A 144,179-nucleotide genomic window follows, 5' to 3' on the forward strand; every position below is an offset into this window, starting at 1 on the left:
TTGGCCATTGTTGACTTAGCCGCCAAACACTCCCCCCATTCGATTTCAATGCACGTCCTCGTGCGTTGCTTGGTTGGCTGGCATTGGAGAGATTTGAAGTTGGTGGTGAATGTTGTTTTGAAGAGCTGTAAGCTGTTGGGTTGACTTGTTGGTGTAATATGAGATTAGGCATTTGGGTTCAAGTAAAAGCAATTGGCTTGAGTTATTATGGGAATAAAGCAAATAAAAGCTAGGTATATTACGTTAGAGTCTGGAAACCCTGGATTACCAATGGGGAAAAATCTCATGGGAAAAAGTGCCCAAAGGTATGTGATCTTATTATGGGAATATACAATGATGGTTGTTTAGGGATTGAATTGAGTTGGCTTATATAAATAACGCGAAAGTGAATTGTTTAAGCCTTCTATCCCTTGAAAAGGGTCGATGATCTGCCTTGAGTCTGGAGTTGCTTTGTTGCTGCATGTACCTTCAAGGTGAGTGCATGGGTGGAACAATAAAGAGTGCGTAATGCAAATGTCCAATTATGGGACATTCGATATGCTTGCACAGATTTATGCATGGGTAAGATTATGTTGTGCGAGAGAAGAGTATTGATGGGTGCTCCTCAGAGTTAATGGAGCTAAAAAAGTAAATTAAATTCACTTTACTAGCTTTCACTACTCTTGAGAAGGGTGTTTGATGCAATGGTTTCCACTCTCCTAATGTGCACAAGTGCGTGTGTGTTTTGTTTTGAACACTTCGCCTCTCCACCATGATTAAAATAATACATTGACTATGCTCTCCTATCCAGAATGAGCGACTTGATATAATTACTCTCAACTCTTTCAGCTTGAGCTGTAGCCTAATTAGCTAGACTCATAGACCACAGAAAAATATTAGGACTTGAAGCTTTGGTCTAACACTTTGCTCATTTATCGGCTCAGCTGCCCGACTCTTGACTCTTTTTTTTTTGACTTGACTTGACTTGACTACTGTCTTGAGCTCTCAACAAAGTATATATCTACACATTTAGAGCTCAGATCCTCAAAAAGAGGGTTATTAAAGGACCATATTGGCAAAGTAGGTTTTTTTTGCCATACCTGGGTGACCTTGGTTGTCAAAATTGCTTATTTTAACTTTTAGTCCATTATCTGAGAAGATTGGCTAGTTTCATTTTGTTGGAAGTGGGAGATGACTTCAATCTTCTTCAGCTCGTTTGTCTGCTTTGGCACCCATATGTATCTGCTATTTGTTGTTGGCTTATTTTTACAGACGACATATTGACTTTTTGGACGTGTATCCTTGATCTGTCGGTGTTTGTAGCTGTAAGTATCTTCAAGTTGTGTAAAATCTGGTCTTGGTGCCTTGGGTAGCTAGATTTGTTTTTGTCCTTTGTAATATCCTTGCGCTTGAAGTATATTTGATGGCACAAATATTTTTGTCTGTACTTTTGAATTCGATTGTATCTGTTCCTTGCCATTTTTGGGAATCACGGTGTGTAAATTCCCTTGAAGATATGTAGGCCTTCTAGATTGTGAATCGTTTTTGAACTTGTTCCTAGCCCTGTTGTTCGATCTCCTATTTTGAGATGAATTGGATCTTGATTTACCTGCTTGTTGTTTTGGTTTGAAGCCACTTGCTACTATATAGCCTGATATCTTTGGTTTAGGTAACCAAACATTTGGTTGACCACTGTAGTAGCCTTGCTCTTCTAAGCTGTACTAGGAGGCAATCCATCCAATTTGTTTACCTGAATTGTTTGGACTAGGATCATTTACCCAAACTGGATCTTTGACATTGATGTCGTTGGCCGCAACATAGGTTTGGATGTGTTGCTTGTGTCTTTGTTTACTCCTGGTTGGGTATTTTGGCTGAAAGAACTTTTTATACTTTAGTCTAGATTGTTGGTCTATCTTTCCCTGGGGTGTTGAATCCACAGCAGTTCGCATTGATTGTTTAGCTGCATTTGTGACTTCCTTGTTGGACTTCTTTGCTTGTGGATGGCATGCTTTGGTGAGTTCTGCATCTAAACTGACTTGAACAGTCCTTTGTGCCTCTATTTTTGACAATCTGTTTGAGTCTTTAATTTCCTCTGCCAGCTAGACAGAAGTATGTTTGAGTCTTTAATTTCCTCTGCCAGTTAGACAGAAGTATGTTGACTCTTTTCTCCAGATGCAATGCTTACCGTGGCCTTTGGTTCACATTGCTCGTTATTGATCTATTTGTAGGTCTTTTGATAGGCTTCATGTGATTGATGCACCATTTGATTATGATTGTTCAATTTAATTGTGATTTGTGTCACCTTTGGTTTTGTGGCATCTTCCATTGGCGAGACAATATTAGGATCTGTCTTTATGACCGCCTCTGCCTTTTGATTCAAGTCTGCCTTTGAACATATTGAGACGTCTGTTTCGTGGCTTTGAGACTTGATCTCTGGCTTTGTTGAATTTTGAGGTACATTCATTAGCGTTGAACTATCTGTGCTATTAGCATTATTATGTAGAATCTTTAATTCCACATTTCTGCTTGTCGAAATCTTCAGTGGCAAGTCCTTGACTGCCCGTACCTGCTCTGGTTCTGGGTCAGATAATTTCTTCATCCACTTCCTCTGACATTGGATCGTCCGCTGCATCTTTGTTGGATCTTTCGACTTCAGGCCTGAAAAATTCCCAGCTATTTGAGACCATCTTTTGTAGCTGATCTTTTTTGGCAGCTTGATTTTCAATCGAAATATCATTGACGCCTTTGACCTCCAATATTTTAGTCATCAGTTTGTCTCTGGTATCCTTTGACAAGACATGCTTTCTTTCTTGCGACTTTCTATTTGGAGACATCTGCTTTAATGATTATGCTGCTTGCAGTTCGATACTGTCTTGGTTTTTCTGCTTCATCATATCTAAGTGCATCTTTACTGGGCAATTGGGTATTAGATGATTAATGCCACACTCGTAGCAATGCACATCTATTCCTATTTGTTATGTATCTGGTCGAGGTATCTGTCCATAATATTGTTGGTATTCGTTGCCCATAGTATCTTGGATTAAATATGTCATCAGCATGACATGTAGATACTTGAAAACCAACACTGACGCTGGCTTTGACTTATTGCCCTTATCTTTTTCAAATGTGGCATTCTCAAGAAGCTTGTAATAGCTTCCATTATAACCCTGGTAGATGGTCGTTTCAGTCCCTTCTTCAATGACCAACTTTAATTCTATGTCTGTTATGAACATGTGATCCTCTATCTGTGGCTTTTGTATAGCCTTAGGACTATGTTGTTGGTTCGATCCTGTATTTGGCTTCTGTTGTCTACTGAATTGTAATTGTGACTCTCTTTTGTTGTTTGCAGTTGATAGGGTTGTCCTCATTGCAGTAAGTGAGGTGGAGATTGGACTCCCCCCATCCGAGAGTGTTCCCTATCTGTAAGAGGCATCTTTCTTATGCCATATGTGGATATTCTAGCTTTGTCATCTAGCTCAGCTGATTGAGCTAGGTCTTTGTGAAGTCGTGCTAACTCAATAGCTGATTCTTCCATTGATTGTACGTGTGTTTGTGTTGGTACATTTTGTGGTGCATGTGTAGTGTTATGTACCTGTGACTGTTGTGTTGTGGCACTCATCTGTATAATGAAAGGAGTTGAATTGTGCTCATACAAATTCAAAGTCTGATCATGTGTCAGTGGAAGCCTAGAGCTTTTAAAGTGCACTTCCCTATTTTCTAGTGATTGACTTTGTGCAATAGTGGCAGTGTGACCAATATTTACCTGGTTAGATATCATTTCGTCATGTGTCCGTTGCTCAATTTGGTCTTGTGGAGTTGAAGGTGACAAGATGAAAGTTGCAGCTCTTTCCGAGAATTTATCTACAATAAGATCTAATTCATAGCATCTTCCATCTATATCATAGCTCATGTCCCCAATGCGCGTTGCCCATAGTGTCCTAGGAACTGACTCGCTAAATGTCCTTTCCCACGTGACTTGAACCCATCTTTATCCATCAGAATCTTCATAAATTGGATCTTTCCATCTCGTTTCGTGGATCCAATGAAGGGCTATTGGTTCAGGTTGCTTGTTGACTTCTGAAGTGGTTAAAGGCAACTGTCGTTTACACATGGCTTCAAGGAATTCCTTCCTACTCACTGTGTCTTCATTTTTTGGCAGATTGATTATAGTAGGCCCCGTCTCTTGAGTTATTTCTCTGTTCTGAGCTACCACTGTATCTGCATTAGAAGCTAAAGGTAAGATGATTATCAAGCAGTAAATATTACCACTTGTCGACACGTATTTGTAACCCAACTTTGAACCATCTTCATGAGCTACGAAGCATTGATCTGGCTCTTCCATCGCTTGTTGAGGTGTTTCTGCTTTGTACCATCTACCTTCCATATCTCTATAGAGACTGCTACAGTTTTTGTCCTTGTAATTTGACTTTATCAAGTGCACAGTGACTCGACAAGTGCTAACCTCTGGAAGATCTTGCCTGTGCAATTTTATTATGTCCAACTCACTACCTGGTTTGAGCTTCATGTACACGGATCCTAAACAATCTTCCATTAGGTTCTTTTGTGAATTAGCAATGTTGGTAGCTTCGTCTACTTCCACAACTTGTATTGTCGGGATTTTCAGAGCATTTTGCTTGGACTTTAGATAGCAATTGTCTGCATCATCCATGTAGCATGGAAAGTCTTTGAAATGACCTATTAACTCCAACCTGACGCCAACTGATTTGACTGTTATTAATGAGCTTGAAGTTGCATCATAATTGCTTTGATTTGCCGATGTTGCCATTGACTGTGGCTGTTGCATCTGCTGCTCCATTTTTCTTTCAACCCTCTTATTGACCTGTTGAGCACTTGTATTCCCTTTTTCTAGCCTCTCCCACGGGTGACCAGTGGTTTTCCTTATTCAAAGCTCTTTGCTAGGCTTAGCTGTGATCTCGACGATCTGATTTACCTGTATAGCTGTAGCACTAGTTGGCAAGATACTTACCACTGTACTGCAACGACTACTCGCCTTTGTGATGCCTCGATTCCAGTTGATTGAGCTATGAAATTTTCTCTTAATCTGCAAAATTGTAGATTACGAACGCACTTTTGACGTGAACTAAAACGACCTCAATTTGCCTGTTGACAGCACACTTTATATGGCGTGTAATTAAATCAAACCACCACGCAGGTGACCATAGGTCATCCGACTTCTGCAGTGTATTTGTCCGCAACTTTTGCTTTTCCGGCCTCACTGTCACTCTTATCCCTGGGACACTCAATTTTTCCTCTTCAATTTGCTCTTTTGATTACTTGCACGGAAAATTCTGCCTGGCAATGCTCAATTTACAGCCTCCTTAAGGTCACTACCATTCACTGCAGCTGCTTTTGCCCATATGTATTACCACGTCATCATTAGGTGTAGGTCTAGTTGTTGTATGTAGCACTAAAATGTATCAAGCAATGCCAAATCCAAATTTTGACACATAAGTTTCACCAATCATCCTTTCAATGTCTATTGTAGCTCTCTATAATGAAGACATATGCATGCCCAAAAGATTTATCCATTTTGTGCAATGAAAATCGTGAAAAATCGAGCACTTAACCCTGCACAAGCCAAATAGATATGTCCAATGAAGTTTGTCGATGCATGGAAATGATCACACCATCCTCGTACATACTCAATGCCCGCATTCTAGCTCTTAACCTAGCAAATTTTTTCATACAAATCATAAAAAGAAGAACATGTGATTGTCCAATGAATGTATACAAGATGCATCTAAATGAAGCACCATAGCTATAAGGCTAAGACACTATGAGAGTTTGAATCACCATAAGTCAAAGATACAATTTCCGATAGAAGAAAGTATCTATCGTAACACAATATCAAGTGTTCTCATTTTGTAGCATTCCCAAAAAAATTGAATCCATCCAAGAGGCGAGCTGAGTTTCGTATTTGAATCCTCCCTTTCAAGTCAAGCCATAGGGCGAGAACCCAATCTTAAGAAGATTTTGGGCTTTTTGTATTAAAAGGTTGGTCGTCTTTTTTTTTTTATATATAAAAGAAAACTTCCCTGCTTCTGTAGTGTGGTGTGCAGGGCCATGGAGTGGAGACAATCAATGGGTGCGCGTAGGTAATGGCTGGGCGTGAGCAATCTGAGGAAACGGCAGCATGGCAGGTCCGATTGAGAGTGTCAGAGCGAGTGTATATGCTGGCGATTTGGTGTGGGGCCAAGCGAGCACTAATCCGGCAAGTGTGTGTGTGTGTGTGTGGTGCCCACAGGTCCGCAGCAAAGCGGCAGCTCACAGCATGCTCAAGGGTTGTGTGTGTGTGTGTGTGTGTGTGTGTGTGTGTGATGCAGTGTGCGTGTGGGGTCGGCGTTGGCAGCCAAGGCGGGAACAGGGCAGGTGGGGTCACGAGCGCCGAGCCGCAGGGATTGCTTGCTTGCACAATTAAACCCAGGCAGGTCGGGTGGGGTCGCCAGCTGTGGGGCCGACTTGGGCAGCTAGCGCGTAGCGTAGCTCAAGCCGGGAGCGAGCGCGGTAGAAGATCTAGGCGGACAGCAAGTGCGTAGGATGACTAGGCGGGCGTAGCATGCGTAGGAGGTCAATGCAGGCAGCGAATGCGTAGGATGTCCGGCAGCAGTGAATGCGTAGGACGTCAATGCGGGCGCAAAAGCGGGCGACACAGCACGCGGTTCAGCGTTAATAGCGATGAAATAGCAGGCGGCGGGCCAACCTTGGTCAATGCGTAGCGGGAGACAAATGAGTTTTAAATTAAAAAAAACCAAAAATAATAAACAACACACAAGTAAATTAAAAAAACACACATAAATCTAAAAATAAATACAAAAAATACAAAAAACACATTAAAATTTTCAAAATTCATACTATAATTCAAAAAATCACACCAAAAATTTTAAAAAAACTCATAAAATAAATAATAAAATACACAAAAAAATCAAAAAACACTTACAAAAATACAAAAATGAACACAAATAATAAAATAAAAAACACAAATAACTCTAAAAACACACAAAAAAATCAAAACATGCACAAAATTACTAAAAATCACAATTAAAATATAATAAATAAAGAAAATACCAAAATAATTTTTAAAAAAAACACAAAAATATAAAAAACACACAAAAATAATTCTTTAAAAAACACAAAACAATCACCAAACACAAACAAAAATAGAAAAAAACACAAAAAAATAATAAAATACACAAATATAAATAAAAAATCAAATCTTATCAACAAAAATCTAAAATGTAAAAAAATTTAAACTATCACGCAAAAACACTCAAAAAACAAAAAAAAATTGCCTCGGCATTCCACAATTCACCCGAATTATGCGATTTATCAATTTTTTGAGTATAATTAGCACATTTGAGTAAAAATTAGCAAAATATTTACCAAAAATTACCAGAAAAATCTCAAAAATTCTAGATCAGTCCACCGACCTAAACGTTCACAATCAAGCAATCAAAACACCGAAATTGATCACTTACTTAATCAAAATTGCACAAAACATCATTCTTTAAGTACACAAATCGTCTCGAAACTACGCTTAAATGAACACAAAAATCACCCTTTTTTGCACGATGACTAATCGTACTCAAAATAGAATTTTGCATCAATTAAACATCAATTTGAGCATCCAAATCTCAAATTTAATCAATCATTAACACGCTTTTTGCATCAAATCATGCACATAAGCATACATAACCCAATTTGACCGAATTTCGACAGCATTTCGGCATCACAACGGAATTAGAAAAACATAACCATAATTCATTGACGACCATAAGCAATCAAATGCTTCTCATAAGCAAATTGGACTCCAAAACAGCCCCAAATTGCCCCAGATTAGGCACTTCCACCTACACACTAGCAGGCATAAACCACACCTAGTTTTGCATTTTACGAATGCACTTGGTTCATGAACCAAACCTGCACATAAAATCAAAAAATTAGCATTAATTTCAACACCTAAATTAGCCACAAACTCAGTGATTAAGTACTTGATTAGTGCCCAACACACTAGTGTGTGTGTGTGTGTGTGTGTGTGTGTGTGTGTGTGTGTGTGTGTGTGTGTGTGTGTCGATCCCGTAAAATCACCTACACACAACCAACACAAAAATCAATGTGTAGCATCGTTTAGCATGAATGTAAACACATAATCATCATGGACATGCATCAAATAATCAATACAAATCAGCACTTTTCAAAATGCCCAAATAATTAGTGAATGAAATTAGTGAAAATTAGTGATTAATAGGTGATTTTGGCTACGATTTGCGCACAAATAGAGTAGGATATGAGTGTGTGGATCACATAGGCATGTTGTCCATACACCCAACTCACTTTCTACTTGTGTGTAGCACAAAAAACACTTATCAATCAACGGGAAATTAGCATCAAAGTTAGGGAGAATTAGTGAAAATTAGTGAATTTGATGGTCAAAATTAGTGATCAAATTCAAGAACTAATGATGTGTGTGGGTTGTTTTGTGGTGTTCTAAGCATAATCAATGCTAACCCAAGCACTAATCACACTAAAAACCACTCAATTAACCAACACACCTAATCTAAAAACTAACAAAATTAACAAAAAATTAGGGAAATTAGTATCTCCTAATCACACCAATGGCACCTCTAGCTTAGTCAATCGCTCCTCGGTAGCGGCACCTATGTTGGGACGTCATCCTAGCATAGGGAGGACATCAACATAATGTCGATCCGAGGAGTAGGATCCGGCTAGGACATAGAAACACACAAGTGGCTTGTGCGTGCCAAATGGAGGATTAGAAGGTGAAACCTACACATAAAGAAAGCTACATAGCGGGTATGATGTTGATACGAGGAGTGAGCACACTACTTACTCTACCATCACGCACTAATCTCTCACACACAAGCTCAATCATGCACTACTCTCTAATCAATCACTAATCCACCTCTAATCAAACACACAATGAGCATATAATAGCATAGAATGACCACACCGGGCACCAACACTCTACACAAGCCTACACACACTTAGTAGCATGCTTAAACAAGAAGGAAATATAAAAAAAGAGAGAGATTAATCAACAAATCAGCCACTAATCTTTGATTAATCAAGAATTGATTACACCATGAGCAAATGAGAGAGAAGAGGTTAGAGTTTAGCTATTGGCATGAGGGTGAATCGTCCATGCACGCGCGTAGAAAGCTCAAGAACTCCATAGCCATCTCCTTCTTCACAAAGCTTATCTCAAGTGAGTAAGAATCCCCTTTCACATTGTGTGTTTTGAGTTATATACTCTCTAGGCTTTTTAGAAGTGGTCGGGCATCCAAATGGCCAAACTCACTTAATCTCTTATCTGCACTGCCTAGGATCTAAATATAGCTCAATGTTTACAACTTGGAACTCTTGATGAGCCCAAAACATAATTACAACCCGTATTTGTGGTCATTTGACGGAAAATCCTAAAACTTAAGTGACCGTCAATGGTGACCGTAACTTCATAGATAGTCATCAATTCCAACTCTTCTCTGCATCTATTGCTTGTATTTGCTTCATATTCATCTTTACTTTGTATCCGCATCATCTGGCCTTGTTAGCATTTACTAAAAATAGTAAATAGCATCTTTGACTGGTCTACTTGGCCATTGTTGACTTAGCCGCCAAACAACCTTGAAAACATTACCCTCTTACTTGGGAGATAATGAAGATGAATCCATAGTGTGTAAAACCACTCAAGTAAAAAGAGCGGAACAGACCCTAGAAGTAGAAAACATTCATTCAATCATGTCTACACCCATCCAATGCACTCTTACTTTAGGAGAACTATTGAAAATCAAGGCATATCTATGGAATGATCTACAGAAAACCCTAGAGAAGGTGGGAATAACAGGACTAATCGCAAAAAATTTGGGAAAATTGAAACACGAAATGGACAACAAAGAGATTCGATCTGTTCCAGTAAACAAAGTCAGAGAATACTATGAAGGGGAAGAAGGAAACACAACCCTTCCAGTGAAATATAATGACATAGAAACCATGGCAATACTGGATAGTGGGGCAGGCATAGTCATAGCCACAAAAGCAGTATCGAAAACCTAGGGATAGCCAGCCATTAGACAAACTCGAGCGAAATTGCAGTTGGCTGATGGACACATTGAAAGACCATTAGGACTACTTGAGAAAGTGATAGTTAATTAATGTGGATTGAATTTCAACAAACTTTTGCCATAGTAGACTTTGAGAAAAAACTCAACTCATTCAAGATTGGGGAAACAATTATCTGTACTTGAAGCAAGTGGGATCAATAACCAGGGTTAATCTAAAAGATCACACTTATAGAGATGTAATGAAAACGCCCATACAAGAATTCGATTTAGTTTCTTCATCCAAAACTAAGCTTCCATCTTGGTTGAACAAAGACACTCTTGTTTGGATGTTTGGAGCTTCAAAAAACGAGAGCTTAAAAAGAGAAGAATGTATCTTAGAAAGGATTGCACAGACGAAGCCTATGTACCTGAACCCTTTCCAGAGCATTTGTTTGAGCCATCTGAGTGGACTCAAATTTTAGCAACAATGGATATATGTGTAAATACGTCCATGCCCACTCAATTTTGTAATGAGGACGGCTATGACATAATTCCCATACAAATGATCTCAACCCTCCACATTGAAGACAAAATTCACGAATCCAAGGACTTGATGAAAGCTCAACAAGTCTTTTTAGACCTCTACTATGACGCAACAGATGAGTTCGAAGAACATTCAGCTACCTCAAATGATTCGGGGTTGGAAAAAGAACATGTGAGAGCGAAACTACTCATGAAAGGAGGGAAGGAAAAGTTTTTTGACTTTCCTAACCAGAAACCAAGAAGACAAAAATTGTATAGACAAAAAAGAGATACTAGAAAATACAAAGCTAGACCTATGCCATCAGTCTCCAGTAGAACACAGTTCCTGATGCAGATAGATGCACATGATTGTGTCAAGGAAAAAATCACTGGTAGATATCCTTCAAAGGAAAATCCAAAAATTTCAAAAACGTTGAGAAAAATGAGAAAGAAAACTCAAGAAAAAAACTAAAAACTAGGACAAGGATTCAACCTGACAAGAGTCGAACAAAGAAAGAAATATCAAGAGCTGAAAAAAGCTCTAAAGGAGATATATACAATTGAAATGGAAACCATTGAATAAGAGGGTAAAGATGTAATGAGTATTCCATCCCATTACAAGAAATATACTCTTTAAGATCGGAAAATCATAGTTGAACAGCTTGTCAAAGAACTACGAAAAGAGGGCGAGTCCTACGAAGGGCCTGAAAACGCAAAAAACATAGATCTAGTCGAACCAGGAGAAGAGCCTAGACCAACTTACATTGCAAATGACCTTACAAAAGAAGAAGAAGGGCTTTTGTGAAGCTTGTTGAAAGAATATCGAGATATCTTTGCTTCGTCTTACAAGGATCTCAAGGGTGTTGATCAAGAAATCTATCAACATACCATACCCATGAGAGATGATGTGAAACCAAGTAGACAAAGGCCATACACATACAATGAAACATTTGCTAAGAAGATCCAAGAAGAGATTGAAAAGCTAAGGGAGGTTGAATTCATTTATGAAATTGAACACACAAATTGGGTATCTCCAATTGTGGTAGTACCCAAGAAAAATGGAAAATTACAAGTGTGTGTCAACCTCAAGAAAGTGAATGCAACTACCATTAGAGACAACTTTCCTCTTCCAATCACTAAGCATGTTTTAGAACGAGTTGCAAGTAAAGAAGCTTACAGCTTTTTAGATGGCTTTTTGGGATACAATCAACTTTTGGTTGACCCAAAAGATCAGCATAAAACTGCCTTTGCAACGGAATGGGATATTTTTGCCTATCAGGTTATGCTTTTTGGGTTAACTAATGCTCCTACCACCTTTCAAAGATTGATGACCCATGCTTTTAAAGAATACCTTAGGAAATTCTTGGAAGTATATATGGATGATCTATGCTACATTCATCAATACGAGCTGATCATTTTGAACACCTCAAAAAGGTATTTGAAAAATGTAGAGTTTATAGGATTTTCTTAAATCTTGAGAAGTGCACATTCATGGCTAGACAAGGAAAAATTTTTGAACATATAGTGTCTAAAAATGGCATAGCTACTGATATGGACAAAATTCATGTTATTGTTGATTTGCATAGACCGACAACAGTCAAGGGAGTTCAAACCTTCATGGGACATTGTGGATATTACAAACAATTTATTTATATATGTACGCTATAATTGCAAAACCCATGTATAGCTCGATTACACACTTTGAGTGGATTGATGAGTGTGAAGAATCCTTCATGAAGCTTAAGCAAGCTCTCACTTCAACTCCAATATTGAAAGCACCAGATTGGAATAAGATATTCCACATACATGTGGATGCTTCCAATTTTGACATCGGGTGTATACTAGCCGACATGTTAACATGGCAGAAAATAATTATACCACCACAGAAAGGGAGGGATTAGGAATGATCTATGCCGTAAAAAATTATAGACATTACCTATTAGCAAACAAATTTGTGCTCTTTGTGGACCACCAAGCCTTATTGTACTTGGTCAACAAGCCATGCAACACAGAAAGAATAGTGAGATGGTTCATCATTCTTCTAGAATTTGATTTCACTGTAATTGTGAAAAAGGGCACTACTCACCAAAGAGTAGATCATTTATCTAGGATTGTTTCAGGGGAACCAATGTTTCTTTCGCAACCTTCACGGGTAAGGTGGGGGAAGATGCTTCGAATTTTCTAGATAATCTTGAAATAGCATGGGTCATCTCTGGAAGGGATGAAGATGCTTTGCATCTGCGTATTTTTTTGTTGTTAATGAAAGTGGAAGCAAGATCATGGTACAATGCCTTGGTACCAGCCACCAAGGAGAGGTGGGACCTGCTAAGAGCAGCATTTCTAAGGCTCTTTGGAAAAGGCACGACATCAGAGAAATTGTGGCAGTTGTTGATGGAGTTGAAGCAAGGAAGCATGGTTGAATATGCCGCATACAAATCAAAGTTTGTGGATCTATGGGGACGATGGGTTGCATCATTGAGGGAGGGTAAAGGGGAACCCAATTTCCTAAAGAAAAACCGGTTTGTGGCTGGTTTATGGCCAATTCTTAAAGAGAAGGTGAAGGGAAGGTTTCCTGTTATATATGAGGTAGCAGTTGAAGTAGCCCGTCTTAAAGATAAGAAGTTGCGTCTATAAGCCAGGACTACCAAGGAAGAGGAATCGAGAAGGGCTCGACCACACCTAGCCGCATCTGCAACAACCATCCAGAGGAATCAGGCATAAGAGCCGGCTGAAGATCAACAAGACCTGCTCAACCGAATCACCAACCATCTAGAGAATCTTTCAGTACACCTGGTGCAGCAAGTGCATGCGCCTGCCAGAAATCCAGAGCAAGGAAGAGGGCAATGAAGACAGATCAAGACTACCATTGTTACAACTGTGGAGAGGACAACCATGGCATGTAGTATTGTCCTCCTCGAAGAAGACAATACTTCAATTGGGGAGTAAGGCAAAATCAGATCTCTCCACCAAGGTAGAGACCACCACCACCACCCAGGAAACTAGAGCAGATTCCATCGATCCAAATCCTTAGACTGCCCGTACAACCACCACCGCAACCTCTCATTCCACTACTACCTCCACCACCTACTGGAAACCAAGCAATAAGTGTCATCGATCTTGAAGCTAAGGGAAAAGCGAAGGTAGAAGAACATGTCAAAGAGAAGGACAAAGGAAAAGGAAAAGTAGAAGAAGTAGATGCCATGGGAGTAAAGCGTGATAGGCATGAAGAGGCCTCTCAAAGGGAGGAAAAGATGAGAGGAAAAGGAGAGTCTAGCAAGCATGCGTCTAAGCCTCGGCAAAAGATTGACATCGTGGATTTTTTGCTGGGTGAGTATACTAAACCATTTGACCTAGTTCAAGATGTTTTGATGCAGGGTCCGAAAATAACCTAGGCCCTGGCACCAATTACTCCATCTTGCACCAAGGATGAGGAGACAATGGACAAATATGGTAAGTACTAGAAAGTCAAGGCCAAGGATAGTTGGGGCTATCTCTAGGAGGAATCTTGATAACATCCTACCTATCATGGATGCCCACATGAAGGGGCAATGTATCTCAAACATCTACATAGATGGTGGCGCACAGATATGCGTCATGAGCGAGAAAAAGATGCACCATCTAGGTCTAGAGATGAGTAGGCCGGCACCCTGTCGAGCTAAAATGGCAAATAATGTCAAAGTGAAATGTGTAGGCATTGTGAATGCAGTCAAGGTGAAGGCATTCAAGACAGAAGTGGAGGTAGACATTTTTGTCATGCCACACAAAGGGGAGGGCTACCCTATCATTCTTGGAAGACCATGGCTCATGGCTATGGAGGCTAAGCAGGATTGGAGTACCAAAATGATCCAGACAAAGGATGCTAAAGGAAAGCCCATATTCTACAACATGAAGACTAGGAAGCAACAGAACATGATCTTGGAGGCATCGGAAGATGAATTCACCAGTGACTCTTTGACCACCTCAAGAGAAGAGAAAACAACAACTAAGGAGAGTGACAATAGCATCGAAGTGATGGAAGTCATCCTCAAATATCTAAAGAGATTGACACAATCTGAAGCACCACCTGAGAACCAAGAGGGACCATCAGGTACGCAACCCTTGGTGGATACAAGTAAGTTACATCGGATGCTCTCTAGTGAGTTAGCTAGTGAAGAGAGAGAAGAATACATATATATGCTGGGTAACTTCACCACACTTTTCATTGATGGCTATGAAAATATCACAGGCATCACAGTGGTGCAGCACCGCATAAGACTCAAGGAAGGAAGTAAGCATGTGGTGCAAAAACTCAGAAGCCTTGGAGTAGTTCAACAAGAGTCATTGCTCAAAGTGGTAAAGAATTTGCTACAGGCATGTCTCATTTACCCCTTTGAAGACTCAGAGTGGGTCTCTCTAGTGATGGTCACGCTGTCATGCATTTTTTGGATGAAGATAAAGTCACTGATCCATGCTAAAAAGCTTGCTCACTAGCCTCGACTACATAGGTGTACATAATGCTTGGTCCTGTTAAGTTATTTTCTAGATTTTTGGGGTGGTTGAACTTTCAAAAGATGGTTTTCAATGAGCATTTTCAGTCATGCTTGATAGCCTGTGCATCAGACTCACACATCATGAGTTACATGCATTTGAAGTGGGTGGTCCCTTACTTAGAAAGTGGTTGCGGATGCATGAGAGGAAAGGCAAGTGGACCAATTTGATAGATTTAATTAGAAATGATGTGGTCGAGGATTTATGGAGATAGCCAAAGTGATAAGCTTCGAGCCGTGCTTTACAGCGTCGCATTTGGTGCTCGGAGTCATCCGCCCCACGCTTCCGCCAAGATTGCTCGGTGTGGGGAGCAAAACAGAAAATTTGTATGCTTAGGTGGGGAGGTGGGAGGATGGTTCCAAGTGGCAATGAAGTAGTCCCACATGGGGGAGCAAGTGGAAAATGGGGGGTATAAAGGGGGGAGTGCGTACCCCCTAAGGTTGAATCAAAGGGGCAAATGGAGCTCTCACTCCTTGGCTATGGGGGCTCGTGGGTGTTGGGGGAGAGAGGGGGCGCCCATTTTGGGTTCCCACCAGTTGGATAGGTGCCAGGAATTTTTTTTTGGCCTTTGGACACGGCCTTTGGACACTCCACATTGCCCACTCCCCAAGTCAAGGTGACCGACATAGAGCCCCCCTTTCCCAAAAAATGGTCAAAATGAGCCAATAAAAAGGGGAGATGAGAGAGAAAGATGTCGGCTAAGATAAGCAAGAGAAATCCACTCCAATAAATTAGAAAATTCCCCCATTATTTTAGCTACAATTCTCTACACACCCCTTTTGCTTACAGAGACTTGTTGTTTTGAAGCTTTTTGAGAGACTCCCATCTTCGGAAGCTTGTAACTCTCTCATTTGTTATCGGAATCAAGCATATGGATACTCTACGGAGGTCTACACAAGACAAGATTTGTCTTTATGGTCTTAGTTTTCAACAATTTTAATCATGGTTTGGGTTAGAGATGTTTCCCGCTCAACTTTACAGGTGTTCGGCATAGATGTTTTTTGTAGTTTAACAGTTTTTCTTTCCAACGGTGTGGTGTGTGCAAGGCTATAGAGGTTCTCATTTTCCATCTTGTTTGCATGCTATCATCGTTTTGGTGCCCTTGTGGAGGAGCAAGCGCTCTTATGCTCCCATTTCTATAAAATATGTTTATTCTGCGGGCAGTGAATGTAAAAGGGATGTGGGTCCTTATGGACAACCGCCTATGTATGTGCAAATTGTAGACATCACTTGAGGCGGTCATATAATTGGATTGTAGCCTATGGAGGGTCGTGAGGTTTTGTGAAGCCAAGCTGGGGGCCAGGTTACCCAGTGTGAGGTGGATTAGGTACTGGAGCAATCCATCGACATCCCTTGAGTTTTCTACGTCACATGTAAATGTTTTTGTGGCAATCAAACATGGCAGATGAATCCCCACAGTTTCATGGATTGCCTAATGAGAATGCATAGACTTTTATTGAAAAGTTGGAAGTCAATTGCTTATTACAAAATATACTAAACCAAGCTATATTGTTGCAGCTGCTGCAATATAGTTTACAGTATAATGAGGCAAAAGTTTAGTTACACAATTATGAGGAGTTGATGCACGCACAAAATCCAAGGGTAGTTTTGGACTACGATTGTGTGAAGCAAGCTTTCCTACCACAATACAAATCCATCAAAGTACCTGATGAAGTTTGGCATGAAATTTTAGGGTACTCTCAGAGGGCGAATCAAAGTGTTGATGATTTTGTCTGCAGTTCACCCAATTATGGGATAAATGGGATCGGGCTTTGGGAAATGAGATCCCTCCATCCATGTTAAAGAAGGACCATTTTGTGGCAAACCTAAAAGAAAGCCTGAAGTTCAAAGTCGAGCAAAAAAGACCCATCACTTTTGAGGAGGCAGTCACTATTGCTAGAGAGAAAGAATGGAAGGCTCAAAGACTTAATGAATATGGAAAAGCGATCCCTGTGCAAAATAATGGTGGCCAAAAGGAGGAGAATCAGGCAAAGGCTAGAGGCCAACCTGTTCAAAGGGCTGCTAATACGAAACAGTTACAACAAAATATGCAAGATATGATGACTATGATGCAAGAATTACGACTTAGTGTTCTTGGAGGTGGAGGTTGTCATGGTCATGGACGTGGTAGAGGAATGGCTCAGGCATGTGAAGCCCAGCCTAATGTGAATGCTGATAGGCGGTTTTGAGCCGCAGAGGAGGTTCATCCCCACTTGTTATAATTGCGGTGAACTTGGTCATATTAGCACTTATTATTCAAAGCCACCAAGGATGGGAGGTGATATGTTTCCACTTCCTCAGCAGATTCCTAACAGGGCTAATGATTATGCATTGGATATACGGGGAGATCAAGGTACTGAACAGGAAAATCAAGACTCAACCTTTGGTGGTCATGTGGGTATTGTGTGGGTTGAAAAGAAAGAAGTAGATGTGTTGCCAGCAGGCAAAAGAGGAAGGGAAGGCTATGTCGTGCCAGGGCCTAGCAGAAAGAAAGGGAAGGAGAAAGAGGGTGAAGATGCGAAAGCCAAGAGGAAGAGAAAACCTCGTAGATGATTTGAAGTGGCAGATTTGCCTTTGGGAGAAGGCCAAACAGCTTACAGTTTAAAGGAAGACCTGATTGGGAGGAAAGTAGATTGTACTTTTGGAGAGTTGATGAATATGGTGCCCAAACTTAAAAGGCAATGGAATTCATTAGTGAATCCGTGAACGCTTGGCACAAAGGTGTGGGCATGGGAGAAGCCTACATTGATGGAGGTGCTCAAGTTTGTGTGATCACACAATCATGTGTAGAGAGACTAGGTCTCATTACATGCAAAAGCTCTGGGTTTTGGATTTGACTAGCAAATTATGCCAAAGTGAAATGTTTGGGAATGATCAAGAATTTGGAAGTCGAAGTCTTTAATGTGAAGGTTATGGTAAACTTTCATGTTATGCCAGCTGGCCTAGGAGCCTTTCCTCTCATTCTGGGACAACCTTGGTTGAGAGTTGTTGGTGCCGTGCAAGATTGGGGCAAGGGCACAATCGGTGTGCATGGCTGAGTACTGATTTGACACAAGGAGAAAGAAGGGAGTACTTAGCAATGTTGGACAGGTTTCCAAATCTTTTCATTACCTCATATTAGGAAATAAGGGGTTTTGTTGGGGATCATGTGAAGATCGAGTTGGTTGAAGGGGCAAAGCCAATATGGCAGAAATTAAGACGGATGTGTAAGGAGCAGATGAGTGCTTTAAAGGAAGAAGTGGATAAACTATTGGATGCAAGATTCATTGTGCCAGTTGATAATGTTGAATGGGTGAGCCCTGTGGTGTTCACTCCAAAGAAAGATGGGCATTGGAGAGTTTGTGTTGATTATAAGCCATTGAATGCAATGACCAAGAAAGATCCTTACCCTTTGCCTTTTATTGACCAACTGTTAGATGCAGTGGCTGGTTTTGAAAGATACAGTGTCTGTGATGGTTATTCATGATAATTTTTAGCTTATCCTTGCTCCTGAAGAGCGGAAAAAGACTACTTTTATCACGCCATGGGGTTGTTTCTGCTTTTGCTGCCTTCCCTTTGGATTGACAAATGGGCTTGGAGCTTTTGAAAGGAAAGTAGATTGGGTCCTTACCCCGTTCCTTGGGAAGTTTGTCAAAGGGTTCATAAATGATTTTTGTGTATACAGTTCAAGAAAAGAGCATGTTCAAAAGCTTGAAATGACTTTTGCAAGGTATGATGAATGCGGGAGTCAGCTCAATCCTAAGAAATGTCATTTGGCACAACCACGGGTGAAGCTTCTTGGGCATGTGATTTCAGAAAATGGAATTGAAGCAGATCCAGAGAAATTGGAGGCTTTATTGTTGTTACTGTCATCTCCAAAAGATACCAGACAGTTGGCCAGTTTCATACAGAAGGTTAAATATCTGTCTCGTTTCATACCTTTGGCATCACAGCTATTGTATCCATTGCAACAAACAGTCAAGAATGATCCCTTGGAATGATCTCGTGATTGTGATGATGATTTTGACAAAGTTAAAGAATTTTTGAGTACGCTACCCCCATTATGCAAGCTCCTGACTGGAGTTTTATGTTAACCCATCAGTGGGAGATGATGCTATTGGGGCTATGCTATTGCAAAGTGAGAAGGAATCTCAATATATGAAGCCTATTCATTATGCTAGCAGAGTGAAGACTCCTCATGAAAGAGATTTTTTTGAAATTGAATTAGTGATGACTTGCTACAGGACTGCTATCAAAATGAGCATAGGATTTTCTCCTTACCACTTGGTTTATGGCAACAAGGAAGCTTTATTGCCAATTGAAGTGGAAATTCCTGCACTCAAGTTGTTGACATTGGGAGATGAAGAGCAAGCAATTGCATGGCAGAAAAGATTGTTGGATTTACAATGTTTGCAATTGGACAGAGTTTTAGCTTTGAGCTACTATGAGGAAGTATCAAAAAAGGCTCAACTGAAAGCCAATGATGCGTGGAAGACAAGAAAATTGAAAAGGATGATTTGGTGTTGCGATACAATAGTAAGTTGGACAATAGCTTCCATAAGAAGTTTCAAATCAAATGGGAGGGTCCTTTCACTGTTGTGAATAAATTCAATAATGGCACATACCTTCCAGAAGAAGTTTCAAATCAAATGGGAGGGTCCTTTCACTATTGTGAATAAATTTGATAATGGCACATATTAGTTGGCAGATTTGGGTGGTGCATAGCATAAATATCGTGTTAATGGTTATAGATTAAAGAAGTATCTAGCGTGTTTGATGACTATTGTGACAGACGAGATGTTATCAATGGAGGGAGACAATGTGGAGACATCTGAGGATGTAGATGAGGTTTATGGGGATGAGATGCAGAAGTTGTTCACCCTAGGAACCTCTACTTGTCATGAATGATCAAGTGAAATACACAATGTGAGCTGATGGCACTCACTTCTCTCCTTCTTGTGCTTCCTACTCTCTCCCCGGTTGTCAGCTATTTGTTGCACTTTCGGGGTGGTTGAACTTTCAAAAGATGGATTTCAATGAGCATTTTCCTTCATGCTTGATAGCCTGTGGATCGGACTCATACATCATGAGTTACATGCATTTGAAGTGGGCGGTCCCTTACTTAGAAAATGGTTGCGGATGCATGCGAGGAAAGGCAAGTGGGCCGATTTGATAGATATTAGAAATGATGTGGTCGAGGATTTCTAGAGATAGCCGAAGTGATAAGCTCCGAGCCGTGCTTTACGGCGTCGCATTTGGTGCTCGGAGTCATTTGCCCCAAGCTTCCGCAAAGATTGCTCGGTGTGGGGAGCAAAACAAAAACTTTGTATGCTTAGGTGGGAGGTGGGAGGATGGTGCCAAGTGGCAATGAAGTAGTCCCACATGGGGGGGAGCAAGTGGAAAATGGGGGGTATAAAGGGGGGAGTGGGTACCCCCTAAGGTTCAATCAAAGGGGAAAATGGAGCTCTCACTCCTTGGCTATGGGGGCTCGTGGGTGTTGGGGGAGAGAGGGGGCGCCCTTTTTTTCTCCCACTAGCTGGACAAGCGCCTGGACTCTTTTTTTGTCCTTTTGACACTCCACATTGGCCACTCCCCAAGTCAAAGTGACCGACATAGAGCCCCCCTTTCCCAAAAAATGGTCAAAATGAGCCAAGAAAAAGGGGAGATGAGAGAAAAAGATGTTGGCTAAGATAAGGAAGAGACATCCACTCCAATAAAGTAGAAAATGCCCCCATTATCTTAGCTATAATTCTCTGCACACCCCTTTTGCTTACAGAGACTCGTTTTTTTGGAGCTTTTTGAGAGACTCCCATATTCGTAAGCTTGTAACTCTCTCATCTGTTATCGGAATCAAGCATATGGATACTCTACGAAGGTATACACAACACAAGATTTGTCTTTATGGTCTTGATTTTTAACAATTTTAATCATGGTTTGGGTTAGAGCTATTTCCCGCCCGACTTTACAGGTATTAGGCATAGGTGTTTTTTGCAACTTAGCAATGTTTCTTTCCAACGGTGTGGTGTGTGCAAGGCTATAGAGGTTTTCAGTTTCTATCTTGTTTGCATGCTATCAACACAAAAGAAAAACGGTAAGTGGAGAGTTTGTGTAGACTACAAACCTCTCAATGCAGCAACAAAGAGGGATCATTTTCCCCTCCCATTCCAAGACGAGATTCTCAACGAGGTAGAAGGTCATGAGTGCTACACAATATGTGATGGCTACTCAGGCTACTTCTAGATAAGCATTGTAGAAGAAGACCAAAAAAATACAAGCTTCATAACACCATGGGGATGTTTTACTTACAGAGTGATGCCTTTTGGCCTCACCAACGCTCCGGCCACATTCCAACGCTATGTAAATTTTGTCTTCCAGCCATACTTTGGTAAGTCAATACGGGTTTTCATAGATGATGTCTGCATCTACAGCTCTCGCTCCCTCTATTTGAGCAAAGTCTATGATGGCCTGGCTACATTGCAAACCTTGGGTGGCCAGCTTAACGTAGATAAGTGTCACATTGGTGAAAGCAAGGTCACTCTTCTCAGCCATGTAATTTCAACTAAAGGAATTGAGGCTAGCCCTAGCAAGGTTCAAGCTTTAGCATCTTTGTCATCACCCACAACAACTAAGCAATTGGTCTCTTTCCTTCAGAAGGTAAGGTATTTGAGCAGGTTCATTCACTTGTTCTCTCAAGTGGTTCTCCCTTTACAACAAGTCACCCATACAGATGTCTTCTTATGGAGTGAAGAAAATGAGCAACAATTCAACGAAGTGAAACAAATCCTGGATTTCACTTCCCACCATTGCACCCCCTAGATGGGACGAGCTATTTTATGTTAACCCCGGTGTAGTAATTGATACACTTGGAGCCGTACTAATTCAAAAGGACCCCCAAACCTCTTTCATGCGTCCTATCTACTTCTCTAGTCGCATCATGACCCCATCAAAAAAAGGATTCACCACGGTAGAGCACATGGTTCTTGCAATGATGTTTGCCACTACAAAGTTTTTCTCTTATCTATTGCCTAGACCCTTTGTAATTTTAACAATGGAAGAAGTCTTTCCGTATGTAATGCAACACATGGATGTCTCATCTAGAATCTCTAAGTGGCTCGTTAGGTTACAAGAGTTTGATTATACTATGCAAGTGGAGAACTCCACTAGAGCTAGTCTAACAGGTATCCTTACTCATTGTCACTATGAGAAGAAGCTAAAGGTCAACACAGAAGACAAAGGAGTGACACCAATGGTGGAAATTCCTAAGCTAGAAGGAGCTCGCTCTCTTTTCTCTGATGGAGCTTACAAAAGAACCGTGGACCAGGCTACAACTGGCATTATCATTTTTAATGAGAAAAAGGAGAAAGTATTCTCTATTGGGCAGCTGCTACACTCCCACTCCAACAACGAAGCAAAGTATGCAGCCCTAATTCTTGGATTAGAACAATGTGTTTTAAAAGGGGTTCAACGCCTAAATGTGTTTGGCGATGCCATTCTCTTAATTAAGCAAATAAATGGCACTTGGGTTTGTAAAAATCAGGTTTTGCTTGGCCAATTATGCCAAGTTAAGGATATTTTAAGAAAGTATGAAGCGGTGCAGTTTATTCATATCCCTAGGGCAGAAAATCAAGAAGCGGATGCTCTAACCAAGGAAAGAATACAAGACATTCCCATAGGATCAATCAAACTGAAGCTGCCCCTCTTTTAGGGTAGCGACGCTATGCCTGATATCATCAGCTTCTTAGATACAGGAGAATGTCATGAAGGGTATACCAAGGGCTAGAAACAATGGCTTATTCAAAAGGCAACAAGATACCGTCTTATAAACAGCACCTTGTACTGCAAGGGCAAAGACCAGATTCTCAGGCGAGTGCCAATCTCTAGTGAAATCACGGAGGTAATCTCAAGTTGCCATGATGGTGTTTGCGGTGGCCACTTTGCTCTAGATATGACTAGTAGGAAGATTCTACAGGAAGATTCTCTTGGCCTAGTCTGAACAGGGATGTGCATCATTGGTGTAAAACATGCAGAGCTTGTCAAGTATCCTGTGATCGAACACTAACCTATGAGCCACAGACTCCTATCATCTCATATGGCCCGTTTGAGAAGTGGAGAATAGATGCAATTGGTCCTTTACCAACGGCCCAATCAGGTAAACTGTACATTCTAGTTGGTGTACACTACATGACCCGATGGGCAGAAGCAGTAGCCACCACACGCATTACAGCCCAAGAAGTGGCAAAGTTCATATTTGAGCACATTTGTTGCTGCTTTGGCACACCTCTAACAGGACCCAGTTTTGACAACTGTAATACACACAAGTATAGCCAGTTCTAAGTGAATACTTTTGTATGGATGCAGGTAACAGTTGGATCCTTCTCCTCATAGGATTAGTGGAGGTTTGTCTCTAGGGACTAGATATCTTCAAAATGGATCACAACAATAGCAATACTTGGATACTGCAAGATCTACATCAAACATTTCTTCAGTCAATAGAATTTTAGGCTAATGTAAACTATTAAAGTAAACAAAGAGTCATACTACCCATGTTCATTTTTTGTTTTCTTTTTTTGCAATGCACTTAAAGCATAACATTTACTTTATCAATCACCATGAAGGAAAATAATATACTTAGCTCTTCATCTTTAGTTACCATTGTCAAATTAGTGCCTGTTGTTAGCAACAGCTAACACATGCGACATCAATTATGCACCAAGTTGGAGATTTGCTATGGATGTGCATAATATTTCCTATTCACATTGTATAAGGTTTTGGGCTCATTGGGGATTCCAAATTGTATATGCTAGCTAGAGGGCTCAACTTAATCCCATAGTAGAAAGGATTATGGTGCAAGCCTTTATCCAAAGAGGCTTCATTCTTGAGGATTCATTCTTGAGAGCTCTCTCTTGGGTGTTCAGTTTATGGATGGCCTAGTCTTGAGCTTAATGCCCATGCCTAGAAGTCTTGAGCTTAATGCCCATGCCCATGTCTAGTGTTAATTCATTGTAATTAAAGAAGTATTTCTTAATCTAATCTCTACTTTCTTCATTAGTCTTAATTCTTCTATATTCCATTATATCATGAAGTAGTTTAGCATTAACGGTACCTGTAAATGTTGCTGTCTACCTCTTGGAAAAGAGAGTTTTAGCATTGTATCTTCTTTTAGGCCCTGTGTTGGTCTAACCACTAATGTCCAAGGATGACATCTACAAGCATTTCCTTTGAAGGTTTCTCCTGAAATTTTATTTGCTCTTCATGTTGTTGGATGCTAAGAGTAGCAACCATTTTTTTAAAACTTGTAGCCTTACCCATAATTTCTTTGTTATCTATCTTGTCGTGAGTAATCTCTAGAATGATCTAGATGTTGTCTGCAACCATATTGCACTTTGCTTCTTTATCCAGTAGAGCATTGCATTTGACACTCATCTTGATTTAATCGTGTCTCTATGGAGGGTGGCTTGAGACTCTGTTTCCCAATCTGACTTACATTGGCTGATTCAGCTGACAATGAGTGATTGATCTTTGGAATTCCTATTGCTTCCTATTTTTTTTCAACCTCATTCTTCTTTACTTCTGGCTGTGGTGGCATTCTCTGCTCAATAGCTTTTGTGGTTGCTCTTTTCTCTGTTTGATTTGCACTTGCTATTGCCGGATTTGCTTTAAGCTTTTCTGAAGTTTTGTTCAATGGAGATGAATCATCTTCAATAAGATCTGCTTTGATATCAATCTCCATTTTAACTGTGTTTGAGAAATTTTTGCTATCGTCCGAGGGTGACCATTGTTGGTCTTTATTATTGGTTGTCTCTGAAGACTGCATCTTGTTTGCATTCTATATCTCTAAAACCTTCTGAGATAGTGGCTTTCCCAATATGAGGCCATTAGGTACATCTTTTACTACGATCACATGGAATCGGGCTTTAATGTTCTGTAAACTTACTCCAATGGTGGTGGAGATGATTCCCCATCATTCTGCTCGTTTGTTTCTTGATATGCTAGCAAATTCAAGAGCATCTTCCAACTGTGGTTGGCCACATTTTTTCCTGTCTGGCAGAATCCGTCTCTTTGAAGGAGATTTTGGTCGGTGACCTTTGTGTATCCTTCTCGACTTTAGCTTTCATTGATTTTGACTTTTTTGTCACCTGTTCTGGCAGCTTGAGGCTTTGCATCATCTTCAAATAGTCTTTGACTTCAGTCTTACCATCCATAGGGGTTTGTACAAGGTTGTATCTTGCTAATATTCGTTACCATGTACATCACGATATGCATATGTGAGCTTGGTCACATGTAACTATTTGAACACTATTGGATTTGTCGGCTTTTGACCCTGACTTGTGCAAATCACCTGAAACTTTTATCCCTGATGATCTTCATAGAGGCATTTATCTATAGACTCTGATGGAATCTGAGTCAATTGGAAACTTCCAACAACCATATGATCTTTCAATGGTTTCTGCTTAGAAGAGGGTTGTTGGCTAGAATCTTTAGGGCTTCTAACTGACATTGTGGTTCCTGGTACAAGAGCTGATTTTGATGGATTTGCAGCTTCCCCCTTCCTAGGGTGATCACTATAGCCTGCTCCATTATGAGAGCTCAAAACTATTTGGCTTTGGTTTAGTCTCACCTTTCGGGATTGTGAAGGCACACTTTGGGTAGCACTGTTGATGTTTGGCATCTGTAAACCTTGTACATGGTTTCCTACGTATCTCCGTGAAACATGACAAATTATTCCCCAAGTCAAGCTGTAGATAGCATTATCTTTGCCCTAATAATTTCTATCCCATGGGTCTCTTATGATATGAGCTTTTGTGGTTTCAAGACCCAAGGCATCATAGATTTTAGACTCTCGTCTATATCTACGTCTGTTTTTGGTCAAAGTATATGCTCGTTTGGTCACAATGTCGAAGCTTGATTTTTTATAGAAGAGAGTTTGGCTCTGAACAAATTTATGGGTTCACTAGGGTAATATATCCTTCAGCTCTAGAGAGGATGGGCTATAATAGTTTATATCCTCTGAAATGAACCATCCTTTCTGATCTATCACTAGACGCACTTCTATGAGTGGGGATGTCGGCCGTTCAACAGTGGTTGATCCTTTTTGTACAGTTGCCCTTTTTGGTCTACATGGTGTGCATATGAATTATGGGTGCCATACAATTCTAACAGCATTTTGTTTGATGTGTCCCTTAGACTCGTGAATGATTGCACACTTGTGACAGTGGATGCAGAATCATTTGTAAACCTAACAGTCTTTTCAACATTCGGTGATATCTGGACACTTTGACCAAATTCACGCAAGAGTTTGTTGTTCAAAAAATCAACTTTAAACTTTTCAGGTGCCTATGCATCTTCATGCAAATTTTGAACTTGCAGTGCTTTTACTGGTGCTTCTAACGATAATGCAAAATCATATGATTGCATTAAAAGTGACAAGTTAGATGCACTTACATTGAGATTTGCATTTCCAATTTGCTATGTACCCTGCTTGGTAGCTGATGTGACTCTATTGTCTAGATTTCTTAGACAATCTTCAGAAAAATATCCACCTTTTTGTCCACAATCTGAGCAATACACCATGATTGGTGTTATTTCAGTTGACTTTGTCATGTCAACTCTTGCAAAGGGGTTTCTACTTCTATGCTGGCCAATTTGTCAGCTTCTTCTTTTAGAACACTAAGCATCAGGCTATAGACTGCTCTGTCTTGACCTTTATACTATCTTTGACCTGGTTCTCCAATTAGACTGGCTTCTATTGGTTGATCTATTGAATCTTCTATTTTTGGTTCTCGACAATAGATCTGACCACTGTAATCCATGTACAAAGATCATCATTGCATATGCACTAAATAGATGCTTTGCTGGCTTGTGCAGGTTTCTAGATAACCACTTGGGTCAATCTTTTGCACTTCTATCTGCACTTCAATTTTGAGCTTGCAATACCTAGCTCCACTGAAGTCTGTGAACATCTGAGAGTTCTTTGAATCTTGCTTTACTCTTATCAATAGGATTTTGGCTCCTGTGTTGCTTTTGCTGCTCATCAAGTATCTATGGCCTTCTGAATCTGCATATAAAAATTTATCTCCATTGTATCCATATAGTTGTAGAAGATTCTCTTTTGCAAAGTGATTGAATTCCCATTAGGGATAGACGAGAGAGAGGTGAACAATTCACGATGTGAGGTAATGTGCTTTGTAGCACCACTATTGAAACACCACACATGTGAATCTGTAGCAAGCTGACATGCATGCATCATGGACAGCAGGATTGTAAGTGCACTCAGTACTAAAATCCCATTCTTCATCAACATCAGCATCACAATCTCCTTTCACAGAAAACTCAACAATGGTTGCATTTGTAATGGAACCAGCATTTGAAGTGGAACCACCCTCTTTCTTCTTAGCCTCTTTGGCCTTCAACGGATAGTGCTTGATCAAGTGATCATTAGCTTTACAATAATGGCAACGCATCTTCTTTTTGCCCTTATCACCAGAATTTCTAGACGAATTGCTGCCAGCAAAAGCATTAGGAACAAGTGATTTTCCACTCGTAGAAGAACCATAAGAAGTGGTTGCATTGCTGCTACCAACCTTTCTTTGAGCAACAATAAAAGCATGTTCAATTGCATGTTGTCTTTTTTCTGGAAAGTGACTCTTGCAACAGCAATGTTCACAATGCATCAAACTTGACAACTTCAAGATTTCCTTGGGTCATGAGTCTCCAAGTACTAAGAAAAGTCTGGTAAGAGTCTGGCAAGGCATCAAGAATAGTCTGCACAAGGGAACTGTCTGAAATGACTTCAACTGCAGAAATAAGTTGCTCATTGATATCCCCTACACCAATAAGGAAAGTGACCATATCATCTTCCTCATGCATAATCTTCAACTCCGGCTTTTTACGCAGCAATGCAATTTTTGCCTCATTATGGCTTGCATAAAGACCAGCCACAATATCCCAAGCCTGTTTTGTAGATTTTATTGAACGAATGTGAGGATAATGGTGTGCTTCATAGACAACACAATTAACACATGAGCCTGCGTATCCTTTACATCCCAATGAACTTGTTCTGTCATAGGCAAAACAACTATAATAACAACAGCAATCCTTGCAGCAAGACCTACAATATCCTCAACATCGCCTACATCCTCATTCAGAACCAGGACGTACATCAATGCCCTACACAATATTCAAGACGCCCTTTGACACAAGAACATGTTGCATCATGTAAGCCCACATAGGGTAATTGTCCCCATCCAATCTATCCTCAGCAGCAAACATCTTGAACACATCTGTGTTGTTGTCAGCCATGGTAAATGCTGCACATGTTATGAAAACTGCCCGAAAAGAGGAGAAACAAAGCGGGAACAACATGTACTATATAGCACAAACCATAGAAGACTGTAAGGGACCTGTCATGCAAAAAATGGCACTAACAAAAATTATTCACAAAATGAAAAAATAGCCTATGTAGTACTGTATGTAGTGGAAATGAAGGCCAAAATGAGCCCAAATCAGAAATCTAAGTAGACTAAGCTCTACGAGCCATCCCAAAAATTTTGTCCACCTACGCACGCTCGCCAAAGCTCACTGAAATCGGAGAAAGTGAGCAGGCATGTGCTGGAGTTGTTGGCGCCTAAGCCCGAGAGGATGCAACCTGCTCTAATACCAATTGTTGGAATTAGGGTTGCAGGAAAACACACACAACTTGGAGAAGATGAAGGAAACTCAAGGCACACAATAAAGAGTGTATTACTTAGTGTGCAATGGAAAAGATATATAACCCTAGAGTGATGGGCGTATATACAATGCACAGGGGAAAAAACCTCCTAAAGAAGGAAAAAATGCCCGGCGGTCCTAACTGTGTTCACACACATCACTAACACATGTATATGGTAACAGATCCCAACCATTCATTAGGATTTAACAACCAAGGTTCTCGATTAACTGCTTTGTGCATGCATCATAAATACATATCATGTGTAGCCAAGTAGGGATAAGCCGTAAGTGGAGCACCCAGAAGGAATATGTACTGAACATGAGAAGGGAGGAGTATCAAAAAAAAAATGGGTTTTGTGGTTTGAAAGGAGAATGTGATCGTGTTTTATCCAGTTGGAGATATATTAAAGGTATTAATAGACCAAGTCCTTGATAATAGGGTCATGTGATCATTTACATTCGGCTTATATGAACGATACTCATCTGGGAAGTAGGCTAGAAAGTGCATACCAGAGAGGGAAGAAGGCGGCCAAGGATTAGCCAAGGCATTGTCCTCTAGATAAGTGTGTGTGTGTGTGTGTGTGGGGCCCTCCCCCATCCCAGAGGAAAGATCCACTTGGTGGAGGATAGTCCACCAAGTGGAACTATCCCCTACATATTGCAAGAAATACTTCATAAAAAGCTCCATGTTTATAACTCAATCAATTGTAATGTGTTGAAAAAGGGTTTGATATGAGAATACCAAAATTTTGTACAATAAAGGGGTTCTCCAAGGAGGGGATATGGTATTATGAGAACTACATACCTAAAATCTCATGTTTTTGGTAGATTCATCACCCAAATTTGTGAGCTATGTCATTATGTTAGTCACTATAATATACTCCAATCCTGAAAAACAAAAACCACTTGAATTCCACCCCCAATCGTAGGTGGACATTGATTACAATACATGGGTTATATATAAACTTGTAGGTGCTTGCCCAATTCAGGAGCTAAAGAGCCCCAACCCATCCATTTGGATTGGGTGGGTCAAGTTAGTAATAATCTAACTTGTAGGTGCTTGCCCAATTCAGGAGCTAAAGAGCCCCAACCCATCCATTTGGATTGGGTGGGTCAAGTTAGTAATAATCTAACTTGTAGGTGCTTGCCCAATTCAGGAGCTAAAGAGCCCCAACCCATCCCTTTGGATTGGGTGGGTCAAGTTAGTAATAATCTAACTGATCTACTTCCATTGTATGGTGCTAGCCCGACCAAAGGCTAGCTAGGAAGAAGTGTGTGTGTGTTTGGACTAAAAAGCCTAACAGTAGTTGGATTATACAAACTATTGAACCATACAATGGAATAGATCAGATTTTACACAAGGATAAGGGTAATGATACATGGACAAGGACATTAACAATATATCCAAAAGATAAGTTACATGTATATAACATCATGTCAGTTGTTTACTTTAATAGTTTACATTAGCCTAAAATTCTATTGACTGAAAAAATGTTTGATGTAGATCTTTTATTATCCATGTATTTCTATTAATGTGATCCATTTTGAAGATATTCTGTCCCTAGAGACAAACCTCCACTAATCCTATGAGGAGAATGACCTAGATGTTACCTGCATCCATACAAAAGAGTTCAATTAGAACTGGTTACACTTGTGTGTATTGCAGGTGTCAAAACTGGGTCCAATTGTTATCCATGTCACACATGTAGAATTAGTTTACAGCTTTACCCTACAGACTATCATATGTCTAATGTATCAACAAGGCCAAAAACTAGGCTTCTTTACAAAAATTGGACAGCATCTTGTTTGTATTTCAAAAAATTTGTCAAAAATCCACCGTAATTGCCATCTCTTTGGAGACCCTCACAGGAGGATAACGGCTTTTAACCTAAATAATCATGTACTCGTCTGCATTATTCCTTAGTTATTCAATGCTCTTTTCCATGCCAAAAATTTGAACACATCGTCTAAATTTAAGTCAACCACCATGCAAGAATACTTAATACATTCTAAGTGTGTATCTTTTATTCCAAAAAACATTATTTTGTAAAACAAACAAAGCAATTCTAACAATTTTGGACAACATTTTGCCGCAGATTAGGATAGAGTTCAAAAGAGCTCTATGAACTCGATCTTCCTTGAGTTCATCTCTCAATAATTCCCTCCACGGGAGGTTTATGGTTTGCCAGAATACTCATGTATCTCATCATTTTCCCCTCTATGTTTATGCACTTGATCCCCGTATGAGACGATATATAAACTCAAATTTCCTTTCCACATTTGAAAGCAAGAGTCATACTACCCATGTTCATTTTTGTTTTCTTTTTTTGCAATGCAATTAAATCATAACATTTGGTTTATCAAAATCACCATGAAGGAGAACAATCTACTTAGATCTTCATCTTTAGCCACCATTGTCAAATTAGTGCCTGCATATGTCATTCGGAAAGGTATCTACCGAGTGAGGCAAGCTTTTTTCGTTCTTGATAGGAGTCACCATGTCATTCCAGCTTGAATCAAAGAGACTAAGATATCAGTAGGTAGAGTTAACATACAATGAGACCCTCCACAGGAGGTTTACGGCTCACCATTCATGGCTTAGACCCAAGTTCCTTCTTAATTTTTGAAAGCAAAAGTCATTAAACCATAGATTTTTCAATGCATTTAAGTTTATAAGTTTATGCATTTTATTTTGCAAAATGTACTATTGTACAAAAAGCCAAATTGCTATCTTTATAGAGACCCACTAAGATAGATTTTAGGGCTAGGTCAACACATGTTTTCTGTCCTGCAATTTAATATGTGAAACTTTTATAACTTCAACGTTTTCTCTCTTCATACAAAACCACCAGACAGTCCAGCATAATGATCTAAATAGTGTTTTAAAAAAATTTAAACAAGATACCATTATGGGGATGTCTACCAACAAATTCCAAAGCATGATTGTCTTGCAGAATTAAATATAACAAGATTCTAAGTAGGTGCATGAACACTTACTTGTGTAGTCAAATACCAGCTTGAGCCATGTGTTGAAAAGGATTACAAAAGCGAGAATGCATTCTGGTATCATTTGGGTGTCGCAAGCTTTTGTGCATACCATGTATGGTTACTATGTATGAGATGTGAGTGGTCGAAGGCGAGAATCTGGGGACTCCTTGCGAGTATAAAGGGGTTCCTTGAGTAGTCGTGGGCGAGCCAACCAGTTTTGAGTAACTAGGGTAAGCAAAGTGAGACACCTTGTGAGTAAACCAAGAATCCATCATGCTCAAGACCAAGCAGGTTGTGTGTGGCAGTAAGGGATCATAGGCAAGTGTGTGTGTGTGTGTAAGGTAACCATTTTTGTACAAGTAGAGAGAGAGAGAGAGAGAGAGTGTGTGTGTGTGTGTGTGTGTGTGTTTATGTGCGAGAAACAAGGTGTGTGTGTGTTTGTAGTCATCTAAGATTAGTGGACATACTTAGATCTGTTGCGAGATAGGAGAGACAAAAAGTGTGAGAGTAAATTAAAAATGTGAGTATGTTCACAATTGGATTGGAGACAAAGAGAGAGATAAAGAGAAAAAACCATTTTTGGTATGTATATGGTATCGATCACCTATGGGATATACTTACTACCACCTCAAGTAGGTGCACCTACATTGATCCCAACCATTCATTAGGCTTTAACAACCAAGGTTCTCAATTAACTGCTTTGTGCATGCATCATAAATAGATACCATGTGTAGCCAAGTAGGGATAAGCCGTAAGTGGAGCACCCAGAAGGAATATCCACTGAACATGAGAACGCAGGAGTATAAAAAAAAATTGGGTTTTGTGGTTCGAAAGGAGAATGCGACCGTGTTTAATCCGATTGGAGATATATTAAAGGTATTAATAGACTAAGTCCCTGATAATAGGGTCATGTGACCATTTAGATTCAGCATATATGAACGATACTCATCTGGAAAGTAGGCTAGAAAGTGTGTACCAGAGAGGGAAGAAGGCAGTGAAGGGTTAGCCAAGGCATTTTCCTCTAGATAAGTGTGTGTGTGTGTGTGTGTGTGTGCACTCACCATACTTGCAAGCTTTGCAATTTCTTTGTAGTGGTTGATTTGCAATTGAAATTCCCTACCTTGGCTCTCAATTTACCTGCAAAGCTTCACTCGTAGATCTCAATACTCTACAGAGCTTCCAATCTACCTTGATCGGGGTTGCTTCATGCGCTGGGTAGCCGAAGCAAGGACACGGATGCAAAGTGCAAGAGAGGGAAGGAGAGAAGGTGAAGGGGATGAAGAGCATACACAAGATGTGGTGGAGCTTGTGAGAAGACCCTTTTGTCATGCCAAGGGTAGGACTATAGGAGGGCACAGCCCTAGCCAAGGGCCTATAGATACAGATGCGGTACAGGGGCTATATATAGGAGGGCCAAGAGCCTATATATAGGTATGGTTGGGTGGTTATTGGCATGTCTATCTCCCTATGCCCTGTCATTGGTATCAGAGCTCAGGGGAGAGGGGAGTGATGGAGGAGAAGCAACGTAGATGGTTTTTGCATGGCGAGGGCATGGCTTTGCATGCCTTCACGGATTCTCTCCCTCTCTCTCTCTCTCTCTCTCTCTCTCTCTCTCTCTTTCTCTCTCTCTCTCTCTCTCTCTCTCTCTCTCTCTCTCTCTCTCTCTCTCTCTCTCTCTCTCTCTCTCTCTCTCTCTCTCTCTCTCATGATTATGGAGGGCGTGGTCCTCAAGGTTGGGGAGGGGTTTTGCATGTTGCATGGTGGAGAAGAAGAAGCCCAGGCTTGGTTGTGCGGGCATGTCCGCCTAGTAGAGGTGGAAGCACGAGCCGCTAAAGGGCCCCGGGCACAGTCCCTAACGAGGGGAGGAGAAACTGGCGCACCCACGTCAATTCGGCTGTTGAGGAGCTCGATGCGAGCGCGAGGCTGAGGGGCACATATGACATCACGTGCTCAAAGGCCATGGCGCAGAAGGGCTTTCGCCCTCTCTCATTCTCTCTCGGGCGGCATCACCTACACGCCATTGCTGTTGCAACAGGAGATATTTTCATATTGGGGCGACCAAACTTGCGAGAGGTGGCCACCATTAAAATTATCAAATTTATCAAGGGTGCATGCACACGCCTAAACCTTGGCTTGTGGCCTGTGCACGAGCATCTATACAAGCATCTCCAACACCGATTTGCATCAACGAACATGCCATCACAGATTCTGCAAAAATTCTTGGCATGGCCATGTTGATTTTGAAGATTGCTTTCGGCATACGTATTGACCTCAAAGCAATCTTCGCCATCTCTCTAACAATTTGGCGGTTTTTGATGAAGAGTAATCCTATCGACCAAGCTTGCATCAACGCAATACAGCAAATGAGATCTAATTCGCCAGGGCACTTGGGAAACAAGGTTTATAACTTCGACACGCATTGGAATTTACATGCAAGGCATCACTAGCGAACACCAATTGTTTGTGAAAGGCATCCGGCAGATTTCCAGATTCAAGCAGTACCAAGTCTGATACAGATTTGGTGATGCTCGACTTGAGAATTTACGGCTCTCATGAGAGGGATCAAGCACCATGCATGACAAGGGCGTAGGTGCATCCGCTAACGCTCCATGTACTTTTGGCATTACTTTTTGATTTTTTTATGCAATCATCTGCACTTTGTTTGGTTTTGTGAATTCCGACTTGTGCAATGGTTGTCACCCAAGAGATAGGTATAATTTATCAAGCAAGGCTTGAATGATTTTACGGCAACGCTCTTGTTCAAGTTAGTCACTTCCATTTCTTGACATAGTTTGGCGAGTGTGCTTGATCATTCATTTACAAAATTTGCATGATTTCTAAATCTGCAGCAACCTTATCATTTGCATCATTTATTTAATGCATGCCATGTTGCATTAAAATTTTGACGATTGCCGACAAGCAAGGCTTGTATTGCCTTTTCAAATGATAAGTATTTGTTGAATGTATGCATTTTGTATGATGCTACTGGCATACATTGTTGACATAGTGATTAGACTCACGCATGGCTTGAGTCTCTATCACCTTGACTTGAAGCACAACTCATCAGCAGTTCAATTTGATGCAACTGCATAGCCAATTTGCAGTGTTTTTGGACTTTCAAGGAGATTGCCACATCCTGCTACTCGACTTGCTGCAGGGGGCAAGTTGCTCGGCATGGTCGACTCCTTCTCACTATTTCTAGCAAATGCTTGCCACATAGTATTAGTTCATCCCAATTGCAATTGCTCGACAAGGTCAATTCTTTTTCTCATACTTTTGATGGCCCGTAGGATTTTTGCCCGTCGTTTGCCTTAATCGAGCCTTAGGAAACTTGAGTAAGACCCAATCATTTTCTTTGAACATTAAGGCTCTTCTGTGCTTATCAGCAACAGCTTTTTGCCTTTGTTGAGAGATGGCTATAGCCTCCCTAATCTTTTGAAAAGATTCTTGTAGGTCACGGCTATACTCATCGGCGGCGAAGATCTTCCCATGTACTTTCAGTAGCAAGGGACTTTTAGGTCTTCCTTCTATGATCTCGAAAGGTGCTTTGCCCGTAGAAGTATGTACAGTATTATTGTAGGCATACTCTACTAGCGGTAAATACTTTTCCCATTGTGAGCGTTGATCTACTTCGGTAACATAAGTCTTGAGTAGATCGAGTATCGTTATGAGCATACGAATTTGGGAGGGATTAGACAATGGGCTTGCAAGTTATTTAATTTCGTGCCCAACGGGCATATATGGCGCAAGAGGGCGAGTTGTGTATACGACAACTTCCACTCATTGTGTATACGACGACTCCCACTCACACAGCAAATGTGGCTATGAGCCATCTATGGGCCAGCAGATATGGCTATGAGACACCTATCCGACAGCCAAATATGGCTATGAGACATATGTGAGCAAGCAACGCCCAGTTTTACACGAAGCACGGCTTCTCCCTTGTGCCAAGGTACTGCCAAATGACTTGGAATCACGGGCAGTGGCACATAAGTTTGAAAAAACTAGCAAACTAGGGGATATCACCTCATAGAATCCCTACCAATTTAGACTGTGAAAGGCACTAATGGTTTTGGCTCTCACGTTTGAGGCCATCACTCTCGCCAAGGGCTTAAAATCTATATGCAAGGCATGCTAACCAGGTGGTAGGCATTCCACCACTTCAGAGATTACGCTTCCACTATCACACCAGACACTCTGTCACGGACAAACTAAGTTTTGGATTGTTGGTTGCTGTCAACTCACAATACCACTAAATGGAACCTAAATCTAGGACTTATTTCACATGCACAGTGCCATATCAAGTCATTTTTGTAAAGTCACGACCTCATACATGGTAAGTGGGTCAAAATGTGGCTTGTGTTTTCTGTTCCCTCTCTCGATGAAAGCATTATACAGGCAGATTGTTGCATGCTTATAGGATAAACTGCAAGTCACGCATAAGATGCGTCAGAGCACACAGATTGGGCAAAACATAGACAAACTTGTCACTTAAGGAAGTTCCTCAGCCCAACATTTTCTCTCTCTCTTTCTTATTTCTCTCCACGAATAATGAAAACTTTCTATGCAGTTTTTAATACATGTTTTGTCTGGGAGTCAGCATGAACCAAGGTGCTCTAACTCTCAGCTAGAAATTGAGCAAGACGCCCTCTACATTAGTCTTCATCGTTTTGTCGATTGAACACTAATTGCCATAAGGGCTATGAGCCACACACGTTGACTAAAAGTCATTGTCAGATGTCGGGTATGACCCAGCTGTTGGCATTCCTTGGGTGATTGTTCTTAAGATCGAACAGATCTACCCATTAAACTACACAACGACGTTAATGGACAAGCAAGAGTCCTATCATTATGGATGTTTATGGTGTCGTTTTTGCACAACATGGTTTCAGTGTGACACTCGAGTTGAGTTTTCGATAACCATAAACTCATCTTAGCTGATTTTTACCACGGATTTTAGATGCAACATACTGTTGCGATAGCATGGCTGTCCATAAGAGCTAGGCTTTCCACTGGTGTGGATCTCCTGCTCTCTCTATAACACTATGAGTGTCTATGGATGCCAATTGTTTTGGGGTAAGACCCTACGGGTGCGTACTAAATCACCCCATAGGCATTGAGGATCACAGTTTGATCTATTCCCGTTATACTTTCAAGGAAATAATTCTGCAATCTACCACGCAATAGCGGAAAAATTCAACTTTTCAAGATGATACTCATCATTCTGTACACGGTTAACTATGTTGGTTACCGTTACCTGCTAGAGTTGAGCAGTTTCTACAAAGGGTCTTACCAAGGGGTTGACTATGTAGATTCTACCCAACGGGTTTGGATTTCGAAGGTAACACCCAAGGTTTCTAGTGCAATGTTGCTTGGTTTTTTCATAGGTGGGAGACGTGCTCCTGTGCATTTGAATACGGGTAACTGAACTTTCAGTTCAATCCCCAGGGCCATGCCAAGGGCAGGTCGGAACAAGTATTTTGGGCCGTAGTGTCCAATGTACATTATGATGTTATGCACCCACTTGTCGGATTTGATTTGGCACATGTTGTCACATGGGATACAACATGGTCTAAGGACTCAAGAAGTTCGGTTTAGCCAGTGTGGAGCAAGGCTAATGAGGGTCCCTCTCACTCCCGTTGTAGAGTGTATGTAGTTACCTCCACACACAAGTACATCTTGTACTTGTAGGATGTTCTTTTTTCAGAAATCCTCAGTTGAGATATATTCCACATGTGGCGAATATGAGTCTCTGGGACTGACACTGGCGCCCACTATTTCAAGTATGTGTCACGGCAAGGTCCCTAGGTGCTGGTCAACTCTGTTTTCTAAACCATTTTCAGCACGACGTATCAGGAGCAATTTCAGTGGCCAAAAATTGTCAGATACTTAGAAAGACTTGTTAAGGTACAAGTGTTGTTAACCAACAATATAGATGGTTGTTTTACATATAGAAAGGCTATGAGTTGTTAATGAAAAAGTTTCATTGTTTGTACCTAGAAGTGATCACTGTTTCACCTTCTATTATGGTTCAAAAGTTTTAGCAAGGCTTGCTAATGATTGCAATTGAAAGTACTTAGTTTCTTTTCAAAACTATTTACATTCCTCTTTAATGTGTGCTAGGCACATCCCATTTGTCATAAGTATTGTGGATGATCATGGATATACATGTTCGGATCTGTTTTTTGCTAAATGCATGCACACTAGGTGTTATGGGCCCTAGTGTTTAGCAAAGGCTGATTTGGAACGGCATGCGAATTCATCAAGTTGTTGCTTATGAAGCATTTTGCACTCTATGTGCAGTATCTCTATGAGATTATTTTTGGGTCTACTAATCACCAATAGAGGTCATGGCTCGGTTTGGGTGTTTGTGGATTTTTTCCAGTTAACCACGATGCTTATTCCGGACATTGTTGATTCCTCAACAAGGTTATACGATATTGTGATTCCCATTTGCCAGTCATCTAGGAAGACTGTTTGTAAAGCATGGGGGAAACATACCTCAATACTGTTAGTTATCCAAGGGGATAGGCAGATTATAAAGTGTAATCTTGGACTAAAGGATATGAAAAGTGCGTACATTAGCACCTAGAACTCCAATTAATAAAGCATTTATGCTCTACTTGGAGTTTACTTACTATTAGATAAAGCATGTTTGCGATTAGGTTTAGTCTCTTCATGTTTAAATCAGGTTCTCAACTTTGAACACCAGTTATGGTGGGGTTGTTTACTGATGAAATTTGAGAACAAGTCAAGGACTTATACTTGGCTGATGAGTTATGTCAGCAAGTTACTTTCACGGAAAGTGAAAAGCGGTACTCTTTCAGGTACATCTTTGTTGTGATAACTCATTTAAGCAAGCTCATGTGCATTCTAAATGGAGTCTACAAACTAGATGGTTCTAAAAGGACAACAATGTGCAAAATCACGATGTTACTCTTGATTTCATTGAACCTCCTACTGTAGCGTGCTCTAATCAAACAAACAGTTGGATCCATGACGGATACCACTTTGGAAAACATTAGTGTTCTTATGAAGATCCTACCACTTTTGTTTTCGCGGACGAAAACGCTTCTCCAAGGGGGAAGTAATATCATGCCAAGGGTAGGACTATAGGAGGGCACAACCCTGGCCAAGGGCCTATAGATACACATGTGGTACAAGGGCTATATAAAGGAGGGCCAAGGGCCTATATATAGGTATGGTTGGTGGTTATTCGCATGTCTATCTCCCTATGCCTTTCACCTTTCTCACTCTCCTTATTTTCTATATAAGCAAAGAATACAAGAGGGTGGGCACTCGGCGATAACCGGCCTGTAACCCAACACCCTAATACCAAATATACCCTATGCCTTTCACCTTTCTCACTCTCCTTATTTTCTATATAAGCAAAGAATACAAGAGGGTGGGCACTCGGCGATAACCTGCCTGTAACCCAACACCCTAATACCAAATATACCTTTTTTTTGTGATTTGGACTGGTTTAGGACAGTTGCAAGTCAAACCCTAGGTCCAATTTTGTGGTTTCTCGATCACCGTTGAATTGCTTTTGGCTCTTTTGGTGTAGTTTTTAGATCTTTTTGCAACTTTTCTTTGGGAATTATGTTTTTATAAGTCTTTGCTATAGACTGCCTAGGTTTCTGCCAAAAATCTTAGATGAGAGACATTAATTGGGATCCATGTTCCAACACTTTTGTACATGAAATTTGGTCAGCTTGTAGATTCTGTTGTTTGGAGCCTATCCCCAAAATATTTTTTGATTTGGATCTTTACAAGTTTAAAAGCCCCAAAATTTGGTCATATATTGACTTTAAGTGATTTTCCAAAATTTTCTTCTTTTGAGTGTGTTTTTAATCTCAATTTGACCCCAAACTTTGGTTTTAAATGTTTGAAGTAAATATCTAGCAGTTGGTCCCAAAGCTGCTTCAGTATATCCCTAGAAGGCATGGATCACGATCCATGTTCCACCATTGAATCTGCTGATACTTTTTTTTTAGTTTTCTTATAATGAGTTTTCTATGGCCCTTGAATGCCCTCCTTTTGGTTTTAGATCAACTTTTAGGTCTCTATGATCAAATTTTCCAATTTTTAGAGTTATGGACTTTTAAGCCAAAATATGGATTTCATCCTCGTTTTGCCTTGATCCTTTTAGCCCAATTTGATGGAGATGGTTTCTACTTACCCTACTCTTATCTGCTTGAAAGAAACATAAAACGAAAATGAACAAAATAGTGGTCATAACAAAAAATGGAACAAGAGTCTCAAAGCATAGAGAAAATTTGAGAATGAAATGCTTTTGCTATCTTACTCACAACTCTCTTTACTCTTTAAGGATAGATCTAGCCAATCCCTTGACTCTAGACTCTATCAAGAAGTACCCTTGTCTAGTTGCTTTGTTGCTAATGTGTATGGAATGGATGATGATTCTTTGGATTAACAAAAACTGTAAATACGCACTAGGTCACTCACCACCGAAGGATCATTTCCTGGCAATGGCATCAATCTTAGTGGGTCGCCGTGATGAACATCCATAACATAGCTTTCTGGCACTAACATACTCATGTCAATACTCAAGGAAGTGACTCAGCCGATACACTTTGAGGGTGTCAATGTCAAGATGTGAACCTAACAAACAAATATATCAACCTCTATAAGCAAATCTACAACTATTCGATCGAAAAACCTACCTATATCCTTACCACTCTAGGTCATCACGCCATTTCAATGACTAAACGGACTTGGATAGCCATGAAACTTTGAGAAAAGCTTGACTAAATCTAAGAGGACAAGCGTACCAAATTTGACAACATTCTTACAAGGTACAAAAATCATGATCCATCATTGACTAGGTCATCAAAATTGCAACAAAACTGTTTAAATATGTCACATGAAGGTCTAATAACATTCTCCTGTAGTCCAACCATCATAAAACAAGGATTTGGGCACTCAAAATTGAAGATAAGGCTTAAAAATGCGATCACAAACCATAACAAAACTTGAAATGCTTACACTTGAAAGAAAGAGCAAGAGAAGAGGAACATAATGCAAGTTTTTGAATTTGAAACAAATTACCCATTCATGAGATATGTTGGTTACAAATTTGAGCTCAGAAGTCGCTCTCGGCAACATGTACAACAGAGCTCCAAAAGAATGTATAAAAGTCTCCCTTTTAAAATAGAGTTATTTATTCACTTTTTTACCTAGGGCTTTCAAAAATTGGCTATTGACCGACTACTCTTGGCCTTGAGTACATAATCAGACATTTACAACTCAAAAATCTATAGCTCTAGGATCAAATTACATAGGCTCATTTACATGGTTCTCGGAAAAACATGGTACAATATATCAAAATTTTGGCTTTATGTGTCTAAATAGGAGGGTGCCCTTAAACTGCATCGGCCAAACAATCCTCCTAGGTCAAATGGTAACATCAAGAATTCCGATATTCCTAGCATAGGTGAAAGCAAGGGTGAATTGAGTTCACCCCCTCTAGTCTCCGAACGCTAAGCACACATCTCTAGATCACTAGACGTAATATTTGTTACCACATTTGGCACCTCAAAGATTGCATGCATAAATCCTGTTAAGGGCACAAAATCTTGTAAAGCGTCATCTAAAAATTGCATCTTTTTGTTAGGCTCATCTCCTTCTATTTTTGGGTCGCATATGCATACCCAATTTATAAGGAGCTTCAAATCCCTCCAAGGCATCATCTAAAAGAGCCATCAACTCCACATCTTCCTCTGCATGCTCTGCCAGTGCATGTCTTGAGTGATGTTCTTGAGAACCCTTGTTTAGGTGGCATGGAAACTACATCAGATCCTCTTTAATGAGGCCCTCTATAGAACATATCCCATGTTGCAATGGATCCTTGTCACATGTTGGAGAGGGGGAATGGGGAACACACCGGAAACACAAACATATCACCTCGCTATAGCTCAGGGTATTCACAACACCCATATCCTCTCAGAAACACCTTCAAAAGATAGAATTCACGATCACTGGCTATCGCTTGCACACTCCTCAACACGCGCACGCTAGCAAGAATGCCATTTAACTCACACACACCACTAATGCTCGCTTCGACGCACCCAACACACAACATCGCTCAAAGTTTCTATCCCTTTGCACCACAAAACGAGTCGCGGGCACACACTTCCACTGGTACCGACGCATGCAAAGAGCATGTGAAAAGAGAGGGGAAGGGGGAAGCGACGCCAAAAATGGGTGGCAATGACCTTCAATTGCTTAGTCGGGGCGTTTACAACCACCCAAACACCACAAATGGCGAGCTCACACAAAAAAATGCTTTCAAAACTCACCCTTGGTTCTCTTGCACTTAGTTGTTCCCAAACAGGGAAAAAAGCCCTCCATAATTACAAAAAAGGGGTTTATAGGGGAGCCCCTCCCTTTGTAGTATTTTCCATTTGATTAAACCTCCTCAAGATTTAATTTGACCACCTTTTGTAATGCTTGAGAAGTCCCCATATCAACTTCCTTCACTCCCTCTCACATTCCACCCCTCAAGATGTCGAGGATGAGGGGCACTATTGCTAGTGCTAGTGCCTCGTCGAGTTTGCCTTCAAAAATTTTGTCTGGGGGCCAACTGACCATGTGAAGCTGCCCCTTGTGGGTGCTACTACCACATCATCACCCAGTACATTGCCACCATCCAACCACCGTCGTCAGCGGTCGCTGTTGTCGCCATCCACCTCCGGCCAAAAATTTCGAGGCCGCTAGCATAGCGCACGCAATGCCCAACCCACCACCGGTAGCCCACGCCATAGCCGAGGCACCTTGAGAGCTCCCTCTCTCAACTCGGATACCAATTGAGTGCACACACTTTTGCTCTTATACCCCACCCCTGGAGCCCTCATGAACGCATGTGGGTTTAAGCTCACGACCACGTGGCACCGCCAGGGACCTCAACCTCCTTAGGCCCCAAAACTATTCTCAAACTCCCCAAAAAACAACACTTTTCTGAGAACTTTTTTCCTTGTTTTTTAAGCCTTTTCACTTGGTGCCTATCGGCCCGATCGCCAAGCCGTGAAGCCCTGTTGAAAGCCCATGTTGTCAACTTCAAGCTTTTTGATCCTTGTTGTCTTCCCATATCCCCAGGGCCGCAATTCGAGACGGCCAAAATTTGGAAATAACATATGTCTGCTCTCCATCACTAGCTGCTTTCAACTTCCACTTGGTATATCTTGCTGCCTGGAACCCCGATTGGCAGACCGCGATTGCTTGCTTACTTCGCATGATGCATACTGCCCTTTAGATCTTGGTTGAACCCAAAACCGCCAAATGGACCAATTTCCAATGCAACCAAGTGGGCATAGACCCGGTTCCCAAAAAACCTTCAGTTGTCCATAACTCTCCCTGTAGAGCTATGATTGAGGATCTGGAAAGACCGGCATGCTCCACATATCAAGCTCTATAGCCCTATCCTCTTGTACCAGCTCTGACCACCTGCCCATACCTACCTTGTCCGTCAAGGATCTACAAGACCTTCCAAATTTGGAGATCTCTATCTTTCGCACCGTGCCTCTATTTGATGAGCCTTCTAGACGCGCTTCTAGAGAATCTCAATAACTACATTCTCAAGCATTATCCCTGCACTTCAAAAACTTTGACTGACCATCCCATTTGGCACTTCTGAGGCCTTCTTGGGCCTAAAAACCCACATTAGATGTACATTTCGTTGGCCTTGTCCAGCCCAGGTCCTTCATACCTGCTCTAGCCTCCAGCATTGCACTTACCTATAGCCATATCACTTCCTGGCATCACTCCTAGCTTCAACCTACTTTGCATGTACCATCATTGCCGAGCCCTCATCGAACATTATGTTCGACCAAAAGCATATTTACAAAACTTGAAAAACTGCCACACTAAACAAGTAACCAAAAGCACTCATATAACCATAACCATATGTACATGCTATGTACAAAGATTTTCTCCTCCACACATTGCATGTTTTTAGGTGGGTTCCCCGTCCCCCCTTGGTTACAATCTAATGCAAGTCAGGCACTACTCCTCTATCAAAGTACGATTTGAGCCGCACACCATTCACCTTGTGCCTGAGAAGCTTACCATTGGCTCTTACTAGTTGATATGTTACATTTGGAAAGGCCATCTGCACCTTGTACGGACCCATCCACTTCTTCTTGAACTTATTCTGAAAGGTCAAGTCCAAGTAGCTTTCGTACTTTATCACGAGGTCTCCTTTATCTGGAAGACTCTTGTTGACTTTGACCATTCTCTTCTCCCGTTGCTTCACATAGTAGTTCGTTGCTATTTCTCTATCCATTTGTAGTGCTTCAAGGTTGACAATCCTATCATGTAAGACCTCCTGTGGAGTGGCATTGATGTGCCACATACCCTTTGAAGCACCTAGGTGCACGTACATCGACAACACCGCCTTCTTACCATAAACCAACTTAAACGAAGTAAAGCTGCTTGCCACCTTGTAGGATGTCCTCTATGCCCACAAACACTTCTCTAGATTGATTTCCCACTCTGTCTCCTGCTTGTACATATACTTCATCAACATTTTGATGATATGCCCATTGGCACTCTTCACAAGACCATTGCATTGGGGATGGTAAGGAGAGGAAAATTGATGTTGAATCTTTAACTTCTCCACCAATGCCCGCATAAGCTTGCTCCTGAATCCTTGGCCTTTATAAAAAATGAGTACCCATGGCACTCCAAAACGACAACAGATGTTATACAAAACAAACTGAGCTACAACCTGTGCATTTACCTCCTTCACAACTTTAGTCTCGACCCACCTGGTGAGGTAGTGGATGGCTACCACAACATATTTCTTATTGTTTGTACACCTAAGGAGTGGACCAATGGCATCCAAACCCCACTTCTCAAAAGAATTTTGAGCTATAATGGCTCCCTGCAACTCTGCAACCAAACTCCTTTCTCCCATAATCTCACATTCGTGCGAGATTTTGCACCAATAGTGCACATCCTTCACTACTGAAGGCCACCAAAAACCTTCTCTCAATACTCAAAACAACACCTGATCTTTTCCCCGGTGTCTACTTTCCTCGTGACATTGCTCCAACACCAAGCTAATCTCTTCTTTATAGAGCACTCTCCTTAGCATTGTGTCTCGTCCATAGGTCATTCGGTCTTCACCTACCAGTGTAAACTTGAAATCTTTCTACACTAGCCTCCTCCTATGCATCTTGGAAAAACCTTTAGGACATTGCCCTGTACTAAAAAAATCTCTTACCTCCTTCAATGACTCCCTACCTGTGTAAGTGGTTGGGGCCACGTATATACCAGAAACATGCACCTGACCTTATTGCTCGCTAGTCGGTCCGCCTCTTGGTTCTGCTCTCCTTTCACATGCTTAAACTAGATTTGCTTAAAGAACTTCAACAACTTCTTTATAGCAAATAACCAATGCTTCAAGGAATCGCGTTTTACGTGCCATTGGCCCAACAATTTCTTGATGACCAATAACGCATCCCCTTTCACCTCCAACCTGGAAATGCCGTACTTGATGTATTGCTTCAAACCTAGATGGAGGGCGATATATTCCGCTTCATTGTTGGTATGGACATCCTCTGATCATAGGCCTTTGAGAAGATTACCTTGCCGTGTGGATCGTGTATCACCACACCTCCACCTGCTTTTTGCATCACCCTCCTGTACACACCATCAAACCACATGGTAAAAGCTCCCACCAAGTATGGCTCCTCCTTGGCTTCATCTCGTACCACCCTTGGGTAAATTGGCAAATCAACAACCTTACTGACCAAAATGTCTTCCAAATGAGATGGACTAGTGTGGTCGATCTTGAACTCGAACTCAAACTCATGCTGCTCTATTACCCACTTTATGACTGGCTTTAAGTGCAACACCACCTCAGGCAATAAACACATAAACCTCCACACAAGGAGGTGCACCTTGAACTTCCTACAAGCAAAAACCAAAGCCATGACCTACTGCTCTGCTTCAGTGTAGGCTGCCTCTTCAAGACTTATCACCCTGCTTTCAAAGTAGATAGGCTTTATAGCTCCTTCCTACTTTCTGCCACATTACCTACCATCATCGCCACATAGAAATTGTCTTCTTGATTGGGAGGACACACCATTGGAAATTGACACAAGATCTCTTTCACTCTGTCAAATGCTTCTTGAGTTTCTTCATCCCACTCAAACCCATGGACCTGCTAAGCCCTAGGAGCTACTGCGGACCCACCCCACCATCACCTTATAGTTGCTTCTTTATCCTACCTAGTTTGCCACATCCTTGCCTTTGTAGACTCCTATGTGTGCTCTCTCTAGTCTGCCCTCTGCTGCAAGCTGTTAGCGACCCTTGTCTGGGTGCCACCTGTGCATCTTGTCTGCCATAGTCCTTGGATGTGTTGCACACCCTAATCACAACTATTCCTCAGTCCACCTACTCCATCCTCCTCATTTTCTTGAGATACACCTACTATTATAGGCTCCATGGTTGCGCTCAACGTTCCTTTAGCCGTGCTACCTGTCGCATGTATGCCCTTGATTGCCACCACACGCAACCCACCACAACCTCGATGATGCCCACTCTAGCGCTCGCGGCAATGTTTCCTCCCACTTACGTAGCACCCAGACTCTGCTTGAGTTCCCACCTGCACCACACACCATGCCACACTTGAGCTCTCTTACACCTCCTCCTCAACCTTACACCCCATTATCTCATGAGGCTCAAGAGAATCAAAGTGAAACTCCACAACCTGTAAGGGTGACACCTTCAACTTTCTAGGCACATAAGGAAAAATGAAGTGATGCAAACCAATCAAACGACAATAATAAAACCAAGATACATCTTAAGAGACAAAATCACATCAAGCTAAAGATTCAACAACTACTAGCCAAAAGATATCAAAGACTCAAGAAGCGGTGCAAGCTACTCTAAAACCAATGAAGGAGTAAGGTAAAATCTTAACCCTACCAACAAGTCGACTAGTTGGTCTCAAAGACGCATATGGGCTTCAATGCCTATGCTCGCCATCATTGAATGGATGATATATTTATAATATGCTAGCTTATAAGATTTAGATCCTTCTAGGTGAGGCAAAACTCAAACCCTTTAAGTCCATCATTATCTGGAAAAATATTCCCACAAGTTTATAGGTAGGTTGGAGACAACATTTTTCATAGGGTCTCAAATTATAGGAGGAAGTCTCTATGCTATTAGATTGGGTAGCCCCAAGAAGAATTGATTCTAGGAAAGGACTACGTAAAATACCATAAACCCCTTGTTTCTAAATTCTCTAGTATCTCTTCAAGACCATCCCCAAGGACTCAGTGAAGCTAAAGCAACCAATGCCACTAGAATCTTCTAGTGCAAAGGACCAAAACAAACTTGACGATGTTAAAATGATCCTCGAGCAACTTAATCCTTTAGAGGTCCTCAACAATTGCAGAAACCAATCCCTATGATCTATATGGAGGATAAATGGGTGGATTCAAAGGTAACTACAATTGTGAAAGTGTTGGGGTAAAGGCGGTGTCCCTCTTACCCGATCGGACACTCCGGAGATGTCCGACTGCCCATCACTTGTACACACCTTATTCTTTAGATAGAAGAATAAGGGGATCTCTCTCTCACACACACATTGTATTGAGTTGCTCCACCCACATCTTGTGTTCTCTCTCTCTCTCTCTCTCTCTCTCTCTCTCTCTCTCTCTCTCTCTCTCTCTCTCCGTCCGCACACACACTACTTTGCACACTCAAAAGTGGTATCAGAGATTTGGTTTTGTGATAGTTGCAGTGCTAAGAGAAGTGAGCTTTGGCTATATTGAGCTTGCTTTCTGTGGGAGCTTGAGTTTGATGAGCAACCACAAGATCTATGCTCGTTGAAGCTTGAGGGACATTCCCAATCTTGAGAGGAGAGTGTATAGCATGTGTGCATGCCTTTTTTGCAGCCATACTTGTAGGAAAAATGTAGATTTGCATTTCCACAATTCATTTTTCGGGCTCCAAAACAATGTTTTAGCATAACTTGTGCATGCAGAATGTGATTTATGCAAGGTTAGAGTGTAACCTAGGGTTTTGGCACACTCCAATCGCAATGGTGATGTCCATTTGACTGATTTTGACCTCTAAAATTTTTACAATAGCAGCCCATGAATGTTTGTTATGCATCAAAGATTCCACGCATGGTTTGCTCTTGAGTGTGAGAGTGGTATTGGCGGCAAGCTTGCCCTCAAGTAGGAGGATATGATGTATGCCTTCAGTGAGGATTTTGCACATGATTTGCTCATGGTTTTGAGCATGCTTATAGCATGTATGGTTATTATGATCAGATTGTCAAAATACTATCGAAAATATTGCAGATTTTTCCCAATAGTTTTATGCATATGATTTCATGCAATCTAGGTTGTGATTGCAGGTTTCACTCAGGGCTTGTGTGGTATTCTCTACAGGTGGTAGATTAGTGCATGTATGCCTTGATACCACAATGGGCGAGCTTGGTGATTAGCTCACATGTTTGCAATGTCTTGTGTAGCAGGTATAAATCATGTATTGACATTGTGGGAGCTTTATGTCATTGATTCCGATCGAGGGATTTCCAGACCGGTTGCCATTGTGTTTGACATTGTGCCATAGTGTTTTGGAATAGTTTTTTTCCTCGTTTTTTGATGACATTTTGCTTTGATTACAGAGGAGACTCTGCAGTTTTTTGCCAGTTTTTATGCATTTTGAGATAGGTGCTAGAGAGCTATTTTAGGCAAGTTTTGGCTTGTACCTATGCAGATGGTCATTCACTTGTGCTCTCATTGCGTGTGGTCGTAATTTTTGCATGATTAGTTATTGATTTTTTGCAAAGTGTTATATGCTTTATGCGATATTTGCCATAGTTTTGATGACAGGTGTTTGATCAACTAGTTTTCTTTGCATTGTGTTGAGCGGTTATGCTCTTCTGAATAGTACATTTACACTTTGTGTGGTGATGATCTTGTTTTGTGCTCAGTTATGACATCTTGCAGTGATAGTTCGTCATTGAATACACAAGTTGGTGTATCGGGCAGATCTCAGAGGCGTAGACATGTGGTTTGTTCGCATTGTGACAAACTAGGGCACATGAGGAGATGTAGTTTGAGGCGTTGGAGACATCGGAGGTTTCCATTGGTTTTGCTGAGAGTACAAGTGTGGTAGAAACTCCTAGTTCCACAGGTTCACCTAGACATGCAGGGGCTTTATCTCACAATTGGCAGTTAGACAGCAGTGCTTTACGCCATGTCACTCCTTGCAGGGAGTGGTTTAGCACGTTTTCTACTCTAAGACTGAATAGTGTTCATGGTATGGGTGACATTAATTTGCACTTTGCCAGTGGGAGTATGCTTGTGCTCCATGATGTTCTGTTCATGCGTGATGCTTGTAGGAGTTTGTTCACCATCCCGCAACTCTAAGATCATGGGTGTCATGTTCATTGACTGACGAGTCTTACTTGATGAGGAAAGGTTTGCTTGTGATAGCACGAGGCCATTGTGGTGCTCGTTTGACTCTTCTCTACGTTCTTGTTGTCAGAGAAGCCATAGCCTCTGTAAGACATGCAGACATTCATCACAGTTTAGGTGATTATACTTCGCTGATGAGCAATGTGACACTTTGCTCGTGTGCATGCAGGGTGTAAGGATAGACCTGTCGATCACGATAGCTCTTTGAGTGCATGGCTAGAGCAATCACCGATGGCGGTGATAAATTTTGGGGTAAGTAGAGCAGTCAGTCAGATGTATGAGACAACGCAGTCTCAATGACTTTGCAGACATGTACTTTCGTGGATGAGCTCCAAAGTGCTGTGCACGACATGCCTGTAGATACAGAGTTAGAGCGGCCATGCTCTAGCAAGACACAACGAATTGATCCTCTTAGGACAGAGATGCCTCCTACCATGGAGATGAGCGATATGAAATTCGTTGACATGTCATGCTAGAGGTTAATATGGTGCTGCCAGGACATGTAGAGTATAGTATGTGGATACAAGGATGGTTGTAGTGTTGAGCACCCTTGATTTGTCGCATCCATTTGTTTCTAGTCCTGATGGTGCACGGCTTGCACATAGTGCAGAGGCGATTGATAGGGACATGTTAGCAGAGGTTGCACGAATTTCATCAGCCTTTGGGACTCTCATGTACGAACTCTTACTTTCGAGACCCGACATAACAATTGCAATGGGAGCGTTTACAGTTGGGGTTGCTAGTTGTGTGATGACTGACACTAGCATGATGCATCATGGAGCGGTGCAGATCATTACAAGATACCTGCAGGATATGCATCCTGATTCTAGCAAGGATATATGCTTTCGCACATCGCTAGAGCTTATACGACGCTATGCATCGACTTTGAGAGAGCTAATGGGCATCATTTGAGATAAGATTCCTCCCTATACCTCTTGTACATACTACTAGGTCCTATAGTAGTACCACTTATTGAAACATTTGCTTTTAAGTGGGAGATTGTTGGGGTAAAGGTGGTGTGCCTCTTACCCTGATTGAACACACGAGAGATGTCCGACCGTCCATTACTTAAGAAACTTGTGTCATACCCTCCTTTGTTGTTGTAGAGTTGTTGACTGACGCTAATCAACTCTACCGGTAATAAGGAGCTATTTTTTCATTGGGGTGTGCCTCAACCACCCCCCACAATGTAGAAGGAACTTTTCAATGGATTGAAGATGGTTCCAAAGCCTAACACTTGTTTGCAACCAGCAACCGGAGGGTGCTCTGTTCATGTGAGGTCAAGCCAGTAGCTCCCAGCATCGTGTGCGAATTGAAAAAGCTGATTTTTTTGGGCTTTTAGTGCTTTGTCTTTTTCTGTGGTTTTATGCTCGCTCCACCTCTTGAGCAGGACTAGGAATGGAAACTAATCACATGAACCTAAAATGATCGCAACTGGTTGGCACTGCAAACCAAGCGTCCATGTGAACTAGCTTTAAGTCTATGGGGTTTCGCGCTCTTCTTTATTTGACACTAGCCGACAGCGTCACAGTGCTAATACGATGGCGAGCATGATGTGCAGTCCGCGGTTCAGTGTGGGCCAACTTTGGGGAGCAAACATACCCCGAACGCAGGCATGTAGATTACCCGCACTCGCTCATTGCGTGCCTCTGAGGCACCATATCCGTGCGTTTGGCTTCTCGATTCGTGCGGGGAGCTCTGATTTGGCCGACCCCGAGAGGCTCACAGGAGAAGATTACTACTCAGAAACTAACTATGGCTACAGCGGTAGTGTCAGTGGGGGAAGTGATTCAGAGGGGGAGGCATTCTCACAGTCCCCGGGCTCTCTAAGCGTCCAACTGGATGCTGCAAGCCAGCTTAGTGAATCTGTGCCCTCAGCTTCTGTTGAGCAGCTGGAAGAGGATGGAGGGGACAATGGGAATGCGGGTGCTCGAGGTGGCGGTGGTAGAGGAGGCAATAATGATGGTGGTGATTCTGAGAATGATGGTCAAGAGGACAAGAACAAGAAGAAACTGTCTGCCTCTCAGAAACTCACCTTAGCATATGCTGTCCTTGTTGGAGGTATGTATCTCTCTAAGGATTGGCCCACTCTGAGTTTTCTATCTTTGAATTGTGGTATGAAGATAAGTAGTGTGGTAAATTTGTGGGACAAATAACAGATTCCGCTCCTATGAGGGGAACCATGGCTAGAATCAACACAAATTCTTTTGTTTAACTCAAGATGACAGCAGAATATAGAGCATTATTGGATGAACTCTGTGTCTGAACTCACGAAGGTATATATATTTTGCCTTACCTAGTATGTTTCTTAGAAGGGATGAAGCAAGGAAACTACATACTCTTGTTTAAAGAAACTACGCATGCTGTTAAGGCAATTGGAAAAGGAAAGGAAGAGGGATTGTTGCATGCAATACCCAGAATCCTTGAAGATAGGAGATGTTAGAGTTTTGAGGGTCATCTCCTTGGTTGTCCACCTAGATTTAGGGAGAGAGCTTCTTTGTGGCTATGCCGTCCTTGTGAGTCTATACTTTGTTTAAAGGTCTTGGGAAGTGCTGAGGCTGGCTCACTTTGAGAGGTTGCCCATTCTAAGGATGGTGACTTCACATGTACCATTTTTTTTGTGATGTGGGGGCATGTTTGGCTCTATGTGCAACGCGAACATGCTACTACTACATTTTTGGAGCCAAGTTGTTTGTTGACGCCAAGGGATTTAATATTGGCAATTTTGTGAGCATGTTCATAAGGGTCTGCAATTATGGACAAGTCCATTAGATACAGTTTTCCATTTCACAACCCTCGTGCATAGGTGGTTTGTACTCGTTGTTGATGTTGTAACACTCCAATGGGCATTTGACACACCAATGCCGCGTAGCTTAGGACAGTGCAACATGTCAGTGTCACGTGACACATCCAACCCTGTGTCTGTGGACAAGCTACAGCACACAGACACAAGCTACAGCACGACAAGGGTTCAGTTAGTCCAGTCAGTCTAGATTAGAAGTGATCTGGCACTTTTGTTAGTCTATTTGTAGACCATACATGCCCAATCACTTAGTGTAGATGCATATCCTGTGGTTGCACACAACATGATAATAAGCATTCCCATCAGAATCCATCAGAATTCTTCAGGGGAATTTTCCAATGCATTTAGCTATTTTACCTATTTTTGACATTTTTCACTTATTATTTTTAAGTGACTTTTGTCAGAAAGTAGGTAGGGCAAATTGAGTAAGTTTGTATATAAGCAAACTTAGACTAGCACTATTTGGCAGAAGAGGCAACATGAGCCAAACTCAGCAGGCAACTTCTCAAGCAAGAACTTGGTGGATCCCCTCCAAGCAAAGACATCAGCACCTAGCGTTTTGGAGCTTCAGCACCTAGCGCAGTTCAGAGCACTCGTCTTGAGCAAAGCGCAAACATTCATTCCGTTGCACCTTACATTGGTATCAGAGCTTTGGCAGTGTTCTATATCACTCAAGGAAAGAAACACAAGAACCACATAAATTTTTTTGCTTGTTGCGGTCGCACGAACCCAAGTTCACTTGGGCGTGTCGATTCCTAATCGTGTTTTTGAAGAGCGACAAGAATCCCAAGAAAGAAGGGCTTGTCCAGTCTCCCCTTGTGCCTCTTTTCACTCATTGAGAGCGGACCGTGCACTTAGCGGCCGACCAATCGACGTGAGGTGGGAAAAAGCAACCTTGGTGTGAGCGCAAGACCGCCAAGGGGTGCGCCCACGGAAAAGAGTAGAACTCGTGTCACGTGACACATCCCGTGACACATCCAACCCTATGTGTCCGCGGACAGCTACAGCATGATCAAGGTTCAGTCGGTCCAGTCAGTCTAGATTAGAAGTGATTTGGCACTTTTGTGAGTCTATTCGTAGACCGTGCATGCCCAGTCACTTAGTGTAGATGCATATCCTCTGGTTGCACACAACATGATCCTAAGCATTCTCATCAGAATCCATTAGAATCAGTTAGGGGAATTTTCCAGTGCATTTAGCCTATTTTACCTATTTTTGACATTTTTCACTTATTATTTTTTAATGACTTTTGTTGGAAAGTAGATGTCACGTGACACATCCCAACCCTATGTGTCCGTGGACAAGCTACACCACAGCAGGGTTCAGTCAGTTCAGTTAAGTCTAGATTAGCAGTGATCTGGCACTTTTGTGAGTCTATTCGTAGACCGTGCATGCCGAGTCCTCCGGTTGCACACAACATGATCATCTGAATTCCCATCAGAATCCATTAGCATCAGTTATGGGAATTTTCCAGTGCATTTAGCCTATTTTCCTATTTATTGGGGTTTTCACTTATTAATTTCAAGTGACTTTCCAACAAAAGTAGGTAGGGCAATTTTGCTAAGTTAATATATAAGCAAACCAAAGTTTACACTTTCTGGTAGAAGAGGCAGCAAGAGCTTCCTGCTCGATAGGCAACTTCTCAGCAGTACCCCCTCAAGCACCTTGGCGGTGTTGGAGATCCCATCCTCGCCGACCCGCAAGATCTGGCGTTTTCAGCCTAGCCTGGATAGTCAACACCACAAGAACCCTAGCGCTAGCAGATAACTGCCATCGCCAGCAGAATTCATCAGCATTGCTAGCGTTTTTCCCAAGCAGCCAAATCAGCGTTTTTGATTTGCAGATTCAGATCGGGCCAGCGTTTTGGCAAGGAGGCAGAACCAGCTAGCATTTTAGTTTTCAGCCCTAAACCGCCTCAGATCCACAGCGTTTTCAGCCTCATGCACAGTAGCAGAACCACCCCAAAGTTGGTTGCAGATGCTGCCCCATTTTCAGCCATAAAAACGCAGCCAAAACAGTCATTTTCAGCCACCGAAACAGTCCCTGAATTCAGCGATTAGAAGCCTACAGATTTCAGCCATCGAGTCGTCGTCGTCGTCATCGGCATAGTCCAACTTGCATCAGTCCATTGCATTCGCATTGTACACCTGTGTGCAATCAAAGTAGACCAGACGAGAGTGGGGCCTTCAAAAGAGGGTTTTACAACCTCTCGGTGTCGTATCTCTTCTCTCTCCTTCTCTCAGTCTCATTCATTTGCACGCACAATCCATTCACTTTGTTTGTGATCATAGCACTCGCCATAAGACAGAAAGCTCTCTCTTTCCCTAAGAACTAAAAGGAACCTTGAGCAATAAAGATCACTAATCTTGAGAAAATACAACATTCATTCCGTTGCACCTAACATTGGTATCAGAGCTTTGGAAGTGTTCTGCATTACTCAAGGAAAGAACCACAAGAACCACAAGAATTTTTTTTTGCTTGTTGCGATCGCACGAACCCAAGTTTACTTGGTCGTGGTGATTCCTAATCGTGTTTTGTTGAAGAGTGACAGGAATCCCAAGAAAGAAGGGCTTGTCTAGCCTCCCCTTGTGTCTCTTTTCACTCATTGAGAGCGGACCGTGCACTTAGCGGCCGGCCAATCGACGTGAGGTGGGAAAAAGAAACCTTGGTGTGAGCGCAAGGCCGCCAAGGGGTGCGCCCGCAGAAAAGGATAGAACTCGGGTGAAGAGAAGATCCTTCTCAAACGCGGTTTGCAAGCGAAAGAACACCTCAAGAACACCAAGAATCCAGGATTCTCACGAATCAAGGACCTCAAGAAACCAAGAGCCCCAAGAACCCAAGTTCCTCGTGAACTTCAGAACCCAAGACCCTCAAGAGCCCAAGTTCCTCGTGAACTTAAGAACCCAAGACCCGCAAGAACCCAAGTTCCTCGTGAACTTAAGAACCCACAAGAACCAACGACTTCAGAATGATCATCACTCGAAGCGTAATGGATACTTCGCTTGGAGGTGATGAGCATGAGAGAGGTGAAGAAGAATTTTCCCCACCAGTAGGTTTTTCCGATCCTCCCCCTTTTCCATCTACGACAAAGATTTCACTAACTCCTATGGAGGAGTTGGACAAAGAAAGAGAAGCAGAAAGAAAATTTCCTACGAAGAAGATATGGCAACCATCGAGCGTAAGTAGCAAGACAGAATGGCAGCCATAGCACGTGAGACCAACGCACTACAAGAACAGAGCGACTGACAAAACAAAGAGTTCTTGCGACTTTTTTCTCAAGTACAGGCGTACTTTGCACAGAATCACGGAAAGGAGACTGTCTCCGTCTCTTCTTCTCCAAAGCAGGATACACAGGATTTGTATGATTGTTTGAAGCATGATGATGATTTGAATGATATTGCTAAGCATGATGATTTGAAGCACAATGATAAGCATGATGATTTGGATGACAATGACAAGCATGATGATTTGCATGATCAAGATGTGATTTCTCACAAGCATGATGAGTTGCATGAAGATGATGTGATTGTTCACAAGGATGATGTGTTAGTGGATGCTTTTTCTAGCGAAGCTAACCTCGTTGTAGATTCGATCAATCACCAAGAATCGATCTTGGCTTTCGAGTCGAGGTCCACAGATCCTCCACAAGAAGATTCGATAGATCCCGAAGAAACGATCTTGGCCCTCGAGCCTTGGTCCAAAGAACCCTCACAGGAAGTATTATGTGTTCGCATGATTGATACGCACGCATTGTTCGAGTGTTTCATTCGTGAAGGTTTCCTGTATTTTAGTCAGCATCGTTATGTGATCCCTTTTCCTAGGCATGACATTGTATGTTGAGCACGTTTCTCTCATGGATGAGCACGAGTGTATGCGGATTGCTCATGAAAACTTGAAAAGTTTGTATGTCAGGAAGTCACATTCCATGTCTCTTCCTTGGCATGACACAGTTTTGGAACGAGCACATGATTGTATGAGTACCAAGCATGTGTATTTCCATTGTGATTTGCCATAGTTGATTGATTTTGATCAAACAGAAAAGATTCGATCGCATTGTTTGCATGTGTTTGATGAACGGGTTGTCACTCCGTCTCTATGTTCATCGACATTGCATACACAGTCTTTAGAGAAGACAAGATTGTTTTCCTTCACTTTAGATGGAATAGGTATGTTCATGGTTTTGTGTTGGAGATTGTTTTAGGAATTTTCAGCCATGGAGATTCTTGAAGACGAAAGAAGCAGGACTCTAGACGAAGTTTAAGCAAGAAAGGAGATTCAGAAGACTTTGTGTCGCTTTCTGCGCGGCCCAAAGAAGCAAGCATTGTAGACCTTTATGAAGCTCAAGTACCGCACGACCCACACATCATAGTGGACTGGCGAAGAGTCCCTTCCAGGATTCCGGATGCTGTTGGCGATCTCCCTCGACGCCATACAGTTCGGTACCAGTACCTCACTTTGAAAAGGAGGGGATGTCACGTGACACATCCCAACCCTATGTGTCCGTGGACAAGCTACACCACAGCAGGGTTCAGTCAGTTCAGTTAAGTCTAGATTAGCAGTGATCTGGCACTTTTGTGAGTATTCGTAGACCGTGCATGCCCAGTCACTTAGCATAGATGTATATCCTCCGGTTGCACACAGCATGATCATCGGACTTCCCATCACAATCCATTAGCATCAGTTAGGGGAATTTTCCAGTGCATTTAGCCTATTTTCCTATTTATTGGGATTTTCACTTATTAATTTTAAGTGACTTTCCAACAAAAGTAGGTAGGGCAATTTTGCTAAGTTAATATATAAGCAAACCAAAGTTCACACTCTCTGGCAGAAGAGGCAGCAGGAGCTTCCCGCTCGACAGGCAACTTCTCAGCAGTACCCCCTCAAGCACCTTAGCGTTTTTGGAGATCCCATCCTCGCCAACCCGCAAGATCTGGCGTTTTCAGCCTAGCCTGGATCGTCAACACCACAAGAACTCTAGCGCTAGCAGATAACTGCCATCGCCAGCAGAATTCATCAGCATTGCTAGCGTTTTTCCCAAGCAGCCAAATCAGCGTTTTTGATTTGCAGATTCAGATCAGGCCAGCGTTTTGGCAAGGAGGCAGAACCAGCCAGCGTTTTAGTTTTCAGCCCTAAACCGCCTCAGATCCACAGCGTTTTCAGCCTCATGCACAGTAGCAGAACCACCCCAAAGTTGGTTGCAGATGCTGCCTCATTTTCAGCCATAAAAACGCAGCCAAAACAGTCATTTTCAGCCACCGAAACAGTCCCCGAATTCAGCGATTAGAAGCCTACAGATTTCAGCCATCAAGTCGTTGTCGTCATCACCGTCGTCGTCATCGGCATAGTCCAACTTGCATCAGTCCATCGCATTCGCATTGTACACCTTTGTGCAATCAAAGTAGACCACTCTCGCCGACGAGAGTGGGGCCTTTAGAGGAGGGTTTTACAACCTCTCGGTGTTGTATCTCTTCTCTCTCCTTCTCTCAGTCTCATTCATTTGCACGCACAATCCATTCACTTTGTTCGTGATCATAGCACTCTCCATAAGACGGAAAGCTCTCTCTTTCCCTAAGAACTTAAAGGAACCTTGAGCAATAAAGATCACTAATCTTGAGAAAATACAATATTCAATCCGCTGCACCTAACAGTAGGTAGGGCAAATTGAGTAAGTTTGTATATAAGCAAACCTAGACTAGCACTAAATGGCAGAAGAGGCAACAGGAGCCCAGCTAAGCAGGCAACTTCTCAGCAAGACCCCTTAATGGACTTTCACTCCAAGCAGCAGATTCCCCCCATGCTAGCGTTTTCTTCATCAGACTCTTGCCCTAGCTGTCACCAGCGTGTGACTACTATCTATCCTTTTTGTTGATTTCTTTCTTATTATCTATTTACTTTCACTTTTTGGAAACACCCCTCGGGAAATCTAACTGCCCTGCATTGCATAGCTAGTGTGGAACTGTCCAGAGGGAGTCCAGGCCTGAGGGCAAGAGAGCACTAAGGTTGGACAAAGACTATGGTTAGCCAAAGTGGGGTCATTGACTAGCCAAAGTGGAATCCTTTGCTACAGAGGCTGCATTTCAATTCTGGGTGTGGCCACAGTGTACAAAGAGGGTCAGATGACCTAGAAAGATACAATGGCAGCATCTCCTAAAATTTAGGGAATTGCTATTTTGGGACCTGAAAATGTGTTGACATCATTACCTCCGGAATGACAAGGGGAACATTTTCTTACTCTGCCGTGAGGTCAACTGGGCAACCGGTTGGGATATTTTTAGACGGCAACCCCGAAACGGGAAAATGCTTATAAATGTGCCAAGTGGCACCTTCTGGTGCACTTGCCTCATGCAACAAGAGTTGGCGCTGAATTTAGGAGGGGGAGAGCCTCATTTTCAGTTTTGTCATAGGTTAAGAGCTATGGAGTGCTTGCTTTCCCTCTTATGCACAGTGCGGTGCCAGGAGTGATGCCCTGCACGCTACGCACTGCCCTCTCTCTCCCCTTTGGCAGTATGTTATGCCCCTCTAGTGGGCTCTTCATTTGACCAATGTACAGTTGTGTGGGTTCATGCGCGATTGCCGAGGCAAGAGCCTCTTGCATAGGTACTGGATTAGCTAGCGGCTAATCCCCCCGCAGGTACAGGTGAATTCGGAGAGGTTTCACGCCAGAAATCTCGTCCGATTCAAAGGGCAAGTAGCCCTACGGGTGCAGGAGCTCGAGGACTTGCTACGGATGCGACCGGCACGCGAAACGGAGCCCGAAACAGTGAATTACAGCCTGCTGTGTATTTTTGCAGGTTTAGGGTTTTGGCCCTAAACGGACCCTAATACCCCCAGGAGGTTCAGGGACGCAAGGGGACCGATGTACAGGTGATCTGGCGCATTTTCGGGGCTGAAAACAGAGAATTCAGCGTGCTGCAGATTCTCGCCAGGTTTTGCAAAGTGCCCGTATGCGTTGGGAAAGTCATTTAATGCGTGGGAATACCGACCGTGAAGGGTTCTAGTACAGTTATGTTGCCGAAATCAGGCCAGAACACTCAAAATTCAGCCAAGGTTGTGCGGGGCAGCTTGGAAAGAACCACAACGTTTATTCCCTCTTTTAAACAATAAAGAAATACCGAAAGGGGCGCCTAAGTTAGGGGCCAATCTGGTGTCGGTCTTCTCATACAGGTGCATTGTAGCATGTGTATCCCATCCCCCTCTCGTGTCACTATAGCGCAGGTGTAATAGACGACTAATAATGGGTGAAAGCTAAATCAAGGTTTGAAGTAAAGTCTACCGCCCTTTTTGGATTGAACAGGCCTGTTTCATGGTTCCATCGCCGGGATTAAATCACTTTTTCCCATAGAAGTGAGCCTTGGTCAGTTTTGGGCTTGAAGACACAGGGGATCATAGACCAGACACAAGGAATTGCAATTATGGCTGACAGACCAGATGATGTGACTGAAGAGGTTTCCTCTTCACAGGGTCAACAGACACATGAAGTGGGTGAGTCCTCAAGACCACCACAGACAGATGACGATATATTCAGGACCCAGTTGGCTACTGCTGTGGCTATGTTCACACAAGTAATGCAGAACCCGAGGTTTTTAGCCTTTCTGCAACCTCGTGTTCCGTCTCAGCAAGTTGAGTCACTGGATCATATTCAAAAGCCTGTTAAGGCTCGAGCACAGGTGATTCATACCGCACAGTCAATGGAAACACATGTACACTTGACGGAGAAGATAAAGTCTCCACAACCTATGCCTAAGGTGCAAGAACAGGTGGCTGAGATGCCAGTCTTTCAAGCTGTACCAGTTCAGCCCACCACCTTTTAGCAGCCTATAGCTGGTTCTAATGGGCAGGGAAGCAACCTACAGGCTATGCAACAGGTCTTCCCACCACCTTCAGTACACCCTGGCTATTTTGGAGGTGGATCCGTATTCCAGAGCATGGCTGGTCATGCACCTGGAAATCAGTTTTACACGCCAGGAACAGTGTTTGGGGGTGCTCAAACGATGATGCCTAACCCCATGTACAGTGTCATGGGTATGCAACCAGGGTATTCAGAGCACTCAGGGCCAATTTGGGATGCCACAGGCAAATTTTGGTATGGCTGGAATTACAAATCAACAGCCAAATATGGCATTTCCAGGTCAAGTTAATAGCGGCCAAGGAACACAGATGAACCCTAATAGTGTTCCCATGTTTCAGTCACTTCCATTTGACAATTTAACGCCGCTGGAGAGGCCAACTCCGTACAAAGAAGGTGGCAAAGGTGTGTCATTCACGACCTTTACAGGGTTTGATGACAGGAAGAAGGCTCTCTCATTCCTCCAGCAGTTTGACAAGGCCTATGCAGGGGGAAACTTTACAGAGGCTTCAAAGGTCCGCAAGGCAGCCACTTTCTTGACAGGGAATGCGGGACAATGGTGGACAACTTTATTGCTTCAAGGGCAAGCTCCGTCCACATGGATTTACTTCAAGCAGATTTTTGCAGTAGCATGGTTATCTGATGACTTTGAAGCAGATGTCATGACAGAATGGCACCAGCTAAATGCTGCCACTTGCAGAAATCTGGATGATTACAATCGGAAGTTTTGGAAAGCTCTACTTCCAGTAACTTCCTATAGGTTTGTGCCATTGACAGAACAAATTGAAAAATACTGTTGTGGCCTACCTAAAGGATTGAGAAAGTACTGTACGGAGACAAAAGTCACTACTTTGACGCAGCTCATCGAGGTAGCAAACACTGGCAATGGTTTGCTCAAGGGAGAAGATTGTGAATTTAACACTAGCGTCAAGGCAGGATCAGGCAAGAAAAATTCAGCCAAGAAGCACGTTCCCAATGAGGCTCCTAAAGGGACTCAGGAGTCGGCCAACGCAGGGAAAGATAAAGCTACGGCTGAATCAGAAAAGGGACCAGCAAAGAAATGGAAAAGACGTTTTCCTCGCAAGTCAGAAGAGCAAAAGAAGGTCCTGAGGACAGAGAACAAATGCTTCATATGTGAGCAGCCTGGCCACATTGCTTACAACTGTCCTACAAAGAAAAGGCCAGCTGATTCTGAAGACTAGGAGGACAGGAAAGGAAAGAAGCCCATGGCTGGTCTAGTGCCAGATATGGTGGGCGACAAGCCAAATTCAGATGCAAGTGAGCTTTGCAGAGCATGGGGAAAGGTCAGGGATCAAACAGTGCTTATCTTCTTTGATCCAGGTGCCAAAGCCAACTTCATTTCCCTAGAATTGGCTTCAAAGTTGGGAAACAGCAGAGGCAGGTTTGGCATGTCCTGGCCATTCAGAGGCTGTGACACCCATCATTGGAAAGTTGCGTCTACATATCCAGTCCTATGTAGATGCTGAAGAATTTTACATCATGCCACTGGACGGATGTGATGTGTTGTTAGGTATTCCTTGGTTATTTCGTGTACAGGGAATCATGGATGCCTACAACAAAAAGATCACTGTACAGAGCAGGGGAAAGACTCATATTCTGGATGTAAAGCTTAAAGGGGAGTCTATTTCTACTGTATCAGCTTCTGCTATTACTTCTGTAATGAAAAAGCATCTTTTTGCGTACTTGGTTTTTGCACGTGAAGTGTCAGATTGTGATGAATCAAATTTATCTGTGCTAGATAAAGAAAGGTCAATGTTTTTACAACAGTACAGTGACTGTTTTTCCGATTCATTACCGTCTCAATTACCGCCAGAGAGACCCGAGGACCATGCGATAGATTTGGTGCCAGGCAGTAGCCCACCAAATAAGCCTCCGTACAGGGTTAGTGCGGCTCAGCAGAAAGAGATTATGGGCCAAGTACAGGAGCTGTTAGAAAAGGGGCTGATTCAGCCCAGTTCATCTCCATTCTGTTCTCCAGTGTTGTTGGTGCAGAAAAAGGATGGCTCATGGCGTATGTGAATAGACTACCGTGCACTGAACAAGAATACCATCAAGAATAGGTTCCCTATACCTAGAATTGATGATATTATGGACAAATTAGGAGCAGCAGCTATGTTTAGCAGGATAGATCTAAAGAGTGGGTACCATCAGATCCGCATTAGATCAGAGGATGTGCACAAGACTGCTTTTAGAACAACGTTTGGCCTTTACGAATTTTTAGTGATGCCCTTTGGTCTTACAAATGCTCCTGCTACGTTCAATAGGATGATGGACAGAATTTTCCGTCCGCACCAACAGTTTGTTGGTACATTCTTTGATGACATGATAGTCTACTCAAAGAATGAAGAGGAGCATAGGCATCACTTGGCCATTGTGTTCAAAGAGTTACGCAGTCATAGGTTGCTCATCAATGCAAAGAAAAGTGAATTTTTTCTGGAAGAGATCCACTTTCTGGGACACATTGTCTCAAAGGATGGTGTCAGAATGGATCCTGCAAAAGTTGAAGCGATCAAGTCATGGCCAAATTTGAAGACGGTGCATGATGTCCGAAGCTTTTTGGGACTATGCTCCTATTACAGAAGGTTTATCCGAAATTTCGCTGAGATTGCTTCACCTTTACATGCTCTTCAAAAGAAGGCAATCACCTTTAGATGGACACAAAAAGAGATTTCAGCTTTTAATCTCTTAAAGGAAAAGATGACTTCAGATCCAGTCATTGTGTTGCCAGATCTTAGGAAGTCATTTGTGGTCCAGTGTGATGCCTGCGGTAGTAGCATTGGTGCAGTGCTAATGCAAGATGGCAGGGTAGTAGCCTATGAGAGCAGAATTTTGCAAGGGCCAGAGATGACCATGCAGGTCTATGAGAAAGAGTTACTGGCTGTGATTCATGCGCTCTTAAGTTGGAAACACTACCTGCTAGGTGCAGATTTCGTTGTCCAAACGGATCATCAGACCTTGCGATACTTCTTGACACAAACAAAGTTATCTGAGAAGCATATGCGATGGGCAAATATGTTGTCCATGTTCCATTTTCAGATTGTGCATGTGGATGTGCATCAGTATTGCTATGGATTTTATCTTTGATCTTCCGAGAACGCAGACAGGAAACGATGGTATTTGGACCATCATTTGCAGATTCAGCAAACAGGCTCATTTTATTCCTGTCAGGAAGAAGATAAAGCCAGATCAGATGGCACGCTTGTTTATGAGCAATATTTTCAAGTATCATGGCATGCCACAGTCGATTGTTAGCGACCGTGATCCACGTATGACAAGTTTGTTCTGGAGAGGCTTGTTTGAGAATATGGGCACAATGCTCAAATTCTCTTCGTCATTTCATCCTCAAACAGATGGGCAGTTAGAAGAGGCAAATTCTACTGTCATAGATCTGCTGAAGTGTTGTGTCAGAGCATAAAGGAAAGTGGGAGCAGTATTTGCCATTGGTGGAGTATGCATACAATAATACAGTGCATTCATCAACTGGCAAGGCACCTTTTGAGATAGTTGAAGGTGGCAAGAAAGTTTCTCCCATACTGCATACAAAGGACAAGATATTTGAAGCAGATAAGTATGTTCAGGACATGGATGAAATGTACAAGAAGGTCAAAGTGGCCTTGGAAAAGACTCAGGCAAAGCAAAAGAAAGCAGCTGATCATCACTGTCGTGAAGTGGTATATTCACTTGGTGATTGGGTGCTTTTACGCTTTGAGAAGGCAAGGTTAAAGAAGATGAAGGGCAAGGAAAGACTGTTTCCAAAGCTCAGCATGCGTTACTATGGGCCTTTTCAAGTATGCAACATAATCAGTGATGTTGCATATAGGCTGAAATTGCCTGACAGTTGGAAGATTCACAATGCGTTTTATGTGAGTCTTCTCAGACCCTATGTGGGTCATGTGCCAGAAGATATGCCAGCTGAAGATCAGCCGGAAGTCGAGGAACTTGACGAGATCTTGGTCCCGGAAAAGATTTTGGCACACAAAGAAAGGAAAGTGAAAGGCAAGGTTGCCAGGCGTTACTTGGTAAAGTTCAGAAACTATCCACCAATGGATGCTAAGTGGATGGAAGAAGGTGAACTTGCAGAGTCACCAACTGTGTTATCACTTTACCTGGAAGCCTTCGATTTGCAACCTACCTTGACCCCTTGAGTTTCAAAGCTACATGGATTGTCAGTGTGACAATGGCTTCTGAAACAAATGATGTACATGGTATTTAAAGTGAGCTCAAATCAAATACCTATTACATGAATGTTAGAGCTGTATAGATTGTCAGTTTGGCAATTGCTCTTATGGAATGTCCAAAAGTTTGGTTAGTGCTATAGAAGTGAGTATTTCTTGTCAGTTTGTCAAGGATACAGTGATTGCTTCTATTGAAGAGTACATGTGTAACTGCATTCTTAAACTGTCGGTTTGGGTATGCTCGAAAATGTTATGGGATCCAACGTGTACTATAAGACAGTGGCAAAATGTGCAGCTACCATTTTGTCATTGGAAAGTTAGTGACTCAAAGCAATGGCAGAGTGCGAAGCTACCACTATGTCATTGGGACAGGGTTCACACGCAGGCAATACATGAGTCGACGAGGTGTTGAATACACCAGGGTTGACAATGAGCATGTATGTGTCGTACATGTGTCGACAGGTGTTGAATACATCAATGTTGACTAGGAGCCTATACGACATAGATGCAAACGAGGACGTTTGAGATTTCAAGAGGGGGGTATGTCACCAGCGTGTGACTACTATCTATCCTTTTTGTTGATTTCTTTCTTATTATCTATTTACTTTCACTTTTTGGAAACACCCCTCGGGAAATCTAACTGCCCTGCATTGCATAGCTAGTGTGGAACTGTCCAGAGGGAGTCCAGGCCTGAGGGCAAGAGAGCACTAAGGTTGGACAAAGACTATGGTTAGCCAAAGTGGGGTCATTGACTAGCCAAAGTGGAATCCTTTGCTACAGAGGCTACATTTCAATTCTGGGTGTGGCCACAGTGTACAAAGAGGGTCGGATGACCTAGAAAGATACAATGGCAGCATCTCCTAAAATTTAGGGAACTGCTATTTTGGGACCTGAAAATGTGTTGACGTCATTACCTCCGGAATGACAAGGGGAACATTTTCTTACTCTGCCGTGAAGTCAACTGGGCAACCGGTTGGGATATTTTTAGACGGCAACCCCGAAACGGGAAAATGCTTATAAATGTGCCAAGTGGCACCTTCTGGTGCACTTGCCTCATGCAACAAGAGTTGGCGTTGAATTTAGGAGGGGGAGAGCCTCATTTTCAGTTTTGTCATAGGTTAAGAGCTATGGAGTGCTTGCTTTCCCTCTTATGCACAGTGCGGTGCCAGGAGTGATGCCCTGCACGCTACGCACTGCCCTCTCTCTCCCCTTTGGCAGTATGTTATGCCCCTCTAGTGGGCTCTTCATTTGACCAATGTACAGTTGTGTGGGTTCATGCGCGATTGCCGAGGCAAGAGCCTCTTGCACAGGTACTGGATTAGCTAGCGGCTAATCCCCCCGCAGGTACAGGTGAATTCGGAGAGGTTTCACGCGAGAAATCTCGTCCGATTCAAAGGGCAAGTAGCCCTACGGGTGCGGGAGCTCGAGGACTTGCTACGGATGCGACCGGCACGCGAAACGGAGCCCGAAACAATGAATTACAGCCTGCTGTGTATTTTTGCAGGTTTAGGGTTTTGGCCCTAAACGGACCCTAATACCCCCAGGAGGTTCAGGGACGCAAGGGGACCGATGTACAGGTGATCTGGCGCATTTTCGGGGCTGAAAACAGAGAATTCAGCGTGCTGCAGATTCTCGCCAGGTTTTGCAAAGTGCCCGTATGCGTTGGGAAAGTCATTTAATGCGTGGGAATACTGACTGTGAAGGGTTCTAGTACAGTTATGCTGCCGAAATCAAGCCAAAACAGTCAAAATTCAGCCAAGGTTGTGCGGGGCAGCTTGGAAAGAACCATAGCGTTTATTCCCTCTTTTAAACAATAAAGAAATACTGAAAGGGGCGCCTAAGTTAGGGGCCAATCTGGTGTCGGTCTTCTCATACAGGTGCATTCTAGCATCTGTATCCCATTCCCCTCTCTTGTGTCACTATAGCGCAGGTATAATAGACGACTAATAATGGGTGAAAGCTAAATCAAGGTTTGAAGTAAAGTCTACCGCCCTTTTTGGATTGAACAGGCCGGTTTCACTAGCGTTTGCATCAGCAACCATCGCCAAGCAAGTCCTATCCTGGTGTTTTTGCATCAGATCTTCACCGCCGGAATAACTCAGCCCTAACGTTAGTAAAAGCCATCATCGACATCAGTTTTGGCCTAGCGTTTTCAGCAGGTATGAGCGGCGTTTTTCAGCCATGAGCAGCCTGCAAGTTCAGCCCTAAAAGAGTAGCAGATTCAGCCCGGAAAGACCGTCAGTTTTCAGCCTTAAAAAACCTCAGTTTTCAACGCTAAGACCTGCAGATTTTCAACGACAAAGACCCACAGAAACAGCCCCCCACATCAGCATTTTGGACTAGTGGCAGATTTCAGCCCATAGCGTTTTTGGACAGCAGTAGAAAGATTGCAGATTTCAGCCCTTAGGTCGGTCTCGCCATGCCCGTCGTCATCGCCGACATAGCCTAGACTTGCGTCAGTCTCATGCATACCGTTTGTACCAGTTTGTGCAATCATAAGTAGACCACTCTCGCCGACGAGAGTGGGGCCTTCGGAGGAGGGTTTTACAACGTCTCTGGTGTCCTATCTCTCTTCTCTCTCTATCTCTCAGTCTCATACACTTGCACGCACAGTGTCCATGACTCCATTCACTTTGTTTGTGATAATAGCATTCTCTCATTAAGAACGGAAGGCTCTACCTTCCATAAGAACAAAAGGAACCTTGAGCACAGTTTGGAGCACTCATCTTGAGCAAAACACAAACATTCATTCCGCTGCACCTTACATTGGTATCAGAGCTTTGGCAATGTTTTGTATAACTCAAGGAAAGAACCACAAGAATCACAAGTATTTTTTTTGCTTGTTGCGGTCGCACGAACCCAAGTTACCTTGGACGTGTCGATTCCTAATCGTGTTTTTGAAGAGTGACAGGGGTCCCAGGAAAGAAGGGCTTGTCTAGCCTCCCCTTGTGCCTCTTTTCACTCATTGAGAGCGGACTGTGCACTCAGCGGCCGGCCAATTGACGTGAGGTGGGAAAAAGCAACCTTGGTGTGAGCGGAAGGCCGAAAAGAGGTGCGTCCGCGGAAAAGAGTAGAACTCGGGTGAAGAGAAGATCCTTCTCGAACATGGTTTGTAAGCGAAAGAAAACGCCAAGAACCTCAAGACTCTCAAGAACCTCAAGAAACTCAAGACCCGCAAGAACCGAAGTTCCTCGTGAACTTATGAACCCAAGAACCCAAGAACCCACAAGAACCCACAAGAACCCACGACTTCAGTGGATGGTCATCACTCGAAGCGGAATGGCTACTTCGCTTGGAAGTGATGAGCATGAGAGAGGCGAAGAAGAATTTTCCCCACCAGGAGGTTTTTCTGACCCTCCCGCTTCTCCATCTATGTCAAGGATTGCACTCTCCTATGGAGGCTTTGGACCAGATTTTTATGGAAAGGAAGTTAGAACGCGAAGCAAGACAAGCAGAAAGAGTGGCAGAATTTGATCGTGAATGTAAAGAAAGAAAAGCAGAAATGGATCGCAGACACGCAGAAAGAAAAGCAGAAAGAGAAGCAGAAAGAAAGGCAGCCATAGAGCGTGAGCATGAGCAAGAGCGACGCATGCAAGAGTTGTTGCGACTGTTTTCTCAAGTGCAGGCACAGATGCAAGAGATTCGGGAAAAGGAGACTCTCTCAGTCTCTTCTTCTCCCACGCATGACACACATGATTTTCGTGATGATGATTTGAATGACAATGAGAAGCATGATGATTTGAATGATAATGATGAGCATGATGATTTGGATGATACTGACAAGCATGATGATTTGCATGACCAAGATGTGATTTCTCACAAGCATGATGAGTTGCATGAAGATGATGTGATTGTTCACAAGGATGATGTGTTAGTTGATACTTTCTCTAGTGAAGCTAACCTCATTGTAGATTTGATCAGTCACGAAGAACCGACCTTGGCTCTCGAGCCTAGGTCCAAAGAACCCCTTCAGGAAGAACCGATCTTGGCTCTTGAGCCTAGGTCCAAAGAACCCTTACAGGAAGTACCATGTGTTTGAATGATTAGTCAGCACGCATTGTTCGAGTGTTACATTCGTGATCGTTTCCTGTATTTTAGTCAACGTCTTTATGTGATCCCTTTTCCTAGGCATGACATATTGTACGTTGAGCACGTTTCACTCATGAATGAGCACGGATGTATGCGGATTATTCATGAAAAGCTGAAAAGTACGTATGTAAGGAAGTCACATTCCATGTCTCTTCCTTCCTTGGCATGACACAATACCCGAAAGAGCACATGAAAGTATGCGCACGAAGCATGGGCATTTCCGTTGTGAATTGCCACAGTTGATTGCTCTAGATCCAAAGAGAAAGATTCAATCTCATTGTTTGCATGTGTTTGATGAACGTTTGACACTCCGTCTCTTTGTTCATCTACATTGCATGCACAGTCTTTGAGGAAGACAAGATTTTTTCCAGTCACTTTACATGGAATAGGTATATTCATGGTTTTGTGTTGGAAATGGGTTCAGGAATTTTCAGCCATGGAGATTCTTGAAGAAGAAAGAAGCATGACTCTCGACGAAGTTGAAGCATTGAAGGAGCCAAAGAAGACTTTGTGTTGCTTTCGGCGCGGCCCAAAGAAGCAAGCGTTGCAGACCTTTATGAAGTTCAAGTACCGTACGACCCACACATCAGGGTGGGCCGACGAAGAGTCCCTTCCAGGATTCCGGATGCTATTGGCGATCTCCTTCGACGCCATACAGTTCGGTACCAGTACCTCACATTGAAAAGGAGGGGATGTCACGTGACACATCCAACCCTTTGTCCGTGGACAAGCTACAGCATGATCAGGGTTGAGTCAGTCCAGTCAGTCTAGATTAGAAGCGATCTGGCACTTTTGTGAGTCTATTCGTAGACCGTGCATGCCCAGTCACTTAGTGTAGATGCATATCCTCTGGTTGCACACAACATGATCATAAGCATTCCCATCAGAATCCATCAGAATCCTTCAGGGGAATTTTCCAGTGCATTTAGTCTATTTTACCTATTTTTGACATTTTTCACTTATTATTTTTAAGTGACTTTTGTTGGAAAGTAGGTAGGGCAAATTGAATAAGTTTGTATATAAGTAAACCTAGACTAGCACTAAATGGCAGAAGAGGCAACAGGAGCCAAGCTCAACAGACAACTTCTCAGCAAGACCCCTTGCTCAACAAACAACTTCTCAGCAAGACCCCTTGCTGGACTTTCCTTCCAAGCAGCAGATCCTCCCCATGCTAGCGTTTTCTTCATCAGACCCTTGCCCTAGCGTTTGCATCAGCAACCATCGCCAAGCAAGTCCCATCCTGGCGTTTTTGCATAAGATCTTCACCGCTGGAATAACTCAGCCCTAGCGTTAGTAAAAGCCATCATCGACATGAGTTTTGGCCTAGCATTAGTAAAAGCCATCATCAACATCAGTTTTGGCCTAGCGTTTTCAGCAGGTATGAGCAGCGTTTTTCAGCCATGAAGTGCTTGCAAGTTCAACCCTAAAAGAGTAGCAGATTTAACCCGGAAAGACCATCAGTTTTCAGCCTTAAGAAACCTCAATTTTCAGCCCTAATACCTGCAGATTTTCAGCGACAAAGACCCACAGAAACAGCTCCCCAAATCAGCGTTTTGGACTAGTCGCAGATTTCAGCCCATAGCGTTTTTGGACAGCAGTAGAGAGATTGCAGATTTCAGCCCTTAGGTCGGTCTCGCCATCCCCGTCGTTATCGCCGACATAGCCTAGACTTGCATCAGTCTTATGCATACCGTTTGTACCAGTTTGTGCAATCATAAGTAGACTACTCTCGCCGACGAGAGTGGGGCCTTCGGAGGAGGGTTTTACAACGTCTCTGGTGTCGTATCTCTCTTCTCTCTCTATCTCTCAGTCTCATACACTTGCACGCACAATGTCCATTCACTTTGTTTGTGATCATAGCATTCTCTCATTAAGAACGGAATGCTCTACCTTCCATAAGAACAAAAGGAACCTTGAGCACAGTTCGGAGCACTCATCTTAAGCAAAGCGCAAACATTCATTCCGCTGCACCTTACATTGGTATCAGAGCTTTGGCAGTGTTCTGTATAACACTCAACCACAAGAACCACAAGAATTTTTTTTTGCTTGTTGCGGTCGCACGAATCCAAGTTCGCTTGTGTGTGTCGATTCCTAATCGTGTTTTTGAAGAGTGACAGGAATCCCAGGAAAGAAGGGCTTGTCTTGCCTCCCCTTGTGCCTTTTTTCACTCATTGAGAGCGGACCGGCCACTAAGCGGCCGGCCAATCGACGTGAGGTGGGAAAGAGCAACCTTGGTGTGAGCGCAAGGTCGCGAAGGGGTGCGCCCGCGGAAAAGAGTAGAACTCGGGTGAAGAGAAGATCCTTCTCGACCACGGTTTGCAATCGAAAGAAAACCTCAAGAACCTCAAGAAACTCAAGACCTGCAAGAACCCAAGTTCGTCGTGAACTTAAGAACCCAAGACCCAAAGAACCCACAAGAACCCACGACTTCAGAGAATGGTCATCACTCAAAGCGGATTGGATACTTCGCTTAGAGGTGATGAGCATGAGAGAGGCGAAGAAGAATTTTCCGCACCAGGAGGTTTTTCCGACCCTCCCCTTCCCCATCTACGTCAAGAATTGCACTAAGTCCTATGGAGGCTTTAGACGAGATGTTTATGGAAAGGAAGCTAGAACGCGAAGCAAGACATGCAGAAAGAATGACAGAAATGGATCGTAGACACGTAGAAAGAAGAGCAAAAAGATAAGCAGAAATGGAGCGCAGACACCAAGAAAGAATGGCAGCCGCCGTCAAAGGAAAGAGCGACCAACACATGCAAGAGTTCTTGTGACTCTTTTCTCAAGTGCAAGCACAGATGCAAGAAATTCAGGAGACGGAGACTCTCCCAGTCTCTTCTTCTCCCAAGCATGACACACAGGATTTGCATGATTATGAGAAGCATGATGATTTGAATGATAATGATAAGCATGATGATTTGAATGACAATGACAAGCATGATGATTTGCATGATCAAGATGTGATTTCTCACAAGCATGATGATTTGCATGAAGATGACGTGATTGTTCACAAGGATGATGAGTTAGTTGATGCTTTTTCTAGCGAAGTTCACCTCGTTGCAGATTCGATCAATCACGAAGGATCGATCTTGGCTCTCGAGCCTAGGTCCAAAGCACCCCTCAAGAAGAATCGATCTTTGCTTTCGAGCCTAGATCCAACGAACCCTCACAGGAAGTATTATGTGTTCGCATGATTAGTAGGGAACCTGTTCCTGTGATTTTTACTTGGACAGCTCGCAGGGGGTCATGGATCGTATTGCATGTTGGGATGAAGCTTTGGGAGCTTGTTCCTATAGTCTACCCTAACACAATAGTGAAGTTGTTTTCAAATTTGGACAAGTTTCTCTCTAGCTTCCCCAGTTTCCCAAGTTATGGGCTGATTTGGTCCGACTTTACCATATGTGGTTTTAAGTGGCACTTTTGATCTCTGATTGTGGTCAATTTGTTTGGCATTTGATGATTTGGAATTGAAGAAGTACCACAATCCCAATTGCCTGTTGAGTTGTGTCTGATTTGGCATCGGTTTGCACATTTCAAGCCCTCTGGCAACTTTGAATCAATTTTTAAGCATTTTCCAGCATTTCTTTGGTCAAAACAAGTTTTCAAGCTCTTTGTTGATAGACTTGATCAAAAATCGCAAGTTCTCTACTTTGTACTTTGACTTGGCTCACTTTGACATTTAGGGTTCTTGGGATGAGAAAGCAACCACAATTTGACACATTTCATTACTTAAGATCACTACAAACAAGTTCCACTTTATTTCTGGCCAACCTGCTTCATGGGGTCATGGATCATGATCCATGTTCTAACATCAATTTGCATGAAACTTATAGGTTTACTTCTAGGAATCATAGTTACCCGAAACGGGAAATCGGAACGGGGAACAGGGAACGGCAACATGCATGAAATGCCATTCCCTGTTTCGGTTGCTCACGTTTGAAACACGGAACGGGGATCCGGAACGGGAAATTGGGATGGGAACGGGGAACGGGACTTGAAAATGGCCATTCCGTGTTACTATGCTAGGAATCTTTCCTAAGCGATTGGTGCACTTTTCATTGATTTTCCCAACCATGGGTGAAAATGACAATTTGCAGAGTGAAAGCCCCATTTCCCTTGGTTTTTGATGATTGCAATGTCCATTTTGTACCAAATTTGAAAGACACATTCCCCAAGGCAACAATAAACTTTTTGTGTTAAAAATTCTATGATTGGCCATTTTGGGGGACATGGATCACGATCCATGTTCTGCAACATTTTTGACTATGATTGCATCAGCGAACTGGCGATTTCACTAGCATGCTTTTGAGGCCAGTAGTGCGTAGGAATTCGAGGTTTGGCTCACACGTAAAGCCCTTTATAAGTAGCCCTTTTCTCCGCATTTTTAGAACGTTTGGAAGCCCTAGACATCAGCCCTCCCTTAGCATTTTTTAGCTGGTTGACGTGTCTCCTTATTGCGTGCATTTGCATAAGCCCTATTTCAGCCCATTGTGCAACTGTAAAAGACTTGGACACTCCAAGTCAAGAATCAACCGCGACAGCACCAAATAACCACTTCAAAACAATTCACAGATCACAATAGATTTGCACTGGCGCGGCGGAGTTCTGTGCCTAGAGATATTGGCCCCAAAGACTGGCGCCCCTTTCGGTATTTCTTTTTATATTAATCAATCATCAAAGTACAAGAGAGCGGTTAGGGTTTCACTCTCAGACTCTGCGTCCAGATGCTCTGAGAAGTGAGGCCCTCACCACTAATTTAAAGGTTACAGGGATGCCCAAAAGCAGAGCCCCAAAAGCTTTTAAAATCAAAAGCATCAATTCTTTAAAAAAAAAAAAAAAAAGCAAAAGCAAAATTCGCGTCGCTCATCATTTTCCAAAAAAAATAAAAATAAAAATTTTTTTATAAAAAAAATAATCCGCCTCCGCGATTTTCGGAATTTAGGGTTTTTGGCAAAAATTAGGGTTTGCAGGAATTTTAGGGTTTCTGGCAGAAATTAGGGTTTCTGCTGTCCGCCACGTCATCACTTTGTGACATACCCCCCTCTTGAAAGCATTGTAATCGACCGCGATTACGCCTGCAAAACCGACAAAAGCCATAAACCGTCTTAGCAGACACTGACTGTTAGTACCTATGTACTAGGAACACACATCTAGCACATGTACAAAATCGACAGTCACATCACACGACATCACAGGACATCACCAGACATCACAGGACATCACATGACATTCAACATTCATTCGGATCTTAGACCATGATTTATCGGCAATGTAGCTAGCAATCACATCTAGGTCCAATCGAGACCTCATCGATGTCCAATTGACTAACCCCTATTGCAACCATGTCCATTCGAGATCAATCAGACCAAAATGCTGCAGTCATTTCGGCTATCAGTTCCTGCACTCACAAGAAGTCAAGAACAAATCAGTATCATAATCAGGAATTCCATTTTATAAAGTCATCCAGCAGAATACTGTCAGCTCTCAGTATCCCTGAAGCTCAAAGAGACATCAGTGACTTTAGTATCAAAATCGAGGCATCTGTTGACAAAGGAGCGGAGTAACTCCCCTCTTGTGCATCCCACTGCACCAGATCTTCGGCCAAGCTGAGTTTCTGGGTTCCGTTTGGAGTAGACTATGCTAAACCAAAACATTGAGGTAAAGTTTCACAATCCGAGGAGTATCTGCCAGGTCCTCCTCCTCCATCCACTTCGCATCAAATGCAGGAAAGTTCTTGAACTTAACCAAGAACCGCCTTCAGACTTTACCTTTTTTCGTATCATTATGTGCCAAAATCTGTTCAGGAACAAGGATCTCCTCGTTTTCTTCCACTTTGGGTTGCTCATCAGGCTCCCCATCATCAGACACATCACCCTTAACAGGTTTCAAGAGACTCACATGCAATGCATTGTGAATCCTCCAAGTATCTGGCAGTTTCAATCGGAAGGAGACATCATTTATCTTCTCAGTAATCTGGAAAGGTCCGTAGTATCACATACTAAGCTTTGGAAAAAGCCTCTCCTTTCCCTTCTTCTTTCTTAGGCGTGCCTTCTCAAAAGTAAGAGCACCCAATCATCCTCCTTCAGTTTCCAGTCGCGACGATGGCGATCCGTTGCCTTTTTCTCTCGTTCTTGAGACTTCTGCAAAGTCTCGCGAACCTTGGCAAAAGCCGTATCCAAGTCTCACGAATATTCATCCGCTTCCAATTTCTAATCTGTCGTGCTCAGGAAGGATGGAACCTTCGCAGCACTTTCAACAATCTCACATGGCGTCTTCCCCGTCGAAGAGTGTATTGTGTTATTGTAGGCAAATTCCACCAAAGGTAAGTTCTTTTCCCATTGAGTCTTTTGATGCGAGAAACAAGACTTCAATAAATCTAAAATCACTGAATTGGCAATCTCAAATTGCCCGTCAGTCTGCAAGTGGAACGATGACGAGAACTGCAACCGCGTGCCAATGTTCTCCCAAATTGCCTTCCAAAACAAACTCATAAATCTGGGGTCTCTGTCGGAGACAATCGTCTCATAAGTGCCATGTAATCGGAAAATCATCGTGATCATTTTGTATTCTCGGGAGATTAAAAAAAAATGAAATCCATTTCAATATTTTCCCAAGGGCGGGTGGGTATGGGTAAAGGCTGTAACAATCCCTGTGTCTTATGCTTGTCAAACTTGACCTTCTGGCATACCAAGCAACTGCGCACAAACTCTTCCACATCCTTCTTCAGTCTCCGCCAAAAGAAATCTCTCTCTACCCCTTTCATGGTGGTAGCAATGCCGCGGTGACCCGTAAAAGGTGGACAGTGGCAATCAGTCATAACCTTTTCCCTCAACGGCTGTGTAACGCACAACACAGTCTTTTTCATCAAGTAGCCTTCCCGAAGGGAGTATCCAACTACTGTCTCCCCATCCCGTATCCGTGTGAAAATATCTGCAAAATCTGTATCTGTGGCACACTGATCGACCATATCCTCGAAGCTCCTATGATGTATCGCGGAAATAGCCAGAACCAACGGTTTCCGAGACAAAGCATCTGCCACCACATTCTTCTGTCCCTGCACATGGACAATCTGGAAGTGGAACTGTGACAAGATGTTCACCCACCGCATCTGCTTTTCCGAAAGCTGCTTCTGTGACAAGAAGTAGCGCAAACTCTGATGGTCTGTAAAGACAGTAAAATCCGCTCCGAGTAGGTAATGCCGCCACTGAGTAAGAGCGTGGATAACCGCCAAAAGCTCTTTCCCATAGATCTGTGCTGTCATCTGCGGCCTAGAGAACAAACGGCTCTCGTAAGCTATGACATGGCCTTCTTGCATCAAGACCGCACCCAGACTACGACCACAAGCATCACAATATACTTCAAATGACTTCTGCAAGTCCGGCAAAGTCAAAATAGGTCCCGTAGTCAATTTCTCTTTCAACGTCTGAAAGGCAGTCACCTCTGGGGGTCCCCATACTCCTTTCTGTGTCAAGATATGCAAAGGGGAAGCAACCTCCGCAAACTTTCGTATGAACCGCCTGTAGTACGAACACAGTCCCAAGAAGCTTCTAACTTCATGGACATTCCTCAAATCGGGCCAATCACGGATAGTCTCTATCTTGGCCGGGTTCATTTGCACTCCTGCTGTTGACACAATGTGTCCCAAAAAGTGTATCTCTGGTAGGCAAAATTCACTTTTCTTAGCATTAATCACTAATTCGTGATCTCGTAATGCCTGAAAGACTTGAAGCAGATGATCTCTGTGTTCTGCCTCATTCTTGGAGAAAACAATGATGTCGTTAAAGAAAGTGCCAACAAATAGCTTGTAGTCTCGAAAAATCCTATCCATCATCCGGTTAAATGTCGCAGGAGCATTGGTTATAAGCCAAAAGGCATCACCAAAAACTCAAATAACCCAAAAGTCGTCCGAAAAGCTGTCTTGTAGACATCTCCTGGTGCTATCCTGATCTGATGATATCCACTCTTCAAGTCAATCTTGCTAAAGCACGAGTATCCCTGTAACCTGTCGAGTATATCATCGATCCTAGGAATCGGAAATCTGTTCTTGATGGTGATTTCGTTGAGAGTGCTATAATCGATGCACATTCTCCAAGATCCGTCTTTCTTCAAAACCAACAACACTGGAGAGCAATACTGTGAAGTACTAGGTTGGACAAGACCCTTTTCCAAGAGGTCTTTCATTGAGTTCATAATCTTTTCATTCTGTACTCGGCTCACACGATAAGGTGGCCGATTCGGTGGCGTGCTTGCAGATATCAGATCAATGGTATGATCTTCAGGCCCTCTCAAAAGCAATCGGCATGAGCGTGGAGAAAAAAAATCTTGGCGTTCTTTTCTTCAGGTCAAAACATATTCAACCTTTATCCATCGTTCAGTTCTCCCAAAAGAATGAGTAAGAAAACTGAAGTTCATCAAGTACAATCTCTAAGCCCTTCATTTATCAAAGTCGCTTTCTCGCCCCGGTAGTCAACCACGGCGTAGTTCTTGTGGTACCAAGGGATCCCGAGTAGAACGTCACTCACGTGCCCTGAACACCCCTGTCATTGCAAACGAAGTTTGCCAATGCTCGGTGTAATGGCAACATCCCATCCGGGTACCAGTCGAATTACCTCCGCCTGTGGCGTCAGTCTGTCGGGCGTAGTTCCAAATCGAGCCGCCAATTCCAAGTGAAAAGAAGTTGGCCTTGGCTCCTTCAAAAGAGCTTCCTGATCCTTCACTTTGCCCCAAAAAAAGCAGCAAAGTTTGTACTTTCATTCATTTGATTCGGTGCAAGTCTCACGCCATGTGGTACCAGTTCTACTTTTCTATCTGCCTTTTCTGCCACATTCCTCAGCTGCTCTCGAACTCTTAGACCTGTTGTCGTCTTTATTATTCTGTTCTTTCTGTGCCTTATCAGGGCACTTCGCGGAAGTATGTCCATGTTCCCTGCATCCAAAGCACTTCCCCTCCCTGATGTAGCGAGTCCGCTCCTGAGGAGTAAGTCTGGGTCGTGCATCCTTTTTCTCTGGGTTGCTCTTTCAACTTTCATTCCCAGAAGTCTGTTCGGTTCGTTGTGTCGTGACCTCGTCTGTGGGGTAGGTCAGATTGCCAGAGTGAATTGCAAAGCCCCGCTTCGCATGACTCATCAACTCCTGAATAGAAGCTGACTTGTGTTCCAAGCAGTGGTCTCGGATCTCTGTAGGTAGACCCAATGTAAACCGCTCAATCTGTTCTCTGAACGAGATCTTCTTGAATGAAGAGGCAGGTAGAAAAGAGTTCCAAAATCTTTCACAGTAAGAATTCACTGTATCGCTCTTGGTCATCCGGAGATGGTTCCAAGCAGCTCGTATATCTCGCTCAAACTCTTGAGTCAACCAAGAAGAAATAAAAAGCTTCTTAAATTTCAGCCATTTAACTGGCGCAGTCTTGTTTAAAAGAAGCGTGGACCACCAAGTACGAGCATTCCTCTTAGAGTAAGAGGCAGCTCTCTGAATCTTGGAGTGCTCTGAATAGCGTCCTCCCGCGAAAGCGATGTCAAACTGCTGAATAAAAGACAAAGCCTTCGAAGCATCTGAGTATCCTGAAAATTATCAAACTTGATCGAGTGGCCACCTTCCTTAAACTCTCGGACTTTCTTGCTTTTATCTTCGAGAAAGTCATACTGGTTGGCTTTGTAAAAATTCTTCTTGTTCGCATAAAACTTTCCGTCATCGGAATCTGAGCTGTTTGTAGACGAGTCCTCAGTAGAACTGTCAGTCTCTGGGCGAGATGTAGCCTTCTTTGCCTTTTTCTTGCCCGTTCCGAAGCTTTGTGTCTTGCTTCGCTTTTTGCTTTTTCTGTCTTCTTCGCTCTAATCCGAGGAGCTAGAAGAACTGTCAGAAGAAGAAGAAGAAGAACTGGGTACTCCTTCAAATCGAACACGCTTCTTCTGTTTCTTTGCCTTGTCAAATGTCAACCGACGACCCAAATATCCCGGGAAGTCAGTGCCTTTCTTCTGCTTTTTGCCGTGCTTTTTGGCTTTCTTTTGCGTGTCAAAAAGCTGAGCAATCTGTGCATCAACCACGTTCTCCAGTTCCTTCTCCGTATATTTCTTGGAGGCAGAAGGTTTCTTGAGAGCGGGTTTCGGGAGTGGTGTTGTGGTTCTCTGCCACTCCATTTGTACCTCTTTCAAAGAGGTCTGGTTCATATATTTTGCCATCTTCGGGTCCTTGGCAAAATTGAGCATCATCTTTGTTGCATCGCTGATCAACTGGCGACGCTCTATCTCTCGCCGCTCCGCCTAAGTAGGCCAAGGCGGGCCATACTCTGCTTGAATCTTCGTTGTGATCCCAGCCCGCATCTCCAGATGCAGAGGGAGTCGACTGATCATTGCCTGAAGCCATAGGTGCTGCGGAAAAAAAATTCGGGGATCGGATTTCCCGTAGAAGAGAAATCGGCCGTGCTCTGATACCACTGTAACAGACTTGGACACTCCAAGTCAAGAATCAACCGCGACAACACCAAATAACCACTTCAAAACAATTCACAGATCACAATAGATTTGCACTGGCGCGGCGGAGTTCCGTGCCTAGAGATATTGGCCCCAAAGACTGGCGCCCCTTTCGGTATTTCTTTTTATATTAATCAATCATCAAAGTACAAGAGAGCGGTTAGGGTTTCACTCTCAGACTCTGCGTCCAGATGCTCTGAGAAGTGAGGCCCTCACCACTAATTTAAAGGTTACAAGGGATGCCCAAAAGCAGAGCCCCAAAAGCTTTTAAAATCAAAAGCATCAGTTCTCTCTCTCTCTTAGAGAGTCTTTTCTCTTAAAAAAAAAAAAAAAAAAGCAAAAGCAAAATTCGCGTCGCTCATCATTTTCCAAAAAAATAAAAATAAATAATTAAAAAAAAAAAAAATCCGCCTGCGCGATTTTCGGAATTTAGGGTTTTTGGCAAAAATTAGGGTTTGCAGGAATTTTAGGGTTTCTGGCAGAAATTAGGGTTTCTGCTGTCCGCCACGTCATCACTTTGTGACAGCAACACTCTTGGTAGCCCTTGCCGTCGCACTACCAAGAGAGCGTCAAGCTGCGAATGAGTGTTCAGTCCCTTGTGTGGGAGGAGGAGTGCAGGAAGGGTCAGGTGACAATATTGAGGGCTCAGCGGGGGAAATGGGGGGAACGGGAGGTGGGGGTCGGGGTGGGGAAGTAGAGGTGGAACATAGGAGTCGGAAGGCGAAGGGGGAGGAGGGGCTTGTGGCGGTGAAGCTGAGGTGGAGGGAGGCTCCTCAGGGGAATCCTGCTGTAGAGGGTCAAAACAAGTCCGTGTCGAAACCCAATGCTACTGGACTGTTGGAGGTCGACCACCGGGGGGGCGGTGTGACGAGCCCATCCCTGTCGACGGTGGTCGTGCATCTGCTGCAGCCATCAACTGGCTGGTCATTGGACTCTGAAGAGGTGCGAGCCTCTATGTCTTGGGTACTTGTCTACTGTGCATGATCAACCTTGGGAGGTTGAACATGCGACGCGGGTTGCGATCTCTTGTGAGGTGAGGCCTTTGCTATATGGCCCATCTATGTGCAAATGAAACATTGGTTTAAGTGTCCCGAATACTCCAACCTTTGGCAGAGCCAGCCGCTACTCTCCCTAGGTAGGAGGGCTACATTCGGGAGAGTGGGGGCGTCTCGAAGGAGAACGCGTACTGTGGGTATACCTATGCCTTGGCAACAACTGAAGCTGCCGTGTGTGGGATCTCCAAGACTGTCCCGATTTTAGGACTAATTCTGGAAAGAAGTAGGAGGTACTCCTCTCCTCTGGCTGGGGAAGCAAACCAAAATGGGCAAATTTGCTTCCTTGGCAAGAACATCTAAAGTTGAGCCGAAACCATCGCGCCAATGTTGAAAACAAGCTTTGACGGCTTGGATGGCCAATAGGCTCATTGAAATGACCTTGGCACCCATCTTGGGAGTCTCAAACTCGATCTAGTAGTACCCTCGCACAAGAAGCTGAATGTCGATGATCTTTAGACTTTCCCACCTCTACTAGGAGATGGGCCTATAGGTGGTTGCACCTTGCCTCTGCTAGGTGACACGTCGGCTGCCAATGATCTTACAAATAAGAGGTGGCGTGAAGGCGCTCCACCTCTGTTGCAAGGCTCGCTTGTGTCGGATGGTGGGCTTGGTGGGGTTGGACGGGGGACTTCAACTGAGTCCCTTTTGGACACGAGCTTCCATTTGTGTCTGCTACTACAAATGAAGGTGAAAAAATAGAGTTCCCTTGCTAGAGCAAATCTCGGCTAGCGCACTGAGGAGATGCTGATGAAACAAGACGACGAGAAACAAAGCGGGAGCAAAAAGGGGGGGGGGGGGGGGGGGGGGGGGGGGAGTTGCAAGCGATGGCGAAGAGAGGTTGGAGGGAAGGGAGCGCAGTAGCAACGAGCGTTTAGATTTTGGGACGCAGATCTGGCTGCAAAAACACAGCAAATGTGACACATTAAGCAAAGCTGAAAACACAGATGATGATGGAGCAAATGATGGACAATGATTGGAGCACTCGATGTGGTGAGGGAATGGCCGAGAAGAGGCTTGAAGGGCTAGCAAAGGTCCGGTTTGCCACAAAGAGTTTGCATTAGCAAACGGAAGGCTTTCCGGCAAGGAAGATGGGCCAAAAGCTGAAAACACTCGCTGCAGGGTTGATCCGGATCAAGGATCGTGATGAGAAGCCAAAACGCTAAGGGGTTGCAAGTATGAAAACGCTGGGTTGATTTGCTAGCGCTGGCTGATTTGATGAAAAAATGCTAGCTAATGAGCTTCTTTTATACTGACTTTTAAGTGCCAAGCAAGGATTTTGATTTTGATTTTGATTCTGATTCACAACGTAACCGCGAAACGGGGCCGTTTCACCCCGAAACGTTTCACCCAAGAGAGGAGCCTTGGTGAAACGTATGACCAATATGCCAATTTTGGGTATATATAGTATGGGTGATGATAAAACCCCCCCAAAAATTTTTAGGTGTTTCAGCAGAGGCGTTTCACTTGCATGCTGAAACGTTTCAGGCGTTTCACCATGGCTGAAACGCGTTTCACGGTTTCGTTGGCCTCAGGAATATTGTGCCAGGTCAAGAGAATGTGCAAATGTGCGCACATGGGAGTTTTCAGGCAATATCTCACTGTTTTGTGACGAAAGAACTGTACCGACAAGTTGCTCTAGCCTAGATTTACATGCACGTCATGTTAGATGCCCACCTAAGTGTAGTAACATCTGTCAAAACGCGTGTTCAAACCATTTATGCAAGAGGGTTCCAAAACTAGAAAACTTGGACTCGTTCGGACATACAAGTCCTCCAAGCAAGCTCACAAAATTGCGGGTACTAATCCTCCCAGGATTCTAGACACTCCTATCTAAAGATATATACAAAATTGGCTTTGGAAGTCGATGAAGCGTGTCCACGTGGCACACAAAGCCATTTGCATGTGACATTCCCTTCTGCTTGAGGTGAGGTACGGGTACCGAGTTGCACGGCCTCCTTGTATGTGGCCAACAAATCTGGATAGTCGATAAAAACTTACTTGCTTACCCAAGCAGCTTCATGTGTCCCTCGATCCTTTAATTTGAGGAAATGTTACTTTGCCTTCTTCTTATTGCTAAAGTGGAATTGAAGCAATTGAATACGCTTCGCTTGATAACTCTGACTAGAACAATGATCCCCGGTGGTTCTTCATTTGGATTGCTCCTTGGAAGCATAGTTACCAGGGAACGGGTCAGAAGGCCTTGGAACGCTGGAACGGCGTTTTGGCCGGTTGATCATGTCCTAGAACGTCCTAGAACAGCCGGACATTCCGATTGGCCGGATGTGAGTGGAACGGTTGGGCTGGAACGAGGAACGGGTTGCAACGGCCAAAAACGGGCAGCAAAAAAAATCAGTCATCTGAGGCAACCAACGGCAATAAACGGCCATATACAACCACCAAGAAAGTCATATATTGCTCCCTCTTCCCCCCATTCCTTCACAAATGCATCAAGGCTCTCTCTCCCTTGCTCTAGCCTCCCAAGCCATAGTCTCGCGGCTCGCCGCTTGGGCCTCAAGGCTCAAGCTCTCAACCTCTCTCTCTTGAGCTAACCCTCAAGGCTCAAGCTCTCTCTCCCTCGGTCTCAACTTTCAAGAGGTGAATCCTCTCTCTCAAGCTCTCACGGAGTCAAGCCTCTCTCTCTCAAGCTCTCTCTCTCTCTCTCTCTCAAACCCTCAAAAATCAAGCTTTCTCTCTTTCACGGATAATCCATCATCCATGGCCTTTTCTTCTCGTACAACCCCCTCCGTTCATGCGGGCAACACTCAAAAGGCGAAGGAATGGTCGTGGTGGGATGAAGTGACCTCGGAGGGCACCTTGTCGGCGGCGGGAGGTTCTCGTGCATGGGCATGCAAGTTCTGTTGGATCGCTCCTTGGAAGTTGACCTGCGGCAACTCGTTAGGTCCACTTTGGAAACTCACTGTGCCTCTTGTAGGTAGATGCTCCAAAGGAATGGCTATGTGAGGTCTCGGCTTCCGGAATTTGGCCATCCTTGTCTTGAGTGCCGTGAAATCCACACAAAATTGGAATCAGTTTGGTTTCTTACGAACAAAAAGAACTCAAAAGACCGTACCTGGGGAGGGCAAAGCCTCCTAAAGAAAAAATCACCTGGTTTTGGCTTCTCTTTCTTTGATTGAGAAAAATTTTGTTACGTGACACAGCCAACCCTATATGTCCATGGACAAGCTACAGCATGATCAGGGGTCTCTAGATTAGAAGTGATCCGGCACTTTTGTGAGTCTATTCGTAGACCGTGTATGCCCAGTCACTTTGTGTAGATGCATATCCTCTGGTTGCACACAACATGATCATAAGCATTCCCATCAGAATCCATCAGAATCCTTCAGGGGAATTTTTCAGTGCATTTAGCCTATTTTACCTATTTTTGACATTTTTTACTTATTATTTTTAAGTGACTTTTGCTGGAAAGTAGGTAGGGCAATTTTGCTAAGTTTGTATATAAGCAAACTAGAGCTAGCACTATTTGGCAGGAGAGGCAACAGGAGCCAAGCTCAGCAAGCAACTTCTTCAACAAGACCCCTTGGTGGATTTCCTCCAAGCAAGAAGAATCAGCCCTAGTGTTTTCTCATCAGCAGATCACTGCGACGGAAGACTCCAGTGCATAGCATTTTTGCATCAGCATCCTTGCCAGCAGAACCCAACAAGCCAGCGTTTTTGAAGACCTTCATCAACGTTTTTTGGAGACACTTCAGCCTAGCGTTTTTGGTCCCAACTTCAGCCTTTGCAGATTCAACATGCAATGTTTTTATCATTAAAGAACCTGCAAGATCAGCCCCGTAGGAAGTAGCAAATTCGAGCCGGAAAGACCATCAGTTTTCAGCCTTATGAACCTCAGTTTTCAGCCCTAAAACCTGCAGATTTTCAGCGTCAAAGACCTACAAAAACAGCCCTAGAATCAGCGTTTTTGGACTAATCGCAGATTTCAGCCCATAGCTTTTTTGGACAACGGATACAAGATTGCAGATTTCAGCCCTTAGGTCAGTATCGTTGAAACCGGCCTGTTCAATCCAAAAAGGGCGGTAGACTTTACTTTAAACCTTGATTTAGCTTTCACCCATTATTAGTCGTCTATTTTACCTGTACTTTCAAGACACAACAAAGGGGAGAGGGATACAGACTGCTAGATTGCACCTGTATAAGTAGACAGACACCAGATTGGCCCCTAACTTAGGCGTCCCTTTCGGTATTTCTTTATTGTTCAAAAGAGGGAATAAACGTTGTGGTTCCCTACAAGCTGCCCCGCACAAACTCGGCTGAATTTCCACTGTTCTAGCCCAATTTGGGCAGCATAACTGTACTATAACCCTTCATAGTAAGTATTCCCACGCATTGGCCGACTTTCCCGACGCATACGGGCACTTTGCAAAAAACCTAGCGAGAATCTGCAGCACGCTGAATTCTCTGTTTTCAGCCCTGAAATTGCACCAGATCACCTGTACAGCGGTCCCCTTGCGTCCCCGAACCTCCTGGGGGTATTAGGGTCCGTTTAGGGCCAAAACCCTAAACCTGCAAAAATACACAGCAGGCTGTAATTCACTGTTTCGGGCTCCGTTTCGCGTGCCGGTCGCATCCGTAGCAAGTCCTCGAGCTCCCGCACCTGTAGGGCTACTTGCCCTTTGAATCGGACGAGATTTCTGGCGTGAAACCTCTCCGAATTCACTTGTACCTGCGGGGGGATTAGCCGCTAGCTAATCCAGTACCTGTGCAAGAGGCTCTTGCCTCGGCAATCGCGCATGAACCCACACAATTGTACATTGGTCAAATGAAGAGCCCACTAGAGGGGCATACCGTACTGCAAAAGGGGAGAGAGAGGGCAGTGCGTAGCGTGCAGGGCATCACTCCTGGCACCGCACTGTGCATAAGAGGGAAAGCAAGCACTCCATAGCTCTTAACCTGTGACAGAGACTTGCAAAATGAGCCTCCCAGCTATAAATCACGTTTTTGCCTTCTCTACAAGTAGTAAACTAGCCTCAGAGTGCCAAGTGTCACTCATTTGTGCATTTTCCCGCTTTAGACCCTCGGGTCTAAAAATATCTCACCTGCAGCCTCTGTTGACTTGGCCACAGAGTAACAAAATGATCCCCATGTCAAACTGCACGTAATGACGCAAAGACATTTTTAGGTCCCAAAATAGCAGTTCCCTAAATTTTAGGAGATGCTGCCATTGTATCTTTTAGGTCATCCGACCCTCTTTGTACACTGCGGCCACATCCAGAACTGAAATGTAGCCTCTGTAGCAAAGGATTCCACTTTGGCTAGTCAATGACCCCACTTGGCTAACCATAGTCCTTGTCCAACCTTAGTGCTCTCTTGCCCTCAGGCCTGGACTCCCTCTGGACAGTTCCACACTAGCTATGCAATGCAGGGCAGTTAGATTTCCCGAGAGGTGTTTCCAAAAAGTGAAAGTAAATAGATAATAAGAAAGAAATCAACAAAAAGGATAGATAGTAGTCACATGCTGGTGACAATCGTCGTCCCCGTCGTCATCGCCGACAGCGCCTAGACTTGCATCGGTTACATGCATTCCCATTGTACCAGATTGTGCAATCATAAGTAGACCACTTTCGTCGACGAGAGTGGGGCCTTCGGAGGAGGGTTTTACAACGTCTTTGGTGTCGTATCTCTCTTCTCTCTCTATCTCTCAGTCTCATACACTTGCACGCACAGTGTCCATTCACTTGTTTGTGATCATAGCATTCTCTCACTAAGAACGGAAGGCTCTATCTCCCACAAGAACAAAAAGAACCTTGAGCACAGTTCGGAGCACTCACCTTGAGCAAAGCGCAAACATTCATTCCTAACATTGGTATCAGAGCTTTGGCAATGTTCTGTATCACTCAAGGAAAGAACCACAAGAATCACAAGAATTTTTTTTGCTTGTTGAGGTCGCACGAACCCAAGTTCGCTTGGGCGTGTCGATTCCTAATCGTGTTTTTGAAGAGTGACAGGAATCCCAAGAAAGAAGGGCTTGTCTAGCCTCCCCTTGTGTCTCTTTTCACTCATTGAGAGCGGACCGTGCACTTAGCGGCCGGCCAATCGACGTGAGGTGGGAAAAAGCAACCTTGGTGTGAGCGCAAGGCCGCCAAGGGGTGCGCCCGCGGAAAGGAGTAGAACTCGGGTGAAGAGAAGATCCTTCTGAAACACGGTTTGCAAGCGAAAGAAAACCTCAAGAACCTCAAGATCCTGAAGACCTGCAAGAACCCAAGTTTTCTCGTGAACTTAAGATCCAAGACCCCAAGAACCCACAAGAACCCACGACTTCAGAATGGTCATCACTCGAAGCAGAATGGATACTTCGCTTGGAGGTGATGAGCATGAGAGAGGCGAAGAATTTTCCCCACCAGGAGGTTTTTCCGACCCTCCCCCTTCCCCATCTGCGTCAAGGATTGCACTAACTCCTATGGAGGAGTTGGACCAAGAAAGAGAAGTAGAAAGAAAGGCCTACGAAGAAGAAATGGTAGCCATAGATCGTGACTACGAAGAAGAAACGGCAGCCATAGAACGTAAGTACGACTTGGAAGAAAAAGAAAGTCAAGCCAAATTTGATCGCGAGAACAAAGCAAGACAAGCAGAATTTGATCGCGAGACCAAAGCAAGAATGCACGAGATGTTGCGACTCTTTTATCAAATGCAGGCACAGATGCAAGAGATTCGAGAAAAGGAGACTCTCTTAGTCTCTTCTTCTCCCAAGCATGACACACAAGATTTGCATGTTTATGAGAAGCACGATGATTTGATTGATAATGATGACCATGATGATTTAGATGTTAATGATGAGCATGATGATTTGCATGATCAAGATGTGATTTCTCACAAGCATGATGATTTGCATGATCAAGATGTGATTTCTCACGAGCATGATGATTTGCATGATCAAGATGTGATTTCTCACAAGTATGATGAGTTGCATGAAGAAGATGTGATTGTTCACAAGAAGGATGATGTGTTAGTGGATGCTTTTTCTAGCGAAGCTAACCTCGTTGTAGATTCGATTAAGCACGAAGAATCGATCTTGGCTTCCGAGTCAAGGTCCAAAGAACCCCCACAGGAAGATTCTACCCTTCAGGAAGAACCGATCTTGGCTCTCGAGCCTAGGTCCAAAGAACCATCACAAGAAGTACTATGTGTTCGCATGATAAGTACGCACACATTGTTCGAGTGTTTTATTTGTGATCGTTTCTTGTATTTTAGTCAGCGTCTTTATGTGATCCCTTTTACTAGGCATGACATATTGTTCGTTGAGCACATTTCACTCATGGATGAGCACGAATGTATGTTCATGAAAAGCTGAAAAGTATGCATTCAAGGACGTCACATTCCATGTCTCTTCCTTGGCATAACACATTTGTAGAAAGAGTACATGAAAGTATGAGCACCAAGCATGGGCATTTCCGTTGTGAATTGCCACAGTTGATTGCTTTATATCAAAAGAGAAAGATTCGATCACATTGTTTGCGTGTATGTGGTGAACGGTTTGGCACTCCATCTCTTTGTTCATCTACATTGCATGCGCAGTCTTTGAGGAAGACAATATTTTTTCCACTCACTTTACATGGAATGGGTATGTTTATGTTTTTGTGTTGGAAGTGGTTTCAGGAATTTTCAGCCATAGAGATTCTTGAAGAAGAAAGAAGCATGACTCTAGACGATGTTGAAGCATTGAAGGAGACATAGAAGACTTTGTGTCGCTTTCGGCGCGGCCCAAAGAAGCAAGCGTTGCAGACCTTTATGAAGTTCAAGTACTGCACGACCCACACACCAGAGTAGGCCGACGAAGAGTCCCTTCCAGGATTCCGGATGCTGTTGGCGATCTCCCTCGACGCCATACAGTTTGGTACCAGTACCTCACTTTGAAAAGGAGGGGATGTCACGTGACACATCCAACCCTATGTGTCTGTGGATAAGCTACAGCATGATCAGGGGTCAGTCAGTCCAGTCAGTCTAGATTAGAAGTGATCTGGCACTTTTGCGAGTCTATTCGTAGACCGTGCATGCCCAGTGACTTAGTGTAGATGCATATCCTTTGGTTGCACACAACATGATCATAAGCATTCCCATCAGAATCCATCAAGATCCTTCAGGGGAATTTTCCAGTGCATTTAGCCTATTTTACCTATTTTTGACATTTTTCACTTATTATTTTTAAGTGACTTTTGTTGGAAAGTAGGTAGGGCAATTTTGCTAAGTTTGTATATAAGAAAACTAGAGCTAGCACTATTTGGCAAAAGAGGTAACATGAGCCAAGCTCAACAGACAACTTCTCTAACAAGACCCCTTGGTGGATTTTCTCCAAGCAAGAAGAATCAGCCCTAGCGTTTTCTCATCAGCAGATCACTGCGACGGAAAACCCTAGTGCATAGCGTTTTTGCATCAACATCCTCGCCATCAGAACCCAACAAGCCAGCGTTTAAGAAGACCTTCATCAGCGTTTTTTGGAGACACTTCACCCTAGCGTTTTTGGTCCCAACTTCAGCCTTTGCAGATTCTGCATGCAGCGTTTTTCATCATTAAAGAACCTGCAAGATCAGCCCCTTAGGAAGTAGCAGATTCGAGCCGGAAAGACCATCAATTTTCAGCCTTAAGAACCTTAGTTTTCAACCCTAAAACTTGCAGATTTTCAGCGTCAAAGACCTACAGAAATAGCCCTAGAATCAGCGTTTTTGGACTAATCGCAGATTTCAGCCCATAGCGTTTTTGGACAACAGATACAAGATTACAGATTTCAGCCCTTAGGTCGGTCTTGTCGTCGCCGTCGTCATCGCCGACATAGCCTAGACTTGCATCAGTCACATGCATTCCCATTGTACCAGATTGTGCAATCATAAGTAGACCACTCTCGCCGACGAGAGTGGGGCCTTCGGAGGAGGGTTTTACAACGTCTCTGGTGTCGTATCTCTCTTCTCTCTCTATCTCTCAGTCTCATACACTTGCACGCACAGTGTCCATTCACTTGTTTTTGATCATAGCATTCTCTCACTAAGAACGGAAGGCTCTATCTTCCATAAGAACAAAAGGAACCTTGAGCACAGTTCGGAGCACTCATCTTGAGCAAAGCGCAAACATTCATTCCGCTGTGCCTAACAAATTTTTACCTACATGTTCCTCGTCATGCAATCGGTCGGAGGCAATGTCACGTGACACATCCAACCCTATGTGTCCGTGGACAAGCTACAACATGATCAGGGTTCAGTCAGTGCAGTCAGTTTAGATTTAGAAGTGATCTGGCACTTTTGTGAGTCTATTCGTAGACCGTGCATGCCCAGTCACTTAGTGTAGATGCATATCCTTTGGTTGCACACAGCATGATCATAAGCATTCCCATAAGATTCTATCAGAATCCTTCAGGGGAATTTTCCAGTGCATTTAGCCTATTTTCCCTATTTTTGACATTTTTCACTTACTATTTTTAAGTGAGTAGGTAGGGCAATTTTGGTAAGAAAATATATAAGCAAAGCAAAGGTAGCACTAAATGGCAGAAGAGGCAACAGGAGCCAAGCTCAGCAGGCAACTTCTCAACAAGACCACTTGGTGGATTTCCTCCAAGCAAGAAGCAAGAACCATCGCCATAGACCTCCCCTCTCCTAGCGTTTTGGGAAGCACATCAGTTAGCATTTTGCATCAGCATTATCGCCACCAAGGACTAGCACCGAGCGTTTTGACAAGGCATCAGCTAGCGTTTTTGGAATGCTAAGACCCTAGCGTTTTGGACTTCCCCAACGTTTGTAGATTCCAGCCCTTACAGCCTTCAGCCCGACGATTTTCAGCATCAGAAGACCATCAAGATCAGACCTAAGAAGTAGCAGATTCAGCCTAGAAAGACCATCAGTTCTCAGCCCTTAAAGAACCTCTGTTTTCAGCCCTAAACCTGCAGATTTTCAGCGCCAAAGACCAACAGTAAACAACCCCAAAATCAGCGTTTTTGGCTCAGTCACAGATTTCAGCCCATAGCGTTTTTGGACAGCAGTAGAAAGATTGCAGATTTCAGCCCTTAGGTCGACTTCGTCATCACCATCGTCATCGTCGACATAGCCTGGACTTGCATCAGTCTCATGCATACCATTTGTACCAGATTGTGCAATCATAAGTAGACCACTCTCGTCGGGCCGACGAGAGTGGGGCCTTCGGAGGAGGGTTTTACAACCTCTGGTGTCGTATCTCTCTTCTCTCTCCATCTCTCAGTCTCATACACTTGCATGCACAGTGTCCATTCACTTTGTTTGTGATCATAGCATTCTCTCATTAAGAACGGAAGGCTCTACCTTCCATAAGAACAAAAGGAACCTTGAGCACAGTTCGGAGCACTCATCTTGAGCAAAGCGCAAACATTCATTCTGCTGCACCTAACATTGGTATCAGAGCTTTGGCAGTGTTCTGTATCACTCAAGGAAAGAACCACAAGAATCACAAGAATTCTTTTTGCTTGTTTAGGTCGCACGAACCCAAGTTCACTTGGACGTGTCGATTCCTAATGGTGTTTTTGAAGAGTGACAGGAATCCCAAGAAAGAAGGGCTTGTCCAGTCTCCCCTTGTGTCTCTTTTCACTCATTGAGAGCGGACCGTGCACTTAGCGGCCAGCAATCGACGTGAGGTGGGAAAAAGCAACCTGGGTGTGAGCGCTAGGCCGCTACGGGTGCGCCTGCGGAAAAGAGTAGAACTCGGGTGAAGAGAAGATCCTTCTCAAACACGGTTTCCCAGCGAAAGAAAACCTCAAGAACCTCAAGAACCCAAGAACCAAGACCCCCAAGAACCCAAGTTCCTCGTGAACTTAAGAACCCAACCCCCAATAACCCAAGTTTCTCGTGAACTTTAAAGAACCTAGGATCCCAAGAACCACAAGAACCCACGACTTCAGTGGATGGTGATCACTCGAAGCGGAATGGATACTTCGCTTGGAGGTGATGAGCATGAGAGAGGCGAAGAAGGATTTTCCCCACCAAGAGGTTTTTCCGACGCTCTCCCTTCCCCATCTACGACAAGGATTACACTAACTCCTATGGAGGCCTTAGACCAGAAGTTTTTGGAAAGGAAGTTAGAACGCGAAGAAAGAGAAGCAGAAAGAAAGGCCTACGAAGAAGAAATGGCAGCCATAGAGCGTCAGTACGACTTGGAAGAAAAAGAGAGTGAAGCTAGATTTGCTCGCGAGAACAAAGCAAGAATGCAAGAGTATGAAGAATAGAGTGACCGACATAACAAAGAGTTCTGGCGACTCTTTTCTCAAGTTCAGGCACAGATGCAAGAGATTTGGGGAACTGAGACTATCTCAGTCTCTTCTTCTCCAAAGCATGACACACAGAAATTGAATGACAATGATATGCATGATGATTTGTATGACAAAGATAAGCATGATGATTTGAATGATATTGCTAAGCATGATGATTTGGATGCCAATGACAAGCATGATGATTTGCATGATCAAGATGTGATTTTTCATAAGCATGATGATTTGCATGATCAAGATGTGATTTCTCACAAGCATGATGACTTGCATGAAGATGATGTGATTGTTCACAAGGATGATGTGTTAGTGGATGCTTTTTCTAGCGAAGCTAACCTCGTTGTAGATTCGATCAATCACGAAGAACCGATCTTGGCTTTCGAGTCGAGGTCCAAAGAACCCCCACTGGACGATTCGATCATTCAGGAAGAACTGATCTTGGCTCTCGAGCCTAGGTCCAAAGAACCCTCACAGGAAGTATTATGTGTTCGCATGATTGATACGCACGCATTGTACGAGTGTTTCGTTCGTGATCGTTTCCTGTATTTTCGTCAGGGTCTTTATGTTATCCCTTTTCTTACGCATGACATATTGTACGTTGAGCTCGTTTCACTCATGAATGAGGACGAATGTATGCGGATTTTTCATGAAAAGCGGAAAAGTATGTATGTAAGGAAGTCACATTCCATGTCTCTTCCTTGGCATGACACATTTGTAGAAAGAGCACATGAAAGTATGAGCATCAAGCATGGGCCTTTCCGTTGTGATTGCGACAATTGATTGTTTTAGATCAGAAGAGAAAGATTCGATCTCATTGTTTGCGTGTGTGGTGAACGGTTTGGCACTCCGTCTCTTTGTTCATCTACATTGCATGCAGAGTCTTTAAGGAAGACAAGATTTTTTCCACTCACTTTACATGGAATAGTTATATTCATGTTTTTGTGTTGGAAGTGGTTTCAGGAATTTTCAGCCATGGAGATTCTTGAAGAAGAAAGAAGCAGGACTCTAAACGAAGTTGAAGCATCGAAGGAGCCACAGAAGACTTTGTCTCGCCTTCGGCGCGGCCCAAAGAAGCAAGCGTTGCAGACCTTTATGAAATTCAAGTACCGCACGACCCACACATCAGAGTGGACCGGCGAAGAGTTCCTTCCAGGATTCCGGATGCTATTGGCGATCTCCCTCGACGCCATACAGTTCGGTACCAGTACCTCACTTTGAAAAGGAGGGGATGTCACGTGACACATCCAACCCTATGTGTCCGTGGACAAGCTACAACATGATCAGGGTTCAGTCAATCCAGTCAGTCTAGATTTAGAAGTGATCTCGCACTTTTGTGAGTCTATTCGTAGACCGTGCATGCCCAGTCACTTAGTGTAGATGCATATCCTCTGGCTGCACACAGCATGATCATAAGCATTCCCATCAGATTCCATCAGAATCCTTCAGGGGAATTTTTCAGTGCATTTAGCCTATTTTTCCTATTTTTGACATTTTTTACTTATTATTTTTAAGTGACTTTTCAACAAAAGTAGGTAGGGCAATTTGGGTAAGAAAATATATTAGCAAACCAAAGTTAGAAGCAAGAACCATCGCCATAGACCTCCCCTCTCCTAGCATTTTAGGAAGCATCATCAGTTAGCTTTTTGCATCAGCATTATCGCCACCAAGGACCAGCACCTAGCGTTTTGACAAGGCATCAGCTAGCGTTTTTGGAATGCTAAGACCCTAGCGTTTTGGACTTCCCCAGCGTTTGCAGATTCCATCTCTTACAGCCTTCAGCCCGGCAATTTTCAGCATCAAAAGACCATCAAGATCAGCCCTAAGAAGTAGCAGATTCAGCTTGGAAAGACCATCAGTTCTCAGCCCTTAAGAACCTCTGTTTTCAGCCCTATACCTGCAGATTTTCAGCGCCAAAGACCAACAGTAAACAGCCCCAAAATCATTTTTATTGGCTCAGTCGCAGATTTCAGCCCATAGCGTTTTTGGACAGCAGTAGAAAGCAAATTTCAGCCCTTAGGTCAACTTCGTCATCACCGTCGTCATCGTCGACATAGCCTGGACTTGCATCAGTTTCATGCATACCATTTGTACCAGATTGTGCAATCATAAGTAGACCACTCTCGTCAGGCCAACGGTGGGGCCTTCGGAGGAGGGTCTAACAACGTCTGTGGTGTCGTATCTCTCTTCTCTCTCCATCTCTCAGTCTCATACACTTGCATGCACAGTGTCCATTCACTTTGTTTGTGATCATAGCATTCTCTCATTAAGAACGGAATGAGAGAGCCTTCCGTTCTTTAATGAGAGAGTGCAATGGACACAAACAAAGTGAATGGACACTGTGCGTGAAGGTGCATGAGACTGAGAGAGTAGAGAATACGACACCAGAGATGCTGTCAAATCCTCCTCCAAGGGCCCCACTCTTGATGGCGAGAGTGGTCTACTATTGATTGTGCAATCTGATACAAGGCTGATGCAATGAGTCTAAATGCTGTGGTGTCGATGTTGACGGGTGGACGACGAGGACGAGACTATGGCTGAAAATTGAATGCTTCGAATCGGTACTGTTGCACCAAGTCGGGGCTGATCTGCTATTGTGTCTTTGTATGCCAAAAATGCTGTCTTTGTTGGGTCTTCAACCGCTGAATTTGCTGATGCAAACACTGGTATAGCTGACTAGAAAACGCCAGATCTTCAGGCTGAAGAACGCTAGGGGTCCTGGTTCAAAAACGCTGAAATCGCCATGGTGCGGGCTGATATGCTGGTGTAGAAAACGCTGCTGTGATACTGTTGCAGAAAACGCCAATGCAGGTGGCTGCAAATCGCTAATGCAGAGGTTCTTTTGCTGGCTGAAAACCCTTGCTGAAAAATGCCAAGGATCAGGGCTGAAAACGCTGAAGTGGCCTTGTGGAAAATGCTAGGCTATGGGGGTTCTTGTCTTGCTTGAGAATCGGCCTGCTGAGCAATGCTCCTGTTGCCTCCTTTGCCAGAAAGTGCTAGCTTTGGTTTGCTTATATATTATCTTAGCAAAATTGCCCTACCTAGTTCCCAACAAAAGTCACTTAATAAGTAAGTGAAAAATGTCAAAAATAGGAAAAATAGATTTCATGCACTGGAAAATTCCCGTAATGGATTTTGATGGATTTTGATGGGAATGTTGATGATCATGTTGTGTGCAACCGGAGGATATGCATCTAATCTAAGTGACTGGTCATGCACGGTCTGCGAACAGACTCGCAAAAGTGCCAAATCACTTCCTATTCTAGATTGACTTGACTAAACTGAGCCCTGGTCATGCTGTAGCTTGTTCACGGACACATAGGGTTGGATGTGTCACGTGACATCCCCTCCTTTTCAAAGTGAGGTACTGGTACCGAACTATATGGTGTCGCGGGAGATCGCGAACAACATCATGAATTCTCGAAAAGACTCTTTGCCGGCCCACTCTGAGGCGTGGGTGGTGCCATACTTGAAGTTCATAAAGGTCTACAACGCTTGCTTCTTTGGGCCGCGTCGAGAGCGACAGAAAGTCTTCTGAGGCTCCTTCGATGCTCAACTTCGTCTAGAGTCATGCGTCTACCTTCTTCAAGGATCTCCGAGCCTGAAAATTTCTGAAACCACTTCCAACACAAAAACATGAACATATCCATTCTTTGTAAAGTGACTGGAAAAATTCTAGTCTTTCTCAAAGATTGTGCATGCAATGTAGATGAACATAGAGACGGAGTGCCAAACCGTTCATGAAACACATGCAAAACATGGAATTCAAACTAGTCTTTCTGATCTAAATCAATCAACTGTGGCAAATCACAATGGGAGATCGCGAACAACATCCGGAATTCTCGAAAAGACTCTTCGCCGGCCCACTCTGAGGTGTGGGTCGTGCGATACTTGAACTTCATAAAGGTCTGCAACGCTTGCTTCTTTGGGCCGCGCCGAAAGTGACAAAGTCTTTTGAGGCTCCTTCGATGCTTCAACTTCATCTAGAGTCATGCGTCTACTTTCTTCAAGGATCTCCGAGCCTGAAAATTTCTGAAACCACTTCCAACACAAAAACATGAACATACCCATTCTATGTAAAGTGACTGGAAAAATTTTAGTCTTTCTCAAAGATTGTGCATGCAATGTAGATGAACATAGAGATGGAGTGCTAAACCGTTCATCAAACACATGCAAAACATGGAATTCAAACTAGTCTTTCTGATCTAAATCAATCAAGTGTGGCAAATCACAATGGATATGCCTATGCTTGATGCTCATTTCTTCTTGTGATCTTCCTACGACTGTGTCATGCCAAGGAAGAGATGTTAGATGCAGTGGAATGAATGTTGTATTTTCTCAAGATTAGTGATCTTTATTTGCTCAAGGTTCCTTTTAGTTCTTAGGGAAAGAGAGAGATTTCCGTCTTGTGGAGAGTGCTATGATTTCCGTCATGCCAAGGAAGAGACATGGACTGTGACTTCCTTACATACAAACATTTCAACTTTTCATGAACAATCCGCATACATTCGTGCTCATCCATGATAGAAACGTGCTCAACATACAATATGTCATGCCTAGTAAAAGGGATCACATAACGATGCTGACTAAAATACAAGAAACCTTCACGAATGAAACACTCGAACAATGCGTGCGTATCAATCATGCGAACACATAATAATTCCTTTGAGGGTTCTTTGGACCAAGGCTCGAGAGCCAAGATCGCTTCTTCGGGATCTATCGAATCTTCTTGTGGGGGTTTTGTGGACCTCGACTCGAAAGCCAAGATCGATTCTTGGTGATTGATTGAATCTACAACGAGGTTAGCTTCGCTAGAAAAAGCATCAACTAACACATCATCCTTGTGAACAATCACATCTTCTTCATGCAACTCATCATGCTTGTGAGAAATCACATCTTGATCATGCAAATCATCATGCTTATCTTTGTCATCCAAATCATTGGCATCCAAATCATCATGCTTATCATTGTCATTCAAATCATCATGCAAATCATTATCAATCAAATCATCATCATGCTTCACACAATCATGCAAATCTTGTGTTTCATGCTTTGGAGAAGAAGAGACTGACAGAGTCTCCTTTTCCCTAATCTGTTGCATCGGTGCCTGCACTTGAGAAAAGAGTCGCAACATCTCTTGCAGTCGTGCTTTGTTCTCGCGATAAAATTCTGCTTGTCTTGCTTGGTTCTCTGCTTGTTTGCTTTCCATTTCTGCTTTTCTTTCTTTGAATTCACGATCCAATTTGGCTTGTCGTTCTTTGGCTTCCAAGCGTGCTTGCTCGTTCTCACGCGCTATGGTTGCCATTCTTTCTTGGTACGTACGCTCGATGGCTGCCATGGCGTCTTTGTAGGCTTTTCTTTCTGCTTCTTGTTCGGCATCTCTTGCTTTGTCTTCGAACTTCTTGTCCATCATCCTCTTATCGAAAGCCTCCATAGGAGTTAATGCAATCAGTGTGGTAGATAGAAAAGGGTCGGAAAAACCTCCCGGTGGGGAAAATTCTTCTTCGCCTTTCTCATGCTCATCACCTCCAAGCGAAGTATCCATTCCGCTTTGAGTGATGATCATTCTGAAGTCGTGGGTTCTTGTGGGTTCTTGGGGGTCTTGGGTTCTTAAGTGCACGAGGAACTTGGGTTCTTGCGGGTCTTGGGTTCTTAAGTTCACGAGGAACTTTGGCGGCCTTGCGCTCACACCAAGGTTGCTTTTTCCCACCTCACGTCGATTGGCCGGCCGCTAAGTGCACGGTCTGCTCTCAATGAGTGAAAAGAGACACAAGGGGAGGCTGGACAAGCCCTTCTTTCTTGGGATTCCTGTCACGCTTCAACAAAACACGATTAGGAATCGCCACGTCCAAGTAAACTTGGGTTCGTGCGACCTCAACAAGCAAAAAAAATTCTTGTGGTTCTTCCCTTGAGTAATGCAGAACACCATCAAAGCTTTGATACCAATGTTAGATGCAGCGGAATGAATGTTGTATTTTCTCAAGATTAGTGATCTTTATTTGCTCAAGGTTCCTTTTAGTTCTTAGGGAAAGAGAGAGCTTTCCGTCTCGTGGAGAGTGCTATGATCACGAACAAAGTGAGTGGATATTGTGCGTGCAAGTGAATGAGACTGAGAGAAGGAGAGAGAAGAGATACGACACCGAGAGGTTGTAAAACCCTCCTCCGAAGGCCCCACTCGTCGGCGAGAGTGGTCTAACTTTGATTGCACAAAGGTGTACAATGCGTATACAATGGACTGATGCAACTTGGACTATGCCGATGACGACGACGTTGGCGACGACGACGACTTGATGGCTGAAATCTGAGATCTTGTAACTGTTGAAATTCGGGACTGTTTCGGTGGCTGAAAATGACTGTTTTGGCTGCGTTTTCTTGGCTGAAAATGGGGGAACATCTGCAACCAACTTGGGGGTGATCTTTTGCGGTGTCATAGGCTGAAAACTGCGAGAATCCAACTGCTGAATTCTGCGTTTTGCTACTGCTGAGCTGGCGTTTTTGACAAGGCTGAAAAAACGCTGAATCTGCAAGTGGTGCTGGCGTTTTTGTCAAGGCTGAAAAACGCTGGCTGGGATGTATCTGCTGAGGTTGGAAAATGCCAGGCAAGAGGACTTGTAGGCGATGGCTTGCTGGGAGGAAACGCCAAAGGGAAGGAGTGGATGGCGAGGGTCTACTGCTGAGGTGGCGTACTGCTGAGAAGTTGCCTGTTGAGCGGGAAGCTCCGCCTCTTCTGCCAGAAAGTGCTAACTTGGGTTTGCTTATATATTAACTTAGCAAAATTGCCCTACCTACTTTTGTTGGAAAGTCACTTAAAAATAATAAGTGAAAATAACCAGTAAATAGGAAAATAGGCTAAATGCACTGGAAAATTCCCCTAACTGATGCTAATGGATTCTGATGGGAATTCCGATGATCATGCTGTGTGCAACCGGAGGATATGCATCTATGCTAAGTGACTTGGCATGCACGGTCTACGAATAGACTCACAAAAGTGCTAGATCACTGCTAAATCTAGACTGATGGACTGACTGAACCCTGCTGTGGTGTAGCTTGTCCACGGACACATAGGGTTGGGATGTGTCACGTGACAAGAGACAGGGAATGTGAATTCCTTGGGTGCAAACATTTTATCTTTTCATCAGTAATCCGCATACATCCGTGCTCATTCATGAGTGAATCGTGCTTAACGTACAATATGGTATGCCTATGAAAAGGGATCACATGAAGACGCTGAACAAAATACAGGAAACAATTACAAATAAAACACTCGATCAATGCGTGCTGACTAATTATGCGAACATATAATACTTCCTGGGGGTGTTCTGTGGACCTAGGCTTGAGAGCCAAGATCGGCTCTTCCTGAAGGGGTTTTTTGGACCTAGGCTCGAGAGCCAAGATCGGTTCTTCCTGAGGAGGTTCTTTGGACCTCGACTCGAGAGTCAAAATCGGTTCTTCGTGACTGATCGAATCTGCAATGAGGTTAACTTCACTAGAGAAAGTATCAACTAACACATCATCCTTGTGAACAATCACATCATCTTCATCCAAATCATCATGCTTGTGAGAAATCACATCTTGATCATCATGCAAATCATCATGGTCGTGAGAAATTCACATCTTGATCAAGCAAATCATCATGCTTGTGAAAAATCACATCTTGATCATCATGCAAATCATCATGCTTGTCATTGTCATCCAAATCATCATGCTTATCATTATCATTCAAATCTTCATGCTCATCATTATCATGCAATTCATCATGCTTATTATCATGCAAATCCTTTGTGTCATGCTTTGGAGAAGAAGAGACTGAGAGAGTCTCCTTTTCCCGAATCTCTTACATCTGTGCCTGCACTTGAGAAAAGAGTCGCAACATCTCTTTCATGTGTCGGTTGTTCATTGCTTGTCTTGCTAATTTTTTCGATTTAATGCTTCTTTTAGTGCTAGGCTTCATTATGGCTGAGTCTGCCCTTGATCTCCGGAGTCATGACAGAAACTCAGTATGCTGAACTTTGTGTTGATGTATGCTCATGTGTGTGTGTGCGTGTGGTGTGTGTTGTGTTTGGGAGCATATGTTAGTACCTAGTTCTACACTCACTATTGGGCACTGACGATGTTAGTGGGGATGTCGTGGTATTTAGTCAATACTATGCATGATGGAGCTGATGGTTATATTGTCTTATGGGTGACTACCATAGGTCTATACCTTGCACTTTCCTTCAAGGGTGAATCTGGGCTTATCCTTGATTCATATAGATTTCTCGTCTTGCTTTGTTCTCGCGACCAAATTTTGCTTCTCTTTCTTTGGCTTCCAAGCGTACTTACTCACGCTCACGCGCTATGGCTGCCACTGTTTCTTCGTACTTACGATCAATTTCTGCTTTTCTTGCTTCGCGATCTAACTTGTTGTCCATAAACATCTGCTCCAACTCCTCCACAGGAGTTAGTGCAATCCTTGGCGTAGATGGGGAAAGGGGAGGGTCGAAAGAATCTCCTGGTGGGGGAAAATTCTTCTTCGCCTCTCTCATGCTGATCACCTCCAAGCGAAGTATCCATTCCGCTTCGAGTGATGACCATCCAATGAAGTCTTGGGTTCTTGTGGTCTTGGGTTCTTAAGTTCACGAGGAACTTGGGTTCTTGGGGGTCTTGAGGGTCCTGAGGTTCTTGTTTCTGTTAGAGAAGGATCTTCTCTTTACCCGAGTTCTGCTCTTTTCCGCGGGCGCACCCCTTGGCCGCCTTGCGCTCACACCAAGGTTGCTTTTTTCCACCTCATGTCGATTGGCCGGCCGCTAAGTGCACGGTCCGCTCTCAATGAGTGAAAAGAGGCACAAGGAGAGGCTGGACAAGCCCTTCTTTCTTGGGTTTCGTGTCACTCTTCAAAAAAACGATCGGGAATTGACACGCCCAAGTGGACTTGGTTTACTTGCGACCGCAACAAGCAAAAAATTCTCTGGTTCTTGTGGTTCTTTCCTTGAGTGATACAGAACACTGCCAAAGCTCTGATACCAATGTAATGTGCAGCGGAAGTGAATGTTGAACTTTGCTCATTATGAGTGCTCCGAATTGTGCTCAAGGGTTCCTTTTACTTATGGAAGGGAGAGCCTTCCGTTCTTTAATGAGAGAGTGCAATGGACACAAACAAAGTAAATGGACACTGTGCGTGAAGGTGCATGAGACTGAGAGATAGAGAGAGAAGAGAATACGACACCAAAGATGCTATCAAACTGAAACCGGCCTGTTCAATCCAAAAAGGGCGGTAGACTTTACTTCAAACCTTGATTTAGCTTTCACCCATTATTAGTCGTCTATTATACCTGCGCTATAGTGACACAAGAGAGGGGAATGGGATACAGATTCTAGAATGCACCTGTATGAGAAGACCGACACCAGATTGGCTCCTAACTTAGGCGCCCCTTTCGGTATTTCTTTATTCTTTAGAAGAGGGAATAAATGCTGTGGATCCCTACAAGCTGCCCCGCACAAACTTGGCTGAATTTCAACTGTTTCGGCTTGATTTCGGCAGCATAACTGTACTAGGACCCTTCACAGTCAGTATTCCCACGCATTGACTGACTTTCCCGACGCATACGGTCACTTTGCAAAACCTGGCGAGAATCTGCAGCACGCTGAATTCTCTGTTTTAAGCCCCGAAAATGCGCCATATCACCTGTATAGCGGTCCCCTTGCGTCCCCGAACCTCCTGGGGGTATTAGGGTCCGTTTAGGGCCAAAACCCTAAACCTGCAAAAATACACAGCAGGCTGTAATTCACTGTTTCGGGCTCCGTTTCGCGTGCCGGTCGCATCCGTAGCAAGTCCTCGAGCTCCCGCACGTGTAGGGCTACTTGCCCTTTGAATCGGACGAGATTTTTGGCGTGAAACCTCTCCGAATTCACCTGTACCTGCGGGGGGATTAGCCGCTAGCTAATCCAGTACCTGTGCAAGAGGCTCTTGCCTCAGCAATCGCGCATGAACCCACACAACTGTACATTGGTCAAATGAAGAGCCCACTAGAGGGGCATAACATACTGCCAAAGGGGAGAGAGAGTGCAGTGCGTAGCGTGCAGGGCATCACTCCTGGCACCGCACTGTGCATAGGAGGGAAAGCAAGCACTCCATAGCTCTTAACCTGTGACAAATCTGAAAATGAGGCTCTCTCCCTCCTAAATTCAGCGCCACTTCTTGTTGCATGAGGCAAGTGCACCAGAAGGTGCCACTTGGCACATTTATAAGCATTTTCCCGTTTCGGGGTTGCCGTCTAACAATATCCCAACCGATTGCCTAGTTGACTTCACGGCAGAGTAAGAAAATGTTCCCCTTGTCATTCCGGAGGTAATGACGACAACGCATTTTCAGGTCCCAAAATAGCAGTTCCCTAAATTTTAGGAGATGCTGCCATTGTATCTTTCTAGGTCTTCCGACCCTCTTTGTACACTGCGGCCACATCCAGAACTGAAATGTAGCGTCTGTAGCAAAGGATTCCACTTTGGCTAGTCAATGACCCCACTTGGCTAACCATAGTCCTTGACCAACCTTAGTGCTCTCTTGCCCTCAGGCCTGGACTCCCTCTGGACAATTCTACACTAGCAATGAAGGGCAGTTAGATTTCCCGAGGGGTGTTTCCAAAAAGTGAAAGTAAATAGATAATAAGAAAGAAATCAACAAAAAGGATAGATAGTAGTCACACGCTGGTGACATACCCCCCTCTTGAAATCTCAAACGTCCTCGTTTGCATCTATGTCGTTGATGCTCCTAGTCAACACTGATGTACTCAACACCTGTCGACACATGTACGACACATACATGCTCATTGTCAACCCTGGTGTATTCAACACCTCGTCGACACATGTATTGCCTGCGTGTGAGCCCTATCCCAATGACATAGTGGTAGCTGCGCACTCTGCCATTGCTTTGAGTTACTAACTTTCCAATGACAAAATGGTAGCTGCACATTTTGCCACTGTCTTATAGTACACTTTGGATCCCGTAACACTTTCGAGCATACCCAAACCGACAGTTTAAGAATGCAGTTACACATGTACTCTTCAATAGAAATCACTGTATCCTTGACAAACTGACAAGAAATACTCACTTCTAAAGCACTAACCAAACTTTTGGACATTCCATAAGAGCAATTGCCAAACTGACAATCTGTACAGCTCTAACATTCATGTAACAGGTATTTGATTTGAGCTCACTTTAAATACCATGTACATCATTTGTTTCAGAAGCCATTGTCACACTGACAATCCATTTAGCTTTGAAACTCAAGGGGTCATGGTAGGTTGCAAATCGAAGGCTTCAAGGTAAAGTGATAACACAGTTGGTGACTCTGTAAGTTCACCTTCTTCTATCCACTTAGCATCCATTGGTGGATAGTTTCTGAACTTTACCAAGTATCGCCTAGGAACCTTGCCTTTCACTTTCCTTTCCTTGTGTGCCAAAATCTGTTCAAGGACCAAGATCTCGTCAAGTTCCTCGACTTCCGGATGATCTTCAGCTGGCATATCTTCTGGCACATCACCCACAAAGGTTCTGAGAAGACTCACATGAAACGCATTGTGAATCTTCCAACTGTCAGGCAATTTCAGCCTATATGCAACATCACTCATTATGTTGCATACTTGAAAAGGCCCATAGTAACGCATGCTGAGGTTTGGAAACAATCTTTCCTTGCCCTTCATCTTCTTTAACCTTGCCTTTTCAAAGCGTAAAAGCACCCAATCACCAAGTGAATATACTACTTCACGACGGTGACGATCAGCTGCTTTCTTTTGCTTTGCCTGAGTCCTTTGTAAGGCCACTTTGACCTTCTTATACATTTCATCCATGTCCTGAACATACTTGTCTGTTTCAAATATCTTGTCCTTTGTATGCAGTATGGGAGGAACTTTCTTGCTACCTTCAACTATCTCAAAAGGTGCCTTGACAGTTGATGAATGCACTATATTATTGTATGCATACTCCACCAATGGCAAATACTGCTCCGACTTTCCTTTATGCTCTGACACATAACACTTCAGCAGATCTAGGATAGTAGAATTTGCCTCTTCTGATTGCCCATCTGTTTGAGGATGAAATGACGAAGAGAATTTGAGCGTTGTGCCCATATTCTCAAACAAGCCTCTCCAGAACAAACTTGTCATGCGTGGATCACGGTCGCTAACAATCGATTGTGGCATGCCATGATACTTGAAAATATTGCTCGTAAACAATCGTGCCATCTGATCTGGCTTTAACTTCTTCCTTGCAGGAATAAAATGAGCCTGTTTGCTGATTCTGCAAATAATGGTCCAAATACCATCGTTTCCTGTCTGCGTTCTCGGAAGATCAAAGATAAAATCCATAGCAATACTTTCCCATGGTTTATCTGGAATAGGTAGTGGTTGCAATAACTCTGGTGCCTTTTGCCTGTCAAACTTGACCTTTTGGCGTATTAGGCATTCTCGCACAAAGGCATCCACATCTCTTCTCAATGTAGGCCAATAGAAGAATTTCTCAACCGCTTTAACTGTAGCATCAATACCACGATGCCCTGCATACGGTGGGACATGACTCTCTTCCATTACTTTGCATCGCAATGGCTTTGTGACACACAATCTGCCATGCATCATCATGAACCCGTCTTTAAGAAGATAGTGTTCATGACGTTGTCCATCCATTAGCTGCTCGAAGACCCTTGCAAAATCTTCATCATTTGCATACTGTTCTCTCATATCATCAAGTTCATGATGATAAGGAATTGACACAGCTGAAATTTGTGGCCAAACCCTCCTCCAAGGGCCCCACTCTCGATGGCGAGAGTGGTCTACTATTGATTGCACAATCTGATACAAGGCTGATGTAATGAGTGTAAATGTTGTGTCGATGTCGACGGGTGGACGATGAGGACGAGACTATGGCTGAAAACTGAATGCTTCGAATCGGTACTGTTGCACCAAGTTGGGGTTGATCTGCTACTGTGTCTTTGTATGCCAAAAACGCTGTCTTTGTTGGGTCTTCAACTACTGAATTTGTTGATGCAAACGCTGGTATAGCTGAGTGAAACTGGCCTGTACAATCCAAAAAGGGCGGTAGACTTTACTTGAAACCTTGATTTAGCTTTCACCCATTATTAGTCGTCTATTTTACCTGTACTTTCAAGACATAACAAAGGGGAGAGGGATACAGGCTGCTAGATTGCACCTGTATGAGTAGACCGACACCAGATTGGCCCCTAACTAAGGCGCCCCTTTCGGTATTTCTTTATTGTTCAAAAGAGGGAATAAATGCTGTGGATCCCTACAAGCTGCCCCGCACAAACTTGGCTGAATTTCAACTGTTCCGGCCTGATTTCAGCAGCATAACTGTACTAGGACCCTTCACAGACAGTATTCCCACGCATTGACTGACTTTCCCGACGCATACGGGCACTTTGCAAAACCTGGCGAGAATCTGCAGCACGCTGAATTCTCTGTTTTCAGCCCTGAAAATGCGCTAGATCACCTGTACAGTGGTTCCCTTGCGTCCCCGAACTTCCTGGGGGTATTAGGGTCCGTTTAGGGCCAAAACCCTAAACCTGCAAAAATACACAGCAGGCTGTAATTTACTGTTTCGGGCTCCGTTTTGCGTGCCAGTCGCATCCGTAGCAAGTCCTCGAGCTCCCGCACCTGTAGGGCTACTTGCCCTTTGAATCGGACGAGATTTCTGGCGTGAAACCTCTCCGAATTCACCTGTACCTGCGGGGGGATTAGCCGCTAGCTAATCCAGTACCTGTGCAAGAGGCTCTTGCCTCGGCAATCGCGCATGAACCCACACAACTGTACATTGGTCAAATGAAGAGCCCACTAGAGGGGCATAACATACTGCCAAAGGGGAGAGAGAGGGCAGTGCGTAGCGTGCAAGGCATCACTCCTGGCACCGCACTGTACATAGCAAGCACTCCATAGCTCTTAACCTGTGACAAAAGCTGCAAATGAGCCTCTCCTAGCTTAAAATTAAGCGCCAACTCTCTCTTGCATTAGAAACTGCACCAGAAGGTGCCACTTGGCACATTTATAATCATTTTGCCGTTTCGGGGTTGCCGCCTAAAAATCTCCCAACCGGTTGCCCAGTTGACTTCACGGCAGACCAAGAAAATGTTCCCCTTGTCATTCCGGAGGTAATGACTTCAACACATTTTCAAGTCCCAAAATAGCCTAAATTTTAGGAGATGCTGCCATTGTATCTGTCTAGTTCATCCGACCCTCTTTGTACACTGCGGCCACATCCAGAACTGAAATTAGCCTTTGTAGCAAAGGATTCCACTTTGGCTAGTCAATGACCCCACTTGGCTAACCATAGTCCTTTCACTTTTTGGAAACACCCCTCGAGACACCAGCGTGTGACTACTATCTATCTTTTTTGTTGATTTCTTTCTTATTATCTATTTACTTTCACTTTTTGGAAACACACTAGCTATGACTACTATCTATCCTTTTTGTTGATTTCTTTCTTATTATCTATTTACTTTCACTTTTTGGAAACACACTAGCTATGCAATGCAAGGCAGTTAGATTTCTCGAGGGGTGTTTCCAAAAAGTGAAAGTAAATAGATAATAAGAAAGAAATCAACAAAAAGGATAGATAGTAGTCACACGCTGGTGACACTGAGTGGAAAACGCCAAATCTTCAGGCTGAAAAACGCTAGGGGTCCTCGTTCAAAAACGCTGAAATCGCAATGGTGCTGGCTGATATGCTGGTGCAGAAAATGTTGCTATGATACTGTTGCAGAAAACGCCAATGCAGGTGGCTGCAAATCGCTAATGCAGAGGTTCTTTTGCTGGCTGAAAACCCTTGCTGAAAAATGCCAAGGATCAGGGCTGAAAACGCTGAAGTGGCCTTGTGGAAAATGCTAGGCTATGGGGGTTCTTGTCTTGCTTGAGAATCGGCCTGCTGAGCAATGCTCCTGTTGCCTCCTTCGCCAGAAAGTGCTAGCTTTGGTTTGCTTATATATTATCTTAGCAAAATTGCCCTACCTAGTTCCCAATAAAAGTCACTCAATAAATAAGTGAAAAATGTCAAAAATAGCAAAAATAGGTTTAATGTACTGGAAAATTCCCCTGATGAATTCTGATGGATTTTGATGGGAATGCTAGTGATCATGCTGTGTGCAACCGGAGGATATGCATCTAATCTAAGTGACTGGTCATGCACGGTCTGCGAACAGACTCACAAAAGTGCTAGATCACTTCTTGTCACGTGACACATCCAACCCTATGTGTCCGTGGACAAGCTACAGCATGATCAGGGTTCAGTTCAGTCAAGTCAGTCTAGAATAGGAAGTGATCTGGCACTTTTTTGTGAGTCTGTTCGCAAACCGTGCATGTCCACACACTTAGATTAGATGCATATCCTTTGGTTGCACACAACATGACCATCAGATTCCAATCCAATCCCATCAGTAGCATTTTTACAGTGCATAGACCCTTTTTCACTATTTTTGACATTTTTCACTTATTATTTTTAAGTGACTTTTGTTGGAAAGTAGGTAGGGCAATTTTGCTAAGTTCGTATAAATAAAAACCTAGCGCTAGCACTTTCTGGCAGAAGAGGCAGCAGAAGCTTCGGTTCAACAGGCACCTTCTTAGCAGGAACCCCTAGCAAGGCCTAGCGTTTTGCTACACATCAGCGAGGCTAGCGTTTTGCATCAAGAACCCAGATTAGCCAGCGTTTTTGCACTTGCAGATTCCCGGTGATAGTAGAACCACAGATCAGCCTAGCGTTTTGCATTTGCAACTTTGCAAGACATCCGGCAACAACAGAACCAACAAAAGCCCTAGCGTTTTTGCAAGAAGACTTCAAATCAGCCCTAGCGTTTTTGGTTCGCAGATCAGCCCCGGCGTTTTGTAGATTCACCGCGACGGAACATCAAGAACCACCAGCGTTTTCAGTTTTCAGCCTTTAGCACTCACAGATCAAGTCCAGAAACCTCGCAGATCTCACCTTCCCGCAGCAGATCCTCGCCGCACGGTCAGATTCCGCAAGGTTTACAGATTCAGCCCGTAAAAATGCAAATTTCAGCATCTGCGTTTTCAGCGCGTGGTCGTCGCATTGTCGTCATGGACATCGTCACCGACATAGTCAAAATTCAGCAGATACAAGATTTGCAGATTTCAGCCATTAGCATTTTCAGTTTTCAGCCCGTCTCGTCATCGTCCTCATCGTTGTCGACATCATCGGCAAGTCCAAGCATTGTAGAGATTTGTGCAATCATAAGTAGACCGCTCTCGTCATAGAGAGTGGGGCCTTCGGAGGAGGGTTTTACGTCTCTGGTGTCGTATTCTCCTCTCTATCTGTCAGTCTCATGCACTTCCATTCACTGTGTCCATTCACTTTGTTTGTGTCCATTGCACTCTCTCACTAAAGGAACGGAAGGCTCTCCCTTCCGTAAGCAAAAGGAACTTTGAGCACAGTTCGAAGCACTCATCTTGAGCAAAGTTCAACATTCACTTCCGTTGCACCTAACATTGGTATCAGAGCTTTGACAGTGTTCTGTATCACTCAAGGAAAGAACCACATAATTTTTTTTTGCTTATTGAGGTTGCATGAACCCAAGTTCGCTTGGGCGTGTCGATTCCTAAGCTTGTTTTTGAAGAGTGACAGGAAACCCAAGAAAGAAGGGCTTGTCCAACCTCCCTTTGTGCCTCTTATCACTCATTGAGAGCGAACCGTGCACTTAGCGGCCGGCCAATCGACGTGAGGTGGGAAAAAGCAACCTTGGTGCGAGCGCAAGGTCGCAAAGGGGTGCGCCCACGGAAAAGAGCAGAACTCGGGTGAAGAGAAGATCCTTCTCTAACACAGATTGCAAGCGAAAGAAGAAGCTCAAGAACCTCAAGACCCTCAAGAACCAAGACCCCCAAGAACCCAAGTTCCTCGTGAATTTAAGAACCCAAGACCACAAGAACCCACGACTTCAGTGGATGGTCATCACTCGAAGCAGAATGGATACTTCGCTTGGAGGTGATGAGCATGAGAGAGGTGAAGAAGAATTTTCCCCACCAGGAGGTTTTTCCGACCCTCCCCCTTCCCCATCTACTCCAAGGATTGCACTAATTGCTATGGAGGAGATGAAGCAGTTGCTTATGAAAAGAAAGTTAGAACGCGAAGAAAGAGAAGCAGAAAGAAAGGCCTACGAAGAAAGAATGGCAGCCATAGATCGTGACTACGAAGAAAGAGTGGCAGCCATAAAGCGTAAGTACGACTTGGAAGCCAAAGAAAGTCGAGCCAAATTGGATCGCGAGAACAAAGAAAGTCAAGCCAAATTGAATCGCGAGAACAAAGAAAGAGAAGCAGAAATTGATCGCAAGAACAAAGCAAAACAAGAACAGAGCGACCAACACATGAAAGAGTTCTTGCGACTCTTATCTATTGTGCAGGCGCAGTTTGCACAGAATCAGTAAACGGTCTCTCTCAGTCTCTTCTTCTCCCAAGTATGACACACATGATTTGCATGAATGATGATTTGAATGACAATGGTAAGCATGATGATTTGGATGATAATGATGAGCATGATGATTTGCATGATCAAGATGTGATTTCTCACAAGCATGATGATTTGCATGAAGATGATGTGAGTGTTCACAAGGATGATGTGTTAGTTGATACTTTCTCTAGTGAAGCTAACCTCATTGCAGATTCGATCAGTCACGAAGAACTGATCTTGGCTCTCGAGCCTAGGTCCAAAGAACCCTCGCAGGAAGTACTATTTGTTCGCATGATTAGTCAGCACGCATTGTTTGAGTGTTTCATTCGTGATCGTTTCCTGTATTTTCATCAACGTCTTTATGTGATCCCTTTTCCTTGGCATGACATATTGTACGTTGAGCACGTTTCACTCATGAATGAGCACGGATGTATGTGGATTATTCATGAAAAGTTGAAAGGTATGCATTCTAGGAAGTCACATCTCATGTTTCTTCCTTGGCATGACACATTCGTAGAAAGAGCACATGAAAGTATGAGCATTAAGCATGGGCATTTCCGTTGTGAATTGCCACAATTGATTGCTTTAGATCAGAAGAGAACGATTCGATCTCATTGTTTGCGTGTGTGTGGTGAACGGTTTGGCACTCCGTCTCTTTGTTCATCTACATTGTATGCACAGTCTTTGAGGCAGACAAGATTTTTTCCAGTCACTTTACATGGAATAGGTATGTTTATGTTTTTGTGTTGGAAGTGGTTTCATGAATTTTCAACCATGGAGATTCTTGAAGGAGAAAGAAGCATGATTCTCGACGAAGTTGAAGCATTGAAGGAGCCACAGAAGACTTTGTGTTGCTTTCGGCGCGGCCCAAAAAAGAAGGCATTGCAGACCTTTATGAAATTCAAGTATCGCACGACCCACACATCAGAGTCGGCCGGCGACGAGTCCTTTCTAGGATTCCGGATGTTATTGGCGATCTTCCTCGACGCCATACAGTTCGGTACCAGTACCTCACTTTGAAAATGTCACGTGACACATCCAACCCTATGTGTCCGTGGACAAGCTACAACACGACAAGGGTTCAGTTAGTCCAGTCAGTCTAGATTAGAAGTGTTGTGGCACTTTTATGAGTCTGTTCGCAGACCGTGCATGCCTAAACACTTAGATTAGATGCATATGCTCTGGTTGCACACAACATGATCATAAGCATTTCCATCAGAATTTATCATAATCCTTCAGGGGAATTTTCCAATGCATTTAGCCTATTTTTCCTATTTTTGACACTTTTCACTTATTATTTTTAAGTGACTCTTGTTGGAAAGTAGGTAGGGCAATTTTGCTAAGTTAATATATAAGCAAACCAGAGTTAGCACTTTCTGGCAGAAGAGGCAGCACGAGAACCTTGCTCAACAGGCAACTTCTCAGCAGAACCCAAGCAGTGTGACATGAAACGTTTTTGAGTTTCGTGCGTTTTGGGGTTTCGAGGTTTCTGAAACGTTTCGTTTCGGGGCTCAAAGAAAGCGAAACACATGTTTTGCTTTACATGTATGTACCTATAATTATACATTGAATATACATATAAATTTACTTGTCAAAACATGTAAAATACTAAAATTTGGATGTGAGACTTGAGTCACAAGTAAACAAGGTATCGATTTTGTGATGCGGCCTAGCTTTAAAATCCCCAAATGGGTGGTTTAAGGTAAACTGGTAAAAAAAGGGTAAAAAAAAAAATTCGACTCTTTTCGCCCATTTCGCCAAAACGTTTCGGCGGTTTCAGGGTTTCAGAGGGCTGAAACGCGTTTTTATGTCACGCTGAACCCAAGAGGCCTAGCGTTTTTGCTCCACAGCAACAACCTAGCGTTTTGGACCAGATCAGCCATCGTTTTTGCACTTCCAGATTCTGGCGACAGTAGAACATCAGATCAGCCTAGCGTTTTGCATTTGCAGGACAACCGGCAGTAGCAAAGCAGAATTCAGCCTTACCGTTTTTGCATCTGCAGGACAACTCAACGTTTTTGCAGATCATTGTGACGGAACATCAAGGAACATCAGCGTTTTCAGTTTTCAGCATTCAGTACCCGTAGAAGAAGTCCCGATTCTTGCAGATCTCACCTTTCCGCAGCAGTTTCTCGCCGCACGGTTAGTTTCCGCAAGGTTTACAGTTTCAGCCCAGAAAACGCAGATTTCAGCATCTGCGTTTTCAGCGCGTCGTCGTTGCATCGTCGTCAATGTGTCGTCACCGACATAGAGTCAGAGTTCAACAGATAAAACATTTGCAGATTTCAGCCCTTAGCATTTTCAGATTTCAGCCCGTCTCGTCGTTGTCCTCATCGTCGTCGACATCGTTGGCAAGTCCAAGCATTGTAGAGATTTGTGCAATCATAAGTAGACCGCTCTTGCCAGAGAGAGTGGGGCCTTCGGAGGAGGGTTTTACAACATCTCTGGTATCGTATTCTCTTCTCTCTCTATCTCTCAGTCTCATGCACTTTCATGCACAATGTCCATTCACTTTGTTTGTGTCCATTGCACTCTCTCATTAAGAACAGAAGGCTCTTCCTTCCGTAAGTAAAAGGAACCCTTGAGCACAGTTCGGAGCACTCATCTTGAGCAACCTTCAAACATTCATTCCGCTGCACCTAACATTGGTATCAGAGCTTTGACAGTGTTCTGTATCACTCAAGGAAAGAACCATAAGAGTCACAAGAATTTTTTTTGCTTGTTGAGGTCGCACGAACCCAAGTTCGCTTGGTTGTGTCGATTCCTAATCGTGTTTTTGAAGAGTGACAGGAATCCCAGGAAAGAAGGGCTTGTCCAGCCTCCCCTTGTGCCTCTTTTCAGCGAGAGCGGACCGTGCACTTAGCGGCCGACCAATCGACGTGAGGTGGGAAAAAGCAACCTTGGTGTGAGCGCAAGGCCGCCAAGGGGTGTGCCCGCGGAAAAGAGCAGAACTCGGGAGAAGAGAAGATCCTTCTCTAACACAGATTGCAAGCTAAAGAAAAACTGAAGAACCTCAAGACCTCAAGACCCTCAAGAATCCCAAGAACCAAGAACCAAGACTCCCAAGAACCCAAGTTCCTCGGAACTCAAGAACCGAAGACCACAAGAACCCACAAGAATCCACGACTTCAGTGGATGGTCATCACTTGAAGCGGAATGGATACTTCGCTTAGAGGTGATGAGCATGAGAGAGGCGAAGAAGAATTTTCCCCACCAAGAGGTTTTTCCGACTCTTCCCCATCTACGCCAAGGATTACACTAACTCCTATGGAGGAGTTGGAGCAGATGTTTATGGACAACAAGTTAGAACGCGAAGCAAGGAAGTTAGAACGCGAAGCAAGAAAAGCAGAAAGAGAAGCAGAAAGAAGGCCTACAAAGAACAAAGGGCAGCCATAGATCGTGAATACGAACAAGGAATGGCAGCCATAAGGCATGAAGCAGGATTGGAAGCCAAAGAAAGACAAGCTGAATTTGATTGCGAGAACGAAGCAAGAAAAGAGAAGAGCGACCAACACATGAACGAGTTCTTGCGACTCTTCAATTGTGCATGCGCAGTTTGAACAGAATCAGGAGAAGGAGACTCTCTCGGTCTCGTCTTCTCCAAAGCATGATACATAGGATTTGCATGATGATAAGCATAATGATTTGAATGATAATGATGAGCATGCTGATTTCATGACAATGACAAGCACGATGATTTGCATGATGATCAAGATGTGATTTCTCACAAGCATGATGATTTGCATGAAGAAGATGTGATTGCTCACAAGAAGGATGAGTTAGTGAATGCTTTTTCTAGCGAAGCTAACCTCATTGCAGATTTGGTCAATCACGAAGAATCGATCTTGGCTCTCGAGTCGAGGTCCAAAGAACCCCCACATGACGATTCGATCATTCAGAAAGAACCGATCTTGGCTCTCGAGCCTAGGTCCAAAGAACCCCCACAAGAAGTATTTATGTGTTCGCATGATTAGTCAACACGTATTGATCGAGTGTTTTATTCGTGAACGTTTCCTGTATTTAGTCAGTGTCTTTATGTGATCCCTTTTCCTAGGCATGACATATTGTACGTTGAGGACGATTCACTCATGAATGAGCACGGATGTATGCAGATTGTTTATGAAAAGTTGAAAAAGTATGCATGCAAGGAAGTCACATTCCATGTCTCTTCCTTGGCATGACACAGTTGTAGAAAGAGCACATGAAAGTATGAGCACCAAGCATAGGCATTTCCGTTGTGAATTGCCACAGTTGATTGCTTTAGATCAGAAGACAAAGATTTGATCTCATTGTTTGCGTGTGTGTGGTGAATGGGTTAGCACTCCGTCTCTTGGTTCATCTACATTGCATGCACAGTCTTTGAGGAAGACAAGATTTTTTCCACTCACTTTACATGGACAAGCTACAGCACGACAAGGGTTTAGTCAGTCCAATTAGTCTAGATTAGAAGTGTTCTGGCACTTTTGTGAGTCTGTTCGCAGACCGTGTATGCCCAGATACTTAGATTAGATGCATATCCTCTGGTTGCACACAACATGATCATAAGCATTTCCATCAGAATCCATTAGAATCCTTCAAGGGAATTTTCCAGTGCATTTAGCCTATTTTTCCTATTTTTGACATTTTTCACTTATTATTTTTAAGCGAATCCTGTTGGAAAGTAGGTAGGGCAGTTTTGCTAAGTTAATATATAAGCAAACTAGAGTTAGCACTTTCTGGCAGAAGAGGCAGCAGGAGCACCTTGCTCAACAGGCAACTTCTCAGCAGAACCCAAGAGGCCTAGCGTTTTTGCTCCACAGCAACAACCTGGCGTTTTGGACCAAATCAGCCAGCGTATTTGCACTTGCAGATTCCGGTGATAGTAGAACATCAGATCAGCCTAGCGTTTTGCATTTGTAGGACAACCGGCAACAGCAAAGCAGAATTCAGCCTTAGCGTTTTTGCATCTGCATGACAACTCAGCGTTTATGTAGATCATCGCGACGGAACATCAAGGAACATCAGCGTTTTCAGTTTTCAGCATTTAGTACCCGTAGAAGAAGTCCCGATTCTCGTAGATCTCACCTTTCCGTAGCAGTTCCTCGCCGCACGGTTAGTTTTCGCAAGGTTTACAGTTTCAGCCCAGAAAACACAGATTTCAGCATCTGTGTTTTCAGCGCGTCATCGTTGCATTGTCGTCATTGCCGTCGTCACCGACATAGAGTCAGAATTCAGCAGATAAAAGATTTGCAGATTTCAGCCCTTATCATTTTCAGATTTCAGCCCGTCTCGTCGTTGTCCTCATTGTCGTCGACATCGTCGGCAAGTCCAAGGATTGTAGAGATTTGTGCAATCATAAGTAGACCGCTCTCGCCATAGAGAGTGGGGCCTTTGGAGGAGGGTTTTACGTCTCTGGTGTCGTATTCTCTTCTCTCTCTATCTCTCAGTCTCATGCACTTTCATGCACAATGTCCATTCACTTTGTTTGTGTCCATTGCACTCTCTCATTAAGAACGGAAGGCTCTTCCTTCCGTAAGTAAAAGGAACCCTTGAGCACAGTTCGGAGCACTCATCTTGAGCAAGGTTCAAACATTCATTCCGCTGCACCTTATAGAAAAGGAGGGGATGTCACATGACACATCCAACCCTATGTGTCCGTGGACAAGTTACAGTGTCCGTGGACAAGTTACAGTATGATCAGGGTTCAGTTCAGTCAAGTCAGTCTAGAATAAGAAGTGATCTGGTACTTTTGTGAGTCTGTTCGTAGACCAAGCATGTCCAGACACTTAGATTAGATGCATATCCTTTGGTTGCACACAACATGACCATCAGATTCCAGTCAGATCCCATCAGTAGCATTTTTACAGTGCATAGACCCATTTTCCCTATTTTTGACATTTTTCACTTATTACTTTTAAGTGACTTTTGTTGGAAAGTAGGTAGGGCAATTTTGCTAAGTTTGTATAAATAAAAACCTAGCGCTAGCATTTTTTGGCAGAAGAGGCAGCAAGAGCTTCGGTTCAAGAGGCACCTTCTCAGCAAGAACCCCCAGCAAGGCCTAGCTTTTTTGCTACACAGTAGCGAGGCTAGCGTTTTGCATCAAGAACCCAGATCAGCCAGCGTTTTTGCACATTCAGATTCCCGACGATAGTAGAACCACAGATCTGCCTAGCGTTTTGCATTTGCAAGACATCCAGCAACAGCAGAACCAGCAAAAGCCCTAGCGTTTTTGCAAGAAGACTTCAAATCAGCCCTAGCGTTTTTGGTTTGCAGATCAGCCCCGGCGTTTTGCAGATTCACCGCGACGGAACATCGAGAACCACCAGCGTTTTCAGTTTTCAGCCTTTAGCACTCGCAAATCAAGTCCCGAATGCATATCTCACCTTCCCGCAGCAGATTCTCGCCACACGGTCAAATTCCGCAAGGTTTACAGATTCAGCCCGGAAAACGCAGATTTCAGCACCCGCGTTTTCAGCGCGTCGTCGTCGCATCGTCGTCATCGACATCGTCACCGACATAGAGTCAGAAATCAGCAGATACAAGATTTGCAGATTCTAGCCATTAGCGTTTTTAGTTTTCAGCCCGTCTCGTCGTCATTGACATTGTCGGCAAGTCCAAGCATTGTAGAAATTTGTGCAATCATAAGTAGACCGCTCTTGCCATAGAGAGTGGGTCCTTCAGAGGAGGGTTTTACAACGTCTCTGGTGTCGTATTCTCTTCTCTATCTCTTAGTCTCATGCGCTTCCATTCATTGTGTCCATTCACTTTGTTTGTGTCCATTGCACTCTCTCACTAAAGGAACGGAAGGCTCTCCCTTCCGTAAGTAAAAGGAACCTTGAGCACAGTTCGGAGCACTCATCTTGAGCAAAGTTCAACATTCACTTCCGCTGCACCTTACACTTCCTATTCTAGACTGCTTTGATTGAACTGAACCCTGGTCATGCTGTAGCTTGTTCACGAACACATACGGTTGGATGTGTCATGTGACAGGGAATACTGCTCTCGCCTCAAATGAGGACAGGCTTTGACACATTATCTTTGATGAGAAATGTGAGCTTCTCCCAATCGATAATGGGCTTGAATCTGCGAAATTGCTTAATGCCCAAAATGATATCACATCTTGCAAGTTTAAAGACAACAAAACGATGAGGAAATTGTGTTTGTTGAATGATCAACTTGACATCATCACATTCTTGACAGATTGAAGCGTCCATGCCTTCAGAGAATCCCTATACCGGGAGGGTGGGGATGGGAGAAGTCTGGAGACGTGCACGTTTCACAAAAGATTCACTTACGAATCATGATTTCTTGAGAACTTCAAGAATCAAATAACAGAATGACTCTTTGACCATTAACATGTCCATAACATTTTATGAGTTTATCCTCTTCGAAAGTCCCTTCTTGCTTTACCACACTCATAGCATTCACTTGAGAATTAGAGTCAGAAGTTTACGCAGTAGAATTGTCCTTTTGAGATTCTTTCTTAGGACACTCCCTTTCCATGTGACGTATTACGTGACAATGAAAACATTCTTACACTGGCTGAATTGAGAAGCTTCTGGAACATTGCTTTATTTGTACAAGCTTTTAAAAGAGAAGCTTTTGGGGCTCTGTTTTTGGGCATCCCTTGTAACTTATAAATAGAGCGGGTAGGGCCCTCACTCCTCAGAGCATCTGGACGCAAAGTCTGAGAGTGAGAACCCTCCCACTCTCTTGTACTTTGAACACAGATTAATACAAAAAGAAATACCGAAAGGGGCGCCAGTCTTTGGGGCCAATATCTCTAGGCACGGAACTTCGCCGGGCCGTGTCGAATCAAGTGTGAATTGTGAAGTGTTTTGAAGTGAATCTCTGTTGTGTCGCGGTAGAATCTTGACTTGGAGTGTCCAAGTTTGTTACAATAACTATGGTACCTCCTCCTCTGGCACTAGAAAGTATGAGAGCTTCCAACTGGCAACCTTCCTGGCTGTCTATTCGGATTGGGAGAGTCTTCAAGAATATGGTGCAATCATGTAACCGTGATCCTGTGCAACCGCCTTTGCCACTGTCGTTACCCCCACCTCCCCCACCACCATCGCCACCAAGCTACAATGGTTGGAGTCCATATGGATACCCTTATTATCCGTATTCGGATACGCGTCTAACTAACCGAAAGATTTGAAGGATGGCGGCACGATAGTCAAGTTTTTTACCTTTTCCGGGATGAAAGATCGAAAGAAAGCATTGCAGCTCCTACAACAATTCGACATCATCTATGCTTCGGGGAACTATACAGAAGAATCCAAGATTTCTCAAGCAACGGGATTCTTAAAGATAATGCCATTCAGTGGTGGAGTTCCATCCCGACGCAATTGCATGCTCCAAGGACCTTGCAAGCTTTCAAGACAATATTTGCACGCAGTTATATGACTTCTCTCTTTGAAGTCCGGATCTTGGCAGAATGGAGCAACTTGAAAATGCTTGCCACAGAGACCATGGAAACGTCTACCTTTTGGTGTCCTCCTTTTCTTTGGACCAGTGCGAGCGATACACCATTGGACTACCATCACCGTTGTAGGAATATTGTCTATCCAAGCAAGTTTGAACCATGCAAGAGCTTATGGACCATGCCGTTGTTGGCTACAAATTGATGAAGGGGAAGTTGGAGTTTACCACAGAATCAACTCCGGCTACTAACCAAAACTCTCGGCAACAATGAACAAATTCTCGGGAGTCTTGTGAAACCCAACCTCAAAGGCCTCGTCTGACACATCGTCAACGAGAAACCCTTTTACAAGAAGGCGGATGCTTCGAATGTTTTCAAACAAGGCATACATTCACTACATGTCATGAGCGAGTCTCGATGTCTTTAGAGCAACCTTATGCTCCCACAACAAAAAGATCCCTAGGGCCACCTCCAGCTAAGATAGCTAGACCCGCTATTGGACTAGTTCTTTATATCTATGGCTTACGCCTTGAAAGTACAAATGAATCGTGTCGAGCATATGGCAAAGTCAATTGCTTGAAAGCCCTTATTTTCTTTGACCTCGGAGCTATGAAGGACTTCATCCATTGAGAATTCTTGAAGCAAATGCACTTTGATTATGATGAAGAGGGTGGAGAAATTGAAGCCGAGCTAGCCATTGGGCAAACTCAGATGGTGGTACCGCTCATTGGTGCTCTTCTAGTGACTATCCAAGATTATCATGGAAAAGCCGATTTCCACATTACAAAGTTGGGCAATTGCGACGTTCTCTTGGGCATGCCTTGCCACGACAAGAATGATGCGAGTCTACCGAACCATTACCTTGATGCAGAAGGACAAGCCAATGGTTCTCAAAGTTCAGATGTCCGAACAAAAATCTGAATGAATTTTCTAGTTGTTTTGTAGTTAGATACTTTTGAACTTTGTGTAAGCATGTATTGTTTGAAATTTGTTTGAAATGAATGGTATCTTTTTTAAACCTGTCTTGGTGCGGATTTGAACTGTTTGACTCTTGTTTCAATACTGGTTTCAACGATCGCTGATTTTACTCCCGGGTGGAGTAGTGAGAAATGCTGTTTTTGAATTGTCTGAACCTCGGAACGAAGCAGACGGGATGTTTGGGGAGTGTTTCATTGTATGCTTGAAAACCTCAGAATGACGTAGATGGGATGTCTGGAGAGCGTTTTGTTGTATGCTAGAAAACCTCCGAACGATGCAGACGAGATGTTTGGGAGCGTTTGGTTGTATGCTGGAAAACCTCCGAACGACTCAGGCTGCGGTCTGGTTCATCATCATCCGCATCATGGAATCCATGGGATTGGGTGGCAAGGATGGAGGGGTAGGGAGAGGACTCATGAGAGGATTCGTAGGTGGAACTTGCTCGCCTTCTAAATTGGTGGAGGTCTCCATACCGATACGAGTCTTGACCATGCAAAAATTTTCGCTCTTGGTTTAAGGAAGGTCGCAGACTAATTTTCGGGAGACTATCTATCCCCTCATCGGCCCACCCTGCATGCAATGCTCGGTATACAATTGGTTGCTATTTTTAGGTGCAAGAGAATTGAAATAGTGAAGATCTAGGTTTTACACTTTCCACAAATCTTTACTTCTTTCATTCCGTTAGTGATTGTTTTTAGCTTGAATGATGGTTCCTTTTAATTTTCCTGAAGGGAGGGAATGAGAGAGAGTGGTAAAAATGTATAGAGGGAGAGTGAGAGAAAGAGAAGAGGAGAATGACATCCGATGGGTCCCAACCAACCTTCTCTCAAGGGCCCCCCACACCATTGCCGATGTGGTATTTCCTTATGATCTGCGTGAGTGGAATGTACACACATGCCTCAAGTGCAGACTCTACTGACTCGAATGGGGAATGTCGCCGTGATAACTCTTCAAGATGAAGCACCTTCGAGGCTGATTTAATGCACCTTTGGATCCCTCTCGACTATCATTGAGGGCCCTGTAATCCACACATAATTGCAATGAGTCATCCTTCTTACAAACAAAAAGAATAGGAGCAACAAAAGGACTTACATTGGCCCTATCCAACATCACACCTAGTTGGCACTCTAGCTCCTCATTATTAGCCTTACATGTTTTGCTCCTTCCACAAGCCCTATGACATGATCCTTAGGTCGCTTGGGAAGAAGTGTAGGTGGGAGATATAGGTTTCTCGGGAGGAAGTGTAGGTGGGAGATCATCTTTGAGAAACAAGTGCTCTCAAACGTAGCAAACAACTCACTACATCTATTAGGAATACCCAAGCTCTTTGAAGTGGCTCGAAATAAATGACCACCACTTGGACTCCTCGGTGTAGCACTCTCTTTGCTTGGATGTGGGAGATGAGAGAGAGGAAGTGTTGCTCTTGCCTTGAATAAGGAGAAGTTGATTATCTTTGATGAAAAGCGTGAGCTTATCCCAATCGAGAATGGGTTTTAACCTGCAAAACCACTTTATGCCCAACATGACATTACACCCTGCAAGGTTAGATACTACAAATCAACGAGTAATGTGTGCTTGTTGAATGATTGAGTTGACATTTCTTGAGAGAGAGGCATCCATACCTTTTGAAACCTCTTGCACTAGAATAGTGGGAATAGTAGTAGTTTGAAGTCTTGCACACTTCACAAGAGATGCCCTAGTAACATCTTGAGAACTTCCACAATCAAACAACACGGTTACCCTTTGGTCATAACATTTTACAAGTTCCTCTTCATCGAACGTTCCTTCTTGCTTAGCTTCTTGCTCTACCAAAATCAAGGCATCAATGTGAGGGATAGTGCTAGAAGACCAAGCAGTTGGGTCAATTTTAGATTCTTTCTTAGGACACTCTTTCTTCATGTGACCTATGATGTGATAATTGAAGCACCTATATTCCTTTGCATACAAGTCGTGTTCTCCTTTGTTTATTTCACCACCCAAAATTCCTTGAGCAATTTTTTCAGGAGGAGTCACTCTAGGTTTTTCACCAAAGAACTACGTAGTAGCACAACCAGGCAGGAAGGGGTGTGTTTGGATTAGTGTGGCATTTGATTTTGTGTCATGTTTATCATTGGCTACGCCTCACATGTATAATTTTTCCAATGGACACTTCATTAGGGCATGTATGATGGGTTGAGCAAAACATGCTCCGTCATAAGTAGGGCTAATAGTGTTTGTGGCACGAGTTGTGCTAAGTACATGCCATCGTGAATAGGGCTAGCGGCGTTTATGCCTCATGAACTGCAGATAATTGATTGGTCAGTTTGTCCAAAATTGCGGAAACGTGAACCATATTCACAAAGTCCCATGCCACACAGATGGGAATCTATTTGTATGTTGAAGCTTTGGGTTGGAAGAGTTTGGAACAAGCTTTTGAAATGTCAGGCCATCACTGGTAAAAATTGTATGCAGGGTTTTTTTTTTTTGCGTGTTCTGTTTGTACTGGCAAGGCTCAGCAATGACACTAGTTTTGCTTTAAGCAGTGGGTGGAGCAATTGGATATGCAAAAAGCAAAAGCGTGAAATCACTGGCTTCTGGAGCTATCTCTACTGCTATATTGTATTATGTTTACACACAGCTCCCTACAAATCCAGTATTTGCATCATCCCTCGGACTAGGTGATGCATCAATTTCTTTGCGTTCGTTTTTTTTGTGCTCAATGATCCTGTAAAGGCCTGTGTCTCATGTGAGAAGTTTGTGCTTCTTATCATCAGGTATATCTGCTCTCCTCTTGGGAGTGATGGGTGCTCGTTTCAAGAAGTCTGGGAAGCTCTTCCCAGCTGGCATCGTTTCTCTTGTATCACTGATTATGACGGGTGGCTATATTCATGGGATCATTCGGAGCTCTCATGCGTAGGTCCATAATCCTTTTGTAGTGACAAAAGCAATGTAAGATAGGTTGTGGTTTAATTAGTGACCCTTTCTGAAAGTCTAGGATGCAAGCGTAATAAATGTTCTTGCATCTCCTTGCCTACCTTCTGTAAACAGTAGTTTTTTGCCAAGATTTTTGAGCTACTCTTGAGGAGTAATGGGCAGCTTCTTGAAGAAGTGAAACAAAGCTCCAATTGAAGGCTGCAGGAGTCAAAAAAGGAAATGTCGTACTTCTACAAAAATAAAACCGACACTGGGAACTTGATGTTTTCCTGTTATGAAGATCTCAGCATGTCTATTAGTCTTTAATGTTGGCATCAAGACGTACAACCCAAAATCTGCCAGAGTGTATTAATATTATGCTCGTGTTGACAAAAATGTGCTTAAATGTGTAACCTTGTCCCAGAGAGAGCCACCTATTGGATCGGGCAATACTGAAGTTTGTCTCTGTTTGCTGCATGCTTGTCTTGCAAATAGAAATGGAGCAAGACTGTGCGTTACTACTGTTTACAAATGTACACTTATGCTATGAATTGTATGACTTCCGGACACAAATTAATGTCTTTTTCCCCAAACTATTGTGATAACGAGAAGTTTTGACATTTTCCAATGTGACAAAGCAGCCGTTTTTCCATGAGTTTTCCTTATCGGCTCAGCATCATGAGCTGCTTCTCGGGAGCACTCACATGCCTAGCTAGCTGCGGTTGGGGGAAGGTGCGTGCCTGCCCGGTCTGTTCCCAAACCGTACCTAGCTAGGCATGTGTTCCCTCCCTCGCAAATTCATGATGTTGTTGTGTTCTGTAATGTGAATATTATGAGGTTCCTTTATGGCAGGAGCACATTTATTTAGGGGATCGATTCTGAAGATTAAACAGATGCCTAATGCATCGCTCAAGTCTTTTTAAATGCCAGAGGTAGATCTGAGTTGGAGAAGGCAGCTTTACAAATACCGAGTAGTACAGGACCTTATCACAAGTTTGCAGTTTGAACATTATGAAGTATCTACTACAATTTGAGTAGCAACCCAACATTATGAAGTATCTACTAGTGTTTTGTTTCCACACCTCCATTATTTGGTCGAGTTTTTTTAAAAAAAAAACTTTGTACTGGGGGCCATCTTAATGTCTTGACTTATATTAAGAAAAGAGCCTATTCACAACCCGAGACCTTCGATATATACATCAAGGATCTGCATTTCACTGATAGCGATTATAGCATAAATTTTGCCATCCATGCATGTGTTGTGTGTGGATGTAATATGTGGAATGATACAATTAGCAATGAAAGGACTAGAGCACAAGGCTGTTACATGGGTGAAGGAAAAGAGAAACTCCAATCATGCACTCTACCGATAAGTCTCCTTAAAATGCTCTGTTGATATTCCTATTAATGCAAGTGCACAGTGTTTCGACAAGGACACCAAAGCAAATATTGATTTCTTGCTCATGGAAAATGTTAATCTGTTTTGGGCAAAGTGGGATCGTCGGGCTTCCTAAGAGTTTGGCTTGTAACGGAGTAGTTGATGATAAGACTAGGCAACATAGATTAGAAAAAGCTCCAATGTGACATATGGCCTACAGTTAAATGTATATGAAAACCTAGGTTTAAAACAGTTCTTTGGAGTTGTCGTTGTTCGAGCTGCAGCAGAATACAGGGTGATAGCCTACCTCCATTTTGGAGCTAGCATAGCTCCAAGATGGAGTTCTCATAGCTCCCACAGATTGCTTCCCCTCTCCCCCCCCCCCCCCCCCCCCCCCCCCAAGAGAACCAACTACTGTGAGTCATTTCCAATGTTGTAACTATTGTGTCAGCGCTGTTGCAGATCTAATTTGCTGCTTGGAAGATAGTTCTCTATTTACCCAAGCTTTTTACAAGGAGTCCACTTTTGTTCACTTCTAGCAGGACAGTGAAGATATGACTTAAATGTCAAACCAACACAAGCCCAAATCCATACACTTGCATGCTTGAGCCATGTGCCCTAACTGCAAATCTATGCATGCCATGGACCAAAAGGGAAAAAAACACGCGGCTCTTGCAAGAAAGGATGATCAGAATATGCTTACACCTTCCATTTTTCATTTCAATGAAGTATACTATCTTCCCATTCCCATATCACCCAGCTAATGAAGTCAATGTGGGGATGGTATCCTTGCATGAGTGTGCACAGGTGGAATGTTCATGAGTAAAAGAGTAGATGTATGATCATCAATAGATGTGCTTGCAGCTTCTTGTGGGTGATAACATAAACAAGTCAAAGCAAAGTACACCATATGCTGAAGGGCACATCAAGGTGTCTAAGTTGTCTTGGCCGATGCGCGTGGTCTTGGACTGTCATTTTCTTTAGCGGTTGTTACAAAAAACTGCACCAATCTAGAGCTAATTCAATACCAATAAATAAAGCCAAAGTAGGTAAACAAGCACTACTATGGTCATATACCATGTATTTAAGTGGATCCTCTTCATTTTCATCCAGCTTTTCATTGCTTTGGTTTGGTACTGAAAACTAGGTGGATCATCTCCATTTTTATCACACTTTCATCCAGTATTTTTATTGCTATGGTCGTTCTTCTTGAATCTCATCAACACACACGTGCATGCATGTGTACAAGTCTTGGTTTTTCCACACAAAAAAAAGCCTTTTAGCTCAAAATAATCCAAAAAATTTCAAAAAATGAATTGCACAAAAAATCCCAGGCCATTAAGAATGCTTAAAGCAACCACACTTTACCACTACTAAATGAAGCCACCACGAGTTGTAGTTGGAGCCATAAAAACCATGCAAATGAGATTCAAAGCAAACCAAAACAAGGATAACCATACCCGTAATCTACAACCATCCAGATAAGCATATCGGAAATCCTAATCAACGGCCAATTAAAATCACTGGATACTCATAACCATAACCATTTCCAAAACTTGAAAAAACAACAACAAATCTAACCATAACCATAGCATAGCCAAAATGAGAACCATCCAAAGATTATAACTCATTACCATTCGACAATCATAAGATGCATCATTCATAACCATATACAATTCAACAACCACAAACAATTCGATAACCATAAGAGAGTACACACATGATCATAACCATAAACAATTTAATGACCACAATATATTATTTTATTTTCCAATTGCTTGCCTTGATTGAGTGCATGCCGTGATTTCATGTATTGGTTCCATGTAGCCCATGCCCTTTTGGAACAAATTTGCCATGGTTTTTGTAGACAGTCTTACTCAGGAAAGGAGAGCGAGGACTTTCAAGTCAGAAACCATGAAGCAACCATGCATTGTTGTCTAATATAGCCAATCCTTCATAAGATTAAATACACGAGGCAATGAAGATGATGGTATATTACTCACAACAAATCAACACTATAAAATCACATGTGCATCCACCAAAGCTTGGCCAATCATGCATTTTCCAAATGAGAATACATTACACATATGGAGATATCAACACCCCACTAGTTGGGCCATGTCAATCCCTGCCATAACATTTGGAGCTCCTCTATAAGTGGTGCTAGATACACATCCATGTTCTTTGGATTGCATTTTCCTGGCACAGTGAGTGACAATAGCAAATAGTGCTTCTTAATAGCAAACCATGGTGGAAGACTGTAGTTCACTAAGACGACCGCCATGTGCTCCATGATGAGCTTCATAGCCCAAATGAGATTACTTTGTCCATTCCCAGGCCAAGACGAAGGTAACAAGGCACTTCTTTGAACATTGGGCATTTATCTTCCATGTGTTTCCATGCAAGTGAACCAGCATGTATCCACATGATGTCGTTTGTGGATCTAGTTGCTTAATGCAATCTCATCAAGCCTACTGTTGGTTTGCACCTCAACATGCTCTTTATTTGAGGAAAGAAAGGAAAATTTTGTTGTGCCTTTGTAGGAAAACTTAACCTTGTGGCTCCTCTCCGCGCCTCTCTAAGCCACATTTTGGAACATTTTCCTAAGTGCACATACTTATCACAAAAGAAAATACAGTCATTGGAATATGCATGAATTTTATGGGAATCCATGTCCACTGAAATCAAACAATCCTTAACACTTATTTGAGTAGGGGGCGTCTGATTGTCTTTTGATAGAATTTTTTCTTTGAGTAAATGAAAGCTCAAAGAAGAGAAACATTATAAAAATTAGCTCAATACATGTTCTAGACTTTAAGCATTGTATCTCTAACCTAAAAAGTCTTATGACACTAGCATCATACCATCCATAAACTAGATACAAGTTCACTATCAGTAAGGTTGCATGGAGAACATATATCTTTGCACCATAGTAGAATGCTAAATGAGCAATTGTCCATATCACCAAAGAGGGTCCTAGGTGAGTGTTATCCCCACTTTCATCCTCATTGGACGACTGCATGTCCAAAAAGGTATCAAACGTTTCTCCCATCTATGGCTCTTCCAATTCCCATTGTCATAGGAGGTTCTAACATTGTCCTTTGTTGCGGACAAGTGTTTGGGTGGATGGGTGGGTGGGGGTTGCTTACTCTGTGTAAAACCTATATATCACATGCGTTCAAAGACTATTTTTAAAACCCTTAGCTATGGATTTTTCAACAATAAATGGGACCCTTTTCTGTTCAATCTATACATATTTTTTCAAGATCGTTTTTTCAACACCCTTCTATACGTGAAAATGAGAAAAAATATAAAATAAAATAATCCCTATTGCTTAACCCACATGATAGGCATTTTTAAACCCAAATAATCCCTATGTAGAGTGCGAGGGAGAAGAAGAGCACACAATGTTGACGGAGCTTAGAGTGAGGATTAACCTCTCACCTCTCCTTATTGTTATGTATGATCAAAAGAATATATAAGGTTAATACAGTCACTGTGATGGGTGTCTAGCCAATTGCAATGACCCTAACAATCTCCCACTTGAAGGTCATCATGGCCCACGTGGCCTATGTATGTACAACTTGTACAACCATGAAGCATTCAAGTGGCTTCACCCTAAACCCATCATCTCCATGTAATGCGCAAACTACTCTGAAGATAGGCTCTCCAAGAGAGCATTTATAGGGTTGTCATCCGTATGATTCTTGACTAGCTCAATGCGCTTACTAGCCAATATGTTCCGTATCACATGATAACGAACTTCTATGTGTTTTGACTTGGAGTGAAACACGATGTTCTTCACTAATGTAATGTGATTGCACTCTGGCTATCACAAATGCAACACTGGAGTCTGAGTAATGCTAACATCTCCCACTAGGCGGGCTAGACACATAGTATTCTTGCTAACATAAAAAAATGACACATACTCTGTCGCTGTGGTGGAAGATGACGTAGGCAGGCTAGCCACATAGTTTTCTTGCTAACATAAAAAAGTGACACATACTCTGTCTCTGTGGTGGAAGATGTCGTACAATCCTGGAGGCATGATTTCCATGACACAACTGCTCTAGCAAATAGGAAAACATAGCATGATATGGATCTCCTACTACCCACACAATGCGCATAATCCGCATCTGTGTAACAAAAAATGGATGCGTCACTATTCCCAAAGCGTAAGCACTAGTTTGTTGTACCTTTCAGATATCTCAAAATGCGTTTCATTGCTTCCCAATGCTTCTTGAAAGGATTTTCCATAAATCTGCTAACCAAACCCAATGCAAAAGCAATGTGGCTACCATGGCCTACATAAGAATATCAACTGCTCAAGAATATGGCACCTTGGCCTTTTTTGCTAAGTTTTGTATATACCTCCATTGGGATACTCAGTGACCCCCCCCCCCCCCCCCCCCCCCCCCCCCCCCCCCCCCCCACACACACACACACACACACACACATTTGAATGTTGCAAGACCTTGCAGACATACATTTCTTGAGAAAACTTAAGTATTCCATGTTTTCTATCCCTCTTGATATGCATACCCAAAAAGTGACTTACATCTATCAAATCCTTTGTAGCAAACCGTGTGCTAAGTGACTTTTTCAAGATGGCATTCTCATCTTTCGTCTCCCCAGCAATGAGCATATCATTGACATAAAGTATTAAGATAACAAGCGAACCATCGTTCAACTTCTGGGTATGCAAGCAATGATCTTCCTCACTCCTTTCATACCCTTGAAACTACATGTACTTGTCAAACTTCATACAGATAACAAGTGAACCATCGTTCAACTTTCAGGTATATAAGCAATGATCTTCTTGGCTCCTTTCATACCTTTGAAACTACATGTACTTGTCAAACTTCATGTACCATTTCCTTGAGCATTGTTTTTGGCCATACAATGCCTTACAAAATCCACACACCAATTTTGCCCTCATAGGCTTCTCAAAGTAAACTTCAAACCCTGTGGCTATTTCATCCTCATCAAGGTCCCAATGAAGAAGTGTTGTCTTTACATTCATCCAAAAAAAATTCCATGTCCTCAGTGGTTCCTAGTCAAGGTCTGAGATGCAATGTAGTTTCATCAAAATTCAGGCCTTTCTTTTGCTTGCATTAGGAAGAGGATGGGATCTAGGAGGGCCTCTTTATTTTCCATGAGCTTATGGAGGTGATTAACATTTTGACAAATAGGTGTACGCCATGTGTGTAAGAATGGTGGGTGTGTAAGAGATGTGTAAGAGTGGTTAAAGGATGCACTTTTCCCCCCAAAAAGGGGTTGGACAATTTTACAAATTTTGGCCTTACATAACTTCCACATATGATCTCCAATTTGAATGGAGATCATAGATTTGGAATCTACACATTGAGCTCTTTCCATAGATATGCTATATGATATGGTTTTACCCGCTAGATTTTAAATTCCATTTTGGGGGGAAAATTTGAATTCAAATAAACTAGCCGTTTTGCTTGTTTGAGTTCAAAAGCTATCCTTTGATTGCTTTCTTAATACTAAAGGTTTGACTTCCTTAAACTGCCAAATAAAGAGGCCCTCCTAGACCCCATTCTCTTCCTAATGAAACCCTTAGAAACCCTTTGACTTCCTTAAATTGCCAAATAAAGAGGCCCTCCTAGACCCCATTCTCAACCTAATGAAACCCTTATACTTTGGCTCATGATCTTCTGCTGTGTTCTTCCTCTTAAACACCCATTTGCAAGGCAAGGCTTGTTTGCACTCTGGAAACTCTGTTAGTTTCCAAGTCTCCTTTGCAAGGCAAGGCTTGTTTGTCCTCTAGTAACTTTGTCAGCTCCCAATTATCATTTTCCATAATCAACTTATACTTTGATTAGATTGCGTGCTCCCACATCATGCTATCTTTCATCTCAAAAGCCTATTGGTAGCGTTAGGCATTCTACAATCAGTGATGATGAACATATAGTTTAAACCTGACTAAAAATAGTTAGGGGCACGAGATACACATATAAATCTCCTCACTACCTGGCTGCTAGACTCTGCTCTCTGAGGAGCATCACTAGCTTTCTCTGTAGCGCTAGTAGTGGTAGGGAAATCGTTAGTAGAGTCAAATGTTTGCATAACTCGACTTGAGGCTACATCCTTGAATCTCTCTACGATACTCAGCATCTTTGAGGGGCCATGTATGCGTCCTTGATTTATTAAATATTACTTGTAAGTTGAAAATACCTCTTCAAGATTCCAGTTGCCAAAGATGATATCCCATTGTCAGGACAAGGGTAGGACCAGTCCGGGCCAAGGACCAGGGCCAAGGGCCAGGACGGACATGCAGTCAAGGGGGTCCCTATATTTAGGAGGCCAAGGGCCTATATATAGGGCATGGTTGGGTGGAGATTAGCATGTCAGTTCCCCCGTCCTTTCACTGGTATCAGAGCTAGGGGAGAGCTATGGAGGAGGGGGAAGGACTCTCTCTCTGCGTCTCTCTCTCTCTCTCTCTCTCTCTCTCTCTCTCGCTCTCTCTCTCTCTCTCTCTCTCTCTCTCTCTCTCTCGCAGCATGAGGCATGGCCTTCCTCTCTCTGGAGTCAACTCTCTCTCTCCTTAGAGGCCGTGCATGGTCTTGCATATCATGCAAGCCGTGGTGTTCACGATCGGGGACGAGGAACACGCTATGTGCATAAGCTCTTGACAGGCGAAGCCGTGGTGTTCACGGTCGGGGACGAGGAACACGCTGTGTGCATAAGCTCTTGACAGGCGGAGACGATAAAGATGGGAAGCAGCGCGTGCAAGGCCGCTTGCGGCAGGGAGGGAGCACGCTCGACCTCCACCAAACCGCGCATGCTTAAGCTTGACGGCGTCGCGCTGCAGCAGGCTGCAGTTCTTGTTCATGGGACGTGGTCAGGCGACCAACCAAAACGGGTCCTTCTCCTTCTCTCTCACGGCACTGCCTGGTTTCAACGCCATCGCCACAGTAGCTTTCGGTTTCACACAAACACCCCCCCCCCCCCCCCCCCCCCCCCCCCCCCCCCCCCCCTTTTTTTTTTTCACCTCTTCGTTCTCCGTGCACGGCACCACACCAAGCCACCACATTTGGGTGAGCAAACAATAGAGCAGTAAGGGCTTTCAGCTTGCAAAATTTTTGTGAAACTCAAAAATTCACAACGTGGATCGAGTAATTCGTACTGATCAAGTATGGATGGCGAGGTGCGTCAAGAGGAACATGGGCGGCAGGAGCACTTACTGAGGTAAGCATTAGCTTTTGATATTCCCTTTACTTTTGGAATTGGTTATGTCATCATCTGCATTCTATTGGGTTTGTGAATACCAATTTATGCCATGATGGCCACCCAAGGGGTAGGTTGGACTTTATCAAGCAAGGCTTGATTGTCAGTCCAACATGGCTAATATTAACTTTAGTCACTTACATTTCTTGGCATGGACGATTAGCTAATATGCCTGACAATACATGTACAAAATGCATACGCCTTCAGCATATGGGACATATTTATCATTGGAAAAATTGTTTTATGCATGCCATGTTGCATCCATTATTGGCATAAGACCCATGCTTCCCTGGCCAGCTTGAATCAAGCATGGCTTGAATATGACATGGTTATGATTTTTCTAACAGCAAGGCTGTGTATTGCTTAGGAAACGTATTTTTCAGATAGAGGAAGTATCACCTCTATTGCATATCTCTACATGCATAACAGAAAGTGCAGCTTCTGCACTCCAAGCACAAGCATGGCTTGTCACAATTATCTGAAACATTAAATTTTGTTGCCTACATTGTTGGTAAAAGCCCAAAGATACGCTTGAAAACTCGAATCAAGCACGGCTTGACTCCCAACCACTTGGCCCCGAAGCACGGCTTCTCAGCGGTTGACTCTGATGCAAAAGCATCGCAAATTTGCGATGCTTTAGAATCTCAAGGAGATGATCGACACAACCTATTGCTCGACTTGATGAAGGGTGCAAAGTCCTTGGCATGGCTGACTAATGGTCGCTGCTTCTAGAAGTCGACAAAGGATGCTTGCCACACAACACTAACCAATTTTGGTTGAAATTGCTCAAGGTCGATTTTCCTTTGCTGCGACATCTGTCTGTTAGCAGGAGTCTCCGTTAGCTCTGAGCACAGAAACTCCATAAGTACTTTTCTGAAGCAAGGCTTCAATTTCTACATCTTTCATTGAAGCTGGCCACGTTTGGCATATGCTATGAGCATACAAACTTGGGAGGAATTTGATAATCTGCTTGCAGGTTCTTTCATTACATGCCAGATGGATGTATATGATACAAGGGACGTATATATATACACGCGACAACTCTCTCTCGTGCAGCAGACTAGGCTATGAGCCGTTATGAAACGAGTTCATCTCCATCAAAATTTCAGGATGACTGGTTACAGCGGGATAACCAGGTTAGCCTAATTTTAAATTTGTTTGTTTTTCATGTTTTCATTGGAACACGTTGTCTGTCATGTAAAGCAAAGTGCTTTGACAAATTCACATGAAGCACGGCTTCTCACGCGTGCCACGATACTACCCATTGACTTGGAATCAAGGGCATTGGCACGCCAGTTTGGGAAACTGTTAACATTGCAATTTACTCCTATTTTATGTGTGGCAACAACAAGTTACGATGCATCGCTACCAAAGCAGACTCTGCAAGGTACTTATGGTTTCGGCTCTCATGCTTGAGGCCGTTATACTAGCCAAGGGCTTACAATTCTGCACGCACGGCATGCTAACCAGGTGGCATGAATTCCACTGCTTCATGGATTACGCTTCCGCTATCACACTCGCAACTCTGTCAAGGACAGACTAAGTGATGAATTGTTTAATGTGTTTTTTGGTTGCTGTCAACACAACAACACTAAAAAGAACCAAAAATTTGGACTTGATTGCCATGCAAAGTGCCAATACCAAGTCATCCTCATACAATCACGACCCCTACAAGGTAGGTGGGTCGGAATGAGTTTTATGTTTTTCTGTTGCCTCTCTTGATGAGAGCGTTATACAGACAGATTGTGGAATGCTTTTAGGATAAGATGCAATTCAGGCATAAGATGTCTAAGAGCACACATTCTGGGCACACACTCTACAAATTTAAGGAAATTTCCTCAGCCCAACATTTTCTCTCTCTCTTTATTCCCTCCACGAATAAGGAAAACTTTCTACGCAGTTTTTGATACATGTTTTGTTTGGGAGTCAGCATGAGCCAAGGTGCTCTAACTCTCAGCTAGAAATTGGGCAAGATGCCCTCTACATCAATATTCATTGATTAATTGATTGAACACTAACTTCCATAAGGGCTATGAGCCACACACGTTGGCTACGAGTCATTGTCAGATCTTGGGTAAGACCCAACTGTTGGTATTCCTTGGACGATTGTTCTCCTGCTCAGCTAGATCTATCCAGGGGAGTACGCATCGACGTTAATGGACAAGCAAGAATCTTGTCATTACGGAGGTTTAAGGTGTCATTTTTGCACTACATGTTTTCAATGCGACACTCAAGTTGAGTTTTTGATAATCTGCACCTCACAACAGCTGATCTCTACAAGGAAGTATAGATGCATCAATCAATTGCGATAGCATGGCTATCCACAAGAGCTAAGCAGTTCACTTGTGTGGATTTTCTGCTCTCTCCATGGCACTACGGAGTGTCTAAGAACATATTGTTCTAGGATAAAACCCGGCGGGTGACTGCTACATCACCCCATAGGCATTACGGATCACAGTTGATCTGCATTGAGGATCACAGTTTTGATCTCTCCCAGTTAGACTTTCAAGGAAAGAATTCTGCAATCTACCACGCGGTAGCGGACAAATTCAACTTTTCAAGTTGATTTCAATCATTACGTACACGTTTAAGTATGTTGGTTATTGTTACCTGCTAGTTGAGCCGTTTCTACAAAGAGTCTTATCAAGGGATTTGACTACGTAGATTCTAATCCAAGAGCTTGGATTGCAAAGGCAACACCTAGGCTTCCCGATGCAATGCTGTTTGTTTTTTCAGGTAGGGGACGTGCTCCTCTCCATTTGAATACGGGTAAGTGAACATTATGCTCAAATCTCCAGGTATGCATCTATTGATTTGGTGTTATTCCATTTTTAGTAAGCTTTGCTTGGTTTTTCAAGACATATAAGTACGCTTGAATGTTACAGAGTCATGCCAAGGGCATGTCGACACAAAGTATTTTGGGCCAAGTATCCAATCTATCTTTCTGCCTTATGCTGTTACGAAACTACTTGTAGGGTTCAATTTGGCACATGTTGTCACATGGGATACAACATGGTCTAGGAACTCAAGGAGTTCGGTTTAGCCAGTGTGGAGCAATGAATGAGGGTCCCTCTCACTCTTGTCGTAAAGTGTTTAGAGCTACCTCCACACACAAGTACATCTTGTACTTGTAGGATGTTCTTTTTCAGACATCCTTAGTTGAGACATATTCCACATGTGGCGAATATGAGTCTCTGGGACTGACACTGGCGCCCCCTATTTCAAATATGTGTCACGACAAAGTCCCTAAGTGCTGGTCACATCTGTTTTCTAGACCATTTTTAGCACGACGTATCAGGAGCAATTTCGTGGCCCGAAATTGTCGGATACTTAGAATGACTTGTTAAGGTACAAGTATTTCTAAACAACATTATAGATGGTTGTTTATACATATAGCAAATGAAAAAGTTTCATTGTTTGTATCTAGAAGTGATCACTGTTTCACCTTCTATTATGGTTCAGACGTTTAAGCAAAGCTTGCAAAAGATTGCAAATGAAAGTATTAAGTTTCTTTTCAGAACTATTTACATTCCTGTTAATGTGTGCTAGGCGCATCACATTTGCCATAAGTATTGGCAAGAATTACCATGGAAATACAGATTCGGATCTCTTTTTTACTAAATGCATGCACACTAGGTGTTATGGGCCCTAGTGTTTAGCAAAGGCTGATTTGGAACGGCATGCATATTCCTCAAGTTGTTGCTTATGAAGCATTTTGCACTTTATGTGCACTATCTTTATGAGATTACCTTTGAGTCTACTAATCACCAATAGAGGTCATGGATCGGTTTGGGTGTTTGTGGATTTTTTAAGTTAACCACGATGGTTATTCCGCACATTGTTTATTTCTCAACAATGTTATACGCTATTGTGATTTCCCGTTTACCAGTCATCTGGAAAGACTGTCTGTAAACCGTGGGGGAAACACACCTCAGAACTGTCAGTATCCAAGGGGATTGACAGATTACAAAGTGTAATCTTGGGTTAAAGGATATGCAAAGTGCGTACATTAGCTTCATAAGCATTTATTGCTTTTTTTGGAGTTTACTTACTATCAGTTAACGCATGTTGCGACTAGGTAGTCTCTTCATGTATAACTCAGGTTCTCAACCTTGAATACTCCTTAGGGTGGGGTTGTTTACTGATGATGAAGAGAGGGCCAAGTCAAGGACTTAAAATTGGCTGAGGAGTTATGTCAGCAAGTTACTTTCATGGAAAGTGATAAGAAGTACTCTTTTTGGTACACCTATGTTGTGATAAATTCGTTTACCATGCTCATGAGAGTTCTAAATGGAGTCTACACACTATGTTTGGATAGGAATCGGTACCATCAGATGTTTAGAAATGGACAACAATGTAGAAAATCAAGATGTTACTCTTGGTTTCATTGAACCTCCTACTGAACCGGGTTCCGCGCAAATGAACTGTTGGATCCATGTGGGATGTTACGGTAGAAAACATTAGTGTTCTTATGAAGATACCATCACTAGTGTTTTCGCGGACGAAAACGCTTCTCCAAGGGGGGAGTAATGTCAGGACAAGGGTAGGACTAGTCCGGGCCAAGGGCCAGGATGGACATGTAGTCAAGGGGGTCCCTATATTTAGGAGGCCAAGGGCCTATATATAGGGCATGGATGGGTGGAGATTAGCATGTCAGTTCCCCTGTCCTTTCACCCATCTCTTCATCCGCACCATAGCCAATGAAGATGCATTTGTGTGACTTGGGATCTAGCTTCTTTCTAAGCTCTTTAGGCACATGTGAGAATGCCTCAAACCCAAACATAAATAGTCTACCATAATTAGGATTCTCGCATTTCCACATCTCCTATGATATCTTGTAGCTCAACTGTGTAATAGGCGATCTATTAATTATATACATTGCTGCCATAATAGCATCTTTCTAAAACTCTCGAGGTAAACTTTTCATAGATACAATGGAATTGACCCTCTCTTGAATAAGCCTTTTCATGCACTTAACAACTCCATTATGAGTAAATCCTTCCCCACAGCAATTTCATAAGAGAATAAGTAAAGAACCTTGTCTTTGCTTAACTCGTTTGGGTATGGTTCTTTGCAGCGAAAGTAAGAGACTATTCCCTCGCTCTCATGCTTGTAAATTCCCACATTCTCATTATAAGTTGAAACCCTGGTTGTTTTCTTGTCATACATAAAAAGCGCTCCAAGTCGATCAATGTTTGGAGGCGGTTCTTGAGTTTCTAAAACCATTTTCCCCTTTGCCACGTTATCTCCATATCTGTTGCAATCCTCAGGGTTACTAACTATCAGATAGTGGTTCCTCTTTTTGTCTCGGAATCTATCTCCATCATCATAGACTCAAATTATCTCCAGTCTTTGAGCCGGCCTTTCTTCAATACAAATACACTTGTGTCCTCGATAGTCAGAATAAACTAGGGCTCCCCTCGAGTTTGTTTCCTCTAAGAAGATCATAGTGAACTTGGAATCATTCAAATGATTTAGGGAGGTGCTTCCTCCTGGCATTGGTCCGTCATAGGTGAAACCTCCCGGCTGTTGACTACCCATCATGAAGAAGGATTTGTCTGATGAAGTGTCAGTATCACTACCCTCCTCAATAATCGGTGCTAGTGGATCTAGCCTTGCCTGAGTTACACTCTCCTCGGTGGACACTAAGCTACCTTGGTCATTTGCCACCTCTGGTCTCTAAAAATGTATCTTCCTGATCTTAAATTCGTCAAACTTAGTGATGCAATTTATTACAAATCCAACCACTCACCTCGCAAAGGATCTGTCTTCGCACAACTTCTTGCTTTGCTGCTGAATATACCTGTACACAAGCGTTTAATTTCGGCAATCGAATCAAAGCATCTAACCGCTAGAGGTGATTTTAGTAATGATTGGTATGACTGGAGAGTTAACCTCAATCACTACTGTATTTTATACACTGCTGATGTTCTGGATTAGGTATGCTAATCTGGAACTGTACTTCCCTCGAATGTTGGTCAATTTCCCTGAAAAGTCTTAATTCTGTCTTTGCTCCGTCAAAAGGTCAAACAAGGTTCAAATTCACTTCTAAAAGAAGTTCTAGAAACCTTAAGTCAAATGGAACCTCACTGTATAAGCTCAGTCAAATTTTCTCTTCACTAATCCCCGGTAGACATCCTACGCGTAGTATGTCTCCTTCTCTGTTTTGCGTGGATTCTTGCACTATGGATTCCCCTTGATGTGCTGAGTCCACAACTGTTTTTACTTTTTGATTTGGACACCTATAAGCTGGTCAATGGATCAGAAATCTGTTTCGACAGCCTGCTGCTGGTATGATCAATCAAATCAACTCCAATTTGGACCAAAATTGACTAGGAGGCTTGCCTCAGGCTATACAACACCTTGCTATGCCTACAGTCAGTATCTGGTTTCAATTTCTTGCTTTAGACATTCTACGCGTAGGATGTCTTTTTGCTTAGAATGGCTTCAAATGCACAGCACAGACTCCTCTTGAGGTGCTGATCACTTTGGTATGCTCAAAACTGAGTTTGGAGTGCAAAATCACACAGATGACATCCTACGTGTAGGATGTCTTATTGGTCTGTTTGACCCCAGACTTGACCCACAACTTCCCCTTGATGTCAGCAATCCAGGGGTATGCTTAGATTTTTGTTTGGATTTCAAAAGTCCCCAATTTTAGCTGTTCTAGCCTTTTTCAGTCAAAAGTGCTAAAGTCTGCTTAGAACCCAATTTTCTCACCCAAATGAGATGAAACCTCTTTCAGTCACTCAATATATCATGCAGATCATGCTCATGCAGTCATCCTATGGTTTTGGTCTTAAAATAATGCCTTGGCACAATTTGGGTAGGATGTATGGCAATTTCAGTATATCTAGCCTTATCCTGTCAAGATATGGCCAAATTTCCACTTTCCAGGTGAAAATAGGGTAAAACCTACCTTCTAAACACACTGGTCAACTCAAAATTCCAAAATTCCAAAATTCTCACCAAATTAGCCTGTAGACATCCTACGCGTATGATGTCTCCTGGCTTAAAATTATTTTCTTTTTCCTGACAGAAATGCTCCTGATGCTCTGCAACTCTACCAGAAACACTCACAACAACTTTTGGACTTCACTTCAGCTTTCAAACACACTTTTGCGTCTTTTACAACCTTGTGGTGAATCTAACAAGCAAGTATACATGCATCAAGTGCTGTAGATCCTGAATCATGATGTCCTACTTACTCTACTCCTACTCCTCATGTGAAATGGTGATAATGGTGTTTTGGTTGCTTCCTGGCCACTCCGGACTCTCAAGATCTCCTCTCACCGCTTCTACCACTCTAACTCCTACTCATCAACTCAACTAATACCTAAAACTATCTCAGTCTTCCTAAATCTACCTAAGTCGAAGGATCTAAGCCAGACACACGCTCCCTAGACTCCCTCTAAGACCTAGAGAGTCCTCCACCCTCTGATCTTATGTAAATGTAAAATGAGACTCTTGGCAAGCCAAAGAATCCCTATCCTCAAGAACCAGTCTCGGTCACCTACCTAAGGTTTTCGTACCTAGCAGCGGTGCCAATGTTGGATGGATACGCCGCGACGGACGTCAGCACAACAAGAACTCACGTAACAAGATTTGTCAGCTAAGGACAAAGCTCGACCCGCAGGCGCGTGGAAGAAAGCATAGGGTGTCAACCTACACTAGACCGACTCCTAACTAATTCCTACAGAGGTCTCTACCCAATGTCTAAGCTACAGCCTTCAGGAGTGCATAAGAGGAAACTTCCTACAACCCTTTCTAGAGCCGAATACCCATCAAACAATCTTTAAATGCCACATAACTTGAAGGAGACCCTACTAACACCAATAGGTCGCTCTCCCTAAGGTATATGAACCAAAATCCCAACCCAAAACACTTGGTGCAAAATCACGTAGGATGTCTGGCCAAAATTTGCAGGTCGTCGTTTTCGAAAACTAAAGTGCCTAATGTGTAGCTCTACTCAATGTGAAAGCGTGGATATGCTGCAATGCAAAAACGGACAACGTATGCTCACCGAATCACCAGATGAAGTCGTAGATGGAGCTCGCAAAACCGGACCGTACGCGCACAATGTAGGTATTGGTGCGTAGCTCTCGTCGAGGGCAACACGTTGCACTTCTCCGCACTCGATTCCGACCACCGGTGCGCGCGTAGAGTCAATATGAAGCTCTCACTCTCTCTCGTACACAGTACACTCACTCACAGACTTCAAACTTTTAAAAATGACAAAAGGTTTTTCATTAAGGTCAAAAAGTGGTATAAATACCTTACAATTCTCAAATCCTAATGTTCCAATTTAACCATCTACTCAATCTAAGTGTCAAAACTGGGATACAATCTGGAAACTTCTGTAAGTCCCAATATTTACAAAGGTGAAATGTCGGGTTTTCTCAATAAATGAATAATTACAAAAAATAATAATCTGCCGAGCAGTCATTTTTCGTAGGGTGTGTCCAGCTTCTAACACACGTTTCTTATTATGTGCTACTATTAATCTTATGATATTTATTAAGTCTATGTTATCTCCTATAAAGCCTCTAATGGCATTCATGCACTCATATTAACTCTCTAATTTAACTTATGATATTGATTAATTTTATGTTGTCTCCTATAAATTAAACTCTAATGGCATTCATTCTCTCATTTTAAACTCTCCAATATCTCTTGCTACACAGAAGCTCAACGTTTTCCTGGTCAACCAGGGAGAACCGCGCACTCTGACATCTTTGGTGAACCGAATGAAGCTGAATAGGGTGAGAGACGTAGATGGAGAAGTAGGACGAGTTGATGAATTTTATTGAAGAGTTAACTTCCAATAGGTTTTATAAAAAATTTGCACTCCTAGATTGTTTAAAGATGCTCCAATGGTTTCAACAATATTGCTAGAAGTGGATGCCATCAATACAAAAACGTAGATTGATGATGCGGTGGAGATGGCACTTGATGCCATACATGACTAGTGTTATGTTTTTAAGGACATGATCCAAAGGATTTCCTTGTATGCTATAGAGCAAAGATGAACAATCAAGGGGTTCTAGAGGATCGGATGGTTGCAACTTTTGAAGAAGTTGTAAGTTTTGAGTTTAAAGATTAGGGTTGGAAGCTAGCAAAAAAATCCCACACAATGTGACTATTTTGCAGATGGATTTATTCATGGAAGCTTAAGGATTATAAACTTGGAAATGAGGCAAATTATTGGGCAAAGTCGGCTTACTTTCATTAAAAGGTGATGGGGACTTGATGCATGTACTAACTATGAAGAATTCTGGAAACAGGTTCAAGTGCAAAATTAGCAATATCGCAAGATGCTTTGCGAGATGTTGCACAAATTGAAGGACCAAAAATTGAAGTCAGTGCAGGCTTTCTAGAGATATCTAAAGCTAATGCATGTGAAGTTAGCCACCCAGATGTTGTTGAGGAAGTTGCCGATTGTTTTGTGATCGACTCACAAAGGAATACATTACATGTGGATTGTATCTAGTTATGTGAAGAGTCTTTGTGTCTAAAAGGAGATTCTTATCATGATATGGAAACTGCATAGGATACCATGACTGTATCATCTAATACATATGAACAAGTGAAAGGGCCTATGTGTATTGCGGAGGTAGTGCATGCATGTGATGATATTATTGAACAAGATGTTGAACATGATGAGGATGACATCATTGATGTTGTCCTATGTGGATTACATGCACATGGTTCAATCTGTGGTGATACCTCTTATGATGGGAATGCCTATTTAGGGGGGGTGTATGTTTTACAGAGGGAGGAACACTCATGTTTGAAGAAGACCAAGAAGAGGACTTATGCATAGATAAGTCTATATGTGTGATAGATACTCTAGAACTAACAAATGAAGAGGATGTTGTTGAGATTGCATGTGTCAAAGCTGATGATATGGGAATGGGATACAAACAAGCACATGAAGATCCCAAAGCTAGAGGGGGTGAAGATGGTATGCTAACTCGTCTACCAAGGTGGCAAGGCAACCTTTTTTTGGAAAGAATCTTGCTAGCTTCTTTGAAGGATGTGTACAGTACGGGTTTTTAACGATATTTTCCTTATTGCTGATCATGTTAGGGATATTATGATTGCCAGTGAAAGGAAGTAGTTACTCTTGTATGCATGCCAAAAGACAGATTCTCTTTCCAATCACCAATAGGATTTGGGTACTTTCTCAGGATAGGTTGGTTTTCACATTTTTCAAAAATTACGGGTGTATGTGCTCAGCATGCATCTCCAACCAAGTCGTTCAAAATTTTTTTGGAAGTAGATTCAACATGGGATTGGGACCACGATATGGTGTTATGTTGTACAAAGCTTGCAAAATGCACACATTTTATGGGTTTTTGCAGCCGCATATATCGAGAGAGTTTTATGATGCTCCAATGTTTGTTTTGAATAGTTTCTTCTTATACCAGTTGATCTAGGTGGGTATGAAGATGCTTATAGTTTATGGCAGGTTCTCTCCATGTGCTCTAGAGAAGGGGACTCATGGGGTGAAGGGTGAAAATACTTGTTGACTACAGTATGTTGAGCTTTTTGCATGATCCTAAAGGACTCGTGAAGCCAGAGACTATTCCAATTTGATTGGCACATACTAGAGGATGTGTAGGGGTGTATGCATGATCAAGATTACCCACTTTTTGAAGTTCCCTCCCATGCCTGACATCCATGATGCAAATAACTCAACGAGATACTGTTGGAATTAGGGTTGCAAGAGAACACGCACAACTTGGAGAAGACGAAGGAAGATCAAGGCACACAACAGAGAGTGTATTACTTAGTGTGTAATGGAAAGATAAGATAGCCCTAGAGTAATGAGCGTATATACAATGCACAGGGGAAAAAACTTCCTAGTGAGGGAAAACATGCCCTGGAGGTCCTAAGTGGGTTCACACACATCACTACCACATGTATATGGCATGGTATATTGTAACAAATCCCCCCTGGGAGTGATGCGGTGAACAAGAGCTAGCACATAGAGTATAGGGAAGTTCCATGCCCAGAGGACATGATCATTCCACAAAGGAGAGTAAGCCCAAAGCTTTGCAAAAAGCTTTAAACTTCTCACGAGGCAATGCCTAGACTTTACAAGTCTATCCTTAGACCCTGTTGCATGTACTTAAACAAGTCTATCCTAAGGTACTCTATAAGTCTATCCTTAGACCCTCCATGCACAACGAGTGAAGTGTCATGTTTCTCATCAACAACATATTGCCTATGAAGTTTGGAATAAATCAAAGATGATTTGTTTAAGGATTTGCATGTAGTTTGAAGAGAGATTCTGTAAGAAAGATTTTAGTGATTGAGTACACATTGAGTGTCGTAGTGGAATGTGTTGTGTGCAGAAAAGAGCTTGACAACCTCTTGGTGTGCCTTCATGCTCTAGTCAAGTCATTCACTTACATGGATTGACATTTTGTCTTGGTTCTATCTCTTTTAGAGATGTGATAGGTGTTTACCTATGTGGGCCCCAGACAATGTGTAAACAAAACATTGAATAGTCAAAAAGTGATTTTAGGACCATTGGGGTCAATTTTCCTTCACCAAGAGGTTTCTTTAGCCCCAATGTTCATATATAGCCCATCACTTGCCTCAAATTCAACTAGAAAGTGGCTAAGATAATAACCCGCCAAACTTACATGCTCTACATGCTCTTAAAGAAGATTTAGTAAAATGAACCGCATGTGGAAAAGGCAACATCACATGATAGAACTCACTTGGACTTAACATTTCAAAATTCTGGTCAATCTACATTGAAGTGCATGTTCGAGTAGACATCTTCTCTTTGCTAGAGTGTCTAGTTATCCATGGGACCCTCTCCCATGGCTAGTGGATTTGTTTAGCTTCCCACATGCTAACACCCTTCATAAAAGGGAGTTAAAAAAATTGGCAAACGAGTAATTTTGAGCAACAAAATAATCAATCAAGTCCCTTGAGACTACTTAGAGTGAATTGAAAAAGTGTAAGAGGGTTATTCTTTGTTGAAAACTAAACGACATGAAAATGCAAGAGACACTTTAGACTCAAAAAAAATTCTATATAGTGGAGACATCCTTGCATACGTGAGAGAGAAAAGAAGGTACACAATATAATTTATGTGAGACTTAGTGGGAGACAAAGTTGCTAAAAGGATTACAAAGCCTATGTCTAGATCAACACTAAAAGCCACATTACACCATTGTTCAATATTGTATACAAATTACTTAGTTGAAACACACTAATCATCTAGGAAGATATTTTGTCTTCGAAGCCTATCTTTTGGGCACCCATCATATCATGGGTCCAATGTCATGTGTCCCACCTTCGCCTCAATGTAATCTGGTAGTGCATGTCAATGAAGCAAAATACACATGAAATTTCAATTCAATAGAAGACCCATGCCCATAATATACAATGGCACAAAAACCTACAAGTGAAAATAGTAATGCTTGTCTATGAATCACACAATGCTAAGGAGAACACCAATCACACAATGCTAAGGAAGACACCACAAACATATTTACTACAAATGTTTGTCAAAATGACCCAAACAAAACATATGAAAGTATGGATTTCATGTGGTAAGTCAAGGTTGGCAATCTCACAAATCATCAAAAGGGCTCCCACCCACAAGTCTATCTCCCTTGTCCACCACATCTATGGATGGATGGATGTGGTTGCATCAAAAGGGCTCCCACCCACAAGTTTGTCTCCCTTGTCCACCACATATATGGATGGATGTGGTTGCATCCTCTCTTGCTCACTTCTTGGGGCAAAGCAAGGGGGTTTGCAAGCAAGTAGAAACAAGTGCCTCGTCAAAAACTAAAGATAAAGTCCAAAAATCTTGTCCAAATGGGAGCCATCCCACAACCAAACTCAAGGCACAACCCCCTGGGGCAACACAACAACTCATTAAAACATGTCATAAAAGAATGGCTCTTTTGTGTAGGTCCTCTTCATGGAAAATTAAATCCCACAACCAAACTCAAGGCACAACCCCCTAGGGCAACACAACAACTCATTAAAACATGTCATAAAAGAATGGCTCTTTTGTGTAGGCCCTCTTTTGTGTAGGTGGAGAATCTGTGGATACGTCTCCCACAAAATGCACATCATGCAACTTTCTCTCTCTAGCAAGGATATGGCTTCTATCCAAGTTGATCCTCCAAGGATAATGCTCAAGCTCCCACTACAATAGTTAACGCATGGTCAGTGGATACATGCATCCCTCACCACTCTCAATGTCAATCAGTCTAAGAACTTCCAAGCATAGGTATTGCAATAATGTGACGCATGGTCAGAAGGTGAGCAAAGTATTTACAAAAGACAAAAAATAATTATGCTAAACTTAAATAAGAGGCCATATGTTGCACTAGTTAAAGCACTAGATAGAATGTCAAAATGGTTAAACTGTTACCTATAAAATAGGTGCTAAGAAGTTAGTTAGAAGTCGTCAGCAATCCTCTTCAAGGCCTTCAACTCCATAACCTTTGTTTTGTTTTCTAAATCCACCACTAGAGGAAATATAAACTTCATACTCTCCACCACAATCTTAATGTAGTACATATCCATGGTGCATGAGGGAGGAATATCAATCCCGCCAGGCACATTTACAAGGAGCTTGTGACTTCTATCCAAGATCCTTTGTAGATCTCCCTCTTGTTTCAACCATCTTTGACACCAAGAACATAGAATAATCAAACGTGGTCTCTTTTTTCCATGCAATAAGTTGCACGAGTGACCTCGCTTGCCTCTAGAAAGGAAACTCACAAGATTTTATTTTCTATCAAAGCATCATGTAGAGCAATAAAATTTGGTTTTTCTAGGATGGACCAACTATCTTCCCCCCATTGAAGGCTCATTACTCAATCAAACCAATCCTTCCCTAGGCTTGGGTTAACAATGTTGAGAATCTAACAAAGCACAATGTCAACCAATTAAATTCCTCCTTACCATTTATAAAAAAACACCAAAAGGGAGTTAAATACCTTCCCAACATGATCGAAATGCTTATAATAAAGATCATTCATAATCTTAGACTTTTCTTTTTTCAAGTCCTCACTTGAAAGCAAACATTTCTTGCTCTCTAATTCACTATGTAGCTCTTTTGACATTTGAACCTTCAAAATAAACAAATACTCTTCAACACAAAAAGCTCCAATCAAAATCAAAGCTGGATGGCTGCTATGCAATTAGAATATGATGCACTTATATAAAATGACACATGGACTTTATGTGATTTTCCTCCTAGCAAAAAGGTAATTGGTATGAAGTAGGTTACAAGCTAAAACGCAAGCCGGATGGTGAGATTCATCGCCATTAGGGTCAACTTGTTGCAAAAGGTTATGCACAACAAAAAGGCATAGATTATGAAGAGACTTTTTCTCCCACTTGTTGTATGACTACTGTGTGTTTTCTATGTGCATTGGCAACTCATTTTGGTTGGGATATACATCAATCTGACATTGTTACTGCTTTCTTGAATGGTGACATATTTGAGGAAGTTTATGTAACACATACTCGCCATTTTGTCAAGAAAGGACAAGAGGATAAAGTGTGCATATGTAAGAAAGCTTTGTATGGGTTGAAGCAATCTCCTCGTGCATGGTATGAGAAGGCTGACACTCATTTGTTCAAACGAGGCTTTCGTAACAACCCAACAGAAAGAACCTTGTATGTAAAGCATGAGGGAGATGTACTTCTAATTGTGGTTCTTTATGTAGATGATTTTTTAATCATTGGACCAAATGAGAGACATATTGTTGAATTTAAGGCTGATTTGAATGATACTTTCAAGATGAAAGATTTGGGACTGTTGCATCATTACTTGGGTATATAGTTTAAGCAGTGTGATGGTGGTATTGCCTTGTGTCAGAAAAGTTACATAGGAACATTGCTATGTAAGTTT

At 43.0% G+C, this 144,179-nt stretch overlaps 3 protein-coding genes across 3 annotated transcripts; 1 reads left to right on the top strand and 2 right to left on the bottom strand.

The window, feature by feature from the left end:
• Window positions 1–3,967: 3,967 nt before the first annotated feature.
• Window positions 3,968–4,795, bottom strand: LOC147456761 (uncharacterized). Its single transcript, XM_086511892.1, has one exon. The coding sequence runs from the start codon at window positions 4,793–4,795 to the stop codon at window positions 3,968–3,970; it is 828 nt and encodes a 275-aa protein (XP_086368018.1).
• Window positions 4,796–44,256: 39,461 nt separating this feature from the next.
• On the bottom strand, window positions 44,257–44,718 carry LOC147456762 (uncharacterized). Its single transcript, XM_086511893.1, has one exon. The coding sequence runs from the start codon at window positions 44,716–44,718 to the stop codon at window positions 44,257–44,259; it is 462 nt and encodes a 153-aa protein (XP_086368019.1).
• A 5,994-nt stretch (window positions 44,719–50,712) lies between these two features.
• On the top strand, window positions 50,713–121,058 carry LOC147456763 (uncharacterized). The gene is made up of 3 exons (XM_086511900.1): window positions 50,713–51,310; window positions 120,276–120,410; window positions 120,507–121,058. Exons 1-3 carry the CDS (start codon window positions 50,791–50,793, stop codon window positions 120,647–120,649), a joined length of 798 nt encoding a protein of 265 aa, XP_086368026.1. The 5' UTR covers window positions 50,713–50,790; the 3' UTR covers window positions 120,650–121,058.
• The last annotated feature ends 23,121 nt before the right edge of the window (window positions 121,059–144,179 follow it).

Source organism: Adiantum capillus-veneris, chromosome 5 (assembly GCF_014529385.1).
Source record: "Adiantum capillus-veneris isolate H3 chromosome 5, ASM1452938v2, whole genome shotgun sequence".
NCBI classification, from domain to species: domain Eukaryota; kingdom Viridiplantae; phylum Streptophyta; class Polypodiopsida; order Polypodiales; family Pteridaceae; genus Adiantum; species Adiantum capillus-veneris.

What these genes read in the sequence shown, in the direction of transcription:
- LOC147456763 (XM_086511900.1), top strand. Translation starts at nt 50,791, where the DNA reads ATGGCGAGCATGATGTGCAGTCCGCGGTTCAGTGTGGGCCAACTTTGG. An exon ending in ATATGCTGTCCTTGTTGGAG is followed by an intron (nt 51,311 to 120,275) that starts GTATGTATCTCT and finishes TGCTTTAAGCAG; the next exon opens with TGGGTGGAGCAATTGGATAT. An exon ending in TGCATCATCCCTCGGACTAG is followed by an intron (nt 120,411 to 120,506) that starts GTGATGCATCAA and finishes TCTTATCATCAG; the next exon opens with GTATATCTGCTCTCCTCTTG.
- LOC147456762 (XM_086511893.1), bottom strand. Translation starts at nt 44,718, where the DNA reads ATGGGAGAAAGGAGTTTGGTTGCAGAGTTGCAGGGAGCCATTATAGCT.
- LOC147456761 (XM_086511892.1), bottom strand. Translation starts at nt 4,795, where the DNA reads ATGGAGCAGCAGATGCAACAGCCACAGTCAATGGCAACATCGGCAAAT.